Source organism: Maylandia zebra, linkage group LG12 (genome assembly GCF_041146795.1).
Source record: "Maylandia zebra isolate NMK-2024a linkage group LG12, Mzebra_GT3a, whole genome shotgun sequence".
Classification (NCBI taxonomy): domain Eukaryota; kingdom Metazoa; phylum Chordata; class Actinopteri; order Cichliformes; family Cichlidae; genus Maylandia; species Maylandia zebra.
In genome coordinates this window covers 6626601-6761651 of record NC_135178.1, presented here as the reverse complement: position 1 = coordinate 6761651, position 135051 = coordinate 6626601, and the positions used below count along the sequence as shown (strand labels likewise).

Below are 135051 nucleotides of genomic sequence, written 5' to 3'. Positions count from 1 at the left end.
AAATCTAACTTTTTCTTTTCAAGTTACCAACTACTGATCGCACTTAGTGCCACCCGGATAAACACATCGTAACACAAACACAGACACAGGTGTAATCTGAATTACAGCACATTCATTATGCACTTATCTATGGCGTTCACTGCAGTATTTTTTTTTCCTGCGCTGTCGCAGCAGAATGGGAAATGGGATCGATGTATAGAGCTTTTCCCAGAGTGTGTTTTGGTGGTGCTGCAGTCTGCAGTCACCCCCCCGGCCACCGCAGTGTGGGAAGACGGGATAATATCATATTAGTGGCAAAAATATGCGTAAAGTGTGTATTTTTTACGCACTTTACGCACTTTACGGGGGGGGGGGGGGGGGGGGGGGGGGCTCCTATGTTTCAGTGCTGTGCAGAGCGGTCTCTAGCCTTGGTCCTGATCTAGGCTGGAGACAGAGGCGAAGGACCACGCCCCTGCAAAGTACAGGACACCCACCCGCGGGACCGCAGCCTCAACAGCTCCGAACACCACAGGAGGCGCCTCCAGTGCTGCTGCTCAAGCTGCCTGTCTGGAACAGATCCCAAGCGCAGACATCGCCGGGTCATCTTAAATCACCTTAAACTACTTTCCATTGGTCTCGTTTCCCCCACAAATTATTATCAAACAGGGGTCAGTGAAGAGTTGCCATTGTCTAAAGTTACCGAACAATGGTAACTGTGAGCAGAAATTGATATTTTATTTAGCTTTATGAATTTGATTGGATTTATTTATTTATCTGCAAATTTGGAAAACAGTGACTTTTAAATAGAACTATTTGCACTGTAGCAAATTATTGTCACATATCATCGGACTTGTTGTTTGGAATGCAAAATTCCTTTTTAATAAGTCACACTGATTTCAGTCAAACATTTCCAGAGTTGATGCACTGAATTAATCACACGTCATGAGTGACGAAACTTCTCGAATGCAGTTTTTTCCTGGGGGCAGCAGGGGGCGCCCACTCTGGCTGTAAAGGCTAGGCAGATTGTATAGATGTATATGAGAAAATGACCCTGAAGTACACTCTATTACCTCGATTGATGTCCACAAATGCTAGTTTTCGGTCTTATTAAATATAACATGATACTTATTTTGTAAATTATAGCCCACCTATAGCTTCCCATGTAAACACTGGGCCAAACCAAACATGTTGATTGAGTGATGTGAGTAAAGCAGCAGCCCAAAGAAGCTTCGTAGTGGAATAAACATTAAAGCAGGGATGCTTTATCTTGCCTTACTTTTAAGCTGTATAGTTGTGAGAATGATGGTTCAAAGAGCTCACCTCAACTCTTCAAAACACCAGCCAACAATCAAAAAAGGAATTCCATGACACATACCTCTATCTTTTATATACAGACTGTGCTCAAAATTGAATTTTATGTGACCACGTTCACTATAAAATCTAAACCTTTTGCTTGAATATGCTTGAATGTGTAGCTAAACACACCTGAACACTGTGGGAAAATGTCTCAGGGCTGAAGCAGATGTGTCACAGTTTTAATAAGGAGATGAAGATTTTTGAAAACAACTAATTTTGAAATAAGCTCATAGCTGAAAAAAGAACAAAAATCTTGAAAATCTGTGTCCATTTGCCCCTGTAGTTTCTAATGAGACAAACAGGTCTTAAAGAAAATTGAGAAAATAAAGTTTATAGTCTAAATATAACAAAATGTTATATTTTAAAGAAGTGGAGCAAAGATACAGCTGAACTGAGAGACCGGCCGAGCCACTTTTCAGATCATTTTGATGTTGATTTTGATCCAGGCCTTTCCACAAATCATGTAGTTTAAATAAATAATAATAATATTATCAAAAATCAGAATAAAGATGATGTTTTTCACTTTAACTTTCGTATTTTATTTGATGAATGCATGAACACAGACAGAGAGAGACATTTTAATCACTAGGGGGCAACAAAGCACCAACGTTACACTCCTGAGCTCACAGTCTGAACTGATGCTGAGCACGTGTAAACAAAAACTTCCTTATTATAGTATCCTTTAATTCCCTCATGTTCATGACTGCAGCTCTAATGTGGATCGTGCTTTTGAGCTCTCCTGGGAAGATGCCCGGGCCTTTGATAGAAGGCAGTGATGATCTGGTGAAGGTTCAAAGTCACTGAGCTGGGATGTAAAACTTTAACATAGTGGGCATCTGTGTGTGTGTGTGTGTGTGTGTGTGTGTGTGTGTGTGTGTGTGTGTGTGTGTGTGTGTGTGTGTGTGTGTGTGACAGTGAGGGACCTTGGCTCTTCCATCATTGTGACCATCAGTGGCAACAAAAGGGCCTATTGATGCAGGGGACTGGTGACTCAGCAGGAAATATCAGGTACCCACGAATATCTGAATTCTGTGCTTGTGTCTCCTCCCTGCCCACTTTTGTAGTTGCCATTCAGCACAGTAACAGCACGTACACCAGCTGTATTTAAATAAGCTTTGTTAAAAGCATCATAATCTTTGATATCAATTCCTGATTTTCTGTCTGCATTTACTGCAGCTTCAAAAACCTTCAGTTCAACGTGCAGGTGAAATGTGCAGTGCTTTTTTAATATAAAAACAGGGACGCATTCATTCTGAGGCGTCAGTGCAATGAAGTGCAAGCAAGACCAGTGGGGAGGATGTTCTTTGCCTGCAGTCAGTGCCGCCAGGTGGATTTTCTTCTATGCTGGAGATACACTGGGGTGTTTTATGGCAAAATAACAGAAAGAGGGCGCTGTTCTTCCAGCAAAAGCAGGAATGAAGCTTCCAGGGTTTGTAGCAAATGGTGGAACAAGTGAGAGGTTGGAGGGATAATAAAAAAAATAACATGTTAGGTATGAAAAGGCAAACAAGCAGGAGATGCCAGGTAATAAATCTCTCCGACACGTTACTTGAGGAAACAGCTCGTGTTAATAATGACTGCGTTCCATTTTACTTACCCTGATTTATTATGCATGCTGGTTCACTGGCATTGCTTACTGGGGCAGTTAATGGAACCAAGCCATCATTCATTTTATTAGTTACACTTGTGCTGGCCACGCTTTGACCAGTCACAATATCTGCCATTATGAAGGCCCCCTCTTAGGTTTCTTAGCAACATTGCTGGTACACTGCAGTTGGCTGTTTGAAAATAAGCCGCTGTGTCTAATAGCTTATTATAAAAATCACAAACAGGCAATATCTGGGCAGCTGTAATGTGGGGAAAATGTTCTGCATGCCAACTGGGAAACCTTTATGTCTCGCAGCCCAGAGTGATTACTAGCTATTAGCATTTTAATGATGTGATGGATAGGTTAGCGCAGACGCTGGTGAGGAATAAATGTCTGATTATAGATTGAAGAGCTACTGTTGCTGTGTTTTTATAGCTGGTAAAAAAATACACATATCTAATCTTATCAAATGCTCAAGTACAAGAGTGTAGCATACAGTGAAACAGTTGTTCAGGCTTAGAAGTTCACCTGTAGGCTATAGACCACACAATATTACATACAGCTTTGCACTATGAAAACACATGTGACGTGACAGTTTGAGAGGTGGCTCAGGACTGTGCAAAAGTTTTGAGCCAATCCCTGTACCAGTGCTCTCATAAAGACTTCTGTAACTGAAGAGAATAACTGCGAATCATGAGCTGGACTTTGTATTTGTGTTATTTTGATTCTGACTTGTTTTATTCTGTTTTATGTGTTTTGATGTTACATGTGATGTTTACCTCGTAGCATGGTAATGGTGTGCATTCTTGGCTAACTCTCCTTTTAAAATGAGATGTTAATCCCAAGGGCCCCCTGTTAAATAAAGGTTAAAGGAATACTTTTGTCTGTTAAGCCACTCAACCTATGAAGCTTTTATGCATAAAAAGGCATTTAACTCAACTCGAGGAACCAGTGTCGTGTCTAGACATGGTAACAGACAATGTAGCAAAGAATTGAAACTCTATTTTTAAGCACTTTGTCACAGTCTGATGCAAAAACACACACTTTGTTCGCCTTTGTTAGTTTTCTCTATGAAAAGTGCACACAGTTCGACAGGCATAAAAACAGCATTTTTGCACCAACAAGGAGATTCCAGAAGATCTGTTTGCTGAAAACTTGGCATGTCTTAGTATGGTGTGCTGCGTGTCTTTAAAAAACAAATGAAGAAACTGCATGTGTGGAGGACAAAAGTTTTTCCTTCCCACTGTCGCCAAAGTGCTTGCTCATAGGGAGTCATATGATTGTTGGGTTTTCCTCTGTATGTATTATTGTAGGGTCTACCTTGCAATATAAAGTGCCTTGAGGCGACTGTTGTTGTGATTTGGCGCTGTATAAATAAAAATGAATTGAATTGAATCATTTCCTTAAGAAACAGGAAAAAATCCAGCAAAGACCTGATACAGGTTCAAGACTTTTGCACAGTACTGTAAATCTTTTGTAGTTCTTTCTTCTTCTTCTTTGATACCTGGTTAGCATTATCGCAGCTACCTGCTGTTATTTATCAATGAAACTCAGTGTGTAAGGCTAGCTAGCTGAATCCAACAAATGTCTTTCAAAGTGCCACATAAATATCCAAATATTAACTTTAACTAATATTAACTTTTTCCAATGTAGCTCTGCTAGCTTTGACAATATTGGGATGGTGACTTTTTGACTATTTCTATTTGCTTTTAACAGGACAAGTAAAAATAAGTGTCGCTCAGAAACTGTTTGTAAACTGTAATAGATGGTGATTTTCACCTATTTGAAGAAGAAGAAAATATTTGCTTCTCTTTGAAGTACTACCTGTTTTTAATATGACATACTTAAAGAACATACTTCAAGTACAAATGACATTTCTTTTCATAATTTAAATATATTAAAAGCAACATAAAAGTCACAGTGGAAATGTAAGTACACACACAGATTTACATCTCTAAATTTAGAAACAGAGAGTATGTGTTAGTTGCCAGAGCGATGTAAAAATCACAATGATTTAGACCTCAGGCTAGGATTAAATTAGCATGTGGGAAAACCATGTTTCTTGACACGATTCACTTGCCAGTCCTTCTCTTCAGTTTTTACACCTTCCACTTCAGTGGGCTGGATTTGAGTCTTGAGCTTGCTGCTTTTGGCCTGTGGGCTGTACATGTTTGACACCTCAGTTATAACATGTAATGTAGCTTCCTCAGGCCTAAATGAAAAGACTGTGGATGCTTCTGAATCTGGCAAGAGGAGGATTTTCAAATGATCTGAAATAAATCATGACACCGTCATGGATAAAAGCTTCAGCCCAAAAGCAGACTGGAGGGTTATGGAGGTAGAGCCATTCCAGTCTTGGTGACGGTGGTTATAAATGTACACAAGTGAACTGTGTTTAAATGTATTTGTATTTTTAGAGAAGAAAAGAAAAGATTCGTTCTTTGTCCAGTGCCCACTCCTACCCTGGCAGGACACCAACGTTATGACTTACCTTTCAGCAGCCAGCTACTCGGTCTTCCTCTCTCTGCAGTCCAGCTACAGTCGCTGCCAGCAAAGTCCCTCCATCTTCGCTGTGGTCTCGTAATTGACTGCTTAGGCACATATATAATTGAATAGATGTAGCTCCTTCATTATGATTTGCTGCAGCTTTGGAACACAGGAAACAAAACAGTTGCCATTTACATTGCGGGTTATTTCAACACTTACTCATTCAGTGGTGTTATTCTCCACATGCGTGTATATAATGGCATCTAATAACTCAGAAAACACACATCTCCGTGGAGACCTGGGCACAAAACAGTCTCTGGCAGCCCTGCTCCTTTGAAACTCATTTCCCTTTGGCGCTTTGATATGCCAGGTGTTTCTCAGAAGCACTGAGCAAGGCTCTCTGTGAAGCGCTTCACTACATGTCACGTACAGGCCACTCAGCTCCCTCGCCTTTGTTCTATCTTGGATGCACTGATCTTGTCTGATGTGCACTCTTCACTCTGGTCCACTGAGATCCCTGTTTCCCGCATGCAGACGATCTCCTCCATCTGTTTGCACACACACACACACACACAGGGACACAAACCGCACATATACACTCATTGAAACCCCTTTACCTCAACCTACGCTGTCAGGTATTATGGAAGATGATCACGCAGAGTTCTTGTCACTCTGCCACAGAGCCATGCTGTATCTGGCTGCTGCAGAATTTCTATTCAGGGCATGAAATACTCTGACGCTTCAGTACATTTGTGCAGTTTGCACAGAATTGTTCTTACCTACGAGTGATTGTAGAGGGGCCTATGTGACTTGATGTGCTCTTTAACATTAGGGTTAAAACTTTCCTTTTTGATAAAGCTTACATATAAGCTGGATCAGCTGTCTCTGAATCCTCCCTTGAGTGTTTTCTCGTTCACTCATCGTTCACTCTCTGTGCCTTTATGCACCATTTAATCATTAGTTATAACTAAACTCTGCCTCTTTTCCACAGTGTGTCTTTTGTCCTGTCTTCCCCTTCTCACCCCTAACCAGTCGCAGATAGATGCCTCTCCCTGAGACTGGTTATGCCTGCTTTTTCCTATTAAAAAAGAGTTTTTCCTTCTCCTGTCACCAAGTGCTTGCTCAGAAAGGTGGTTCGATTGTTGACATTTCAGCAATGTCACCCCCACTCACTCCTTGCTTTGGATGACCTTGACAGGTCACATGATGGGTTACGACAAGATCTCACTGTGACGGTAAAGACTTGTGCCTTTTTTCACACCTTGGTTCAATGTGATGACTCACATGATCAACAGTGGGTCAGCGACCCTCACGACCACCTCTTAAGGGAACAACACCCACTATGGGTTAAATACCTGGGACTCTTCACCATTTGTTTTTAGAAGTGAAGAAGTTGGTGAGGTGAAACGTCTTCGCCAACCTAACCCTACCATGACCTGACTGAGAACTTACACATGTACATGTGATGTGTACATGTGCACACAGACAAAGCAATCACACACAGGTGAATATAATTATGGAGAGACTGTGCTAGTCCAGGAAGCAAAGCTAACACATGACAGGGGAAGCAACCCTTCAAAATAAAAGAGGGACTAACAAAAGAAGACTGATACAGACATGAGTGTTGATTCCCCCACTTGCACTTAACAGGTACAAATTGTGAAAATAACCAAAACACTAAACTAAACATGGAGAGAGCAACACAGGACAAAGACATGAACACAGAATAATGAAACAGAAGGAGGAACAGATACCAAAACACCCAAATAATTGAAACTACTAATAGGAACCAATTCATGAACCAAAAGTGAAACTTATTATTAAAAAAATATGAGGTAAAACAGGAAACAAAAACTCAAAGATATCACAGAAAATAAAGCCCTAATGCCAACCCCATTTTTCCTATTCTTCACCTTTCACATCATTTTATTGTTACAAAGAGAAAGAAAAACAACGGAAAGAGGGCAGATTCCTCGGAAGAGTCCGTGGATTTTTTGAGGGACCCAGAAATCCAAGAACTACAGAAACCAAGACATCAAAAACTTGAGAGTAACAATAAAACTTCCACAGTTTAAACAATAACAATTTAAATATATTCTGAAAGAACGGCACGGTGGCACGGTGGTTAGCACTGTTGCTGCACAGCAAAAAGGTCCTCAATTCCACCATCAGGCCGGGGTCTTTCTGTGTGGAGTTTGCATGTTCTCCCCGTGTTTTCGTGGGTTCCCTCCGCGTACTCCGTCCAAAGACATGCAGTTAGTGGGGACAGGTTAATTGATTTATCCAAATTGCCCATAGGTGTGAATGTGAGCGCAAACAGTGACAGACTGGCGACCTGTCCAGGGTGTACCCCGCCTCTTGCCCTATGACAGCTGGGATAGGCTCCAGCTCCCCCCGCGACCCTGAAAAGGATAAGCGGAAGCTAATGGATGGATGGAAGAATTCAAAACCCCACAAGAACAAAAATGCTAGCACCATGATAACACCACCTGACAGACTGATTAAATGGTGCAATCCAGCCACAGTCTGCTGATGCCTCTCATTCAGTTTTCTTTTCTTTATATATATTTTCTATAATTAGTCGTGCTATATTTCATAAAGATACTGTAAATCTTGACGGTCAGTGTTTACTGTGCATAGTACTTTGTGAAAACTAACAATTCTTCAAATAAATTTGAATCTGTCAAATAATGCAGGTTAGCCAGTGCGATTCAGACCAGTACTGGTCCTTTGGTGACTTTGTGAACAGTGCCAATTATGGTTCCTCACTCTGTAATAGTTCTTATTGCCAAAAGGTTGGAGTTGTCACAAGTTGCGAAATGCTCCGTCAAACTGCAGAAAATGTTAAATGTGTAGGAAACCGACACAGATAAACATTTTCCTGAAGGAGGAAGATAAGCAAGGACAGCAGAACATAGGAAGAGCATTGTTACATTACAATGGAGATAAGACGTGTGACATAAATGACTAGACGACTAATAGACTGCTACAGTGAGTAGTCATACCACAAAAACGAGCATGACGGGACTTTCAGGAAAACAGACAGTGTCAGGATGTCCGGTGATACCCAGCAGTAATTTGTTACCGCTGCACAGAGGATGACTTTTTTCCACTGCCCATACTTTTCTGTTTTAAAAGTATTATAGAACATGTTTGAGTACGTATCGTACCGAATTGTGCGAACATTGCAGAAAAAGTGCTGTTTTTAGCGCACATTTACACTTTTTTATTACCAAGTGGAACGTAAAACCTTGAGCCCATGAAGTGAGTATCCAATGAGGATTCACTGTGACAGACAATAGCAGTCAGTCATCCGTGGAAGAATAATTGACTGGTGCAGTAGGTATTCAGTGGGAGAGAAACAAGTATGACAAGCCTGTCAGGAAATCAGAGGAGCACACTTCCAACGCGCACTCATTTTGACAAAGTATCTAAGCAATTTAACCGTCCTGGCTTGCACAGTGTCGGCGACAGTGACTTGTTCATTGATACAAAAACTTGATTTCGACACAAAATTCAAAGGTCTTGTCTCCTGCGACTTGACTTCAGTCTCCTGAAGGTTAACTATATGTTTGTATGCTGTGTGAAAGCTGTTAAGTGAAATATGGCAAAGTAGCTGCAGAAAAACTAGATTCAAAGACATCAGTTGAGTAAAAATTGTAAAGAAGTGTGTTTGTTTGCAGTATAGCTTGTGTGAGCCGTGTGCCATTTGTGTCTTATAGCTTCATGTTGGCAATGGGAAACATCAGACATTGCCGATAACAGTAAACATACAGATCATACGTAAGTGCTTAATGATCACCATCAGACAGCCACCACGTCTGTGGGCAGAGTGAGTGGGGTGGAGCGACTCATTATGTACACTCCATTAGTGACTTGTCGCCCACAAATGATCAAATCCCTGAAGTTGCCTCTCTCTTTGTTCGTGAGGTTTTTGTTGTTATGTTTCCATGGCGCACGTCATTTGTTGTTTGATTGTGATCCTTGGGTGTGTGTGTGTGTCATGTAGGTGTGTGCCTGTATTAGATGTCTCCATCCAGGTCTGTGTGAGGTTGCGTATGATTGGTCCACTTAAGTTCAGGTCCATCTTATCCAGGTCCTGGATAAGATGCTGGATTTGACTTATTTGGCAAATTAGGACGTGGACAGGTTAGCCAGTAAACCTCTGACCCTGATACACACCCACAAACAAACATTTACACACAAGTCAATACCATTGCTACAAACACACCAGCAACTGAGTTATGTCAGTACACTTAGCTGGAGAGTGTACTTGGCTCAGCCTTAGGTCTTGAACTAGCAATAGCTAGCTAGCTAGCTAGCTAGCTAGAAACCCATTTCAGAGTGTGCACACAGTTTCCGTCAGGCAGATGTGGACTGTCCTGATCATTCAACTGTGCTGAGCCTGTGTCAAGCCTTTGACAGCTAGGACACACAGCTCAGTTATCAACAAGCAGGGCTGGAGCACCAGACTGTGGCCATTTAAATAAGCAGTCTCTGTGAGCCCTCTTGCTTTCATGATCCATACCTCTCACAAAATTTTTCAACAAATAATTGCACTGACAACAGTACAGTAAACCACAGTGGTGATGAGGATAGCCAGTTATGACCGTTCCTATACCAGTTTGATTTTTAAAAATCTGTGATATGTCCATAAGTCTGCACAGTTTCCACACATTTCACAACATACTGTAGTCTACAGTTACTTTGTGGAAAAATCACTTTCCTTCTGTTTTCTTTATGGTATAAAAAAAACAAAACAGTAAAATGCTAATTTAATGCCGATACCCTAGAAATGTGTTTTATTTGCAGAAATGGGAAAAATGACACTGCTGTCCTGATTCAGCGTAATGGTTCACTTATATCCTCTCATCATGTTTCCCATGCTCTCTTCACTATCGTTCCACCGTCCTCGATCATATCTTCATGCTCACTATCTGCTGCACAGACACACCCTCTATAAGAATGAAGGACTACGATTCGCCTCTTAACCTGCTTTCAGCCTCATACTGTTCTCCATCTATTGGATATAATGTCTTCATAAAGTGTGATGTTTGAATAAGTGCAAAGTTATTTGTGTTTACTAAAGTAGCTTGGTTGTGTTTGTTGGTTACATGACATATGCTAACTGTTTTCTGTAAGTGCTTCTTTGATCTCATCCAATACAAAGGTTAGACATGTCAAACACAGCGGTCTAATGGTCTTGCAGATATCTCAGTGATTTAGTAAAACATGAAAACCCTTAAGAGCAGGTGTGTTGGTGTGCTGCCTGATGGTGTTTCATTAGAGCTAGCAAAATTAAGTTTTTTCATTTTCTAATTAAGAAGTCACTGTGGTATTTAAACAGCTCTTTCATCAGCCTGAAAAGCACTGGCTTCCTTAAAATGCCTTGCATACCTCACAGCCTGGCAGCCAGAATTGTCATGGTTCTCGATCTATAATCCAGCGTTTCTTTGTTCCCTCTTGGTATTGTTTCGTTTCCTTGTTCTTCTTAGTTTAGTCATTAGTATTTCCAGGCCTTTGATTCTTGCTCATTTAGTCTGTTCCCTGTCATGCTCTGGTAGTCTTGGTGTGTTCTCCCAAACCCATCATGTCTCTCTCCCTTTCTGTGTCCCCCACTCTCTCGCCCTCTCTGTCTCCTCAGTCTGTCTTGTTCCCAAGTCTGTTTCTTCCACAGTTCCAGTGTCAAGTCTTAATCTGCGTCTAAGGTTTATTTTGACAGTTTCCTGTCCTTTGTTCAGTGTGATTAGTTTTGCTTCCTCCCTGTCTTATTGTGTCTGATTACTTCCAGCTGTGTTTCCTGCTGTTTCCCATCCGCTCTTTATCCTCTGTCGTCTGCTATTCCCTTGTTATTCCTAATTAGTTCCCTGTTTCCAGTTTCCATATTAGATTTTTGTGTTCATGTATTTAGCGATTGTTTTTTTTGCACAGGCAGTAAAGCGGCCTCTTTAAGTTGACCTTTTCATTTGGGTCCTACCTCTGCCTGCCACTAGTGAATCCTTGACTAACATACAATAAAGCTTAATGTTACTTGATATCAGTGTTGGTAAGCTGAAGCTGAAGCTGTTATCAATACAAATGATTTCTTGGAATAACTTTTACTTATTACTATATGAGCTCATCTTGTAAAGAGGGATGTACTGCTTTTGCCATATAATGTCACATCCTTATAGTTATAGTGTGTACATTCTCACTGACTCCAGGTTATTTCAGCTAAATTCTGTTTTCTTGCCTCTCCCAATTGCAGTGCATAGTCCTAGCTGCGGCGGCCACTGTAAGACTAACATGTTTAAGTCGGCCGAGAGAGATGAAAAACATGACTTTTTTCTATCAGTTAGTGTAGAAAACCATTTTGTATGCACTGTATTTTAACATATTCTTTTAATATAAACACTTAGGGGGAAACCCTGAACTTTTCTTTTGACAAGTGCAGCTGTTTTTGCTGCTGTTAGCTCCTGTTAACCTCCGATAGTTGCTGTTAGGCTCTGTTAGCTGCTGTGAGCCAGTGTTAATTAAACTTTCTTTGAAGTTGGTCTTACATTGTTGGACTAGGATACTTAATAATAAAATCTAATAGGATGTGATAATGTAATCAAACTTTTTATCATAAGGAAAACTGATTTTTTTTTTAAAGGATACTCAAGCCTAACATTATGCCTAACTAGCCTAATGTTAGCTTATAATCAGCTGTTGTTGTTGTGAATATAATCTACTGATAATAAGCAACAATATCAGGAATAAATAACTGTGTTTATACACGTTTTTGTGTGTTGAAGCTCTGACTTCAGTTTAAGACATGAGGCCTGAAGTGAGGAGAAAGAGGATCGCCCTGTTGCATCGTCCTTCGCATTTATGCTTCTTTGGGGAAGAGGACCCCTTCTTAGATGAAAAAAAAACAAAGGTATTATCCTTCATATCTTGAGTCTAAAGGTGCAGAAACAACTTAACATTTGTCTCCACAGCACATGAACGTCTGCAAGTTCTTTTCTCCTCCATCTGTGACGTATTGCATAATAATGGATTGGATTTATATAGCGCTTTTCTAGGCACCCAAAGCGCTTTACAATACCACTATTCATTTACTCTCACATTCATACACTGGTGGAGGCAAGCTACAGTGCCTGAGATGTCCATCTCGACCACTGTATTCCAGATGGTGATTCAACATGGTGGCTTACACAAACTGGTGCCCACTGCTTTGTATTTTTAATGGATTATTTATATGTTTATGAGGCTATATCAGCTTGTTGGAGTAATTACATGCTCATCAATGTATATTTATTTATCATTACAATATTGTTATTTATATTACATAGCCTCAGAAAATTACTTATCATACCTAATGAATGCTGAGAGCAGTAAAGGTTTTACTCTGGTCACGTTTCTTTAAATTTCAGTTACTGCTTCTCCACCTCTCATTTCTTCTTTTTGATTCCTCGATTTTGCTTTCTTGGGGAAAGACATGACTCAGGATTCACATTAGCAGTTCTCTATTTATAATAAATTAGCTGTGCTGTAAAAGCAGCCAGAGTGCAGGTGGACTGAATCATTTTGCATCACTTGGAAGAGGTGAACAAGATGAAAGCGTCATTGATTCAACCAAATGATTTATTAAGATAAATAACATGAATGTATTTCTTTTTTGTTCAGAGACCCCAATAAATGGCACAAATACAGTAGTTGGTTATTATATCTTAATCATATATACCAATGAGGATGCATTAACACACAGTCACTGGTAATGGCACGGTTTGGAGCACCATTCAAATTGCATTTTTTTAAGGAAGGGCTTAATTTCAGTGAAACCATGTCAAGCCACATTTTGCATGCATTCCAGCAGCCTGACTCCAAAGAGCCTGGATGCTAAACTGGCATACCTGCAGTCCAGACTTGTTATAGGAAAAACATATGCATAAAACAGCAGGGATTCTATAAGAAGCAAGAATGGTACATGGAAAATGTATTTCAAAACCACAGAAATTCACAAATCCACAGTTCTCAAACACAGAGGGGGTTTTTTTTTTCAGTTCTCTACTGAAGTGTAGTTATAGGCCTGACAAGAAAAACCGTATCCACATAAGGTGAGTAAATTATCCAAGTCAGTCTGCTGGCCTATGTTAGCTTATTGCTCAGAATTGGTTTTTGTTGTACATTCACAGAAATTGCCAGAGTTTACCAAATTTCCTGTTAAAAGTATTGTGTTCATTTATAAAAAAAAATGACCTAAGGATTTCAAATGTTAACATTGGTATTCAGCTCAGTCATTAGCATTTTGATATATTAGTACATCACATAAAGTTTGGGATGCCTGGTGTAGATGGGATTTGTCACTAAAAGATCTGTGTCAGCATAACATACTTAATTAGTTACACATTGCTAGTAATGTGTTGGACCCCCCCTTTGCCTTCAGAACTGCATTAATAGTGGCATAGACTCAACAAGGTGCTGGAAACATTCCTCAGACGTTTTGGTCTGTGTTGACATGATATGATAGCATTTCCACTGTGGCTGGTTATATTGCTGGAAGCAGCCAGCCATATAGGGATGGATGTGGTCACTAACAACACTCAGGCAGGCCTTTCCATGATGTTCAGTTGGTGCGCAGAGAAGTATCCAACTTCGGTAAGCCCGTGTGAACTGTAGCCAGTGTTTTGTGTTCTTAGTTGACAGGAGTGGCCCCTGATGTGGTCTTCTGGCTGGCTTAAGAGTCGACATGTTGTGTGTTCAAAGAGGTTGAGTTACTGTTGAACAATTCGACATTTACCATGCTTTTCCTGCCATGATAGGTCAAGGTACTTGTTGGTCAGTTACAACATGAACTGTGATTGTTTGTGGATGCAAAGGGTGGAGAGGACTTGCATTAGATGCAGCATGAAGGGATGCAGCCTTTTCAGGAAACCCATCCCCCTCTTTCTTTTTCCATTCTAGCTTCGTGTGTGTTGCCTGTAGAGCAGCAGTCAGATGGCGGTGATCACACAAACATGGGATTTGGCCAACAGATTACTCTGGAACACAATGGATGGCTGGCGAGGATCAAGCCCCTGCTAAGGCTTTCTTTTTATATTATCTTCACACACACACACAAAAAAAATGCTCCTCATTACCGTCTACTCAACCTCTACGTGAAAATTACCCATTGTATGAGAAACCGGTGGGCTGGATTTCCCCTGACAGCCTCCATTTGTCCTCGTCCCGTATGCTTAATAATCACAAACCATGAACAAAGACCACGACAAGGAGATAGGTAGGTAAACAAGGGTTTCAAATGTTTAATTCATTTTAATATCACTGGCAAATATAAATTGCTGCTCAACGATTCATTATCAAAGGGGGGCTGTTTCTCCCCTCTCTTACATTTGAAGAGATTTCTTTAGAAGACAGTGTCCAAATTCTCCAATTTCTTAAAAAGTTAAGTGCACAAACCTTAATGTTATTATTCAGCAAACAGACGTTTGACCTTTCTGAGAAGAAAGGCAGGAGGTGACGACGATGTTCGATGGAGCCGTGACGAGGGGGTGTTGTCTTGTGTGTTTTGTGTCTAATGCGATGAGAGCACCACGCCTGAGACCCGTCACGAAGAAGAAAAGAAGGGAATGACCTTTGTGATGCACGTCGCTGTTGTCGTAAACACACTGTATGCGTCTGTTAGGCCGTAACAGGTGTGTCCGTTTTGAGCCGCTTTGTATGCAAGTGTGCAAAAAAAGAAAAGAAAAGCCAAATATACACATGAACGTGAGTTTTCCCCTGATGTGGAAAGCTGTAGCTTAAACAACTGGTCTGACTGTAGTCTTGTTCTTTGAGAGATTCCACACCTGCTTCTTAAGGCAGATGCTGAGAGCACCAGGGTCTTTGTACTGGAAGTGAGAGGGGTGCGATGTGATCACTGACACATACAGTACACTGCCCAGCTACACACACACACACACACACACACACACACACACACACACACACTTTGCCTGAACCACTGATGCCAACGCAGCATGTGGAGGAGGGTGTATTGCTCACACATGGTTGCATGGCACAAACACACACACACGCACACACACACAGAGATTAGTGGAAGACAGAAATGAGACGATGGATGGGGAGGAGAGAAAAAAAAATGGTGGCTACCACAGAAAGACATTAATGCTCTTCTTCAAATAAAACAAATAAACAGAAACATGGATTTACAATGTTTTTAAAATCACCCACCCTCTACTACCAAAAAAATACATCTCTGAAGACAATAATGCAGTAAACTCACACACACACACGCTCACATACTGTACACACACGTATGCACCGACAGATGGCATTACAGTGAACACACCTGCCCACTCACACCTACTTTTCAACACCCCCACCCCCCCAACCCCCACCTGGTTAGCGTGGCTGCACAGTCCCTCTCCGTTTGGACAAAAATAAGCAGCGTTCGACACTCAACGACTAAACAATCTCATATCTATTTTTCTGCTTTCCTTTTTTTTCCTCCTTTTTTTTGTGTTTTTGTGTTTTTTGGCGTACCATCATCATGCTTTAAACTGAGATCTGCAAGTGGCGCATGCACAACACGCAGGGAGCTTCTTTTGGCACCGTGCTGCTACGACTGCAGGGGTTGATAACGCGTACATTCAGAAGAAACGACAACAGATCTGCGCTCCTGTCCCTGCCCGTGATGACTGGGAACCACACGTGAAGAGGAGGAGGAGGAAGAGGTGGGGTAAAAAGAAAAAGAAGAAGAAAAAAAATCTCACAAGGCTCAAGAGCCATTTTGTCTGAGGCACGGGCGTGGGGGAGGGAAAGGGGTGTTGGGAGGTAAACCGGCAGCGCCACTGCGCTTGACCCGGACACCTGCTCCTCTCACTTTTTCTACTTTCTAATCATTTTCTTTTTTAAGTTCTTCAGTTTTTTTGTCCCATTATCCTTCTCTTATGGGCTTCGAAAATGGCTAAAAGAAAAATCAGAATCAGCCACAAAGAAATCACTTCCTAGGAGCACCGTGCTGAATTCAGACAGACACTAAAGCCTTGAGGCACAAAGAGACATTTCTCAATATTTTATGGATTGACTAGGCTGTGCAAACAAACTACATATAGGAAAAACTCAAACCTCACAAGAAGAACATAAGCTATAACTAATTAAATAGATTGTTTTTGTATATTCATCTATAGATTTATCTAATAAATACATCTGCTGATAGACACTTCTTTCTGTAAACTATTTACATTAAAAGGTATATATTTCTGCTAAAACAATAAATAGCTATGAAGGCAAGGCGAGGGAGAGAAAACTGATTTAGTTTAGCTGTGAGCAGAGAGAAAGAGAGATCCTGTGTGTGTGTGTGTGTGTGTGTGTGTGTGTGTGTGTGTGTGTGTGTGTGTGCTCCCGTTGAAAAGTCAAAGCCGACCATTTGTATTTCCGAGTGATTCACTTCATCTCAAACTGGACTCTCTTCATAAATAACTGGTAGGAACATCCACTCGCAAACCAAAACAACAACAAATAATGAAATAATGCTCTCAGCCTCACCTGCCTGTCTTCTTTACATAAGTGGAATGTGCTCTCAGTAGATTCCCTTCCTGTTTAATACCTGGTGAATGGGGCAGTGAAGAAGTAGTGTACAAAAACGTACCAACACCCGCCAGAGCGTACCAGTATTGGGCCCAGTGGCTGGTGTTCATAATATCCATGACAAGCACACATAAGAAAGGGATGATGTTTGAAAAACATAAAATAAATGCCCCGTCATCAGAGAGCGGCATAAAAACAATCAAACCCACCCCTGAAAACCCTCCCCAGTCACAATCTCATGCTGCACAATTTTTTTTGTTTGTTTTTTTCTTTTTTGTCGGTTTTTCTGTTACTTTTTGCTCTAAAGGGCAGGCGTGGACAAAAGATTACAGGGCAGTTGCGAGCCTGCCTGCCAAAGCCCGAGTACTGAGGGACGTATTGCTGTCGACAGTTTAACATCACTCACACACACACACACACACACACACACACGCGCGCTCTAGTTTAGTGTCCACAAAGTCTGCCGACTGACATGTTTTTCAAACACTCAGTTCATCTGGTGGCATTGCTGCCATGGCTGCAGCGGGAGGGTTGGGTGGGGCTTTGCTAAGGGACAGTGTTTGAAAAAGGTGATAGTTTTGTTTACAAAAAAAGCTATTTTAAGTGCAAAGTACCATGCACATACGGTCGACCGGTGAGCGGGACGCAAAAGCAAAAAAATAAACAAAAAAAGCCCCGCACCATGTCAGCATCACACCTTTGGGAGAGATGGAGCGGTCTGTGTGTGTATGTGTGTGTACGTGCGAGTTGATGTTATGTGTGTGAAGTATGGGTGAAATCTCATAAGTGCTTCCCATGGCTCTTGAGGCATAGAAAAAGAGGCAGTGGGACATTGTGTGGTAACATTCTCTGGCTGAAAGTTGTGTTCTGTTTTTGTGTTTTTTTTGTCGGATGGGGGTAGGGGTGGTTGGGGGGGGTGGAGTGTCTTTGACGTCCCGCTCGTATTATCGGTGCGGAGCAGAGCGGGGGACACCCTAAAGACTGACCGCTGATGATGGGCTGGATGTCTTGGAGGTGTTGCAGTCTGAATGGAAGTCGGTGTGCAGACAGGAAGTCCGCGGAGGCCCAGCTGGAGGAGGGGCCTCAGACTTGGTCAGTCCTGGTAAAGAGGGAGGAAGAAGGGAAGGAAGGGGAGGTGAGGTCGGAGCGGGACCAAGGAGTGGTGAGGGGGCTGAGGGAAAGAGGTGGGTGCTGGGTCAGTGACGAGTGCTGTTTATAGGCTGCAGCCCAGCTGCTTAGCCTTCTCCTGAGTGTCCTGCACGTGCTGCAGGCTGGCGCTGGAGTAGCCCTCATCGCTACAGCTGCTGCGCAGGCTGCCTCGCTCGTCCCCTGAGTCGCTCACGCTGCTGGTGCTCCACTCCAAGTCACCCAGCAGGTAGTCCATCCCCTCCACGTCCACATCCAGGTCCTCTGTTTGAACAACAAGAACACAAACACGACACCATTAAAGAGCTGAATGACAACTATGTCATATTATTCATCTACTCAAGTTTCTCCGCTTATAGAGAGGATGTTATTATTACTAGTAACACTAATTAAACAACTAGTGCGAGTTAATGGTGGAACCTGTACAGCCAGCAGCAGCAGCAGCAGCTGGTAACTCCCTGCTCTGCACATCCTGCAAAAGCTCTTTTTTCCTGTATTTAAAATCCCCTTTAAACAACAGGGACAAAGCTACACAGCATAAGGGTGACACATGCACAGATCTGTTTTCATTTTAACCATTTAAAGGTTTTTGATTTTGCTCTTTTATTGAGTGACTTAATGCATTCAGGTTGTTTGATGTCATGTCCCTGTAACCCGGTCCAAATAGACAAAAAAAGAAAAGAAAAAGTGAACACTGACAGTGCTCATTTGTGCTAGGAGCACTGTCAGAGCTACAAATGACTTCCAAACAGGCCGCTGGAGTGAATGTGTCTGACCAAACAATCAGACTTCATTGAGCGCGGACTGAGGTTTCCCACTGGGCCTGGTGCTAACTACACAGCACTGTGGAGCTGATTGGCATTTGCCATAGAGTAGCAGATTTGGCATGTCCACCACTGTCGCCCTGTGTGTTTTTACAGATGAGAGCAGGAGATCAGGGACGTCCTGGTCCAGACCTGGGAGGAAATGTACAGGACATCATCTGTTGTCTCATTAGAAGCATGCCCTGATATCATCAAGCATGCATATGATCCACAAACTATTACTTCTCCATGTTTCTTCTTTCCTCTTTTACATCATTTGCTTTGGAGGGAGGACATTAACCATATGACTAAACAACAATGAATGGCACATAAATGGCACTCAGTATAAACTGCTGAGTATCATTTGGAGTTGCTGCAATGACATTTGTCAGAACGGAGGCGTTTGATGCATAATTTTTTTTCACTTGGATTTTTGGGGTATTATTAAATTGAGCGCTCTGTAGGTTGATCACTTTTGTTTGTATCAAGAAATGTAGCATCCTTTCATTCCTAACACTTTACCTCGTCCACATCAGTATAGATATCCAGAATGTTTTTTTCACATTAAGATCTGATGAGTGTGTTTTTATAAGCAGTGTATTTACTAAGACGCTTTACTTTGCACTGTGGAAGATTGTGTTTAGTGATGATGATGAAGACGATACCTGACACAAGAACAATAAAATGATGCCTATTCTGAACTTCCTGCACAACGGTTCACCTCCATATTTTTTTCATGTGCTTTGAGAGAAGATGTTAAACCATCTGAATATTTGCCCGGAGGTTCCAGACATGAAACATGTGAAGAGTGACATGAATAAAAGCATGTGGTGGTAACAAAGTCGTCTGAGCTGGCCACAGCTCTGCCTGTGTGCAGCCTCACCCTGGTCAGAGTCGGACTTATCAGAGGACTGAGTGGAGCCGGTGCTGTCCATGCGGGTCCTCTCCACTCCCAGCTGCTCTAGACGCCTCCTCAGGTGTCTCCGCTCCCGTTGTAGCTGCTCCAAAGTGTGCTGAGCTTTCCTCTCGCCCTCCTCCAACCTCTGCAAGGAAGAAGGAGAGAAAACGGCGCGCTTCATGAACAGCTCCTAATCTGCTCCTGTGTACGTGTCCACAGCAGCTTATCAGCTACTGAAACACGCAATTACTAACACACTCAGCAACCGCAGCGGTCAACAAATTGCCCTCTTCACACCGATTAGGTGAGTGGTGCATGCGCACATCCACGCACCTTGATGTGATCTTTGGCCTTCATCAGCAGGCTGAGGGTGGTGTGCCTGTTAGCATCTGGTCCCAAGGGAACGAGGGATTTCAAGCGCTCCAAACACAGTCGTAGATGTGCCCGTCTGAAGAGGAAAGATAAAAATGAAGGTGGAAGATGCTATTAAATGTACAGAAAAACAAAAAGCAAAAACAAAACAAGAAGGTAGGCCACTGAAATCTGAAAATCCCTGATAAAAACTAGTCTTTACCTGAGCTTTGAAAAGCTGAATGCAAATATCTTAAACTATCCTGTTTTTTTCTCTCTACAAGAAGTTCTACTCTTGTATTGAAATTGACCTTTTACTTAAAATTCACTTGGATGATTGGGCTTCAAGGACCTCAGATTTTTCACTGAGGGGAAACAAGCAACCTCTTAAAATACATCCAGGGGAGATTTTGTCTTCATACTAAGAGCCCTGAAAGGACTGTGTTTACATTTCTCCAAATACTGACAAATGAACAGGTGAATTATAACGGCAGCGTTTTTTGCCATCTTTTACTCTGACAAGCCTCGAATCAGTCTTGTGTCATTAGACTTTTCTAGGAACATGGGAAATAGGTGAAATGACTTATGCAAACGTGCAAACACACATGGAAATACAGTATATTAGGCAAAATCAGTGTTGGACAATTCTAATGAGTCTGAAAGCCAATACACCTTCCTTTATTCCTCTACACAGCCTGAACTGCCTTAGGCACGGCTTCCTGTCTTTCTTCAAGTACTCTTCAGGAATAGTTCTCCAGGCTTCCTGAATGACATTCAAAGCTCTTTGGATGTTGGCTGCCTCTTGTTCTCTGCCAACACAATCCCACACTGCTTTAACAATGTTGGACTTATTATTGAAGTACTGGCCAATCCATGACTGATGGAGTTCCATTGAGTTTTTCTATCCAGGTATACTTTTACTTCATTGGTAGCACGCATATTCTGAATGCTCACATTTAGACAAGTTTAACGGCAGTCTTAAAAAACACAACAAACCAAATCCTAAAGTGATGTAATATGTATCCATGACTACTGCACAGTGACATGGCCAGATAATTAGGACCAATTAGCATTTCTGCGCCAGACTGCTGTGAGGACAGGACTCTTTTTTTTTTTCCCTCATCTGTGGTATGTCTTGTCTCTACTTGTTGCAGGTGATTACAAGCAGCAGTGGATCCTTTCTGTTTCAGCAGGAAGTTAAAGCATTAAATAGAGTGGGAATACTTCCTTGTTGTGACAGTAACTGTCATAGTCAGGGTGGAATTTTTTGTCCACTTCACACAAATTGAGTTAGTTCAAAGAGGAGATTTGCGTGTGCTGAAGCAATACCAGCCGATAAGTTCCTAGCATCAAAGCAAATATGAGGAACAAGCTGCAGTGAACTGCCTTTGTACTCTTCAGGCCTCATCAACCAGGTGTCATTACTGCAAGTATTTGTCAGACTGGAGCCACTAAACACTTTCTCCTCTTTAATGCAACCTTTGGGATCAAAGAGTATAAAGGTAGGAGCAAACGGAAAGAGGCGCCCTGTATGTTTCAGGAAGTCAGCAGTGTGTTAACTATTACATAATAGAGCTCGACAGGATGTGCGCCAACGGTCCTCTTAAACAAGAAGAAAACCAGAAAGCCATCTGCACCATATATTCAGAACTGCAACTGATGATTGATGTCACTTGCCCTTTATACCCCAGTCACACACACCTATACACAGTTCACAGCCTCTGTTTCCACCTGTATGCCCCTCAGCCCCTCTATGCTGGCAGCCTTGGCAATTTCTAAGGTCTGGTGGGTGTTGGTGACCACTTGACCCCGCTGTTACACAACACACACCTCCAGCTCCAGCCTCGTCACAGTGTGTACGTGTCTGTGCGCTTGTGTTTGCCTGAGCGAGTGGGCGTGTGTACGTCAGACTCTTCCTGAGAATGAGTGTAAAAATTGTTTTCTTTCTTTCTTTTTATTCTTTTTTTTTGACTGTGCAGCTGAAGGGCTGGCCGGCTGAGCCGCTCACTTATTGTCTGCTGCAAATAATCCTAACGTGAGCGTCACTGCCGGAAAGAGTTTATTCAAATGGTGCGCATGGAGAGCTACGAGGCTGATTTGACTCTGGGCAGTGGAAGCGCACAAATATATTCTCAACCCCTTGCCCTTTAAAAAGATAAACACACAATCGGCGAGCAGAGCTTTTGCACGCACATACAAAACAGCTGAAGCCAAGTGCCTGCTTCTCAGCTGACTCAGTCCAAAGGACATGCAGACTGTCATTACATAACATGGAAATGGTCCGGCCTGTGTTGTTCTGACATAATAAGGGCTGGCTAATGTTTGTTAAACACTGACAGAGAGCAGACTCAAACAGCACGAGTCACATGGCGATTCAGAGAAACACTACGGCGTGGTCCTAACACACAGCTATTCCAGTGACAGGTTATTCTGGTTCACTGTGTCAATAGGTAACTATACAGTAAATGTGGAGCTGCAGCCTCAGGCCACAGCCTACATTTCTCTGGCCTTGTTTCACACTTGCATACGACTGACCTGAATGCATGTGTCTGGTCCAAAATGAGGTGAATGCGCCGCCTCAGTTTGTTATACTCAAAGCAGTTGCAGCTGTCGTCACCCCTTTGACCCAAAATGGTTTCTCCCAACTAGGTCAGCTGGTGCACTTTGCCTGATTAGCAGTAAATCACCTCGCTTTCAGGGCTCTTGGCCTCTGACCTCTAACAGTGAGTAATTTAACCAAGCCAATACTGATGGAAGGGAGGTTGGGTCTCATTGCACTCCTGAGGCTTTCCTAGCAGTGGGCTGCTGTGACTAATTTACTACTCGCCACTGATGGCTTTCCATCATCACGTTAGTGGTGGGAGAAACTAACTAAGTAGGTTCTCTAGTGGTCATAATTGTGTTTTACTGCAGGGTATGAGGTGTGTCCACAAACACATACAGAGGGCTCAGCCTGTCCACTGAGCGGCTGGTTTGGATCATCTAGCTCAGAGAGTGACAGAGACTGTATCAAAATATGACTCCTATTGCTTTACATATGTAAACTGAGGACTTTACAATCATCCAAAAATGGCTTTTATCAATTGTTGGGACAATTTATGTTCACATAAGCTAAAAGAAAATCAGCAAATTCAGGAAGCAGAATTGATTAACGAGCGTCATGACAGTTTCAACAGTACCTAACTCTAACCGTTCAATGTTTTCACCTCCACCCTTTTGCTAGTAAACCATCTCCTCTGATAACTTTTACATTTATTTCCATTACATAACCAAATTATCATGAATGAATGCTCTCCAAAATGTTGTCAAGACAACCAAGTTGTGCAGCACTGAAACTAGATCGGCTGCTCTCAGGAGCCAGAGAGCACAGTGAGCCACCTGATACAACCGTGACCCCGTCGTTCATCTCATCAGTGTCAGGAGGGCACCGTGACAAAACAGTGGCTCTGTTCAAGCATGAAACGATTCTCTCCTTAGTTCCTTTTGTTCATCATAACTTCCACCCCCCTCAAAAGAAATTACTTAACTACACCATAAAGCTCATTTTATTCTCATTACCCCCTTATCACCTAAATTCAAACTTGATTAGTTACGAGTTTACAAAAAACAACACGTCCACCATGTCTAGATATGCCACGTCTCCCTTCTGCTTATCACGGGTTATACAGCTTACCTCTTACATAAGCTAACAGGGCAGTACACAAATAAAACTTGTGCTTTTGTTTCACGATGGCAACGCGCCAAAAGAGAAAAGGTAAGGTTTATTCAGGACTGTAATCTAGCTCAACTAGTTTCTCTGCAATTTGTGCATTCATGCAACAGGCGAGCCGTCAGCCTTAGTTCGTAACTGTAGGTTTCTTAATCCACCAGAAAGGCGCGTGATGTGAGCCTGTTTAATGTGCATCTGACCTACGTCGGGCCCATCCATATGCAGAAGGGATCCTGCTTCTCACGGGTCTGCTGTGCGGCTTCACCGATAAACCCGAGGATTCCACTGAATCGCGCTCAATAATTCACCTGATAAAAAGTTGAGGTCCAGCTTCACCTGTCTACATACGCGCTGCTTTTCTTTTGATCGCCCACTCATGCATGTAAGCAGGCTCATAAAAGAGGACCAACGAACACGTCACACCACATCACCAGAGATTCGCCTACTACAATTTTAAAATCCTGATAGTCACTCTGAGAGCATTCACCTTAGATCTGGAACTTTAAAAAATGTACCTTCTTTCAAAAAGGTTTCAGATTATGTTACAGGTTACAGGACCTGAACTGGCACTGAACTAATTTAAAGACTTCCTCAGTGTGGGAGGGCATGGGGTGGCGTGAATTGATATTTTCATGGATTGAAGAACACAAACACACAGAGAGATTTGATTTCTTTTTTTTTACCTGTTCTTTTCCATTTCGTTGTGTGTAGACCTGCAGAGATAAAACAAAACACATGTGAAAAATCAGACATAATAAAAAAGCCACTGATTAAAATGAAAAAAGCTAAGGCTTCCCCTTCTCCACATGCACCGCAATCCAGGCAGAGGAGGGAGCACGAGATTGGGTTGTGTGGGAGTCTGTGAACAGCCGGAGCTGCTTACAAAATAAGATTCAAAGAGGGAAAAAAAGACAGAAAAAAAATGAAGAAAAGCCTGGGTGTTCTTATGCCTGAGGCCTGTTTCATGGTGGAAGCTTTTTTTAAGGACCACACTCGTACACAGATACGTGATGAGGAGGCCCGACGGTAAACATAGTAACAGTAACCAGAAACAGGAGTAGATGGGACTCTGTCCCTTCATATTGCCTGATTATCCATTGTACATGCAAGCCTGAGCAGAGTGGGGGTGGGGGGAACACAGTGAAGGTAAAATGAGAGATAGAGGTGTGCTCGCGGCCAGCATGACTCTGTCATTGCAGTATTAAAACATCTCTCTATCTGTAACACACACACGTACACACACACACAGAAATGGGGTCAAGTGTAGGGTTTGGTAGAAATGTGTCTGACCTGTGAGAGAAAGGATAAACAGGAGAGCAGGTCACGAGCAGAGAAGAAGATCCCCTCTACATTCTTGAACGCTACTCAACCTCCACCTGAACCCCACCATCCACCCCCATGCTGAATCCCAAAATAGCCTCTGCATTTTTCCAGCTCTGCAAACTAATGCACTGTCCTGCCTACACACATACACACAAACACAACCTCAAAGGTGCCCCCTCGTGTGTAATCTCAGTTGCTGGGCCAAACCTGGGTTTAAAGCTCGGGGTTGACCATATTTTCACTGTGTCGCAGCGTGTCACTGCAGCATGTGTGTGGCTGTCTTTCTGCCACTCGCTTTGGGTGTTCTCTCTGTCACTTGGCCCCCTCTAGCCAGTGTACATTCCTGTATGGGGCAGACAGCCGCTAGTGACATAACAGAGCTGGCAGGGAAGTGATCCCACTCACTGAGGCTAGATTTCAGGCTCTGAGACACCTCATAGCTCTCTGCTACTTTACCAAACACACCTATGCCACCACAATGCAGAAGCAATATTTAAGATGACATGCTATGCTAATTTCCAACTCCATCACTGTTCTAGTTACTTAAAGTACAGTCATATGAAAAAGAAGGTTTCCACAGGAGAAAACTAAATACACACATTTTCTGCTTGCATAGGAACTAAGATCTTAAACAGCAGCCAGGTGCTGCTAATTAAATGCATTTGTTTAACTGATCATCTCCAAGTGTGAGCACCTCTATAAAAGCTGAGGTTTTTGCAGTTTGCTGGGCTGGAGCACTCAGGTGTGTGTTAACACAGGGCCACAATCTTTCGAAGAGTAGATGGCCCAGCAAATTCCCTCTGTGCAGTGCTCAGAGAAACTACTGGCCTCAGTTAGTATGTTAAATATTAAAGTTCATAACAGTACAGTTCAAAAAAGAATGAACATATGGTTGATTTGGAAAGACTGACAGGAGAAAGTCTCTTCTCTCCCCTAAAAGAACATAGGAGCACAGTTTAGGGTCCCAAAGTTGCACCTGAACAAACCCAAACAATTTTGAAACAATGTCCTTTAGACAGATTAGACCAAATTGGAGATGTTTGGCTATACTACACAGTGCCAGCCCAAAGACCACATATTAACTTATAGAGGGGTGCTGACTTGGACTTATGTTGCAGGCACAGGATTTGGACACCTTACAATCACTCAGTCAACCATGAATTTCTCTGTATAATAAAGTATTGTGAATTATAATGTGAGGCCATCTGTCTGACAGATAAAGCTTGGCTCAAACAGAACGACTAAAAAGAAAATAATTAAGATTCTGCAGTGTCAAAGTTCAGATCTCAACCTTACTGAAATGCTGTGGTGCAATCTTAAGTGAGAAGTGCATCAAAAATACCTGCAAACCCAATGAACTGAACCAATGCTGTCAAGACGAGTAGGTCAAAATTCCTCAACAATGATGTGAGAGACAGATAAAGTCATAAGGAGACAGCTACTTCGAGGTATTGCTTAAAGGTGGTTCTACAAGCTTCTGAATCTTGGGAAAGTACTTTTTTGTCACAGAACTATACAGAGCCTTGTGACAGACAGGCTTGTGGGTCAACCTCAACATTTGTTTTTGGAGAGGAAATCACTGACCAAAAATAGAGAAAACACACAACAAACAAGTCTCACTAAATGAGCTACTGTCACCTCAGAGGTCCTCAGAAGGTTAAATACTGGATCACAGAGTTGCTGCCAAACGATTCACCAGCGCACTTTTCTTTCAGCTGCATCAGCCTGAACAACACGGCGTGATGACCACCGAAAGGCACCAGTTGACTGCAGAATGATTATGGCAAGCTCCTCGTGTAATTTCCACAGTGCACTGTAGTTGCGTATTGAATGAATGTGTGTGTTTGTGAGTGAGGAGGGGGAGGACTCTTTCTCCTTGTCTGTAATGGAGGCGCTGCTGTTCTCCACTGACGGCCAAAAGTGAGAGCAGAGCAGGAAAGACACAGAAGGATGGAGGAGGTGAGGAGAGAGAAATGCGAGAGGGAGACAGAGAGAGAAATGAGGGGGAGGGTGGACTCCTTACTACTGACACACATGCACACGTCCACGCCAGAAACATGGCGAGTCCCCTCCCCCACTACTACTACTCACACATCTACGCTTCGGGGGAAATGGCAGAAACCGGAGGGGCATATGTATAAATTCAAATATAAATGCCTGCCCTATATTTGACCAGAATCAGCAGCAGAAACAAAATAAAACTGATCAAATAACACCAATTAATTGATTTGATCTTTTCCAGCAGAGATCAACCCAGGTTATTCTGTACTGTTAATCACCAAGAGACAATGTCAGATCCGACTACATCAAATCATCGTTGCAGAGATACCCTTATTAATGCCGTGTGATTCTGCTGCCCTTAAATAGCAATGTTTTTGAAATCACAGCAGAAATGGTAGCACACTCCAAATTTGTCCCAGTCACTTTTGTCGAAATCAACTGATATACTGCTCGATGTAATGAATAAGCAGTTGTTTCCTTTAATAAAGAGGACCAATGCTGTATATTTTCAGCTTCATATATTTATTTCTAGACCAGAGGAGCTTTGCATAATTTACAGTTCAAAATAATGGTCACATATCTCTCCTAATGGGCCTTTGTGCCGCCGTTCAGTTCACAATCCACGCGAAAGAAGCTGCTTTAGCTCCCCTACCCCACAACTTTCTTGTGATTGCCCCACATGAAGAGAAGGTTTGCAGAGGAAATGGGTGGGGCTTCTGAGATCACAATCAAACTTGATTGTGTCAGAGACAAACATTAACACTCTCATTGACATCATACACAGCTGTGAATATAAAAAAAATGTCCTAAATTCATATTTATCTTATAGCAGACCTTAGTGCAGCTCCATCACTTCATTAACTGTGAAACAAGCCGTTTTTAGCTCTTCTCCTTTAACACCACAATTTTCTGAACTAAGCTTTCCTCCGATTAACTGTCCCTCATAAAGACATTGACTGATCAGCAGATTGGTGAAGCTTCTATGCTCACAACCAGAGCTGCATACACTCTCTGACATGATAAAGATCCCAGAGTAGAAAAAAACTGTCTGAAGCCTGAGTAATTGGCTTTCTGGGATTACTGGGACATACTCAGATGTCATTATTTAAACCTTTGACCATATTTAGTATGAACATCATAACTGTATAGATAAGACAGGAAATGTATATTTCAGACATGATGCTGGTTTCTATAAGTTGGCTAAACTGTTTTCTTTTGACTACACTTGAATTCTTGGCCACAAAGTTATTAGATTAACCATCCAGAGTCAGGCTGGTCAGCTTTATGAGTCACAAGATGCACCTCAACTTCTTCCAAATTCATTTCCTCCATTGCACATTTAGTTTTCCCTCTTTTATTGTTTACTTTTAGTTACGTCAGCCACTTACAGAAAACCGCACAATGTTTTTTTTTTTTTTTTAAAGTATACCAGTGATCAGGAATAACAGGAAAATGTCTAGATTTCTATCAAATCAGAGGCAGATGTAACTGCTACAAAAACCATACAAATACAGGAGTAGAAAAGAGTGTTGATAGTCCAGAAAATATACCTACAATCCTACATCAGATGAGTCCTACACAAAGCAGATTATGCACCCCAGCATATATTTTCTGCACTGACGGATGAACAATGGATGAACAGTGTACCCTCATGGCAATACACCTGATACACCAGTTTCACCAACAAAGCATGTCTCTGAAATATTTTTAGAGGTATTATGAAACTCTTCTGTAACTGTAGCATCGAAACTTTTTATTGCAGCTTCATGCAATATGAACCATCAAGCACTTTAAAATATTTATATTAATTACTGGATCTGTGCAAACAGCTGGTGGTGCTCTCATCAGTTGCTTCTTTGATCTGCTGCTTTTTTAAAATGTTTGAATGAAAAGAAGGCACATAAAGGTTGGGATCAACAATATGTCAGTTTTGTGTTTACTGAAGGACAGAAGCAGGTGCCTAGATGTCACTGTTTTATCTCAAAGATCAGTTTCCAACAGCCTTTAATTTACTTCATCCTCTCTGTTGAAACAATCACCTGCAGTAGTTTAAACCTGCCTTTTCTTTGGTAAAGTTTGTACACACAGGAGATAACTTCCTACACAGGATCATGACAGCAAACTGGACTCACCACCACCGGACTCACTTAAATGTCTTCTGCATCACCTTGACTGACCCACTTTTCCTTACTGTGGGGTCAATGACTTTAAGCCAGGATGACGTTTGTATCTGTCACTCATATACTTTAAAGAACACATGGGGAAGACTAAACGTAATCTTAACCTAACAGACTCACACATACGTGTGACATCAGAGGACCTTTTCTGCAGTGTTATATATGAATTAGCCATTAGACTCTGAATTACAAAATATTACTTGGTAGCAACACCTAAAGTGGCCTATGCATACAGCATGTCAGTGCTGTTGACAGATTATGGAGCGCTTCTAAAGCCCTGTCCACATATAAGGTGAGCTGATGGGTGGACACCAGCAGATATTTCAGGTTCTGGTTGCATAGGTTATCCTCTTGCACATGTGCCACCCTGTCATATGTCAGTCAACACAATCCTTTACCACCATTGGTAGATGCTTTTCCATCAATACTTCACTGACAGATAAGGCATAGTCTGCACATCATGTAAATGTTAACTCAGCCTACGTACAGTAAATCTTTTTCATACAAGCTATGGATTGAACATGTACGCATGCACCCTGTGCCATGGGGTGCATGGCACAGGCACCCCATGGCAACCTCATATAATAGGTTATTTATTATATAATACTGTTTATCAGAATTTTCTTCTCTGCAAATATTTCGAATCAAATAAATAACTAAACAATGCAATCAGCTGCTACTCCAGTAAGTCTTTAATCCTTTGTACCAACTCAACCTCCACCGACTCAGTATGCAGCTAGTGAGACTAGCTCTTGCTCTTCTATGCAGCGTCAGTGAGCTGAACCAGTTCTCTATGTGCTGCAGATTCTGCTTAGAGAGGTCTTCCATCTCCAAGTGAAACTTCAGGGTAGAGGGACAACTGTAGTCACTCGCTGTACACGGTGGAGTTGGAGCCTGTCCAACCCTGGGAGAGATCCTCTCTGGGGAAGCATGGGGATCACTAAAACTGCAACATAACTTGAAAGCTAGCTGGTAAACCAACATGAGGCAGTAAGGGTCACCTGGTTACCAATGACTAAACATTCATGATAAGAACACTGTCCATTAGTAAACTGACTGCAGATAGTGTTATTCTATGAGAAAATAAGAAAATAAATGCTGATATTTTCACTATATTAGGTATACTAAAAACTGAACACGTAAAACACATACGTGAAAAATACTATTATAAGTATTGTGGTATTTTGTGTTGGTTGAAGAAACAAAGATGCAACAGGCAGGCGGTTAAAACATTAGCTGACATCAGCTGTGCTCTCACTGTGGCAGTCAGTGATAAAAAAGATAATAGATAATTCATAATCCTATGTTCTATTCTTCATCAACATCATAAAGTGTGCAGGAATGACTGAAATGCAGATATGGTGATCAGACGCTAACCGTATCTATAGCTTACAGTGGAAGATCAGAGAGCTGACTTATTTTCTGTAACAATCCGAAAGCTTCTACAGATAAGCTCTCAGCAAAATACATGATCAGATACATACAAATACAATTTTTTTTGCAGATATATTACGTAAAAGGCATTAACATGTTATTTTGATTATAAAATTGGCCTAGCCTGTCTGTCTTTTCTTTGCAGTTAGATTGGTGTTTGTAACAGTGTGTCTGACCCGGTCACTATTTGATGTCAAAACAACAAGGTAGTGTCTCGCAGTCATAACCCTTTTCAAAGCTTTGGATGTTTGATTGTGACCATGTTTGGCCAAGAGCACAAAGTCGCTGTTTCAACAGCGTTGCTGTGAATATAACAAATTATGCAAATAGGGATGAGGCTGCTATCTCTGAACTCACTGCACTTCCTGCCATTTTAAATTTGGGCAGTTAGCGTGTCCACCTGGAAGCACAGTACAGAAATGCATAAAAAAAAAAATTTTAAAAATGAAAAAGCAAGCCTCACATCACAAGCACCAAATAAGGATTTTGACTTGAAACACAAACACTAGTGTGATGAAGAATGGCTTAATCCTCCAAGAAGTGAGGAGGGGAAGAGAGGGGGGGGGGGGGGGGGGGGTGCGGGGGACCCCTGAAGTGGGGATGTGATGGGCGACTTGTTGCAGAGCAGGAAACCAATCAGGCATGTACAGTTTTGCCTTTACCTGCTACTTGTGTTTTTCTTGCTTTTGCTTTTCCTTTTCAAACTTTCCCTCTCCCGGCTGCTGATGAATGGCGGCATGGAGGCATAGCCATGTTCAGCTTCTGCAAGCAAGTAAACAACATAGTGGTCACATGTCCTGAAATCCTGCAATGGAAAATATACCCACAGTGAACAGAAGGAGAGACTGCACAATGTGTCACATTTCAGCTTTAGCTTTTGGCATCCCGCAGCAATGTCTTATGCTTTTTAGCAGGCATGCGGGGAATGGGTCTCAAGTAGTATCTTTTAGCCCTTTCCCCCTTCCTCGGGATGGACAATGATGTCATCTTGAACTGGAATAAACCCCACTAGCAAACCACAACAGAAGGAAAGGAGGGGCGTCCACGAAAACAATGTCTCCCTGCACATCTGCCACATATGCATTCATTCTTTCATTATCGCGAATGCAAATGCCCGTTTGTCTTTACACGTATGCATTATGCGCCTGTAATCACATATTTATTAGCACCTGTTTGGGGCAGGTGATGCAGCCTGCTGAATCGATGCGTGAAATTCGACATTTATGAATTTATTTCATGGCCTGATTGTTTGATGTAATAAGAATAATAATGGGAAGCAACAGGATTTAGGAACGCATCAAACGACGTGTGCTTAAATCCGAGTGATTCGGAGGGGGAGGGGTGTTAATGTTACATTGCACAGAGTGAATAAGAAAAGAGTAGAAAAGAATACAATGATACTTTACCTCGTTCCCTGCGATCAAGGTACTCGGCTGCTTCGATCAACATCTGCACCATTCCGATCGCCGCCATTTTAAACAATAACACTGATAATTTAACAATCCTAAAAGGAATTCCGTGGCTGTACACAGGCTGCTTCAGGGTCCTGCTTCTTTTTCACACTTGGGTAGCTCGCTGTTCTGTCAGTTATTATTTTTAAAGAGCCAGAGAGAGCGCGTTACAGAGTTGGTCCTTCACTGTTAAAGGCCTTGAATGCAGCACCAGTCAGTTCGAAAAGCCAAACTTCCTCTGTGGTTGTTAAATTAAGGATATGGTGTTAGCTGGCTAGTAAGGGCTGACACTAATAACACTTCTTCAGGAGCTAAGGTTACTTTGTTCCCTTTTAAGTCAAAATGACAGCTAAATATCGTCAGCTTTATAGTTGGCTCTTCGAGAAAAGACGGCTTGTTGACAAAAACAAAACGAAAGGCTGTGTGACATACAAAAATAATCCCCGAATTGCTCTATTTGGTGAAAAAAAGGCTGGCTAACGTTAGCGCCAATGTTAAGCTGTCAAATTAAATATGGAAAGTTCTTGCTATCTCGGTTGTATTTGGAAAAGCTTCGGCCAGTGAAAAAAGAACGTTAGCATGTACAGTTGCTAGACACTTGCCTTGTGAAAATTATATATATATATATATATATAAAAGAGCTAGCTGTTTTAAAGTTCAGCCGACGATGTCATCCAACCTTATCGGTTCAGAGCTATGGCTGGTTAGTTTTGCGCCGGTTTAACGCGCGATACGTCTCGCTGGAAACGCAGATAGCGACTGACATCAACTGAAGAAGAGTGACTGTTTGTCAAACAGCTTCCAAAATAGTGGCTTGTTGATCTGGACACCAGCTCTCTACTGTACTGTACAAAGATTCTGGGTGCTGCAATGTGATTGGATACTGAGTATAACCTCTCAAGCTCCTATTCGGCGTTAAAACCGTCAATTGCAGAGAGGGTTCAGCGCTTACTTCAACTGTGGACCTTAAGCAGCCATTTTGGTTCTAATTAACATCGGCTGAAACACACTGTGTACAGCCACAATGGAGACAGTTTCTGCGCTATACACTCCTACACAGTAATTGGTTGTTTTTTTCTATGAACTTGACAGCTATTGGCCCTAGTGGGCACGAGCCTATCTGACAACGCCCGCTTTTGACAATCAACACGCCTCTCTGCCATGCTGTTTCTCGGTGTATGGCAGCGATTGGCTCCCGTTGTGTCATTTAATAAATTTTGTGATACATGATTGGTCCAATTCACATGACCTCTTATCATTGGTCTCTTTCTTCTCCGTCACAAACTATCTGCACGCATGCGCCCGCTTGTTGCTTTCTGATCCATAATGGCTTTAAAAGGCTCGGCGCTAGATTGGATCTGCCGGAGGGATGCTCGGTTATGATTGGTAGTTGGGGTAAGGACAAGTACAGGGATTGGTTATTTTGGTGGGTCGGTTCTGTCAGACAGCACAGCCGATCCAATCTAGTATGAAACATTTAAACGCTTGCTTCAAAATGAGAGGGATCATTATTTTAGAGCACGATAAACCCTGGACTTGAACAAATACCACCCCAGGAAAGGTTTCTTAGCAGCCTTTACGTAGGACTGAATTTAAACCTGGATTTGAAACAATCCTATAGGATACATTTCTCAGAGAACACCAAATGAGATTATGCTATATTTAAACTAGAAAGAAACGCAAGCATTCACAGGAATAACCAATCTGATCCTATTCAATCCTTAAAAGGGACAATGAATAATGTCATATTTAGCCATTATTTCAAAAGAAACCGTGTTCCTGCACAACCTAGCGGATGGATATTTAATCAGTGCATAAGCATTTTAATAAATTAATTTTCATAATCAGGACAGAAAGCATGTTTTTTTTAATGCTTTTATTTCAAATAAATCATCCATGTCAGCAATATTAAGCTCAGTCTCACCCAGCTGTGAGTACATCTTGCAGGTACTTCTATTTACATGTATGCATTTGCTTATAAAAAGGTATATACACGACTGTTAAATCACACAAAACACGTAAGATATTGAACATGCCATCTATTTTCATAAGGGTGGGGGGAAGGGAGGGTACACACAGGTAAACTTATTGGGGAACATTGGAGTTGATGATACTTTCAAGCAATGAAGTCCAGCGGCCTGTTAAATCCACCCTTTCTGTTCATGTACTGCCTGTAAAATAAATATATAAGAAAACATTATATCACTGTTTCCCTCCCAACACACACAGATTACATCATCGAGCACCAATGGGAGCGTTGGCATCTCTGCATAGAAACACCTGCGGAGGTGATTGGCTACTTTAACAGTGATAGATGCTGAGAGTGCACACTGTGAAGAGGGGGGCAGAAAAATTGACGTAACTCAGCAACACGACTAACAGCTGGGGCTCCAAAAGAAACTTTAAAAAGGATCTGTCACTAACAAAGGAAAGCTTATGAAATATCCAAAGAGACGTGCTGCACTGTACAGACACGGCACAACCAAACAACTACAAATGCTTGTTTCTGTTCAATGACCTACCTGTATTTTCTCTTCATGGTCACATTGACGGCATACGCGTTACTTGAGCCATCAGTCTTCTTCCCCTGTGTAAAAACAATGTTACTGCATGACATATCACGAAACAAACTTTTAAAAAACATTCTTAGCTAAACATGACAGTGTACAGATGAAGCTGAATTGGGTCAAGCTCATGATAGCAGTTGGAATTCTCTAAATATGCATTTCACGGAACTGAAGGATTTTGATCAGTGGAAAACAGTTTTGTTAATAGGACACAAACCCAGTGGCCTGCCAGAGGAACCTCTTTATCAACAATAACACTGCTAGTGTTCAATGGACTGAGTTTTGAAGTGACCCTTTTCAACCCACTGTTTGCTCTTTGTGATTATATTAAGCTTACCAACTCTTATTGGATAAACAGTTTGCCCAACCACAACTATTAGCTTATAATTGCAACTATTCATCCACTTCTTGTAACTGCTACTCTTTATTTAGTGATTACTTTAAGTCTATCCACTTATTTTCCCCTTTTGATCATTTTCATAATAGACAGGTTTCATACCATTTAGAATGTTAATCTATTCTTATAGCTAACAATTTGATTTGATTGAATCTTTATTTTTAATGTGCCTGTTATTCTGTTTTCTGTCAAGATGATCCCACATTGCTTCAATAATGTTGATGCTCAGCTATCTAACCGGGTGTGCTTTGGCAGTGTGACTGGGTCATGCTAAACAATGAAGCCCTTGCCAGTCACATGCTTCCCAGATGCTATTACATGGTTGATTAAAATGATGGTACTTTTCTGTGTTCATACTGAACAGCACTGCTTGAAGTGCAGCCCCAAACCACAAAAAAGCCCCCACCCTCTGTTTTAGATTGCTGCAGACACTCAGTGTTGTACCTCTATCTTAACCTCCTGCATACATATTATGAAAAACTGAACCAAGAAACTCACATTTTGATTTATCATGTCTAAGACTTGTTACCACCGATTTTCAGTTCAGTTCTTGTGTAATTTGGAACACTTCAGCCTTTTCTCCTTTTATTCTTCCTTAAGAATGGTTTCACCTTTCCACTAACACTATTTTTGATGAGGCTTCAGTGAACAGATGACCACCCGAAGGGTCAGATGCTTCCCTGTGCCAGGTCATTGCTGGATTTGTTCCTACTTCAAAAGAATATTACTTTTAGATACTGTGACAGGCTATTAGCAACAAAAGTCCCTAAAGGGTTAGGGTTATAACACTGCTCGTTATAGAAGCAAAATAAATGAGAGCGGCTCAAGACTCTTGCACAGTACTGCAAACTTACATTAGCCATGGGGGGCTTGCTGTCATGTGAAAGCTGCTCTATTTGTACATGAATGTAGATTCATGTACAAACATTTCAGTATGTGTCAATTATGTCAATTTTTAACCGTTTTAAGCCCACCATAGAACCAAGTCCGCCTGAGCTTATCTTTACATTATTACATGCTGTAGTGCCATTTTTGGAGCATTTCCAGTTGCTATACATCAATAAAATCATTATATCCTAAATTTAAATCATACGAATGCAATATGTCCATAGTAACTACATAAATACCAAAAATGTGCAATAAACTAAAAAAGAAACTGAAAATTGTTTTTTTTTTTACAAATTTTTCTAGTTACAGAAACTTCAGAGGTACATCCCCCAAAACTGTAAATGCAAAGTTTCACAAAATAGTTCCCAGCCACAGGAAATTTATTTTGAGTGTCTTTATAATTTCATTTTTGAGATACACTAGTTTTTACAACCTGCAGCAAAAACGAAAATATAATAGGGATTTGAAAATAGTTATGCAAATTGGAGCGTGCACGCTCCAATTTGACAGATAAGCAGGGGGGAAAAAAGAACCATAACTCAAAAACAACAGTATTCCCCTAAATAGAAAGAGTCAAGGGAAAAATGTGAAAAATGTCCCCTTTATTTAAACAAGGACAACCTGCTTTTTACAGCAGCTGCTCTAATCAATTTCATCAGTGCCAATGTGCTTTTGGAAGTTCCATTTCAATCCACTGAAATAAATGCAAACATACTGTGTGTGTGTGTGTGTGTGTGTGTGTAGTGAACTTTATTAGAAATAAACTGCACCCCCTTGTGGCTGCATAACACATAGAACAACTCTCACCTTGCTGGTATCAAAGTTCCCAAATCCCATAAGCTTCATCATCTCAATCTCCTCCTCCGTTTTGCCCTGCATGTCCTCCGCTATTTAAAAAATAGAAAAAAACATTGAATTTAGTCTCTGTTACTACAAAATGCCTGAAAAACTAAGATTCCTGCTTAATGTGCAAGTGTATAAATAATGTCTGATACCTGAGATCTGAATGGGCTTTGCCGTCTTTTCCTTTGAGTCTTTGCGCTCATCATCTCGTCTCTCCTTTTGTCTCGAAGGAGAGAGGGAGGAGGATCGATGACGTCGGGGAGACCTGCAAAAGGAGCACAGTGATGGCTGCAGGATGGGTTATCACATCTAATCAGAGCAAATAAGGCACTTTGTGGTGCTCTTGTATTGTTTAAAAGAATCTCGACAAAAAGTTTGTTAACAAAGGGCAAAGAAAATCACAAGTGCACCACTACTCATCTGAAACAACACTTCTCTGTGATAGTAAACTGGAAACTGCCGTTTATTCAGTATATACTAACAATACTCATTGTGACCAAAATCTATCACAGCTCTGCATGGGTAAGGTCTCTAAAATAGTAAATGAGGTGGAAATATTAGTCTTGAAAACAAAGTTTCTCTAAACACAAAAACAAATACACCAACAAACAAAAATTCACCTTGAGCGTCTCCTGTGAGGAGACCGTGAGCGACTCCTGCGACGGTCCCGTTCCCGATCTCGAGAGCGATCCCGCTCCCTTCGTCTTCGCTCACGCTCTCTAGAAGTTGAGCGGGAACGTCTTCTTTCTGGAGGACGAAATGACATCATGGCATTAACTGAAGCGTCTTGAACAGCAGACTGGCATCTATATACTGTAGCAGTCTTAAAAATCCAAACGTCGGCTATTTTCTTCTGTACTGTGTTGGATTTCTGCCATACCATATAAAATAAAACGTCTAAATCTCACATATAATTGGGAAAAACTGGTTGAAATTTAACAACTTTTTTTTTTAGAAATAACTGTTTTGCTATTACTTCTGTAGGATGGAGTATTATGTATTTTCATAGGTACTGGTATCATGTCTGAAATTGGGCCAACCATAATCAGCACACAATTTCTTGCTACTTACCTTGGTTGTAGTAAAAAGCAAACCGAGTACAAGGTGCTAAATTAGTACCAGTTCATTTGCCATTTATAGTCAAAAGTACTGTACCATTTAGGAACCCACCAGACGTGACCATAGCATAGACTTTCACCTTTAATTTATAGGGTTTAATAAAAAAAATGTTGCATTAACTATTTAGCAAAAATTGAAATGACAGTGAGAGGCTATGAGATATTATATCCGCTTCATGCGTGAGAGTACAACAAGCATACAGTCCTCGACTGACCCTGAAACTGCTTGTTAGTCCACTATGCATCAATTTTTAACCTCTAAAAATAGAGGACCGTGTATTGGATTTCCCAAACTGATCATACAAAAATCTCGGGAAATTAAACTGTAATTTATCCAGCAGATTTTCTGTATCTTTGAATCAAAGCTGTATCTTTGCAAAACACACGTTAATTATCCTGATAAATCACGCAGAAATATATATTTTTAACATGCAGTTTTTTTTATTCCAAAAAAACCCCAACCAAACAAAAAACAAAAACCCTACATCAGACCCAAAAATGCACTGCTGGTTAGGATGGCGTCTTCTCCTCCCGTGGACCCCTGGAGAGTGTTTTTGTTTATCCCCCATTTTATGCACAGTACGTGAACGCAGCTCGGGAATCGTATCGAAGCTACTGCGAGTTCTCCACACATCTAGAACCTTTTGTTAATACGACAACCCAGTCGATGCACACAGTTACAATTAAAATATCAGTTTTGCTTCTAGTCCCTTTGAGGTATAGGTTATTATCTTTATCAGGCAGAAAAACGCGATTTCATAAAGCACATTTACTTCTCGGCGTGTTGGCGAAGAGACGACGTTAACAGAAAAACAGCTAGCTACTTCAGTTTCTTACCTCGTCTTGGAGGAGTTCGACTCCTGCTCCTACCCATTCTCCGAACAGATAAGATACTAGACTCACAAAAAATGGAAAATAAATGTAATACAAATCAGCTGGAAGTTATTTGTATGTCGCTGGTGGATGCTACTAAATGCTACTCCAAACCGGTCTCTTTTTTTTTCTTGAGCTTCGTATGCAAGTTTCCGGTCACGTACAGGAAGAAGAGCGCCCTCTACCAACCTGGAGGATAGTTTTCTTGTTTGGTGGCATAGCCTTTATGATGTTAACCAAAACATCCAAGACCAGCTAGTAATGAATAAAAGCTGTTGTTCATTCTTCTTCTTCTTCTTTTTAAAAAAATGAATAGCATTTAATGACACATGTGAAGTGCAGAGCTGTAGTAACCTCAGAGAGAAAAAACTGAAGAGACAAACCATGAGGGTATAAGTAAGATGGCAACTGTAGTACTGCATGAAGGAGTCAGGAGTGGTACATAAGAATGCCAGAGTGGTGCAGGATGGATACGAAGATAGTGAGAGAGTGGTGATGTGTGCACTAGGAGCAACAGATGGGTTACAGGTGGGGGTGGGATTACAGGGATCGACTCTAGACCCTTCTTGTTTGCAGTGGTCATTGACAGGTAGGAGGTCAGGCAGGAGCCTCTGTGGACTATGACATGGTTCACATGGTGGTCTATAGTGAGAGTAGGGACCATCTCTCAAGGCTGAAATGGTTTTGGCATGTGCCGAAGATGGATAGCGATAGATATACTGGGCAAAGGATCTTGGAGATAGGGTTATCTAGGAAAAGAGGAAGACCACAAAGAAGATTTGTGGATTTAGTTAAGAAGTACATGCAGAGGACTGGTGTGACAGAAGAAGATGCTAGGGACAGGGTGAGATGGAGCCAGATGATCTGCTGTGGCGACCTCCAAAGGTAGCAGCTGAAAGAAGCAGCAGCAGCATTTAAACAGATCGTGTGCATTAGCTTTTAAATTAATAGCAGTGGCTGTCTTAGGTATTTGGCTGACTTTGAATTCAGTTCCATCATCCAGCATGTAAATGCTTTTGCAATCATACTTTTGAGGTATCCTTACCTCAAGGTTGTATGGGAAGGAGGAAGAAAATTTAAGCAGAGAAAGAAACAGAGACAAAAAAAATGTGATTTTAAGTCAAACTCAACCTTTAATGACTGATACATGGTAACCTTGCAACACTCACTTATACATTCTAATATAAAATAAATTAAGACCATGAGCAAACATCACACGTCAGCGTCAGCTACTAGTTCAAACAGAAAGTCGTTACTGTTCAGAGGTATTCTGCACATTTAAAAAGAAAACGACAAAAAGTGGAATGTTTAGTACCTTCTGTTTACTGGCTTACAGACTGCACCGACAAGCAACAAACTGTTTATGCGTCATCCCTTTGGCTTCGATCAAAGCGTTCACAGCAGCTCGTCGCGAGACCTCGCGTGCTCGCCCAGCTTCGTCTTCCCATTCTTGTCCCTGCTGTTTTAACACCAAACCAGCGTTCAGCAGAGCGCGATCAGTAGCTATCAGCATATTTCTACATTGTACTGCACCTGTGCTCACATAGTATACCTGCAACATCTATCTGATACTTAGAACCAAATGATGACTAGAAGATGCCTATGATAATGAACAAACGCAAACGTGCTAGGATGTCAATCTATGTGTCATTGTGCCTATACATGGAGGAGGAGTGCATAACTCATTGGGGCGTTTGTGTCTTGCAAAATTGTGGATTTATTAAAAAAAAAAAAAGTCTGATCACAGTAGTAACCTCAGTTTTAGAAATGAAAATGTGAATGCCTGTACAGTGGAGTGGAGTGATGGAGCAATAGCGCAGCGAGGCTAAAAAATAAGACGTGGGTAATACAGAAACTGCGTGTGACGAGAAGTGCGTCAAAGTATCCCACCTGGGTCAAATATTATGTGAAAATAATCACCAGTGTTTTGTTTTTTAACTTCCTTAAGATGAGTCACCACATATATCATATGTGAGTGGTACAGTAAAGTATGTGTCGTTTGAGTACACCATATCTGTGAACGACATCCTAAATGGCTCTTTAAATACATCTGATGTGGTCGACTCCACCTGCTACTCCGTCATACACTAGGAAATATTTCACTGTAGTATTTCACCGAGGTTCTGCCACACGACTCCGAACATCTCAGGTCTCTGCCTTCTCTTTCTGCTTCTTGCTCTTTTTGAGGAACGACGGAGGCTTGAACTTCTTTTTCTTCTTGGACGGAGACTTTGAGGGTGAGCCCTCCGGGGTGCCGCCCTGCGGTTTGGCGGGCGGGGCGGCGGGCGTGGAGGTGTCGTTGGTTGAAAGGGCCTTCATCCCTTTCTCTAATTCCTCTGTCGTCTGCTTCTCCTCCTCGCCTCCGTTCTGAATGGCCAGAGAGTCAGTCTTTGTCTCCTCTGCTCCGAGTATCGGTGAAAAACAAACAAACACAAAAGTAAATATATTCAGCAGCCAGATAAAAACCTTAAAGCTGGGTGGAGCTGCAAAGCGACATGCTGCTGCAGATGAACATGCTTGCTTAATGAGAAGTGGGTGCTCTGTGGTTGCTCTGTACTTACTAGCGAGACAAGACCAAAGCACCAGAGGTGAGCGAGTGTAGAGTGACACAGAAAAGGACAGACAGACACAGAAGGAGACAGCACAGCAGACACAACAGGTACACAAACAAATGGATGTCACTACAAAGGGCTGAAATGTGACAAATGTGGATCAAACTAGAAGTGAGTCAGACATTTTGACTTAATTAACAACACAGCTGAGTGCACCGTTATTACTGTTTTAATTACTGTAGCAAAATATACCTGAACCAGTTTGCTAAAGTGAAGTCAAAATGTCTTTTATGACAGAGAACTGTGACACACAGCGACAACAGCCTGTGTTACTCCTACAGACCTACACAGTGATCAATCCACAGAACGCACTGTGAACAATGTTTGTAGTCGACAACACATGACAAAACGTAAAAGAATCACAAACATGCTTCTTTTTGTTACACACAGTAAAACCTTGAAATTAATATATTTCAATTGGAAGAATGTTTCCAAATGAAACACATTACTGTCCCTCAGGGAAGGAGTGGGCACCTCTTGTAGTTTTGTGGGGGTGGTGTGGGGCTGGGCCACTACTTACTAAAAAAGGGGATTAGGGAAGGTCACACGCACACGTTCACAAATACATGTGTGAGTTTTGTTCTGTTTTTTTGTCACTGAGGTAAGTTTATTAGCTAATTTCTATTTTTCTGTCATACATATATCATTTCACTGGATGACGCTCATATTAAAGATGGCCAAGGGTTAAGATAATGAGGTTGTACTGGTTCTCAGCCAGTTATCCTCTAAACCCTCAGTGTCAGATTTCCTACTCTTGACTCTGTATGATGTAACTAAGAGCTAATATTCCTAATATGGTCATCTCAGGAACACAGCCTCACCCACCTGCTGTTTAATCTTTCTATTTGATTAGTATAAAGATTTTAAAACAGCTAAAATAGTTATTTATACAGAGAATGTACTGAGGAGGTGCACGGCCCATTTACAAGATAAAAAAGTTTATTTTGAACCGTGCAAATGGATACACAAAGCTATCTTAGTAAAGTCTTAATGAAAAATGCTGAGTTGGAACCGAGCAGAGCGCAATGGGTTGACTTTTTGATAAAGTGCCATCTGCTGGTGAACATGCAGGAACTTTATGGAACTTTCTTTTTTGGGATTAGCCCACTGACTGTCACTCTCAATATCATCTTTATAGAAAAATAAAAGACAACAATCAACAGGCAGACTTTGTGTGAATGCAGATCTGACTCAGATCTACCAAATGTGTGCTTAAAGCGCACACAGTTAGTGTCTGCTGCATACGAGGAGAGGAGGAGTAGCACGGCTGTCAGTGAGTATCTGAAGCATGAGAGGATAGAAGCAGCACATCATCAGTCACACATGTAAGATCTGGAGCAAAGCTGTGAGTCAGAGAGTATGTGAGGCGAGCCAGGCAGGCAGGCAGCACTCTGCCGAGCCTCACCTGAGAGAGGAGGGTGGCTGGGAGGAGCGCCCTTTGTGGGGGACGTAGTGGGGGAAGACTCCTTATCATTTGCCACCTCCTCCTCTACTTACACAGCACGCACATAAACAAGAATAACACAAGCAGTGAGGGACAGTGAGGGGACAGCTGTGCAGAAGGTTAGTTTTTTTTTAAAGGCAAAGAGTAGTGAACACAGTTTAGACCACAGTCACAAGTGAGTTTGCTTAAAGCTGCTGTGTGCAGCATGTCGGGAGTTGCGTCAGGGATCCGGCATAAAAATCAGCCAAATGTGGAGCTGCCTGCTGTGGCGAGCCCATTGTGAATGAGGGAGCAGCCGACAGATGCTTTTAAAAAGCACCTGCAACAATTTATTTGAATTTTTAAATGTTACACACAGCATCTATGAGAAGGTTAGAATAACGTGTGAAAGTGAGCAGTAGCATAATTAGCCATTTTTGTTACACCATGTTCCCAAACATATGCAGACATTTTTTATGGCAATAGCAATAAATGGTGCTGGGTCAGTTTAGGAAACTAAAATAATAGAAAAATGATCTTTATTAAAAGAATAACATGAAATGTATTTTACTCCTCTGTTTCTGCTAGCTTTGGTTTTTAGCTCATCTAATATTTTGCATAGGAAACATTTTTAATTTTCCTAACCAAATTCCAGCCTCTACTTTTATATGAACAGTGATGTATAATAAATAATAATGATAACAATAATAATAATAATAATAATAATGTATACTTTATTGATCCCCGTAGGGAAATTCCTCTCTGCATTTAACCCATTCACTCAGTGAAGCAGTGGGCTGCCATTGGGCAGTTGTTCCAAGTATAAATGTGAGTTTAGTTCAAAACCAAGCTAACATGCTAAACAGGTAGCTGATAGGCCGAGAACCAGCCTGTTAAGTTAGTTAACTAGCTCAAGCTAACTCTCTTCAAAAAATGGATCGTCACAAGCTACCGAGCACCCGACCTCACTTACGCTCTGGTGGTGGACCGACAGCAATTCTATGCAGATACGTTGCGACACATGCTAGCCTTCCCCAAATAGTTGTTGCACTACAATGAAGACAATATTTGACGACCACCCCTCTACTAGGGTTGCCAACTCCCTGAAAAATAAATAAGGGACACCTCGTGGCCAGGGCCGGGCGACCCAGTTGTCTTCACCCTTCCCAGTGTGGTGAATTTTCTAGCTCTTTTTTTGTGTGTGAAATTATTTTTTTTAACCCTTTGACTTGAATTTGATTTAAGTAGATGTGTATTCTTTGTGATATGAACACATGTGAAACAAATGATCATTTAGCCATTTATTTTTAGCTCAAAATGACAACATTAACACATAAAACAGGTCTCTTTCTTAAACAGAAGCCTGTCATGCTTAACTTTTGAGAATATAAGTAAATCTTTCTTTAAAAGCACTCTGTCCTGCTTAACTTAAAATAATAGAAAACAATAGAAAGAAAAATATTCTTGTAACAGTGCACATTTAGTGCATTTAGTACAATTGGCTTCAGCTGAGGTATTATTTCAGCTTTTCTAATGCTAATCAGCTGCTCCCGTTTGAAAACCCACTTGTTCCCATGATTACGCATCTTAACTCATCATCATTATTCATCTGTGTATTACTTTTATGTATTAGTCATCTATTTGTTGTAATCATCTATCCTTGCAGTCGTTTATTACACAAAATAAATTATATTATCACACTTCTGGCCACATAGCGCTGATATTCACTGCACATGCCCATATTAACTTTTTCCAGCCAGGTGTTTTCCTTTTCCCATTCTTCCCTTTCTCTGAGGGGAACAAACATTGCTGCTCTAACGCTGGGCTCACACTGTGCGGTTTTAGGCCCATTTTGAGCCGATTTTTGAGTGATCGGACCGATTTTGGCCTTCATCGTGTAGTATACGTGGGGTAACGAGAAGTGATTAACACCTCACGACCAGCTCCCGATCATCAATCGCTCGTGAGCCGCTCACACTGCTCGCGCGCAAACACGTAAACGTCGGTGTAAAAGATGGAGCAGCACGGCTGTGCAGCGTGTGATCTGGACACAAGCGATGGAGGCACAACTTGTAGAACTTTGGAAAGCTCATCCGAGCCTTTTCGATGTGGCCTCACAAAATTATCACGACCACAACAACCGTGAAAATAGTTGGATCTACATCGCTGCTAAATCACAGCTGCCTGATCATGTTTTTCATTAGCAATTTAGCAAAGTTGATGGTGGTGGTGTGTCTGTGTGAGTGAGAGACAGAGAGAGAGAGCGACAGATTTTCTGTTATAACCTTAATTTTATGGACGCACAGTGTGAGCACTCAGGTCGCATCAGAGCATCGGGCGGTATAGTGTGAGACCTGCATCGTGACCTACCAACTTCTAACCCCTGCGAGTCAATCGTGCAGTTTGAGCAGGAGCTGAATAACGCGACTGAAAAAATCGCACAGTGTCTGCCCAGCTTTAGGTGTACTGTCGTCCGAGACTTGCACCACAGTGACGGCGTTTGTTTCCCTGTTGGCCATGCTTCTTGTTGTGGTCATCTGTTGTCTTCCGGTATTTTCTCCGTAAGCGACCTTTCCTCGACCAATGAGATGAGCGGTAATCTGAATTGTCATACTCGAATTGTCATAAGTGTGCTGTCAGCTCATTGGTCACAAAGCAGGAGAGGGGCTGGGAATTATGTTTTCAAACAAAGCGTTAATTCCATAAACATTTATAGACTACTTTTGATTCTCACTGTATTACGGGACAAAGTGCGTCCCTTATTAGCTCAATACGGGACGTGTACTTTTGTTTCTAAATACGGGACGATTCCGTATTTTAAGGGACGGTTGGCAACCCTACCCTCTACTCTTAATTTTTCTGTTTTGATACCTCGGTAGATATCAATAAAGATGTGGTTTGATGGACATTAGAATAGTTTTTGGGTTTTTCCAAGGGTAGCTGCATAAGCAGAGACCACCCTCATTAACTTCTGATGGAAACCAAGTCATTTAGAGCAGGTCTGAAATATGACAAAAACACTCAATTCAGAAAAGATATTTGACTGTTACTTATCGTTAACACTTGTGGTTAACATGGAATAAGATATTCAGCTATCACTTATAGTATGTCTGCATACTTTTGGCTCTCTGGTCTGTCACGATATTTAACTGTAATATTACTTAAGTATACACTTATTTGACAATCAGTGTTAGCTTATTAGACATGCTGTGTGTTAGAAGCTAAGCAGAGTACCATTGGTTCCTCCATCCTGCTTCCTCTGCACCTCCTTGCGGTACTCCTCCAGCTCCTGGTCCGTCAGCTCATTAAAGGGGTTTGGAGGTTCTGGCTCTGGTGGGACTTTAGGTGGACTGACAGGGGACTAATAGAGAAGCAGAAGCACAAAATTACAGCTTTTACCTCAGAAGATTAACCTGTAAGAAATAAAAGTGAGTTGTAATGGAGAGAGAGAGAGACTGCAAACTACCGGAGGACTATCTTCTGTTATAACACTGGCGAGGACTTGCGACTGCGGTCCGGCTGTTTTCATGTCCTGACGATTCTGCTGTCGTATCTGAGGACAGAAAAGCCGTTCTGTAAACTGTTTTTGTTTCACGTGACAGTACACCGAAGGGAATATGGACACTGGGGAAACAGAACAAGCCAAAAGCAAAGAAGCGTTACCTTATTTCGGGTCTCGATCACCTCTTGGGGATTGGTGAACAGAGGCACAAACTGGTTTGGGTTCTCTATCTTGATGGCTGTGCTGCCAGCTTGTGTCACCTCTTCTGTCTTCAACCACTAAGGCGAAGAAAACCAACAACACAACATCATCTAATTCAGTATTCACCTGTTGTTCACATCTTGTTATTATTGTGGGGGGTTTTTTTTCATTTTTTTTCATTTTTCTGAGGCATTTTAAACCATTTTTGAAATTCTTGAAATATTTATACCCAATCTGTGACACAGTGTGTATTTTGCCACCAGAGGGCAGACTCTGCACTGTCACCGTCATAAATGAGTTGGTGGGTTTCCCCCTGCAATGCAGAGAGCAAGGATGGCGGGAGGTGCTGAGGAGGAGAGAAAACACAGCCAAGCTCCTCCCTCTGATGTAAGACAGCCGCTCTCCTATTGTTTTTATCTTTAAGGGACTCGTCATTTGCAGCTCTGCTTAATCCTTCCCTTGAGGTATCTGGAAACACAAACAGCGGCTCCACTGTCTACATCCGCCTCCATATGAATCACAGGAAAATGCTCAGCTTGCCTAGTGTAATGCAAATAAGATGTATAGCAGAAAAGATGGGGAATTGCGTTATTCTGTTCCTGTGTCCACCTCTGCTTTGAACCATCTCACATGCTCTGCCCTCTAACAGGCTTTACTGTTGCTTAAAGGGAATCACTGAGCATTACAGCAGGGTAAGGCTGCTAGCCTCTGATTGGATAAGTAAATAGATCTGTGTCACTGTGCTGAGGTGAAGCCTCGAAGGGATGCCCAAGACTTACTGTGGGGCAAAAAAGTATTTAGTCAGCCACCGATTGTGCCCCCACCTAAAATGATGACAGAGGTCAGTAATTTGCACCAGAGGTACACTTCAACTGTGACAGACAGAATGTGAAAAAAAAATCCATGAATTCACATGGTAGGATTTGTAAAGAATTTATTCGTAAATCAGGGTGGAAAATAAGTATTTGGTCACCTCAAACAAGGAAAATCTCTGGCTCTCACAGACCTGTAACGTCTTCTGTAAGAAGCTTTTCTGTCCCCCACTCGTTACCTGTTTGAACTCATCATCTGTATAAAAGACACCTGTCCACAGCCTCAAACAGTCAGACTCCAAACTCCGCCATGGCCAAGACCAAAGAGCTTTCGAAGGACACCAGGAAAAGTATTGTAGACCTGCACCAGACTGGGAAGAGTGAATCTACAATAGGCAAGCAGCTTGGTGTGAAAAAATCAACTGTGGGAGCAATCATCAGAAAATGGAAGACATACAAGACCACTGATAATCTCCCTCGATCTGGGGCTCCACGCAAGATCTCATCCCGTGGGGTCAAAATGATCATGAGAACGGTGAGCAAAGATCCCAGAACCACACGGGGGGACCTGGTGAATGACCTGCAGAGAGCTGGGACCAAAGTAACAAAGGTCACCATCAGTAACACACTACAACGGCAGGGAATCAAATCCCGCAGTGCCAGACGTGTTCCGCTGCTGAAGCCAGTGCATGTCCAGGCCCGTCTGAAGTTTGCCAGAGAGCACATGGATGATACAGCAGAGGATTGGGAGAATGTCATGTGGTCAGATGAAACCAAAGTAGAACTTTTTGGTATAAACTCAACTCGTCGTGTTTGGAGGAAGAAGAATACTGAGTTGCATCCCAAGAACACCATACCTACTGTGAAGCATGGGGGTGGAAACATCATGCTATGCCCCATAGCATGATGTTTTTCTGCCAAGGGGACAGGACGACTGATCCGTGTTAAGGACAGAATGAATGGGGCCATGTATCGTGAGATTTTGAGCCAAAACCTCCTTCCATCAGTGAGAACTTTGGAGATGAAACGAGGCTGGGTCTTCCAACATGACAATGATCCAAAACACACCGCCCGGGCAACAAAGGAGTGGCTCCGTAAGAAGCATTTGAAAGTCCTGGAGTGGCCTAGCCAGTCTCCAGACCTCAACCCCATAGAAAATCTGTGGCGGGAGTCGAAAGTCCGTGTTGCTCGGCGACAGCCCCAAAACATCACTGCTCTCGAGAAGATCTGCATGGAGGAATGGGCCAAAATACCAGCTACTGTGTGTGCAAACCTGGTAAAGACCTATAGTAAACGTTTGACCTCTGTTATTGCCAACAAAGGTTATGTTACAAAGTATTGAGTTGTATTTTTGTTATTGACCAAATACTTATTTTCCACCCTGATTTACGAATAAATTCTTTACAAATCCTACCATGTGAATTCATGGATTTTTTTTTCACATTCTGTCTCTCACAGTTGAAGTGTACCTCTGGTGCAAATTACTGACCTCTGTCATCATTTTAGGTGGGGGAACTTACACAATCGGTGGCTGACTAAATACTTTTTTGCCCCACTGTATATCCAGTAAATATTATTTCTCATCTCTCTACATCCAGGGCTCCGAAATCAGTTTCTATCCTCCACAGTATTTCGATTGCACCGGCTGCAAGTTATAGGACATGTCGTATTGCACAGTTAGTAGGAAAGATGATTGTTTTAAAGACAATCGCAGTAACTTAAAACGAGCCTCACAGTGGTGCGCTGGTGTCCCGGGCTGGCTTGCTCCTGGCTGACTTTCTGGTACGTGTTGGGGGTGTTGAGCCATCGGGTCCTCTCCTGCTGCTGGCGCTGGGCAAAAGGATGCTGCCTCAGCGCTGGGTGGACGCCATCGTCATCAAACTGGTGGAAGGCCGTGACGGTCGCCGGTACCTCCACCTCCCTCCGTGTTCGCGTTCGCTCTAGAAGTACAGGGAAGCGGTAGGCATAGCCAGTGCGGTAGCCCTGAAAAAATAACATGAGGAAGAAGTTCAAAGGTGCAGAAGGGACTGAATAATAGTGGAAATGTCACATTTTAGTCTTCTAACTTTAAGAAACTTGGGCATATCCTTGCATACACGCACGTAGATCGTTCATATATTTTTTTTCTGCTCTGTACAAGTCAGACAGTCTAATATACAGTAAAACCCACAAAACATGCGTGCAGAATTTTACATGTACAGCTAATTCTGATGTTCAATAAAAAATATCAGTGAGCTGATTGTGAAACACGTGTTTGTTCAGGGTGATTCTTGTTTACCAGGTTATCCAGAGTTCTCATGAGGGCTTCAAACTCATGCTCCCCAACGCGGCTCTTATGCAGAGGTCCGAAGGTGGAGCCAGCCCAGCCGACCGTGCCGGCTGGAGTGGGTTTGTGGATGGTACGATCCAGCATAATCAGGTTCTGTTCTCCGCCAGCACAACACAACGCCGACACCTGACAATAAAAAGTCGAAGACAAAAGTGCAATTTCTATGTTTCTAGCATAGGTCTGCTCTGCACACATGCACACACATCCCAGCAACTTCAGTGGTTGAAAAGGAAGCAAATTCAAAGTTCCAGGAACTGCAGTTCCTGCAGCGGCCACTTGAGGCTAAAAGCATCTCAATAACTCCCAAACTGCACGGCTGCTTTGATTGACTGTCTTAAAAAGCTTTTTTTCACCCAGGAAAATAAACTGTGGTATTTGTGCCACTGCTGAAATGCTGCAGGGACTTAAACCATGCATTATGCTCTGTAGCTCTGCTGGTGATCGAAGCATGCACTTCAGGAGTCCCTGTTGGCTCTTTGACGGCTGGGTGCTATGACAACTGCCTGCACAGCCAACAGAAATAGACATCCAGTAGGCAATGGAGGCAAAAGCAGAGGCAAAATCAGGACCATAGGTAGCGCTTGTTGTAGGTAAATGTAAGTTAAGTTTGTTTTGTGTTCCTCACAATAACTCCACAGATATATTAAGGGTGGCTACACCCTGAATTTTATATATGATCTATGATTTAGATTTAATCAAGCTCAGCAGTGTTTTACAAAAACCCTGACTGAACACCTTACAGTCACATATCTGCTTCCCTTCAGGCTTCACTGCTGCTCCTGTAGGATTACTGCAGAATTGCTTTGGCACATGCTAACATACCTGTAGTGTTTTATACTGCAGTGCAGAGCTACTGGCTGAAATACGTGATACTTCATTTTCCCACTCACATAGCCACACACTCCATCTCCAGTGCGTCAGCTGTTTGTCAGTACTGTGTGCTTGTGTGTGTGTTACCTGGATCTGGCAGGCAGCCTGGATGTGGTAGATGGTGTAGAAGGCCTCCTCCACAGACTCCCCCAGAGCCACTATGCCATGATTCCTCAGCACCAGAACCTGAAAGGTATCATAAAATAGAAATATTACCACAAGAATGAAATCATCTCAGCTGGGAGACAGGCTGCAGCTCCAGTAATTAATCCAGCGCACGACCACATCACCCTACGTCTTCTCTCCACTCACTCTGAAACCCATGTGGGAGGCACAAGGGCAGCAGCTGCTGAACTGAGCAAAGATATGTGGGTCTTACTGTCAGTGTTGACTCTTTTAGTCTGCTCACCTTACAGGTAGGTCCTAAGCTCTTCTGTAACTCCACTCGGTCCTCCTCCTCCTCCATAACTCCATTGTAGTCATAGTAGGCTACGTCCCCAACCAGCAGTGCCTCATGGGACAGTGGCAAAAGGCCAGACTTCATAGCTGAAACCTAGAGATAGACTCAAGTCACAATGTGCTAAAAAAAAAACTTCTTATTTTAGGGAATAAACAGAGTAAAATTCAGTTGTTTTGTGTCTGCATGTGTCCTCTAAAGCTGCCTCACTGCTGCTGTAGCCGGTGTGTGGAGATGAAACAGACAGCGAACATCTGGCCTGGCCGAGTAGATGGCAGAGTGCAGGCTGAACTTTTCAGTGTCCACTCCCAGGTTGGTGCTCCCCTTCTCCACCACTTCGCCCAGGATATTCACCTTTACCTGTAAAAGTGCACAGCGCCATCACAGGGTCACATTTAGCAGTAAGGCTTCCTGTTAAGATATTTCTATAACGTGGAATTCATATAGAGCAAAAATATAACACAAGTTGCATATGTAACAAATGTAGCTGTAGGGGAATGAATGATGTGCACTTTTTACTTTTATACCTTTGCTCATGAGTGATGGTTCTGTTCTTCAGTTAGTGTGTGTTGGTAGCAACTTCAATAAGTCAGAACTTAAATCAAGGCTGCGGTGATAACAATGATTAGTGGAGGAGGAGGAGGAAGAGTTATTTTCTTGTGCCTGTAGCAGCAAATGAGTCATGACTGAGCCACAGCTTCGTCTGCAGGCTCAGGCTGCTGAGGCAGAGGGCTCTCCACAGTTAGCCAACAGCCTTTTTTTTCACAAGGCACAACTTTTCGTGGCCAGACCCTAAAACTCACTTTCCCCTTCAAGCAAGTGATGCATAAATCGTTTTAACTTGTACTTATACTGTACTTATTTATATATCTGTTTATAATCTAATAATTGTATTTTAAAAATGTGAGATTTGGTCAGATGTCAGATCAAAAATGCTGACCGAATGGTTTAAGTGGCAGATGAGAACAACAGGAAAGAGCAGATAAAACAAAACAGGAAGTAGTTGTTTGTTCAGTTTCATTGAAAGCACTGGCTTCACATACAATGTAATTGTGCCTGTTTGTTTAACATGAAGACTCTTATATTAGTTCTGAGGGTAAAAATGATAATGAAGTTAAATGAGAGATTGCAGTGCTCTTATTTTACTCAGTTAGATTTCTGACTGTCGTAAAGGGCAGCCAACATGACATTTGTAGCACAACATCTTACATCTCCTAGATTTCTGGGATGCCCATATTATTATCACCATATTGTTCTATGGCATGTAAACATTGAGACATGAGATTTACTGGAAATCGACAGGCATTTTGACTTTGATGTATGCTTTTTCATTAATAATATTTCAGTCATTAATCTCAGTGTAATTTTAAAGAATAAATGATCAAGGAAATCAGTTGGACATCCACTGTAGCACTCATTAATTATATAACAAATGAAGTACAATCAAAAGTAGCATTGTATCAGTAACAATGGAGCCAGAAGAACCCAGTCACATGTGTTGCTGCTGACTCACCAAACTGGATCCAGTCACCTCACTATAGGCCAGTCCATCTGGAAGCACAAGGAAGTGTTCCTGTTCTTTACTCACACGCAGCTGTCAGTGAGAGAGAGCGGGGAAAAAAACTTACACTACTGTCTTTTATACACAGACTGCATATAAAAGATGGCCATAACCTGCTTTCTTTCTAATGGCCACCAGGGGGTGACACCTGGTTGCAAAAACACTTTGGGCTTTAAAGGGAACCCCGGCTATTAAGACATGTTTGCACTAAAATATGTACAATAACATATGTGGTATTAAAATACGCCAAATGTTTTCCTTTTAAGCACATTTTATATAAAACCGATTTACCAGTAGGCTGCCATAGTTATTTACTTCTCAATGCACTCTGGGTAGTGACGTGACACGGTTGCACCGCATCGAGTTCACAGTTAGCAGCGCACTGGAAATGGTTTCTGTTCAACCTTTCCAGGTTGAACCAGAGCAATCCGAGAGAGAGAATGAGAATAGTTAACCAGCACTTAGTTTAGATGAAGATGAAAATAATCTATCGCATGAGGACGCGAGAGTGAGAGAAAACTACTGGTGTCTATGCGGCTACTGCTTGCCAATGTCGTGCCAAATTATGTATCCCCAACAGAATTTGTTTCCCCTGCTTTGGGACCTTGGTACAACAACGGATGGGATTATTTAAATAAACCAATGACATTTTGACTGATCATTATTTGTATCCTTCTGTAACTGTACAGAACTGTACTGAGCTAAAACCTCCAAAATTTCAGGAGTAATAAGTCTTTGGACAGGGGGAACAAACTGTGGTAGAATCAGCCTGATATTATTTGTATCCCACTGTAACTTTACTGTATAAAGAGCTAACATCTCCAAAATGTCAGGAGTAGTTAGTAATTATAAGAAGTGTTTATGAACTAAAAATCACGAACGTGGGATACTGTTAGTCCATGATTTTGAAAGCCCAGTGTATGCTCCCAACGCAGGGGAAACAAATTCTGTCGGGGATACCTAGTTTGGCACGACGGCTTCAAAGGTTTGGTGCACTGGTGTTGCATGGAGAATCTGTAAAAATAATGATATCGTAATTTCACTTTATAATGAAAATTTGAATTCTATTAATGTTTTCATCATGCGGTTATGCGATACCATGGATAGCTGCTGCCATAAAACTGAGCTCTTTACAACAAACGCTCTCAGTCGCCGCTGCCATTGGCAAGCAGTAGCCGCATAGACACCAGTAGTTTTCCCTCACTCTCGCGTCCTCGTGTGACGGATTGTTTTCATCTTCATCTAAACTAAGTGCTGGTTGACTATTTTCATTCTTTCTCTCGGTTTGCTCTGGTTCAAACTGGAAAGGTTGAACAGAAGCCATTTCCAGTGCGCTGCTAACTGTGAACTTGATGCGGTGCAACTGTGTGACATCACTACCCAGAGTGCATTGAGAAGTAAATAACAATGGCGGCCTACTGGTAAATCGGTTTTATATAAAATGTGCTTAAAAGGAAAACATTTGGCGTATTTTAATACCACATATATGTTATTGAAAGCACAGTACATATTTTAGCGCAAACATGTGTTAATAGCCGGGGTTCCCTTTAAAGAAAATAGCCCTCAGCTCCTTTGTTCTCTGACCTCAGTAAAAACTTTACTTCTGAGGTTGTGGTTTGAACCGTTAGCTTCTTTTAGAATACAACTTTATTGTAATGATTTTAATTAACTTTATTTTGTCTGCAGTACAATAAGGTGACTTAAGGGTAAGCTTTACGATTTGTCCCTCAGATTCTCACCCCGGTCCACCAATCTTTCATCAGGTCCACTAAGATGACGATAACAAAAGTACTCAGGTGTAGGTTTCATTAACAAGATTCATTAAGAAGTAGGTGGCCATCTTTTGAATACAGTCTATGATTTTATTGACACATCAAAAATCAAGAAAATGCAGCACAGAAAGACAGATTTATATCATCTCACTCACACATATAGCAGGTAAATTCCAGTTCCCTTGATCCTCTTTCTACTCCGTGTGTTTATCCTGCAAGTTCATATGGCCCATCTCCTTCATTTTACTTGCACTTAATCACACAGATAATATCCTCTACAGATAATTGCTTTTCCTTTATTCATATCTGAAACTAAGTCATACCATGGATTAATACTGCTGTCAAATCACTCAGCGACTTATGAGAAGCACATCTACAACCTAATCTCTTAATCAGCCTGTTCAACTTACCGGAAGGCAGTGTATAAGTATGTTTCACATGCTTCCATTAATGCTTCTTAAAAGAAATAAGGCTAAAGTGAGGAATGTAATGTGAGAAGGCAGCAGAACTGACTGTGAGACAGGTGCGGCCGATCTGGGCCCAGCCAAAGAGGTCGAACAGGCGATGTGTGCTGGCCAGCTTGCAGCGCATCAACCTCTCCCCCTTCACCATGCTGCCAGGCTCCCAGCCATGCAGGTCATTGATGGGTGTCACCATCATCATGTCTGTGCGAGTGGGAGGAAGAGAGAAAGCAGACAGAGACAGAAAAGAGGAAGTAAAGCTCATGGTCTGCACACAAAAGACTAAGCGTTTCAATAAAACATCATCACCACATAGGTAGATAACATCTCATTTAGCTCTTTTCCTTAAAGTCAACTTATCGTGGATGCTCATATTAAACCAACCTGGGAGAAATACGCTCGTTCTTTCTAGTTCCTGTCAGTACTCGCACTGCAGCATTTTGGATCAACTAAACACTTTCCAGGGAGCTTGTAGGACAAACTGATAGTAATGAATTACAAAAGACAAGCCTAGAACAATAAATAGCACACTTAACTATTCAATAGCATACTTAGCTTATAGTGCTAGCACTTGCTACTAGCAAATAAAAGTAGCTCAATGGAAAAGAACAATAGTCTAAATCAGTCGTCCCCAACCCCTGGGCCTCGGACCGGTACCGGTCCGTGAGTCATTTGGTACCAGGCCGTGAGAGTTGAGGCTCAGGTGTGAAATGAATGGTTTTCAGGGTTTTTATCATTTTCAGCGTTACTTTGTCATCGTTTTTATCGTTAACTCGGTTTTCCTGGGTCTTTTCACGTGTGTTATGAATAAATCTTCTTTTTTTCGGTACCGGTACTAGTTTTATTTTGTTGTATTTATCCGCGACACCTTAAGGGCCGGTCCGTGGCGCCAAAAAGGTTGGGGACCGTTGGTCTAAATGTAACAGTAACCTTACACCTTTGACTCTGGAAAAGTTCTTCATGAAGTATGACTAGTAAAAAGAAACTCCTGCAGTCTCATTAAAATGTTAGCAGCAAACAGATCATGGATCTGCCTTCTTTTACCAGCAAATTTACAATTCACGGGCAAAATCAGTACTGTAACTCTCAAGATCCTCCTGAGAAAGGCAACCGCCATCAAGAACGTAGCCGCCTTATAGGATGTTCATCAGTGACCTGACCTGCTTCCCACAAGACGTTCTATTTCCACCTCGTTCCCAGATCAGTGAACATGATGTGAAAGAAATGTGATTCAGCAGACCAGGCCACCTTCTTCCACTGTTCTCTTCTAATGTTCACCTTCCCACATCAGATGCTTTTAAGCCTGGACATGGGAAGGTATGAGCAGGGATTACTCTGTTGACACCTTTCTATCATAGCTACCATTAAGGTTTTCACTCTCCACATGCATCACTGAACCTTGGCCACTGCAGGAGTCTTTCCTTGCCCTTCCTTGGACTCCTTTTGGTAGGTACTATTCACTGTATACGCTACAAGAACAGCCTAACCACTCAGGTCTTACTGTAACGAGACAATCCATATCAGACACTTCACACGGAAAAGTTTTAATGTTGTCTGTTTATGTACATAAAGCTAGGATGAATAAATATTTACTAAAAGATGTGGAACACATACTTGAGGGGGAGACGGGCAGGGAAGCCGGAGAGCCATGTGAGGCCATGAAATCAGCCAGCTGCCTCAGTGCCCATAGATTGGATGAGCTGCCACCCTTCTTCATCTGTTCCTGGATCAGCACATCCAGCTCCTCTCTAAATGACTGCAGAAACACAGATAATAAATGACTATATTATCAAAGACATATACACAGATCATGCCTTAAAAATCTTTTCAGCTTCATAAAAATGTTTATTTGAACTTCCTTTTGTACAGAGTTTGAACATTTGAATACTGGATTGACTCCTTTTCCCCCACAAGCTAAAACTCACTGCAAGTGTTTGAAAAAGCGTCTAACTGCAACAATTTCACAGGAGCTTTAAGCACAATCACAACTTTATAAACACTTGTCCGTTACATGGGTGAGGGTGAGTGAAAATATTTAATGAGTCACCCTCATTGCATCCGTCCTTGTAATTCATAGTCACTCTCACTCCATATGCAGAAGCACACACAATCACTCAGCATGGAGGTCCAGCACTGGCTGTAACCCGAGCTGTCACATGGCATTTGAGACCAGATTTATTCATCTATGAGGAGATAATCACATCCAGAGAGGAGAGAGAGGGCAAGAGAGGCTGAGGGGAAAGAAAAAGAATAAATCAGACGTGAGCAGACGTCTTACTGGACTCTGAAGGAGGCTGGAGATGCGTTTCTTATGCTGTGGCCCGATGCTGGGGGTGGAGTGCTGGGGAGACTGGAGGCCCTCGGAGACTCCATCACTGGGACTGCGCTGCACCGGGGTGCCCTTTGGGGTGGGAGACTTGCTCATCTTTTACTATTTTGCAGTGGGCGTCTTACAACCAGGGGTGGATCTGCAAAGAAAAAAATGCAGTTAATTACAAAAACTGTAAATTGTAAATCGCAGTGGCCTTTTCAAGTGCTTACAAACCGTCAGGTAACACTGATCATTGAGATGTAAATGTTTCTGCTGATTTACAAACTGTGAATGTCACCAGCTCTAGTGCACCACATGTGGTCTGCAAAATAATCTGATGTAAATGATAGTCCTATTAAATTTTACTCGTATCGCATCAAATCACAACAACAGTCACATCAAGCTGCTTCATATTCTAAGGTAAAGACCCTAACAATTAAACGACCGCCTATGAGCGAGCACTTTGCACCAGTGGGAAGGAACCTCCAGCAGAAGCAGGCTGAGGGAGGGGCAGCTGCTGTGACCAGTTGGGTGTGACGACAGGATGACTGTATAGTAATGCTTCACATCTGTATACTGTGTAGGGATGTGAAGCATTTATGGGGAATAAAAAACTAGCATATCTTGAAGCCACAAACTGTGTTGTTGTTGTGATACATCAGTTAATTTGAGAAATCTCTGTATGTCTGTTCCCTCACCTACCAACTCTTCGCACCTGCTTATCCAGTTGTATTGCTGTGAACATATTACCCAGGTCTGTGGCAATACAGAAGGTAGACTCTCAGTTACCAGCAGAGAGCATCTGTTGTCAGAGGGGGGCAGTGTCTTGCTCCAATAGCAGAGAAATGCAAAGTTATAACATACTGGAACATTTAATTGATGCACAGCATCATCAACATGCAGCCAGGATTTGGGATGACTGCATGGCAGCATGTTTGCACTGACTGAAAACGTGTTTTTGTAGACTCTCTAGAGTTTGAAAAGGTTCAGTTGATTAGTTCTCATATTTTGGTAAAAACTGTTTTCCCTGGTCCACTCTGTGTGGAGGAGACAAGCACACACACAGGTTTTACCAGCACAAGTTAGTGTGAAACCATCGCCCTAAATTGTGTCTGTTTTCAACACAATAACTTAGCGATTGTGGTCTCAGTTCATTAACTTCCTGTTTTATTTTGAAATGACTCACCTAAGCTAAGTCTACATGATTCCTTTCCTTTTTTCTCTCCCATTAGCTTATGACACACCCAGGATGTATACATCCTCCCTTCGATCTCTCACTGAATGTTTCAGCATTTTGTCACGCTTTCTGGAATGTTGGGATTTTGGGTTGTTTTTTTGGATTCTCCCTCTTGCCTCCATCTTTGTCAGTTGTTCTCTACCTGTGCTTGACCCAAGCATTGCACATTAAAAACTGACATAGCTGAGTCCACTGTTTGGCTCAGCAGTTACAGATTGTCTGCACATGATGTGTATAGTAGACCTTTGTAAATTGTAGCCACAAAAACCAAACAAAAAAACTGGTTTGCTCTCTTCTCTCACTCCAAAAGCATGCATGACTCTGCTTATTAGCAGAGAGCGACAAATATAGGATTTTTAAGACCAATACCAATATTTAATAATAATAACACTGGTTGATATTTTTATCGATGCTGATACCAATAGACCGTGTGTGGAGAGTATGGGGAAATCTGTGAGTCAGCCATATATCATCAACAGATGTTAGGGCTAAAATCTGTGAAAGGATCGCCTCCCCTGTGAATCTGCTGTAAATAATGACACAAGGTAGCACAACAGTTCATACAAAAAATATTTAAACTTAAAATCAGTGTTTGTTTTCTTTTCCTCTTTTTTTTTTTTAAATTAAGTGTAATTAAGTGTGCAGTCTGGGAAAGACCACTGAGCATCCAGACGTTCCATCCAGGCGTGGCCCGGTAGGTATGCTTGCAAAAGTCACATACACGTCCCCAGACATTCAAACTAAGCCCAGATGTATTCAGAGTTTGCGCTCTTAAGCCTATGTAAACCATTTTCAATTTAATTTTTAATGATATGTAGGGAAAAGGAGCATTTGACAACACAATATCCTGAATTTAGTTTAAAAACAATCAGAAGGCACATCATGGACAAGCCTTTCCTTACAGCAGGAGTGCTGCTCTGCTGTGGTGTTTTTTAAAACATTTTTAAATGGAAAACACGTTTCCACCTTTCACTTTCTGTTCACACCCAGCAGGAAGAACGGACAGTCCAATCAGGATGTGCAGATGTGATTTAAAAAGTAAAGTAGGAGAATAATAAACAGTTACAATACACTCCAAGAAGTATATGAAAATAAGTTTAATAACCTATTCTTAATATTCTACCCATATCATTCTAAAGCAGCAGCCATAATCCTTTTCAGCTTAAAAAGACACCCCTATCACAGCTTAGCCAAGGAAGTGTAAGTAAATATGCAAATGAGAGGAAAAACTTTTAAAGCTTAAGCACGCAGGAGCTCTGCTCACACCAGCCCAGAGAGACACTGAAGAGATCAAGCAAACGCGATCGAACATTAAAGTACAATTGTGTCTTCATTCAGCACGCTCATTTAAGTACAATTCAATTCAGCTCTAAATACCTCTGTGTTTTTCAGCATCCTGCTTCAGAGCAGATAAATAAACAACGAGCCGGCCTGCGCATTAAGCCTCGGCGTCCTTGCACGTTCAAATGGGAGCATTAAGATGAAAAACCTACCCTCGCATTAAGGATGCCGTATTCCTCGGGGCCCTGGACGGTGGAAATGCAGAGCTATAGAAAATGCAGCATTAGCAGTAAGCGCTCACATGCAGAACCACTAAGAGGAAGTTAGCATGCGATATGGCTCGGTAATTGGAGAAAGAGTAAAAGAGTTACCGTAAGGATCTTCAGAAAAGAGCTGGCCACTCCCTCACTCAAACACACTCTGCTGCAGGGAGCAGATAAGGTCGCGCACACACCACACCCTCCCTCCAATGCTACCACTCACTAACTGTCTTCATACTTACTTACTCGATTAGGTGCATTACTGCAATGCCACTGTTTGTGTAACCTCAGCTGAGATGCACTCTCATCCTCTGAAGGTACGAGAGAAAGTGGCAGCAGACACATGTGCATTACTGCACCTCGCTGCAGTAGACAACTAAACCTTTAATGGAGTTTCTGAATAAACTGTGCACTTATCCCAACATCAGCTGTGCAAAAACATCAGCCAGTCCCTGAAGAATTAAGCCCCTCCCCCAAACACACACACAGACTGTGTTATATTATATGCAAGCTACACTGCTGCTTTAAATCTACATCTATTCACATAGATGGGTTTGTTTTAATGCTTTTGGCGCTCGTGTTTCACCAACAGCAGCAGCTCTCTCTTTTCTCTACCAGAGCATGGTGTGTGTGTTTCTCTGTCTCAGGGGGCAGAGGGGGCCCAGCTGCTGACAGGCACCAGACAGAAAGCTGCTCTCTCCAGGGAGGATCCTAATGACTAAAAGGGAGACATGGACTTCTGGCTGCTGGCCTTCCATCACTGCCTACACCCCCTATCATTAGTCTCCCTGTGATGGCTGAACATGCTGCATCATCACCTCACTTTTGTTTCACAAAAGCTCAAGACGACTTCCTGAGTTCTACAGCTGAATCAGTACTTTCGAACCAAACAGTGAAATCAGACAGGAAACGATCATTTTTAAGTGAATCTCGTTCTGCTTTTTTAAGGATTTTTTTCTTCAATGTTTATCCTTAAAATCAAACCCCGGAAACTAAACACGCATTTCTCTTTTAAAGACACGGACCTTGTAGTGCATGATTTTCCACATTTGAGGGTTAGATTTGCAGCAGACAAAGCTATCATCGAGTGGTTTTAAGTCATTGTGTCTGAGCATTCACATCCAGCAGCGCAGAGGCAGAGAGCACTGACTCAACATTTTGCATTGCTGGATCCATTTTCTTTGGCTTCCCTTCCATTTAGTTCATTTCATACCTTTTCAGCAAATCCAAACCAGCATTCCTTCAATAAATCATAACAGATTCTGGTGGTGAAACTGAATAATTGTGGTCAGTCACTGAGTTTTAATGTCCTCCATCACAATTTGCATTTACAGTGCTGTGAAAAAGTACTTGCCCTGTTGCTGATTTCTTAGGTTTTGCATATTTATCACATTTATATCTTTCAAATCATTAAAGCAATTTTGTAATTACATAAACACAAGCGAATGCAAAATCCACTTTTTAAATGATTTCATTTATTTAGGGATAAAAGCTATCCAAACCTAACTGTCTGTGTGAAAAAGCAATTGCCCCCTAACCCTAATAACTGGTTGTATCATTCTTGGAACTGTTATCAAGCGTTTGTGATAACTAATAATGAGTCTTTCACATCACTGTGGAGGAAGTCTTGCCCACTCTTCTTTGCAGGATTCTTGTAATTCAGCCACATTGGAGGATTTCCAAGCACGAGTGGCTGATTTAAGGTCATACCAACGCATAGCAATCTGATTTGAGTAGGCATAAAACGCCTTATGAATAATTTTAATTTAAAGAAACCATATATGACCATTTAACTTTTGTGCATTTAGCTCTTCATCATCTCTCCCTCTCCACCACTGACTTCTCTTTCACCACCTCATCCTCCACAACTCAAGCCTCATCTCCTAACCTGGAGTCAGGGCTCCAACACATAAAAATATGCATAAACATGTTTATTTTTTCCTAATATTGTTGCAGTTATTGTCAGCCGTGTGGACATGCAACTCTCCTGTCTCTGGACAACTGGCCACTAAGTTTTTAAATCCATCAACGTTAGTGCCACCTCAAAAGACGGTTTCATTAATGCTGGATAACAGAAGCTAACAGCAGCAAAACAGCAGCACTTACTGACAGAAAAGTTGAGCATGTCCTCAACAACTCACCTCAGTATCACTGCCATCAGACACAGCTGAGCTTCATCGACTCATTGATTTTTACTCCTGTCACAAGGTTTTACAGCCTCCTCTGTAGCAAATAGAGGTGGAGGCATATTGGCAGCTGAGGTAAACAGCGGACTACTACAGATGCACTTCAGATGAATTTGAGGTAACTCAGGGATAAAAGCCTGAGATAAAACAAAATGTTTAATTGACACCTGTCCATATTTTAGTCCTGATTTGCTGCTAAGTGTTAATATTATTGACGTATGTTAAAATATATTGTGCACATAATTTTTGTATACACAAACACACACAAAAAAAATATTGGTAAAAAGACACCAGCTGTACTGGGTAAAAACAAATAAACAGAGTTTAGTTGACTCCAATTTGCTAACATGTAGCAGTGAGATTTTACACTTTAGATTGGACACATTAATATTAAACATTTGACACAAGAGTGTCTTGTAGAAATGCAGTGTGCAGTAAATAAAAGTGCATTTATGCAAGATTGATGTAGAGGTATAATAAGTTTTGCAAATTCTCTGTAGGACAGTTATGTCTCTGCAGCCTCTAATGGGAAATTTGGCTCCAACTTGACAAAACATCAACACAGAAAGCATTTCAGCACATGAGACCAGCAGCTGAAGACACACACAAGAAATGGAGTGAACTACGTTAATTACAGTATTACTGAATCCTGCAGTTATTGAATATTCCTTGTGTGATAATGCACGGATGATAATGCATGAATTAAAAAATTCAGCATATGCTAATTGAGTCTAAGAATAAAAAGTATGGAGCTGGACATGAGCACAATATGCTCTTTAAGTTGTTTCAATTTAAATTCAAACAACAAAATTCCCACTTGCCAGTATCGTATAAAATAAACTCCAGTTTTGGTGATTAACAGTTTTTTTGTTTTTTTCAATTACAACCACCACCAAACTGCTCTTTTAAATACATACTGTCAACAAATTATTGAATTAAACAGGATGAACACAAGTTACAGGCTGAAAAGGTGTCTGAAGTTCATTGCACCTACCCTTTTTACATAGCATATGCTAAGTAGCTATCCCTCTGCATCTGGAGTTCAAGAACAAATAACTACACAAAACACACAAAAAAACCAAACATTTTTAAATAAAAAATAATCATGCTTTTGAACATTTTTCTAACTTACATAGTGAATTACATCATCATAATTCCTCATCACAACTATTTCACATCTATTTCGTTCTATTTGTACTGACCACTGCTTTATTAAAGAAAAGGAAAAACTATTTATCTTTCCAAATTCAAAAAATCTTCACATACAGCTTACAATACAGTTAAATTTTAAGGTGCTTTGGTTCATTATAACCACAACAGTGTCTTATTCGATAGATGGATAAATGATAAACAAAATCCCCCCATAAATGCTATGATTTCTCTTGAACAGGGTACAGTGTGCAAACCATTGTTTTTACAGCTATTTCTTTTTTCAGTATCGCTGAAGTCTGACTACTGTGTTACCCCACAGTCACGGCCTGCCATTGTGCTGGGGGAGATTAAAAAAAAAAGGGGGGGGGGGGGGGGGGAACCCAGATGTGTCACATGGCGGGGAGGGGGGAGATGCGTACAGGCCAATTGATCCAGAGCAGTGCATGCAGAACACAGGATTGTAAACGAGGATTAACGTACAAAACTGTTTTCCGAGTTTTTCCCTTCTTTAGCATCCTCCTTTCTTCCGCCAGTAAACCGCGTGCGCTCTGCATGGCTGCCTAGCAACATTCGCAAGCACTGCAGCATCAGCACCAGCAGCGCGGAGGTTCCGGTAATGGCCTCCTGCAAAAAGGCAGAGACCAGCGACGGTAGCACAACACTACACCACCCCCCTCAGTGAGCCAAACGAGCAAAGGCACATTTAAACCCAACTACAGTCCAAATAAAGGCCGCGCACAGCTAGCGAGCGAAATACAGCGCAGGGAAAGCAACGACAAGCAGACGCGGTGTGGCTAAAGTAGCAGAGAGGCGCTGCCATTACAGGCTCTGTTAACAGACAGCCTCACACCCACCGAGCCTGGCTGCGGAGATCATTTACAGGAGGGGAGAATGTGCGTGAAAGCTGCATGCGGCGTGGGCCTCTTAATTTCATTGTGCAAAAACAGAGTTGGACGCGCAACACCAGCAGCTTAAACATGAAGTAGTTCAGGCAGGCATCGTCAGAGAAATGCGCACACAACGCTCATGCACGCGTCAGGGAGGACCCCGCACTACACCCAGCCTTTTCTCCGTGGATAACTACACGTAAATATCAGCAGTGTAGGCTACTCACCTCAGCGCATCCTCGGGAGCGTGTCTGCTGAGTGGGTGCGGCACACCCACAGCCTGAAGACGTCCTCAGAGTGAAGGAGTTAATTGCAACAAATCTGTGTGCACTGGCTCCTTTGTCAGAGTGTTTCAGGGCCTCAGCTGATACCAAGTCAACCGACCCTGCTGTGTTGTTTTTTTTTCATCGCTCAGTGAGCCAGGACCAGCCCACTGCCACGCCTGTGCACAGTCTAGCACCCCAAACACTCCCAGTCAGTTCGCTACAGTGAGGATCCTGGCAGTGTGCTCGGTTATTGTGCTCGTAAAGCCTTTTGACGCACAGTCCTGGAGGATTTTATTATCGCTGTCTTTTTGTTTAGTCGTTCAGGCCCACTTCAAGTGAAGAAAATATCATACATCAAACAGGCGCCACCTTCTGTTTTTAACACAGCACAGCCCGAGAAGCAGGGATATGCAGATTGTAGGTGTTTGGAAATGAGTTTGTCAGATTGTAATTGAACTAGAAAGACAAGGTGGTGGGAAAAAAGGAGCCGCAGGTCACTTCCACTTTTATTGGACTCTGCTGGAAACCATGTAAAGACTCTGTGTTTTTACCCCACGCAGACACATCCACTCCAGCACAATCAAGCACTGCTACACGAGGTTATGCAGTTGATCCTTTGTGTTTTTTAGGAGGCTCAGCTTGAAAAAGTACTAAAACAGACTCCCGTGACGTCACTACGGGCCAACACAATATTTGCTCAACCTGCAATTTTATATAACTGATTTCTTCCCATTCAAATAAAGTTAATCAGATCACCAGAGAAGATTATGGATATAGAGGTATGATAACACTTAATATGGCCAGGATGTGAATTCCCCTGTAACTGTGTGGAATTTTCAATAATGTGACATGGAATTATATTTAGATGCAAATACTTAAAGGCAGATACACTAAGGGAGTAACAAGTCACGTTTTTACAGGAAACAAAGAAATAATGATACTGTAGGTAATTTTAAGTCATGTGTAAGCAATGTTATGTCACGCATGAGTAATTAAAAAAGTATTGTATAACTTAGGTATTTTACAGGGAATTATTCTGTAAGTACTTACAGGAGTACTGCGTAACTTCTTCATAATTTTATGGGTAAACAATATTTTCCAATCTTACATTATAAATACACTTTTTCAAGGAGTGACTTGTTCCCCCTTTATTATTAGTGTGAACTTTAAGTGTTCATAGCTAAATATAATTATTGTAGTTTCAAATAAAATAATTGAAAACAATTCAGTTTAATTACAGGGGAATTATGCATTTAGTCACAGCCCAGATGTGACAGTTACATTGTATCAGTAAACTTTATCACCTTTTATGAAGGACCTATGAGGATGGTACTGAGTAATAAATTGCCAATAAGGTTTAACGCTTTATGTAACAGTCAATAATATGGAGAACTCCTGATTGTGTAAACATTCACAATTAACTTTATTTTATGTTTACCTTTTTACAAGTAGGATTTCCAGTGTTGTGGTAGGCAACCTTATATCTTTGAAACTTTCAGCAGCCTTGTTATTACGCCTGTTATGCAACTGCACTGCAACTATAGTTAGAAATATGCGCAGTAATGCAGGAGCAGTTGTTTTGGAGATGGCAAGACTTTACAGCAGGATGCTCTGGAAATTATCGTGCACTATGAGTGTGAAGATGGATGTTTACAAGTCAAACAATTAATCAAAATCTGCAGGGTGCTGCTACAAGCCCCTCTCATCAGCAAATGTAAGAGCAGTGTGACTTTTGCATGGAAAAAAATTAGAAGAGCTGGCAGCACCATGTGGGAAGCTTATATGCCAAGACCAGTCTGTCCATTTTCAGCCTCTGCTCCACCTCAGCTGGAGTCCCTCTTCTTTAAAGGGTTAAAGTCCCAAAACTCTACTTAATAGTTTATATTTATATTTCAGGCTGAAGTTGTTAAAACAAAACAAAACAAAACAAAACAGTGGAGCTATGCAAACATACTGGCCTTTAAAGGGTTAAAATCCAAAATATAATTAAATGTAATATTTGATATTGATATTTCAGACTGAGTCATTTAAAGTGGAAAAAATATTACTGTATAACATTTTACAGCAATTTTTGCAAAGCTATCATTTTAAAAAAATCTGACATGACAGAAAAAATGAAAAATGCATGAAAAGCAATGTTGCCTCCAAGCATTGACCCATCTTAGGACCTAATAAAAATAATAAAACACTCCTTGAAATGTACTTTTTAGACTTTCCGCTGCTGGTATTCTTTTCCGATATAAAACAGTGGAGCTCTGTAAACACACTGACCTTTAAAGGGTTAAAATAAAACATTTTACAATGTATTTCACAGGCTGAAGTAGCTTTAAAAGACTGAGTCATTTAAAGTGGAAAAAAGTATTATATAGTAATACTTTTACAGCAGTTTTTGGGAGGGTGTCATTTTTCATCCTTAGGGTAAAAAGAGTCAGGATTTTAAGGATCATATAAAGATTAAAACAGCTCAAGCTCTTTTAAGATATTTTACTTTCAGAAATGTGATTTTTTTTCATCATTCAGCCCAATTTCCTTAAAATTTACACATCACTGTGTATTTATAATCACATCAAGAGTACTTTAGAACTATGTAGGATTTAGTTGAACATTTCTACTCATGACCATTTTGTTTGAAGGAGATTTGGCTTCAAGGTTTCTGTTGGCATCTGCAGCTGAGATTAAAGGTGCGGGATGAGGTTGTAGGTGTGGGGTTGGCAGTTGTTTTAAACATGACATCACTTTTCAGCTATTTGGGTTCATGGTGCTGGTGAAATTGCCTGGATGAGGCAGTAGGTGGAAGCTTTAGCTCCTGCGATCTGCTTTAATCTGCAAGTGGAGGAGGAAGCTGTAGGTTGTAGGTTGAGGCCGTCGATGGTCCTTAGAACATTCATGTGGTGTAGCAACTGGACTGCGGTTAAATGAGACCGTAGGTGACGTGCCTGCAGCTCTGTGGGGGTGGAGATTAGACCAGCAGAGGGATGTTATATGTTTTAATGGTCTTTGTAAGAGACTGTTGGATGGGGATCGAACAGTGGACGAGAGGCTGAATGGGGAGGTGTGTGTGGTTTCCTTCCCAGCTCCGTAAACTGCATGAGGGAGCAGGTGGGTGTTATGAGCAGCTGGAGGCAACACATGGCTACTGTAGGTTGGAAGCAGATGTAAATAATAGGTGGTGGGTGGCAGAGGCTGGTACTTCTGCTTGTTTCCTGCTGCTGCCTTGAGTCAGAAAAAAACTGCTGAGGTTCAGATTGGTTACGAGTTGTATCAACACCCTAGATGACTGTAGCTTGAGCTCATGGATCTGATTGTTTTAAGGTGTACAGACTGTATTAACTTCTTATTTGTGTGGACTTTTTACTCTTCTCAAGGATCTACATCACACGGGGGGAATAGATTAATCAAACGTTGGAGTACCTCTAGGTTCAACTTTGGGATCTCTGTTGTTCCGTTTGTACATTAATGACTTACCCGAAATGTATACACCTACTCAAACGCGCCCAAGGAAAGTGTGATGATATGGCTGCTGAAGAACTCCCAGCTACAACAATTACATCAAATGACAAAATCTAATACAAACTAGACACACACACACCAACTTTCTGTACACTGAGCTACACAAAAATAGTCAATTGGTAATCCCTAGTTTCCAATTAGTTGCTAGGTTGTGCCGACAAAACTGCTGATGTTGCGTTGCAGACTGCAGATGAGGGTTCAAGTGATGTTCTTCATGTAGACCTGAAAAGCAGAACAGTATCAGTTTCTCTAAATATTTCTAAAGATCTTTTGCAGCAATCATGGGGGGGGGGGGGGGGGGGGTGTTGCCTTTCCACACAGGCTTTCAAACCTTTAAAGCCTCTTTACTCTTGAACTGCAGGGACCTGGTCAGAATTCATCAGGTCTTTTGAACCTTAATTGTCCTTATAAGTGAACTGAAGTGTATGAAGCTTTAAAATTTTCTACTGCTGGGTTTATAAAATATAAATATCCGAACAAAGGTTTTTTTTTTTGTTTTTTTTTTTATTTAAAGCTGAATCAAAACAAAAGGAAACAAAGAACTACAGTCTTTAATTTTTCATGCATTTTCACATTTCCACTTGTATTTAATAACATTAACAAGTGACAGCAGTGTGACAAATTCATTCTGTTAATCAGCACAAGTCTTCCCCCCCCAAAGAAAACCTTCTTGAACACTAACACGAGTTTAACATTTACATGACTCTTACAACAAGTGTTGTATATAACAGGCTTCTAATAGGCCTACACAGAAAACAATTTCATAAGTGAAATTACAAAAACAAAATTCCTTTTACATTTTAAGGCTGCCAAGGATACAATCTGTAAAATGAGAATCAAAACATTTACTTCAACAACAACAACAACAAAAAAAAAAAAACCACCAAAAAAAAAAAAAAAAAAAAAAAAAAACCCAAAAGGTTAAAACACCACAAATGAAAGTCTGCTTTCTTCAAAACAATCCTTTTCTTCAAAGCAACAGGACCCTAAAAAGAAAAATCACAACACTCAACAACTTGGTTTCCTTAAAGTATTCATACCATTTATCAATCACTAGAAACATGTTTGCCTATTCAGGCTGCAACAATTTGAGTAATTCAATAATACCCAATTCAACACAAATTCTTTGGGGCTTCATTTCATGCACGGCTCTGTGCACGTTTTTGTTTTCAACGCTGTAAACGAGCAATTCACCCACATTTTTTTTCTTCAACATATTTAGGAGCAGAGTGTGAATACCAAGCCTCACCACATTAAGCTCACACAGCCCCCAGTTTTTAACATAACCAGCCCTTCGAGTACCCCAGAGAGGAGAGAGAGAAAAAAAAAAAAGTTTCCGCAACTCAGAAAGTCTCTGGTCAACAACAGACACATTATGCCCATATCATGGTCTACACCAGAGATAGTCAAGGGCAGAACCTCTCAGACGCCCATGCCCAAGGTAAGATGTTCTCAAAAGTGCGCCTTATGAATTCTGGTTGTGCTTACTGACTGCAAACCGGTTTTATGTGGGACACTGTGCTCAAAAATCTGTCAAAATGTTTTAGTATGACTTTGCTAAGTTACAAAGCCGCACCGCTTTGTAGATTGTCAGAGCATTACGGCCACAGTAGTCAGGAGCCTCAGAATAATGCATAGCATGCTTCCACATAATATTACCATAATGTGTGTAAACTCAGTCACGCAGTAGAACATGGGAATAGAGCAGCTGCGAGACATTAATGAATCAATGGCACGGAAGTGGAGGAAGCAAGACGAATGAGTTGACTAAAGTTTGACTTATCTGACTGTTTTGTTTCGCTTAATGTGCCTTATGGTCCCCAAAAAAAATAAATAAATAAATTAAAAAAAATACGGTAACTTATCTGTTTTGTAGAAATGTGCTCCAAATAATCATTTACAAATCAATATTGTCTGTATGGAGTGAACATGTAAAGCTGTGGTGTTAAGCCGGGGGGGGGAGTTAAACTAGAGTCCTGTCTGTACGCTTCACATTTCACCCTGCTTCTATCAGCATTCACGTCATCAGTGACTGCTTCACTGGCATTACCTACACGTTTTATAGACTTTATGCTGACACGTTTCTCTCAAATTGTTACAAGTTAACTTTCGTTTCATGTGTACAACGATCAGGCTCTTTCAGTTGTATCCTAGCAAAGTCAAACCTGTGCTTCCTGTTCTTGAGTGAAACCAGGATCGTTTGTGAACATAGAGACTTTACATTCACAAACATGTCTCTTGACTGTAGATTGACAATGATCTGTCTACCTGTTCGAGTGCGTTCATGATTTTGAAAATTTGGTTCTCTTGACCATTGAAATAATTATGTCATTATCCTTCCTATGAACTTCAGGAGTCCAATTACTTTTAATCCCCTGAAAATGGAGGAGTATGTATAAAAATCCTGGCAGCAGCCAGTGGTGAACATCAGCCTCTACACCTTGTTCTCAAGTTGACATCTGACCTTCAGGTCAAGGTCACTCGAGTTATAGTCAACTTTGGACATGTAAAGAGTACGAAGCCCAAACACTTAACTGTTTTAGTTCATTTAATCTTAAAATTCCCTTTAAATGTATGTGTTTAATCAGCGTTGTTTATCATTTATGTTATATGAAGGATAAGACACTACAAGCACATACTACATGCTTTACATCTTCATGTTTTAACAACGAAATAAAGTTCTCTAGTAGACTAAAGTGATTAATTCAACATTATCCATCTATTCTTAAACAGTTCTAATACATCCTTTTTGGAGTTCTATTCACAGCAGTGATGTGAGAATAACTCCTGTGTGGCGCTGCGTCACACCACTTGTAGAAGCACGAGTGTTCAAAGGAAGCTGTTGCATTGGCTAGAATGTCCGCTTAAAACTACGAGCCATTTAAATAAAAGTTTCTGTAGGAAGCCTTAATTCACATTCAGGAATCTAAAAATCGGCAATGCAAACGGCAGCTAATCTGGTATTTTTAGTACCCTGGTCAGAGGTGAAACAGAAACTACAGATTAGACAGTGGAACGCTCCACCAGAGGGCAGTGCAACAACACTTTTAAAAAGACTCAACTATAGGCTACTTTATGTGATGCACATCCAGTGCTTTGAGAGAAGAAAAAAAGAAATTAAGGGCAATTACATCATTACACACAAAGATTCTATGAAATCAGGCCCAATTAGAATATAGTAGTACTCACACCCTTAATCATTCTGAGATGCTCATTCAGACCACATGAGGGCAACATTTGTACACATTGAGTAATTTTGTACTTCACATATATTTTTAGAATAGTAAAGCAAGAATGATATTTAATCATTCAGGGCCTTTACTAACTTGATTTGATCTGCAGTCAATTACATTCTTGATCATTAAATTCTGATCCCACCAACATTTCATCACTTGCATTTCTGTAAACTGATTTAATATTAGTGTTCAAAACGCAAACCTGGCAGGTGTCCAATATCAGGCCACATCAGCTGCTGTAAACACTGCTTAGCAAGGTTGAGACATCTGTTGGAAGACAAAAAAAAAAAAAAAAAAAAAAAGTTAATGTTCAAGTCCTTACAATGTTAAGCATTTCCTCTGCTGGATAAAAGTCAATTTTTCACTCTTACAGTCCAGGAGGATTACATGTTCATAATTTGATGCACAAACACTGAAAACTGAAGTCTGCTTGTCACAATAGTTCTGTGTACAGCATAATGACATAAGTGCGGGGATAAAACCCTCGCTCTGGCGTTATCTAAACCTCTTCACCTAAATTATCCAATCAGATGCTCAGGCACTTGTCAGGACTGCTTGAACCTTTCAGATGTTGGCACTACTCAGAAGACAATCAAATGCTGTGCGCCGATTGTCAGCTGTAATTGAAGAATGTTTCTGCCAGATCATTCGTGGAATTAAACATGTGATTGCCTATTGTTTGCAGGGTTTGTCTTCCAAGAACTGCATAAACATTGCCCATCTTCCTTCTGAAAGGTTACTCCAGCTGTCACTGATATATCAGGGTCAATTCTGTATGCAACTTGATTAATGAAAAAAATTACAATAAACCCCTGATTTACTTTGTGTACTTGGTTCCCCCCCCCCCCACACACACACACCACTTGTGCATTCTGGCTTAGTTGTTAAATTATGCCAGTGTAATGTGTTGAGCTTTTATTTGGCCAATTTTAGAGATGTGCCGTTTTTAGATTTTTTTTTTTTTTTTTTTTTTTTTTTTAAATTAGGTCTCTCACACACACACACACACACACACACACACACGATTTCATGTCACTTATCTACTAGTCTTTATTTTAACCCCACTACTGTGTGTCCCAAGGGAGGACGGAGTACAGGCTATGGGGTCAAAAGTGACCAGAGTCACCATGTCAACAAGCACACTGCTGCATTTCAGCATGAGCAGAGTTCTTGGTTTTGCCTCGTGGGACTCAACTGAAAATTCTAATCTTAGCTATAGACCTGCAGATGTGTGCACTGTTGCACTTAAAAACAAACAAACAAACAAAAACAAAAAAACATTAGTAAGCCTCAAATCAGATGAGTAATCCAGACTGAGGTTCCCTCTCTTTTTGACTGACAGGCTGAACACCGACCCCTGAAAACATGAAGTACATTGATGAGTTACCGCAGGCTGATCAGGAGCTACTTGGATGATGAACTGGTATGTTGGCATCACACAGTGCTGCAACATCAGTCTGGTCATCTCTCCATCGTCTGTCACCGGTTCAGGGGGTAAAATGAATCCATCATCAATTTGTTCCTCTGACATGCTCAGCAACTGGCAGGGAGAAAGAGCACAGTTAGATAAAACATTCATTTCTGGGAACAGTGACTGGTCAACTGTAGTAAAGCAAGACCAACTAAACCAGAACAACAATCAAATGAGATGGTAAAAAGTGTGACTGTTCATTTAGCACTTTCCTGGAAAAGCTGCACTTCATGTTGGATACGATAGCTCACCCTAACACACTGGAAAAGTCTCCACTAACAGATATAATTTCATTTAATATGCTAATATTTTGTAATAAATATCTATATACTTTTGACAGTGAGCTGATGTAGTTTTATGTTTTGCTCAGGAATGAATGGTTTATTGCTGCTTGTGGCTTTATGAAAAAAAAAAAATTATGTATTGACCCTCCGGGTTTGTTCAAAATCACTAACCTTCCAGCCAACAGATAAGGTCTGTAATTTTTATTATTTTCATGGGTTTTTTTAAACCCTTCTTTCTGCATAAAGCTTTTAACTAACTTCAGTTCTTTTCATAAATATAAGCTAGTTATTACTTTTTACATTTTTAACCCTTTAAACACCAGTTTGTCCACTGCACTAGCTGGAAGACAACCTCAAAGCAAAAACATAAAAACTCCCTCTCAGCTTGCTCGTGGCCAAAAACGGGCACCCCTTGTTTAAGTCTACAAAAGGCTATAAAATTGGTGGCCATTTAGAAGTCAGCCACCTTGGATACAACTCCCCCCCCCCAAATAGGAAGAGGGCCATGTGACACAAACTTATTGGTAATGTCACAAGAAAAACAATGGTGTGCTTGGTTTCAACGGCCAACTTCTAAATGGCCACCACCCGTCTTGAGGAGTTTGCGCCCCCCTTCACAAATACTAATGTGCCACAAACAGGACTTTAATATCACCAACCATTCCCATTTTATTACAGTGTATCCATATAAATGGCCCACCCTGTACACCTGGTGCAAGGGGCTGCTGTTCCAATCCTGGAGGTGCGCCTTTTGCACCTTCTTCTCATTTCATTGGTGGGGTGTGGGTCACACCTGTTCAGACTACTGTATCTTGGGATCAACGGCAGAAGTGGCTGAGAATCAGGGACAAGGGTGTCTTGCAGCTGTTGAGGTCACCAGCATGTGCCCCAGCTCTCCCAGGATCGCTCTTCATTTGTAGAGCACTCCCCCACTTCAGTGAAGTTGTTTCCGGCAGGACAAAGGCATCATATCCCAAGACATCCAGGAGATTGGAGAAAAGAGCCAGCAGCTAGTTTTCCTTCAACAACTTGAGGTGCCAACATCCTCTCCAAGTTATCTAAGCTGTATTTGTGTCTATTGTAGTCCAGGATTGCTTCTTGTTTCTAGGCATCCTCTATTCCCCATCACTGACTGCTGGTTCCTTGTGTGTTGCTGTCAAAAGAAGCACATTCCTCCGTTGCTTTGGCATGTGGTAGTTTTGGTGAAGCCAAAGACAGACAACAAAATCTTCCTCTGTTGCATCTGGAGGAGCTGGGGAGGAAGCTCTGGGTTGTTTCCCCTGTGCCAGTTTTCATCTGAGGAGTTCCTCAGTGCCAAGGTGCCCGAAGGAAAGACGTTGTCCTCAGAGCTCCTCCGTCAGTTGGAGTCTGAATCAGAATACTTTATTGATCCCTGGGGGAAATTATTGAATGTCTGAACCCCTTTCCCTTTTTTACTTCCTGAGAACTTCCGGTGTTGTCATCCAACATGCTACGTATTGCTTCATTCTGGTTCAGGCTCACATCTCCACTTCATCTATAATCCTCCAATCCTCACACCTTTGCCTCCCGTGCAGGTTTGTAAGGGTGCACAGCAGCTAAAAGATCTCCTTTGTTATAAAAAAAGTCAAAAGTAGATCTCAGGCTGCTAGTGCAGGGAACTGCATACAGGGTGACATCTGGTTTGATACCAGTGGGTACTGGATTGTAGAGCAGTCTCTCTTCAGTAGTGGGACCCACATGGTTTTCCTTTCATGAGGGATCCACTCAGTCACCGGCTCCTCGGTCTCAGAAAATGCTCCTATGTTCTTTTCCATCAGCTGCTCGGCCTCCACCTCCATGCCCCCAAACCCCAATCCTCCCCCAAAGAAGAGGATTCACACACTGGCTAGTACTCATCTTCAGTGGTGATGCAGTCAGCCTCTTTGGAGATTGTCCCCTCATCTTCTGGAGAGGAAGTTTCTTCATCTTGGGCAGATGTCTCTTCTTCAAGGGCAGAACACTGCTTTCCGTCCTTGCTCTCTGACCAGATCATATAGACAGTGCTTGAAGCAGTGATGACCTTCTTGCCATATGGCCAGAATAAATGCTCTGGAAGCTGTTAGGCTTACTTACAGCAAAGAGTTTCTCAATGCAAAGAATGGGGATAGGCGTTAATGGCTAACGCACTAACCTGAAATCAACCCAACAGACATGCAAATGCAAAACTAAACTGCAGGAACTTAGGCCAAAGCACTAGTATGTATGTGACGCTCCATTTAATGATGTATGCACATTCTGAATGTGGATTAGCACCATTAGTAGGTTGATACAACAGCGTCCCTTTACTGAAGAAACAGACACCACTTACATCATCCACTCGCCAAAAGTCACTACCAAGGCCTTCAGTCTGACTGTAGGCGATTGCATTCTTTAAGAAATCAGTCCCACTGCCATCATCCTAAAATAAACGAAAACAAAACACAGATCAACATTTCACAATAAGTGGTAGTGTTGCTCTTGGAAAACAATACACTTGTCATTTCAGAGAGTCCTGCCGAGCGCAGTACTTACACTTTCAGTTTCCTGCAAAACTGCAAGCAGCAGTCGAATGTATTCTGTGGCAGCTTTGAGTGTGTCCACTTTGCTGGGCTTTCGGTCTGGTCGCATCAGTGGCACCATCCTTTTCAAGCGAGAGAACATGGTATTCAAGTTCCTGATCTGCAACGAAGAGAGGCTGAAGTGCTTTAGCAAACACTGAAAACTGTAGGATTTGAAGCAGGAGCGATTGTCACAATTTGATACTCTTGTAGAAATTTAAGCCCTGTGGGAGCAAATCCCGGTTTAAACTAAAGTATTCATACTTATTTGATTGTAAGCAGCACTGAGTTGTATACAGACTTGTCAATTTTGAAATACAAAAAGGTAGTTTTTAATTAAACACAAAGGCAACTTTCAGCACCCCAGCAGGACTACTTATGCAAATATCAGCGCTATTATTATCATCATCATTATTTATTCTAATAATATTGTTCAAACATCCAAAAACAACATCTCTAATATAACAACGAAGGAGAACTGCATTTCCAAGAAAATTAGTCCATTTCAGACCATTTAATGCCAGGATGCATTCATAAAGCGGTCGTGCTTAGCACTTAATACACAGCTGCTAAAAAACCCAAGATGCAGGCCTTCGAGCGAACTTCAGCGCCAAACAATGTGCCTTAATGGTGTAGTGCAGCTCTGTGTAAAACATTAGCCGAGGACTCCTTGTAGGGCGGAGTGGCACAGATTAAGGGGGGGGGGGAATTACTTTATTGAGAGTCGAAATGTTTACATTAAACTTGCAATTCTGCTTGGACAATAAAGTCGTCAGTCTATTTTGAGAAATTAGCAGCAAATTATTCCCAAAATGAACAATAACATCTATTTTTCCAGCTAGCATCGTTAGCTGTGAGGTTGCTAACAGCTTCCCTCCTTGAGTGAGCCGTTAACCCTTGGAAGGTCCTTAAAAACATCCTTATTTGGTCCTAGAGCCAAAAATCGACCACACCATAAAAAGTGCTATAATATTATATTTTTTCCCACTTTAAATTACTTTTAAAACTACTTCTCCCTGAAATATTCATATAAAGTTTTCACACACACACACACACACACACACACACACACACACACACACACAAAAATATCATTTTTTGTTGTAACTCCCAAACTCAATGGTAATGTAAGAATACTTTTTCAAACGAAAACATCAGCACTTTTCGTACTCAGGACAGCGAAAGTGTTTCTGTGCGCACTTTGGCACACGGCGAGTCAGACCTGTACGCTGGAGCGTCCGGAGCCTAGTCATTGTCCGCCAGTTTGTCGAAATCCTCCAATGGCTGTTCCAATCGATCTCCTCTTCGCTCACAATTTGCAGATAATTGGTGTCGCTACGTGATCCATTAACAGTGTGAGCTGAAAGCATCTCCGTTTTCTGCTCAATGCGCGTCTATTTAGAAATGCGGTATCTTAGCTTTCCATCAATGACTACTTCCAGGTCATTCAACCGCAGCTGTATTTAAAAAAATGATTTTTAAGGGGAAAATAAAATCCAATTTGCTTTTAGTTCTTGCTTTTATATTCAATTTGTTTGCATTGGAGTGTGCCTGTCTGGCCATCAAAATACTTTTGAAAAAAAAGTGTGTCTTTTTTTATTATTTTATTTATTTATTTTATTTTTTGACATAAAGACCTTTTTTTTTTTAAACATAAAGGTCATTGATAGTGACACACAACACCACTCCCCCCCTTTTTAAAGCAGAAAGACATGCTCAAAATCTGAATCTTTGGCTTGAGTTCGTTCAATGCTGAAATAAGGGCGCCACCTGGTGGACAACTAAAAAAATTAAATTTTAAGGCCCGGACTCTAAAGTGCCCCCCTCACTTTGACGATGGCACTACATTTAGTTATGAAAAATGAAATGAAAAATAGCGTTTATAATGGTTTTCAATGGGCCGTTTTTTGGCTCTAGGACCAAAGGTGGATGCATATTTGTAGCTTATTTTAAGCTAATTTAATGAACTCAGACCGCAATTCTAAAAATGTTTTTTAAAAAAAAATGTTTGGCAAATTTGGCTATATTCTATTCAACACAGTGAAAATGGCTTGAAATTAAAAAACACAGTGGATGAAAAATGGCTCCAGGACCCTCTTTCTAAGGGTTTGCTACCAGTCCTTCATTTGTGGTTATGAGTTACTTTTTAAAACACTCACTCTCATTCGTTCCTTGGCGTTGACTAACTCTCGTTTTTTCACAGTTTGGCTGAAGTCCTCGGCCACGAAGTATAAATTGTCCCGTCCTCGTTTGAACTTCTCGATGTTGCAGTAGACAGGGAGCGCGGACTCGCCCGTCAGCCGCTTCAAAATGTCACTCATGGATTCCTCCTCCGGTACCTTCATTTTAACGAGTACCGTTTGATAAAAATAAGCTACCACCTGGTCGATTTAATTCTTTATCGTGGCGCCATGTAAAAGAGAACAGCGAGAGGCCTCTGGCGTGGCGGAGGATCACACCTGCGTCAGGAGGGTTTTAATTAGAGTCAGGTGTTGTGCCAAAAAGGACTTCCGGTATTTTCCACACTGAAAAAAAAAGAAATTTTGAGCAGGAAAGAACATTCCTGTTACATAGAAGCCGCTATGGGGTAAATGGACTTTTATATATCCTTTATTTACCAGGGGAAAGTCTCACTGACATTAAAAGTTTATTATTTAAGAGTGACCAAGTGGGCAGCAGAAATTACAATGAATTTAACATAATAGTGCTATCAAGATATTCATAGGCTGGTTGAATATACTTTAGGTACAATAACACAGAGTCATAAAGATACTTGCAAACTTGGTAATTTCTTCATATGTAGTTTTTCATAAATCCAGTTGACTTCAGTCCTTTTTCCAACATAAGCAAAACATCACACAGAAAAAAAAAGATATTTGCCAAACATATCCATGATGATCAAGTCATTTTAAGCCAGAGAGAACATCCCTGTCTGAGAAATAAGTGCCTCCTTCACACTTCCATAGCTTTATTTTGGTGTCTGATCACTACCATGACCCATTACTGACGGCATTATTCACACAACAGGTTGCTTGTTAATATGTCAACAAGCGATCTGTTGTTATCTCTTTAGCATAATCTGGAAACCTCCCTCAAATATAAAAACATTTCACTGCTGAAATCCACACAATGACTTTTTAAACAGTAGTCTGGAGAATTAATAGAGGCCTGCTTTTCTCACACCAGGGAGACGTTTAAAATAAAAACATATTCAATTAAAGCTCCATTCTGACAATGTGTCACATCAAAACATATCTTTTCAGATTTTACAAATTGCTTTCATGTTCACACCTCGGCATCTTTATTGTCTTTAGGGCAAGTCAGACAACTTTACACTGCCTCAAGCAAACCCTCAGCTTAATGTCAGATGTCTCCTGTCTGCTTTAACTCCTCCACCTCCACAGCTGCTTTTCTGGGAAGATTTTTCTGCCGGTTCCCATTGTTCATGTAAATCAAAAGTTTCGGATGCTCTTTCACCTCCAACAGTCAAATCCCAGTTAAGCTTTTCTCAAAGCTTCTACTTTCTTCACATAAAGAGGAACTTTCACAAGTATAGCCACAGAATTCTTCTCAGCTGTTTAAACTCTTTTTTTTTGGCAAATCTTTAATAAATGACAGAAAATCATACTGAGATCCCTGTTTCACACCATGAAAACAGTCCTGTGAGATATTCAGGATGGTGCTGGCTATCCCAGCTGCCAGTGATGTACACTGGATAGGTTACATGTCTATCACACAGTATTGTCATGGTCCTGGGTCGTGCGACCCAGTGATTTGTGTTTAGTCTATTTTGATGTTTATTGTTTGTTTAGGTTCATTAAGTTATTCTAGCTCGTTTGTAATTATATTACCCTTGTGTTAAGTCTCCCTTGCCCTTCATGTCTGTGTGTCTTATGTTGCCAAGTTCATGTTGTCATTTCTGTCATCTTCCCCTGTACTCAGTCTCCCTGGTTCGTGCATCTACCTGTCATGAGTCATGTCTGCGTGGTTATGTTTAGTTCATGTCATGTCTAATCTCCATGTTTCCTGTTTTACTTTGAAAGTCTGTATTCAATGTCAGTGTATTTAGTTTCACTTCTCCTGTCCTGTCTTTAGGTTCATGTGTGTCAGCTGTGATCCCATGTGTGGCCACTTCCCCTGATCATCCCTCATGTGTGTTTAGTCTCTGTGTTTCATACAGTCTGTGTCGCGTCGTCTGTGTTCCCACGGTCGGTCTTTGCAGTTATCACCATAGCCTCTGAGTCTTCTTAGTTTGTCACAGTACTAGTTTTCCCAGTTTAGTTATAGTCTAGTTTAGTCACGCTATCCCTGTTGTGTTTGTACACTTTGTCTTCAGCCATAATAAAGGCTCGCTTTCTGTTAAGTTCACTCCCGTCTACTCACTTGTGTACGCACCTGGGTCCATCACACACACCACCACACGGCCTGTCTCCGCAGACCGTGACAAGTATAACATAATATACAATATAATAGAAAGCTATTTATCTCTAAATGAATACAACATTTGTACAATTTAAAAACGTTAACTTCCTGTAGGCTTCTCATCAACCACCATGGTCTCCATGCCATTATGGGAAAAGATTGTAAATGTACGCAATTCCCTAGAATGTAGAATGAAAATGGTTATTTTTAAAATGAATTCATTATTATTTTCTAAGATAACTGAAAATGCAACGTTCGGGTGAACACAATCAGCTTTCTGGGAATTCATATTTTTTCTTTCAGTTGATAACTTTGTCATTACAACCAAGCACTGCAATTAACAGTTAACCTTTTTAAGATATGAAAACTCCAAGGAAAATACAGCCTGAGTAAATAACAGGTTTGATAAAAGTCCCTTTAGAGGAATCTAAAGCTTGATTATATTCAAGCTTTAGATTTCTTTTTAAGGCAAACAATTATGTGCTTGTCTTTATGCTAATGTTAGGCTTGGAAACACTCAGAAATTAGCTTGTTAAATAGGAAGGCCTGTGACTCTGGGCTGGTTTAAGCTTTTCAACAAAAGGCTGTGAGGCCTGCCATACTTCAGTGTATTTAACTGCTGCACTCGACAGTGCATAATTACAATAAGCTATTTTCACTATAAGAAAAGACCAGAGTCCTCCAGTCCAACAGCCCATTTCAAGAGGGGAAGGGACACTCGCCCCACAAGTCATTCATCACATGTTCAATCCATAACTATGTTTTTCATCAAATTTCTCTGTGAAAGCATGAATCCTGATTTGCTGCAGTCTTTTTTGGTCTTCATTCACTCAGAGAAGCACATATCTATGTCCTTTAATCTCCCATCAGAAGAGAAAATAGGCAGATCGTGAGTATAAACTGTACTTAATGTATCTAGTCCTATTTTCTTGCAGAGTGATGTGAGATATCCAATAAAACTGCATCAGGGATTGCTGATTCAGCAGGAGTGAGCACATGACTTGTACTGCTAAGAGAGTCTAAAACAAAGGAAGTAACCGCCTTTTACTTCATGGGCCACCAAGGCATAACATCCCATATGAAAAGAGCACCCCTCTTTGTTTATATTTAATAAGTTTACAGCAAAGGTGTCAAATATAAGGCCTGGGGGCCATAATTGGCCTAGGAAAGGCTCCAATCTGGTCCACTAAATGGCTTTGTAAAATTTAATGTAGGGCATAGATTTTGGACTGTTAACTCTATTTTCATAAGTATAATTGTATATATTCTGTCTCAAGCTCTCAATTTACCGGTTGATCTACGTCTCTACCCTCACCTATGGTCACGAGCTGTGGGTAGTGACGGAAAGAACGAGATTGTGGATATAAGCGGCGGAAATTAGCTTCCTCTGAAGGGTGGCTGGCCTCTCCCTTAGAGATAGGGTGAGAAGTTTGGCTATTTGGGAGGGGGTCAGATTAGAGCCGCTGCTCCTTCACATCGAAAGGACCCAGTGTCCCACTGGGAGGAGGCCCCAGGGCAGACCCAGGACACGCTGGAGAGATTACATCTCTCGGCTGGCCTGGGAACTCCTTGATGTTCCCCCGGACAAGCTGGAGGAGGTGACTGGGGAGAGGGAGAACTGGGCTTCTCTGCTTGGGCTGCTGCCCCCCAAGTCCCAGCCCCGGATAATCGGAAGAAGAAGATGGATGGATGGATGGATGGATAGTTTCCTTAATGGTTAGAGTGTTTAACAGTAAACAACCATGTCTAATTGTATCAAGAGAATCAACCTGTCTTCAACAAAACCCTTAACGTACAGCCTTTTTTTCCGTTGCTATTCATGTGTAAAGTGTTCTTGGGTTTCTTGAAAGGCCTTATACAAATTTAAGTCATTATTATTTTTATAATACTCCACCTCACCTGACCATAAAAGCAGGTCTAGAAGATCCTGGAGTGAATTAGCACTTCCTGGGTGTAATCCTGTAGATGGCAAATTGCAGTATGAAGGAGAGCTAAGAAACAGATTAAATCAAATGCAAATCTTAAAAATAAAAACTTCAAACATTAGGGGTAAGGAAGGTCTCTGCAAGTCTGCACGAAAAGAATCTGAGTAAGCTGTATGAAAATGGAGGAATGGTGTTTTTTCAGTTATATTTCCTGTGCTTTTCAGTGTTTTGCCAGTCAGAGAAAAACTGACAGCTACCCTTTGAGAAATTGCACTTTTAGGATGATCAATAAATCACAGCAGCAACAATTAAATATACAAAGTAAACCGAAAGCAAGGATTTAACTGTGTGTGTGTGTGTGTGTGTGCGTGCGTGCGTGCGTGCGTGCGTGCGTGCGTGCGTGTGTGTTTCCAGAACAGTCATTGTTATCCGAGAAAACAAATCCTCTTCAAACTCATTATAATGACATTCAGTGTTGAATTGCTCATATTGGTCCATAACCACACAGAAACATTTGATTAAGTGAAGATTAAGACATGATTAGGAGAAGTTGAACCCCAAAGGGAACATCTGAGTGCTGTAGCTGCACTAACGTACAAAACAAATGTTAGAACAGTCGAATAATTAGCCAATGAAACAAACACAACAACAAGGGATAAAGAGAGGAGACATAAGAGGTTATTAGTATAAAACCCCATTATCTTTGATCCTACCAGAACAACAAACTGGACTGGGTGAACAGAGCGTCTGTACAGGTTTGGGGCAGACGCCACTCAGTAACTTTGTTTTTGCACCACTGTGGAAAGCTGCAGTGTGCATGAATGGAACCAAACTCTTGATTTGGATGGTTTCATGTCTTCTGCCTCTTGTTATTATTAACACGGAAAGTTATGCTGTTTAGACTCCATGGTTCGGGCTCTCAATTTAAATTAAACTGAGAATAACTTATTATTAAATGATTACACAATGCACTCACACATTACCATTTAGATCATTATAATAATAAGCCAAAGTCAGCTCTATCAGTGTGCATTTATAAACACTAAGTGGAGTTGCCATTATGTTAACATTAGAGCAGATGTAAACATTTTTACTCAATATTGAACTCTTGCAAAGCTGATTTGCATTATATCAGCACTGCAGGGAGTCAGTTTTTGATACCCCATCTACTCCCATACTGGACTGGACTTCTACTTGCGTCAAGTGCATGGCTGCTGGAAAGCAACTGCAATTTTATCTACATCGCACACTTCACTATATGTAAACTGATTATGCTTAAAATAGAAGTTAAAAACACAAACACTGTGGAGGCTTTAAAATGCCAGTAAACACAACAACTACACACAGCTCCTGAGTGTAAACCAATGTGCATCAATACATGTCCTCTGCTTTGTATTCATTTATTATATGACATCATTATTAGCTATAAACACTGGGTTCTACATAGCCATGCTATTTTGCCAAGTGAACAAATGCACTTACCAATCAGAGCTTGAGTTTTATAAATGTGCTGCAGATCAGTACTCGGATAGGACATGATATTGGACAGAGTGTCAGAGTCATGAGAATTACACCAGGATGTGGTGGATGACAAAAAAAAATCTTGTTATCAATGATAAAATGAGCTCCAACAATATTTAAGCAGCTATACTGTTTTAGATGTGACTGAGGATATTTCAAAATTAAAGCCACTCACTGTAAGTGCTCCAGCAACAGTTCAAGTTTCACCACACTTCCTTCTCAAGGTTGGCAAGAGACACTTCTCACAACCTTCCACCCTGTTCTCTGAAAACTGTTAAAACAAAATCAGCTTTTCAAGCATGTTTGCTCATACTGATCTACTAATCCTGATACTGATACTTTTAACCTATAAAGGCAGCTTATGTAGGGTGGGGCAGAGTGCCATGATTCACGAAATGAATCATCATCAATTTCCAAATTCAAAACACATTTTAAGGTTCAGACATTTTTATGGTGCATGTTTGATGTATATTTGTAAATTTTTATATTTTATGTACATTTTTCACTTGCATAAAAATAATATAATAATACAATTCAGTGAGCTACACACTGAACTTAGAGGATGGAGACAAAGCATGAATCTTATTGTGCTAGTATCGATCTGACACCAGTACTAATGTTTGTATGGATACTGTCGATATTTGGATCGATCATGTTTGTCTACAATCAAGTACTTTCACACAAACATAAAAAACTACAGGTAACTGTGGCAATCACCTCACAACCAAAGCAATCACTGAGAGGGTTTTTTGTGCAGCAGGCAAACTCTGCTATCAAAATAAAACAGGAAATAACTAACTAAACACTAACACTCACAAACCTGACATACAGAGATGTGAGGCTAAAGGTTTGGAAAATAACATAGGCGACTACACAAAGTAAACCGAACCCAGAATACTAATGTCAGCTTGAACTGAAATAAAGACCTCTAGATATAAATGTACATGAAAGTCAAATACAAACAATAAACTAACTAAGAAACAAATACATGTCCATGAAAAGTCAAAGCTCTTTTGCCTCAGGCCATGAAAATGAAATATACTTTTATTTAATCACACAGACAAAAGCAAAAGGTAGAATGTCTGAAGGTCTCAAATAACTGAATAAAAAGCACAAGCTGTTTAAAGAGTCCTCTCCCTGCTTTGGGTTGCGAAAAGAGGCACAAACAAGAGAAAGGAAGAAAGCCTGCAGTGCTTCATCCATTTGTCAGATTGTTTGTTTGTCCCCGGCATATCTCCTTCTCTTTTATGGGATTTTATTTTATGTTTTTTTTTCTTTTTTCATTTTGGCCTTGGTTTATTCTAAGACTTTTGACTAAATGCCTTTCATTGACTAAACTGACCAAAGAGTCCTATTTTTGTGTCCTCTCTACAGCAGTCCATCAGACATATCTGACATATACTGTGATTTATTAAGCAGATTTCCCCCTTTCGGATTTTTCCAGTGCAACAAAACATAAAATAAGGATAAAAAAAAATCAGCAAACTCAGAAAAAATTGTGGTTTCTCACACGCCATCTGAAATGTCTGTTCTCCTCTGCCTCCACCTACAGCTCTTCTTACAGGCTCTTATTCCTCTGCCTCCATTTCCATTCAATGCTTTTAACAACTTTCTGATCACTCTTGCTGCCTGTGAATTCATAATTGACTTATATTGGTTAAATTAAAGCAATAGCAACGAGCGTGACCAATTGCCAGCTGTCCCGTTTAGGAAATATCATTGTAATTGTTACGCTTAAGCCTCCATTCATTATTATTATTATGAATCACAGGTGTATCATGTTGGTCTGTGAGAATGTGTTTAGGATTTTGAAGAAAATTTAAAAAACAATCTGCAAATTGTTTGTAGAGGCATGTGGGGATATCGATCAGGGGTCATGCTGTGAGTTATGTCTTTATGTGGCATTTGGCTCTTCAGGTTTCTACCATGCCAACTCCAGACAGCACTACGTGACAAATTTCAAGTGGATGACATTTGTGTTCAGACCAACAAAACAGGAAAAATTCAGTCTTAGTCAATCACACAAATATTTCTTATTCTGAAGTAAAAGTTATCTGTGGAGGCTGTGGTTCAGGTGGTAGAGTGACCCTTGAAGTGACCTTGGACAAGATAATAAACTCTGGGTTGCTCCTGGCACATACATTTGTGTGTGTTGACTGTTATTTAAAAAGTGTTTGGGTATAGATAAAATCACTATATGAATGTATGTGTGTGTGTGTTAATGGGTGAATGAGACTTCATTGTCACCACTCTTAACGCAGTCTCAAATCAGTGCCACATTTCCCATCCACATTAGCCTCACCATTTGTAAAACAGTTTGCATAATGAAAACGTATGATGTATTTTCTACTTTCAATGTAACGCTTTGCAATTTAATTTCATAGTTTAAACTAAAAATGTAAATTTTGGAACACATCAGACGTTCACACTAGTCTCTCAGGCAGAGAGATAATTGCTGTCTCGTACGTATCCCTCCCATTCCCGTAATGAGCAGCGAGAGCCAACGCATACAAACCGACGGTGTTCCTTAAAGGGGAGGTTACTGAGTATTCACATAACTTGACGCATGACGCAACACGCCTCCTTACACAACAGTAGCTGCCTGGCGCATTACAGATTTTCATTTTACCTAAGCTGATCTCCGCACACACCCATTGTTTCAGGAAATGTTTGGAAACCATCAATCACTTCTAGGAATATCATTTTTTGAAATAAACAACAGAGTTGTTTGCCGAACGACTTGAACATCTTGTTTCACTGGTACAACTGTTTCTGTGGAAAAACTATCTTGTATTTGGCAACACACAGAAAATTGAATTCCTTCGTACACCAGTTAATTTGCAGAAAGGTGAATTTTAAACAAAAAGTCACACCACAGCAAATTCGTGATAAAATATACTACACGGCATTATAAAGGCAGCAAACATCTGACACTAAAATCCTCGATTCAACAATAAAACTCACATATCACGGAGATGGAGGTCAATAAAATGTAACTACTGTGAGATTCATTAACTACTCTGAGTTGTTGGGTCTAAGATATAACATCTGTGCTGTGGTAATGTTTACTTTTGCCATCTGCGGTGCATCAAAAGTGTTTCATGATACAAAATCTGTTTTAATGAGATGAAATCGAGAAAAGTTTTTCCCAGAATAATGAGATTCATAAAGTTGTCTTAGGACACTGAGCGCATGGTATAGAGAGCCAGAGTTAGTTCTTTAGCAACAAAGCTCCGAAAGCTGACCAAGTTATGTAAGTAAACACTAAAACAGTATATATGCTCCTGATGCAAAACTGCTTCAGACACTCTCAAATGTATTTTCACAACAATTCACTTGTAGGCAAAAACTCAACAAGTGTTGCTAATGTGGTGATGGAAGACGGATGGTTGTTTGCGAACAATCTAAGGTGCAGAGGAGGAAGAGGAGGAGGAAGACAAGAGCAAAACAAAGGACAGTACTTCCAGATGTTCTTCTTCATTGAATGATAATGAGGCATGCAGGATAAAGAGCACAACCCTACTTCAGCATAATCAGGTTGCCCTGTGTTGTACTGAAACATCTGTGTACATTGCTTTTTATAAACTATATAGGGCATGTGGTGGTTACTTACTGCTTTTACTGCACTTACATTTGTTGCTTTCTTTGTGTAGGATTGAATGAGTGCCACTTGTGTAAGGAAGGTCTGAATTTTTAAGCATTTATTAGCCCCACACGTGGGAAATTTGTTGGGTGGACAGTGCGAAGTTACAAGCACTAAAAATTAAGGAAAACAGTGGAATAGAATAAGATAAAAAGAATAACATACTATGTAAAATAAAATGTACATACTATGTTTTGTTAGAAAAATTACACTTAGTGGTATTGCACATATGTGGATGTGTGTGTCTGTCTGTGCATGTGTGGTCATGTGCGAAGAAGATTTATATGTGAAATAGTTTTTGGTGCTGATCTGCACTGAGTAAGTGAAAAAAAGATGTGTTATGAAGTTTCGAACTGGGTTAATGTGAGTTAGATTTGCATGGTGATAGTTCTGTGTAAGATATTGTTCCATCATTTTAATGGAGACCACAGGAACTTCTTCCCTTCAGATATACTCTTGGAAGTTTTGATCTTATCATATATTTTGTTATTGTTGCTAGTGGTAACATTGTTTAAATATAGGAACCAGACTTACTGAGTTTTTGTCTGAGCAGTTTCAGAACAAAAGAATGTGAAAAGCAACATATTATTTCTGCTTATAACAGTACCTGCCCACACGTCTTTCCATTTGATCTATGCCCTTCAATCAAATCCCTCTGGTCACATACCGCCGTGACCAAACATAACTTTCGAAATCATTCTATAAATAGATGTTCACGTGATGCAAGGATCACTCAGAAGAGGGGGCCTTCGATGCTATCAAGTGTGGGCATACATACACCAATACTGTTTACAAGTCGTTTAATGAGAGAAATTTGGATTATAAGTGCCAGGATGTTCCAAGCATCTTTGAAAATGTGTGTTTTTTTTGTTTTGTTTCATTTGTTTCTTTTTTTTTATTTCCTTCCTTTTGTTTATTTCCTTTTGTTTATTTCCTTGTTTGAGTTGTTTATTATTGAGGTATTGGATAAAATTTGGAACCTGCCTGAAGTGAATTTTATACACTATTGTACCTTGTATAAAAATCACAATCTGCAAAGTATCAACAAACGGCTGAGAAATTGCGTTCCTATTGTTTGGTTCATATCTGAAACATCTCTGTACTGTAGAAATAGGCGGATGAATCCAAATATTGATAGCATCGATTAAAACGCTGGTTTTGGTAACAGATTAATACTAGGATTGATATGTTGTCTCTATCCTTTAAGTCAGAGGTGTCCAACTCCAGGCCTCAAGGCCCAGTGTCCTGCAGGTTTTAGATATCACCCTGGGTCAGCTCACCTAAATCAAATGATTAGTTCATTACCAGGCCTCAGGAGAACTTCAAGACATATTGAAGAGGTAATTTAGCCATTTAAAGAAGTTGTGTTGGATCAAGGACACACCTAAAACCTGCATTACACTGGCCCTTGAGGCCTGGAGTTGGACACCCCTGTTCTAAGTTCAGTGTGTAGCTCACTGAATTGTGTTTATTGCATTATTTTATGCAAATGAAAAAAATCCTCCTCCTCAAACATGCACCATAAAAAATGTCCTTTTTGAAAAAACCTTTTTGTGTTGACTGTCACATGTATTATATCTATAGCCTATAGCACATTTAAACAACGTTTAAATTCAAGTTTCAAAACACATGAAAGGCTGAATGGTGTCCTTTGTTGTGTTAAGTATTGTGGAAAGTAAAAAATCGTAGTGATTTAGCGGTCATTAAATTCTGTTATGAATTTGGAAACTGATGATGATTCATCATAACACACTGCCCTACCCAATATCGGCTGTCTTAAAAGTAACAGTATCAGTATTGATATTGGTATCTTTAATACTGGCCCTGTATTCACTTTGTATCACTTCGATACCAAATTTTGTAGTACCTCAGCACTGTTGTTCTGTAATTTTTTGGAGAAAAGTGATATCACCGCGACATCTCTGCAGCCAATCGGCGCCCTTCTTTCTCTCTGACGTCACCACACTACCAGGTCCAGGAAGCTGGAAGTTTCACTAGACTTTTTTTTTTTTGCACAACTCTGTTTTTAAAGACGAGTTTAACTTACGAATTTAAGACAAGTTAGCACTGTTGTGTGTTTGTTATTTAAGGGAGCTGTGTTTGTATTTAATTTCTCTGTAAGTCTGTAGAGTAGGAGGACGGGAAGGACGTAAATTCGCCACACATCCCTGACTAAAGATGTCAACCTCGAACCCTCTGGCTAATTACAGCACGGAACTCCACGATGACCAAGCAGATAAAGTGAGTACTGGCGTTCAACACTCCGCTAGTTATGTTTTGGTAGCTATCTCCAGTATGGTGACGTGACATTTGAACTTGATACGTCTCAGGGAGGACGTGAAACCGGGGTCAAACAGGTCGCTAGGCTGTTAGCATGTATTGTTTGCGTGTTATTACTTCTTCCTCTTTGGCCAAAAAATCTGCCGTTAACTTAATTAACCCCACTTCATTGCTCACACTAGAGGAGGTATGAGCAATGCATTGGGTAACAGGATTCAATAAAGCTTATTACGCACTCTATAGAGAAGGTAATGTCATATCAGGTTTCGTCAATGCAGTGTGTGTGTGTGTGTGTGTGTGTGTGTGTGTCCCTTTCTTACTCTCTGTATGGGGAAATCGTTAACGCCCTTTTCTTGGAAGAAACGGTAAAGTGTGGAAAACTTGTTCAGGGAAGTAAAAGCACAGTAATGTTAAAAACTTTAGTAGTTCCTGTCATTTGTGTCCCATTAAGCTCAGTGGGGATATACTTATAGCACCGTCCCATATCATCAATAAACCTGGGTTTTAACTGCTACGACTTGAATTTTATGTTCTTGATGGTTCATTTATAACAGGAAAAAGCCATCATTGCTGCAGAAAGCTCCAGATTTTATTTAAGAAATTTGCAGTGTGCCCAAAACAAAAGAAAACACTTAATAACAATAAAACAAACCCAGGGTGACACAGTGGAAAAGCGATTAGCACTGTTGCACCACAGCAAGAACACCCTGGGTCTGAGTCCCCCATCTGACTGGAGCCTTGTTGCTTGGATTCTGCATGTGTGTGTGGGTTCTCTTCAGATACCTCGGCTTGGCTCCAGCCCCCTGCAAACCTGATTTGGATAAGTGTAAGAAAATGGATTAATGGGAAAATAAAATCATCCACAATAGGAAGGTTACTTAATGACGTGGTATTTACAGCTTTCCCAAGGGATTGTCACAGCGGATGTGTGCAGAAGTTTGATTTGGTGCAGTTTTTATGCTGCGACCCTTCCTGATGCAACCCTTCTATTTATTCAGGCTTGGGACAGGTTACTTAATGACATGACACCATACAATACAAGTTTACAGTATTATTATATTGTCATTATACATAATATTTTCAAAAATATTTAAATTTGTAAAAGAAAATTCATTGCAGGAATTTTTGTTTTTATCATTATTGACACAGGCTTCAAGGCCAGCCCCTTAATTCGAACACGTTCTGTTTGATAAGTTAGTGACATGCTTTGGTGAAGGGACTGTGTTATGCTGTTAACACGGTAGAGTCTTCTGCACAACTTGTCCTTTTCACGATGCCCAGAGGCTCACAGTTAAAACACACGTCATCATTCGTGAAAACACAGGGATGATTAGCAACCCTAGTACAAACACTTCCTGTGACTGCTTCAAATTAAAAGCCTGCAAGTCACAGGACTGTAACATTTACATGATAGAGCCTTCTTTCTAGGCTAGCCCTTGCATACTAATAGATATAATCTGTACATTGCCTACGAGACTGTATGCGAAAGATGGGTGCTTAGTGATCAGCTTATGTAAGCAAGTTAAACTGTATGGGTGAAAATGCACATGCCTGATAATTACTATTAAATAATAGCGTAATAAAACTTGAATTTACTGCCATTTCAGACAGTGTAATTCCTTTTGTATTCCATTTTGAACAATCTTTTCATTGCTTTTTCATTTCATTACCTACGGTTTGACTTCTTATTCAGTGTTTCTGGTGGTAATCTTATGCAATTTGTCAAAATAGCCAAAACGAAATTACAGCAGTATTGCCCTTGGACCTTTTGAGCTGATTCTTTTTGATTAATGGCTGAATGGAACTCATTTGGCCTTTTGTTCTGTTGTTTTGCTTTTTTCTCCTATTGTTGCACTCCAGTCATTGCTGTCATTTAAACGGGGAATTGTATGAATTGATGATTTTGCTTGTTCATTGACGCTACCATTCATCTACGAAACCTTTAACAGCTTCTCTTGCTGTGAGGCTGTTTACTCACACTCAGCTTATAATTACAAAACGTGAATTGGTCTGTCAGATACTCCTGCTGAGGGGAACATTTAAAGAATCAGACCTCTTCTCTTTCTAAATTAAATTTTAAATGAATGAATGAAGTATAAATTCCCATCCCTTTAGACTTAATAATCCCCTAATAACAAAGTAAAAACCTGCTTTTAGAAATTATAGCAAGAAACTTACAATAAAGCTTTGTAGTAGCCCCCTATAGTGTCCAGCTGGTGTGTGTGTGTGTGTGTGTGTGTGTGTGTGTGTGTGTGTGTGTGTGTGTGTAATTTCAGGCTTTGGTAACATACTGTACAGTGTTTGTTTTTTCTTCTGAAGCATAAGCTTAGCATAGTCTGTCACTTTCCACAAAAGAAAACGGTACAAGGCGCCTGTGAAGAACACATACAGTTATATTGTGGAGGACGGGACAGTCACGATCATGGTTCAGAACTGTTCTAGGAGCAGATAATGAGTCCTGATAGCTCGTGACTCGTATGAGATGTGTAGCTCTCCTCTTGAGAAGGATAGGAAGCGCTGTCTACAAGAGGTTAAATGCTGCTGTAGCCCGGCCCAGCTGTCAAAGGGGAGGTAGTAGGATAGCAGGACTCCCAATGAGCAAGTTGCTGCTGCAGGGCGCCATAAACAGCCATTCACGCTCACATTCATCCCTACTGCCAGTTTAGAATCACTGGTTAACCTAACACATATGCCTTTTTTCACTTTCAAAGTAAGTAAAGACAATTTTCAAGATAATTTGCGCGTATTGAGGAGTTTAAAGAAGCGTCGATTTTATTATTCTTATAGTGTAGTCTTCCTGTGGTGTAGCAGTTGGAGAGAAAATTAAAGTTGACAGAGAAAACGGTTGATAAGATAAAGATTCTTGCATCTATCAAGATGATAGCGCTCCTCCTGGGTCCTAATCCAGTCAGTGTCAACAGTTCATACAGCTCCCTCATTCACAAGGGGTCGCCACAGCAGGCAGCTCCACGTATTTGATCTGGCAGATTTTTGCACCAGCTGCCCTTCCTGAGGCAACACCCCAGACATGGGAAAGCTCTGAATTACACCTGCTATTGATCCTCTCTTGAGGTCAATAAAGAGAGTTAAGGTTAGTGAAAGGCTAATGAAATACTCTCAATAGCAATTGCAAATAAGCGGTCAAAGAGGGTACCTCTGCCTCTACCAACGCTGAACAGGTTGGAATAGAGACTGGAGCTTTGGATAATGTTTCGCCCCTTGTCAAATCCCTTCAAAGTATAGAATAAATATCTCCATTTTACTCTATCAAAAGCTGTTTCCACGCTCCAGCAAAACTAATACCTGTGGGCCTGAAGAGTCCGAGAGGAGATGGATAATACTGAGAAAGACCCTCGCACTGAAAAAAGAAAATCTATTTTTAACAAAAGTGTCCTTTTTTTTTTTTTTTTTTTTTAATTAGGTATTGGAGAGATCTGGGTTACATGCAGTACATGCATTATACTTTATTAATAAGAGAAAATGCCATATTCATTGAGAAATTTGCTCTTTTAACTCACTGGAACAGAGACGCGTTATATAAGCCATGTGAAGAATCTGCAGGTGTATTTTTATGTACTATGTACTTATGTAATATCACTGTGTGTGTGTGTGTGTGTGTGTGTCTGTGTGTGGTATCAGCCTATTTTCCTGCCGAATCTTAGTCTCTTCCTTTCAGAAAGTGTAATTTCCACTTTCATAGTACTGATGTACAAGGACTACAACATTCAATCCATTGTGTTCCCTAGATACACGGTCCAACCCGAGGACCACGGTGACCTAGTACCAGAGTTGAGTTGTTGAAATGGGCTTATTTTCATTAATTTCTGTTATAGCTGTTTTTTCTCTCAAATCTTGAACAATACGTGAAATTTTTTGTTACCTTCTTGCTTTAGCCTTGCTCCAGACTGTTAAGTTTGCCTACAAAATCTTGTAAGGATTTTCAGAATAATTTTAATTTCTTTCTTTGTTGGGACGTCTTAGGCGGGGTGTCAAACATAAGACCTGGGGGGCAGAATTGGCCTGGTAAAGACTCCAGTGCGGCCCACTAGATGGTTTTGGAAAATTTGAAGGATTTTGGACTTTTAGCTGTTCTCATAATTTTCACTGTTTGTCCCACCCATAAAGACCTCCCCCGTGGACATTCATGCTACACGGAAGTAATAAAGTAATAGTAGAAACTGTTAAATGACAGGAAAGTTCCAGTTCTTTTAGAAGTCTTTTTTTTTTTTTTAATATGTCCACAGTAAAATAAATGAATACAACAGGACATTTTATGTGAATTAACAAAAACATTCTGCATTATAACTACAGGACAGTGTGGGCAAATTTCTTCCACTTTAAGCCCAGTATTAGTTCTGGTGACAGATTTCTTTCATTTAATGCAGCAGCAGTACTTAATCACGTAGAGAAACTGAGACATGTTGAAATTACACTTCTTTTTCTTATATTTTCCCATCTCATGGATTAAGTGAGTGTAAAGTTAAACTACACACTGACAGAAGGGGCCTTTCACTGGTCTGGCTCACTTCCATGCCCTCAGGTGTAGGATACCACAGTATGGACACAAGTTTGGTGCAAAAAGTAACATCTTCTATACAAAATGTATAGAAGTGAAGAACAAAGAGTCTAACAGTCACGTATTGAAGCAGCTGGAGCACACCTTGCGTTGGGAGTTTTAAATATCAAGCTACACAATGTCAACGTCTTCAGTTACCAGTTGGGGAAACTAGAAGAAGTCATTTGGCATTTATTTTTAACTTTAACATGATGATGCTGTTTACTCTGTGTTTCTATTTGAGTTTGTGTGGTTTTTTTTGGGTTTTTTTTTTTGGTTTTTTTTCAACACTTGAAAGGAAGCTACATGCTATTAAGCAATTATCCTTTTGAACCCTGCCAAGGACGACTGTAATGCATGTTATATTTTCTGATGCAGACTAATCTAGTACTTAGGAAATACTAACTTTGTTAATTAATTACTTATTTATTTATCTAGGTGGACAAATACCTTCACAACCTCCAGCTGTCAGATAAGACTTTGATGGACGTGTCACTACGATTTCGTCGAGAGATGGACAAAGGCCTGTGTAGAGACACCAACCCCACCGCTGCTGTCAAGATGCTGCCCACATTTGTGCGCTCCACTCCTGACGGAACAGGTAATACCCGTTTCACGTACAGGATAATGTTCATTAAGGCTGGGCTATATCATACCATTCACGGTAATACCGGTGTAATTTTGGGCAACGAGAGGAAAATGAAATATCGGGATAGAATATGGGTAAAACGCGCATGCGCAGTGCCTTTGTTTACATATGCACATGGCGGCGACACAGAATGAGAAGGCAAAAGTGGATCGTTGAATGAAACGGATGAACCAGAATTGGTTTGTGAAAATGCTGCAACTTCAGTGGTGTGGAACTGGTTTAGCTTTCGTCCGTCAAATACACAACAAAGCACTATTTTCGGTAGCGCATGCTAGCGGGCCATCATTATTACCGTGTTTTTTGGAAAATACGGCGCACTTAAAATCAATCCTTTGATTTTTCTGAAAATCGACAGTGCGCCTTATAATCCCGTGTGCCTTATGTATGAATTGTGGTTGTGTTTACTGACCTCGAAACTATTTTATGTACACGGCGCTCGAAAATCTGTCAAATGTTTTAGTGCGACTTTGCTAAGCTATGAAGCCGCACCGCTTGATGGGTTGTTGGAGCATTACGGCTATCGTAGGCAGGAGCCTTGCGGAGTGATGCGTACTGTGCTTCAACATAATATTACCGTGTTGTGTGTGTATAACCTCTTTTTAAGTTTTGTGGATATTATACATGGTTATGCTGAGGATATGTCGGCCAGTTTCCACTGGAAATGCCTTTTGGTTAAACTGTCAGCAAGGAATTTGCATTTGCACTGTTAAATTTTTATATAACTTTAATGCACATAAAAAACAGCTGCTTGTTTAAGTGAAAATACATTGATGGGGTTTTTTGCACTAATAAAGTTGTGGAGTTGTAAAGTGTTTTGTCTATTGTCAATTATATCGTCAGTTATATCGTTATCGCAAATTTTCAAATGTATATCGTGATAAATACTTTTGGTCATATCGCCCTGCTCTACTGTTCATATGAGACTGTAAAGAGTTGGTGTAAATGACGTGTCCAGTGAAAATGTGTTCCTTGAAAAAAGTGGATTTTGTCTTGAGGCAAGATGTTCTCATCTCAAACCAAAAACTATTTAGATAATTCATTCACACATAACATGTTCAAATTTATCCTATATATCCTCTTTACCATGAGAGTATCTACTACAAGGGTGAGGAGTGAGGAGTATATATATATATATATATATATATATATATATATATATATATATATATATAAATATAATATTGTGAGTGTTGTGCTGTATGTAACTCTGGGTTTATTCTTTTGTTGAAAAGAACAAGGACAATTCCTGGCCCTCGACCTTGGTGGATCAAACTTCCGAGTGCTTCTGGTCAAAGTCATGGGTAATGGCGAGCAAAAAGTGGAGATGGAAAGTCAGATTTACGACATTCCTGAACACATCATGAGAGGCAGCGGGTCTGAGGTAAGACGCGTTCCACATTATGGAAGGCTAATTTACGTTTTTTCTTTTACCGTGTGCTTTGCTATCGCTGAGGTTTACGAGCCATGTACGAAGAACGAAGCACGCACATTGACAGGAGAAATTGGCCTCATCAACCCAAAAATGACAATTAAATTATCATTAGTTTATTTGAAGTACATCTATACAGGCAAAAAGAAAAGACTGTCTTTTAGTTCTAATGAAATAAACTCTGATCCCTACAGTGTGCTAGAATGAGGTAAATACAACCTCAGATGAACAATTACACATGAGATTTTATACTGTGTCATTATTTATGCTCAAAGCCAAAATGCAGAAGCAGCATGTGCAAAACTACACACTCTGCATCATTCAGTAACTTATAGGACCACCAATTAATAACTTAAAATAATACTTTTCAGTCTCTCAAATTATTGTGGAGGAATTTAGGCCCACTCTTTGCAGGCGTTCATTTCTTAACCGCTCTCTTAAGGTTGAGGACTGGACTTTGACTGGGACACCTTGATTCTTTTCTCTTTCAGCTGTTCTCTTGTAGACATGCTGCTGTGTTTGGGATCACTGTTCTGTTGCAGAACCCAACCGTGACCAAGCTCTAGTAGTTAACAGATGACCTTATAGTTGACTTTAGAAAACTTTTGGATACAGAGGAGTTCATGGTTGATGCAATGGCCTTGACTTTGCAACTCTGCCAAATTAATGTTTGCTCACATGTTCTTTTCAGAGAGATGTTTCTCCTGGCAACCTTTCCAAGCAAGCCATATTTGTTCAGTCTTTTTCGAATAGTGCTGTCATGACCTTTAACATTGAACATGCTCACCGAATACTTTTGCAAGTTCCCCCACTTAAAATGACTAAATACTTTTTTGCCCCACTGTATATCACCACTAGGGATGGGTATTGAAAACTGGTTCTTGTTGAGAACTGGTTCCCACTGTTTCAATTCCTTGGAATTGTTTGCCATTTTTGCAAACGATTCCCTTATCGATTCCAGTCGCCCCGGATGACGTCACCACGTTGCGGAGCGTCATTTACCTGGCAGGAAACGCGGCGCCTAACGCTCAAAAGTTTGATTATACTTTACGAGAACAGCTGACAACAGGGCAACTTGCAATACTTGCAAAGTAGATATTTCATTTAAGGGAGAAAACACTACGAATATGCAAAAGCATTTGCTCACAAAACACGCGATGACCTTAAATGAATGTCGTGTTTTTAATTCCGCTCGACTCGTGAATCTCAACCCAACAGCAGCGGTAACGTTTGCACGTCCTCTCCCGTTAATGCGGCAGGTAAATAATCAACTAACAGTGCATATTATGTTAGCGCGATCTGCCTTATTACAAAACCTGCCATTACTGTGCATTTAGGTGACCATGATGAGAGAGACAGACAGAGTCTGGCTGGCTCAGATGCTGGCAGTTCTCACTGCAGTCTACCGGTAGCGTCTCCTTTCAGGCCAGGATAGACGAATGTCACCGAGCAGTAAGTTTGTGGTCAAAGGCTTGCACCCATTTGCCACAGCAGAAAAAAACAAAAACAACGCTTGGACAGTGCTAGCACGGGGCGCCTACACAAACGCAAAGCAGGAGATCAAGCATAGCTGAATATGTTTCCAAACCAACTTCATTCTAAGCCAAAGCCATTTTTTCTTGTAAAACAAAGGGGTGCCTAGCAAAAAAGTTTGGGAACCACTGATGTAGCTCAACATGAAAACCAAAACAACACACTAATTAACAACCTCAGTGTCGCTCTTTTAAGACTGTTGAACTGAACTCAGTGCATGAAAGAGATCAAATGCTTGGTTTATAAATTTTAATAATATTGCAATAACAGTTAGGCATGTATAATTATCCTTTGTTTGCTTTAGAGTGACAAAAAAATCCTCGCGTTTTATTTTAATGTTGTGTAATTTTGCTTTGCATTTAACATCATACTACTGAGCATTAAAGGAGAGCATTACTGCAAACCAATCAAATGTGCTTATTTAATTGTTTCTCCATAAAAGCAGAAGTTTTGAGAATTTTCTGCTGTGGAGGAACCAGGTGTGTGTTAACACAGGGCCACAATCTTCCCAGGAGTGGGTTTCCTAGCAGATTCATGCCACTGTTTATTAAGAGCTACATGCCAGACTCTGCAGGGCTCATTTAGCATGTTAAATGTTAAAGTTTGTGTCAGTACAGTTAGAAAAAGACTGAACAAGTATGACTTCTTTGGAAAGATTATCAGTAGAAAAGCTCTTCTGTTTAAAACAAACATGGAGCAATAAAACATATTTACTCATGTGTGTTCGCACAAAACTGTAGATAAATCATAAATAAACCTGGTGTTTATAAATATACTTGTACCTGGATTTGTTTGTACTTTATGATTAAATTTAAAAGTGCCTCTAACTATGTGTACAAACAAATGAATGGATGTGTTTTTCTTTAGGAAATTTGAACAAAAGTCTTTAAAATGATGCAGACTGCAGGCAACAAACACAAAGCTGTTGTATTAGAATGAGTTTAACATGGTTGCAAGAGCAAAATTGGATGTTGCTCACTTGTCAAAATCTCACAGTGGTTTTGCGTGTTAAGCCATTTTTTGTGCAGATTAAGAACTTTTCCATGCAGGTATTTGTAAATGCGTAGCAATGTCCTTTGGTCCGATGAAAACAAAAAAGGAGAAGTTCTGCCATAATACACAGTGCCACGTTTGGCAAAAACCAGACACATCAGCAATAACACCATTATACCACCGTCAAGCATTGGGCTTGATGTGGGCTTGTTTTGCAGCAACAGGACCTGGGCACTTTCCAGTCATTGAGTTAGCCATGAACTCCTCCGTATACCAAAGTATTCAAGAGTCAAAAGTGAGGCCATCTGTCTGACAGCTAAAGCTCGGCTGAAACTTGCAGCAGGACAATGATCCCACAAACAGCTGGAAATTTCCAACAAAATGCCTGAAAAAGAGTCAAGGTTTTGAAATGGACCAAACTGTAGTCTTGAGCTGTGCATAAAGGAATGCCAATGTAAAGTAGAGTGGGACGAAATTCCTCCACAAAAATGTTGATAAAGTCACACAGGAAACTATTACTTCAGCTTATTGCTCCTACTTGTGCTTCTACAAGCTACTTAATTCAAGGTGTTGAACTGTAAAGTCCTTTGAAAGCTTTCTTTATTGCATGCCTGAGTTGAGATGTTGTTTACAATTGCCATAGCAAAGATGTGATGAAGTGATGTATAGTGATGTTAGTAGGATTTAAACGGCTTCAGGACTCGTAATAATGTATCACATGGTTCGTTACACCAGCAGCATTGCTAGTTGGATGAACAATGCACACATGTATGGAAAATTAAAGATGCAATTTTTTATCTTGCAGTTAATAAGAAAATTGACCTTTCTTCTCTTGTAGTTTTTTGACCACATAGCTGCTTGTCTGGCTAACTATCTGGACAAGATGGGCATGAAGGACAAAAAGCTTCCTCTGGGCTTCACCTTCTCGTTTCCCTGCCAGCAGACTAAGTTGGATGAGGTGAGTGATTTAAAAGTTCTGCCCTCAAATCACAGATTTGGATGGATTTCAATAAAGATTCAATTCAGTTAATTTCTTTCTTGTATTTCTGTTTAAGTAGAACTCTTTTTTTTCTGTGTTTAGATATATAAAGAGTTGAAATTGTTTAAAATAAATTAATGATAAAATAACACAATTACTGTTACCATTTCAAGTTTGGCATTTTAGTTGTTTCTGAATGAGTCAGATTTTTGTTTTTGACCTCTTCAGAAGTTCAAACTGCTACCATACTTTATATCTAAAGTATGGTAGCAGATATATTAATGGATTAATGGATTGCATTTATTAGAGATGGACCGATCCAATATTACGTATCGTATCGGTCCGATACTGACGTAAATTACTGGATCGGATATCGGAGAGAAATAAAAAATGTAATCAATCCATTAAATATCAAAAAAGCACCTCACAAAACTTGCAACACGGCGTAACTCGGCTCATAACCGTAGCACATCTGAGCAGTGTGGTCACGTGATAGAGCGGCTGTGTGTATTTGTAGCCTCCCTACCAAACCAGCATTTCATCTCCGAGGAAGTTATCCCACAGAGAAGTAAAGCAAGTGTGTAAGTTCATCTCTGAATGTTTGTAAAGCATTCCCACGTTAAGCTAAACAACCGATATATGGAGCGAGTGCCTCTTCTTGCTGCTACTTCAATCGTGAAACTGATTAATGATCAGCTGATCGGCTTTTCTGTCGGAGTCCGTCTCTCTTGTTTGTTTTTGGCCCACTTCGCTCCAGAAAGAGGAAACCAGTGGCTGAACAACAGCAGCACGCTTAACCTTGATAAGCTGTTGTTAGGATTTATTTAATATTACTTTCTACTCGAGGATCTTTTTCTATGTAGCTGACTGCTGGTAACTGTGCAGGGGCGGATCTAGCAAAGTGTAGCCAGGGGGGCCGACAGGCCATGAACAGGGAAAAGGGGGCACAGAAACATACTTTTCTTTCTTATTCTCATTTAAAATGTCTAGCTTTTAATAAATAATTATCTGAATCTTACACCCAAAGTTTTAATTTGATGTAAAATATATAGAAGTCCATTACTGTATATAGTAACTGTTAAGTCTAATATACCCTAGTAAGCTATAGTACTTTTTCCTTTGGGAAGGTACCATCTGTGCAGTCTGCAATTCTGTTGAAGAAAGATGTTGAATCTATTTAATTATTCTTGAAAAATAATTGATTTCTGTGCATTTTTTTTTCTTTCACACTGCATCAAATTAAAGTTGATTACGTCGATTAAGCATCATGAGGTGGGTTCCCCTTTTTTTTTTTTTTTTTTTTTTTTGCTGGGAGTTTTAAAACCCTATTGGTTAGGTTGCTTAATATTTCTGCTAAGTACTCTTTAAAATACCAGAATAGGGAGGATGGTGTAGGTTTAAGTTTATTAGATTGATCAGTTTTGCTGAACTATGAAATATTTTGGGTGCAGTGTATTTTTTGCATACACGTATAACAGAATAGCTTTAGTGTTTTTGTTTTGTTTTTTTTAACTTGAGTATTAACTTATACAAAAAGCAGCAAGATATAAAAAAAAAGTTTTAAATGATTAAAAAACACACTATATCGGATTCATATCGGTATCGGCAGATATCCAAATTTATGATATCGGTATCGGACATAAAAAAGTGGTATCGTGCCAAATCTAGCATTTATATAGCGCTTTTCTAGGCACCCAAAGTGCTTTACAATTCCACTATTCATTCACTCTCACATTCACACACTGGTGGAGGCAAGCTACAGTTTTAGCCACACCTGGGGCAGACTGACAGAAGCGAGGCTGCCATATTGCGCCATCGGCCCCTCTGGCCACAACGACCAGAGAGCAGGGGGTTCGAACCGGCAACCTTCCGGTTACAGAACTTCCCAATCCCCTGAGCCACGGTCACCCCTAGATATCTCCTTTAAAGTGTTGCCTTTCCAGATCTGTGGCTCCTATCTGTAGCAGGGAGATATCTGGTTTTTAGAAACGTCTTGTCTGTACGCTTGGTTGGTCATCTGATAACCTTTCTTGTCTGGACGAAGAAGGGGATGCGGAGAGCAGCATTGCTCTGCTGTTGCATGAACTGGGCCTTTATTTTTTGTTCTTTCAGGGTATTGAAAATAGCGTGAAGTTTCTCTAATGGTCCTCTGCTGTCAGCTTTTACTTGCAGCAGTCAGTGAGGGCTTCATCACACTGCTGTTTTTCTTGGGTTATTACGTTGGCATTCTTTCTAACTCTTCTTTTCCTGTGCAAAAAGTGATGCGGTCCAGTCTGTGAGTATCTGGACACTTGCTCTTTGTGTTCTTGTTGATTTATTTCTTTATTTTACTACATTAAAGTGCCAAGTCTCAGTTTGTGTAAGTAAGGGAACAGCTGTGTGATATATGTAACAGTTTTAACACAACACATTTGCCATTATTATGACAGCTCACTTCACTCAATAAGTTGCAAACATCTTCAACATTTACTGATATTGGAGTTTCCATCCTTGTTTCTAAATTGAGCAGCAAGTGCTGCAATTTAAAGCAATCATGCTAAAAAGCCCTTTGTTTGCTCTGGCCACATGTTTTTAATGCTTAATTGTATAATATTTAAAGAATCTAGCTGATTCTTAGCACGCACGATGCTTTTGTGTCATTGTGCATTTTACCTGTTGCTTCCATCAGCAGTGAAATATTCAATAAATGACAATATCACAGTTCTAATTTGACATACAGCCAACCTCCTATGCTTTTCCAAAACCACTTCTATACTTAAAATAATGGTTTGGGTTATGAGACTTTTTCCCCCTTCAATTCAGTTTTTTCTCTTTCCATCTTTTTAAAGGAAGCTCATTTTAATTCATCAGTAGAAATTCGGTTTATGGAGGGTGGATGTTTTTGTAAATTGGCCCTAAGTGTACATCTTCAGGAGCTTTTTTCCCCCCGTGTACTCAAAAGGTTTTTTTTTTTTTTTGGTTTTTTTTTGTCCACCATGGAGAAGACTTCCTCAGCTTTTTGCTATTTTCTACTTTGTCTGTGCACCCCTGTGCAACAGATGACACAAACTGATGTTTCTTGTAGATTTTTCTTTTTTTTTCTTGGTTTTTATTTGTTTTTATTTATTTATATTTTTTTTTACATTTTTTTAGACAATTTGTTCTTCACATTTTTACTTTTTTTTTTTTTTTTTACACTTCTCAAATTGACAGATAACTCCACCACAGCCTAATATCCAACACTCACTCAGCTTGAACCCACAGGTGAGCACCTTTGTCCATAAACATATGTTGAAACGACACGCAGCTTCCTAAGGTTTTAGTGACCAAACTGCTCCAGTACTTTCAGACACAGTTTTGCATATATTACAGCTGAGACTTGGTACTTTAATGCTGTCTGTTATATTATTTTAGATTTAATGTACAAACCTGTTTTTACAGTGAAGATGGTCACAAGTTTTTGTGGCTGTTTTAAAAATATGCAGTAAAACTGGTTACAGCAGACAGAGGAGGCATTCAGTCTTCTGTTTTTCATTTCATTTTATTTATTTTTTTACAAGATTTACAAAGTTCATACATTTTAAAAGAGAAATTATTAGTTAGCAGATAATTACTCTGGCTTTTTTTCTATTACTAGCTGCCAGTTGCTGAGTGACCTTTCCTGTTTCGTATTCGTCTGTAGTTTGTACTTGATGACTAACAGATAAAAAAATAAATGGGAAACACGAAGTTTCACAGTGTTGTGCTGAGTTCAAAATCTGAAATCATGCCATCAATAGAAAGGTCACAGTCTCCTTTTGCCTGTGATGCACACAGCCCTGCACTGAATGTGTCACCTGAGGTAACATGTTCACTGTCATGTTCACACATGACCTCAACACAAATCAAACTGATCCATCATCAGCTTGGACTGTGAACATATTTTAAAAGTCTTCATGGTGGACTCTCTCTGGGCTGAATATAATCCTTCCAGCTTGAAATTTCTTATTGATAATACTCATTAATTTTTCTCTGAATGAATGCTGGTTAGAATGAGCAGCTTTCATGTCCCAGACCAGGCTGTGTTGTGGAACTTTATAAAAAGATAAATGTTTATCTTTGATTTATAGAATAATTACCACCGGCTGTTTATTTACTTTGCTGTTTTAAATGTCCATATTTTACAGGGAAGAGTTAGCATTTAGTCGTTGTCAGGTTCAGTTATTATTAACACAGTGTGCGTTGCCACCTGAGTCGGGGACTCTTACAGCCAGCGGTGAAGTATGTTTCAGATTTTAGGTGATTTGTAAATCACTTGGTTGATTCACTCAAGCATTCTGTGAGTTGATGAGGTGTGTAACAACTCTGAGCAATATATCATGAAATTATTTTTTAATTGACTTGTCCTGTTGTTGTTTTTTTCCATCTGCAGGCTGTTTTGATGTCTTGGACTAAAGGCTTCAGGTCAAGTGGGGTGGAAGGACAGGACGTGGTCAGCCTTCTGAGAAAATCCATCAAGAAAAGAGGGGTAATTATCCAAATTTATAAACACTTGAACATTTGGAAAGGTATTGAAACAGTGCTAATTAAGTGTAGCTGCAGTTACATTCACTGGCTTGCCACTGTGTTAGGCACACCTTAGTAGTACTAGTTTGGACGTCCTTTTGCTTTCAGAACTTAATTCTTGATGGCATAGATTCAGCAATCGTCAGGAAACATTTTGGTCTGCACTCCCGTGATATCATCACGGTTTCTCCAGATTTCCCGGCTACATATCTGTAATGCAAAGTTCTGTTCTCCTGCATTCCCATAGTTACTCTATTCGATTGAGATCTGCGACTGTGGAGGCCATTTGGGTACAGTGAAATCAGTGTCATATTCAAGAAAACGAATTTAGGATGATCTGAGCTTTGAAACATGACATGTTAATGTGTGGGAAGCAGCCATCAGAAGGTGGGCATACTGTGTTCATACAGGGATGGATCAGGGATCAGCAACAATACCTCAGCTACTGTGGTGTTTAAAGGAAGTTTAACTAGCAAGTAACAAGAGGCCCACAGTGTGTAGAGCAGAAAACTCCACCCTTCTTTAAACTCATTTACAACTCTTTATGAAAGGTTGTAAGGACAAGATGGGAGAAACACCCTTCAACCATGTTATGAATGTTGGTTTTTCATACTTTGTCCACCAGAGGGCACTGTGCAGCGTTCCTGTTTGTATCATTTTTGAAACAGCAGGAATACAACAGAAAGTTGAGACAGATATACTGTAGATCAGCGGTCCCCAACCACTGGTCCGTGAGTCGTTTATTACCGGGCTGCAAGAGTTGAGGCTCGGGTGTGAAATGTATGGTTTTCAGGGTTTTTAACGTTATTTATTAATTTTTTTAAATCATATTTATCGTTAACTCTGTTTCCCTGGGTCTTTGCCCGTGTGTTATGAAGAAATCTTTGTTTTTCGGTACCGGTACCGTTTTTTTTTGTTTTGTTTTGTTTTTTTGTTGTGGTATTTATCCGCAACGCCTTAAAGTCCGGTCCGTGAAAATATTATCGGACATAAACTGGTCCGTGGTGCTAAAATGCTTGGGTGCCACTGCTGTAGATCAGTGTTTCTCAACCTTTTGGAGCCACAGCACATATTTCACATTAGAAAAATCACATGGCACACCACCAAACAAAAATGTCACAAAAAGCATATTGATCATTTTTCCCTGCGCACCAGGGATAGTGGAATTGGCTTGCTTTGTCCCCAGTATACCTTTTTTGCTTTCATCTGACCACTACTCATGCTAGGGCCTTCATCTGGGTCTGAATTTTCTCCAGGACCAGGTCAGAATGACTACTTTTTCTTTTCAAATATTTATTTATTGCTATTACACGCTGCGTTGTCTCACTCACAGTGTGACTTTATGCAATTTCTTCTTTGTCTTCTTCTTCTTCTTCTGTTTTACTGGCAGTTGGCAACCGATTAATTAGAGCAGGTCGTTGTACTGCCCTCTAGTGGAAGACATTGTAGTTGTTCTGCCCGTGACTCACACCAGCCGCTCGGTGTACTAATCAGGTGGAACCAGATAATCTTCCACAGCACACCTGATCATTTCTCACGGCAATCCTATTTGCCGCAGCACAGTGGTTGGGAAACACTGCTGTAGATGTAATTAATTCACTAATTAAGTGAGGACTGCTAAATAATTACACGTAACACATAGTAGAAAAATCTTTTTATGTTTCATGTCCCGGGAAAAAACCCAAACCATTAGACAATATATCAGATTTTAAGCTTTGCTGTGTAAACTGTAACCTCTGACCAGTCAGCCTGGCACAACTATGCTATGGTTAAGCAGCTAATACATTAGCATCGTTGGCACACTGAATATTTGCATTAACAGGAGTTTGAACAGGTGTACCTAATAATGTGGTTCATCAGTGCTTATTCCTCAACCTGCAGGAAAAGATAGACTTGGGCACACATGAGAAACTCAGTGTAGAGGTGTTGTTTCTCTCATCCTGTCTGATTATAGTGTGAGGAAACTTTGCAACATGATCTCAAAACACGCCTGACACCACAAGGCAAGCGTGCTCGTTTTACTCCACTGTTTCATGACCAAATCGTTCTAATCGTTAAATCCCACAAGTCAAGAAGAAGCATGCCCATCTTGGCAGTGGTCAAAATCATTCAACCACTGACTCCTTGTCATTGGTTGGATGATGAAGAGCATATAACAGAGCAGATGAGCAGATCAACCATCACTTCTCAAAGCCTTTCTAATTTCTTCAGTAAGCTGGCTGAAGTATTGGAAAGACTCAGAACAACATGAGTAGACAAATGCAAACCACCAGCCTGACTTGTTCTGCTATACATCTGCCACAATGCAAACATGTCCATGCAAGTTGATAATTTTCATGTATCCAGGGGCTTTATGAATCATCTTCATGAGCATGCATACATGGGGAAAAGGAGTAAGGACTGAACCCAGTGCCAAAACTAGAGTTTATGTTGAATTCTGAGTATACGCGAGGCTTGGCTCACCTCAAACAAGATATTTAGTGTCTGTTGACAACAAACTTACAAGTAATTCACACTGGCTCTTTTGGAGCAGCAAATGGTAAAAAAGTACAAATGGTACAATGTGAGAGTTTGCTTTGGTTTCTACGTGATCACACAGTGCCAAAGAGCATCCTGGTTGGAGCTCGTATGCAAATCGTGTACTCTAAGGGAGGACTGATATTAAATAAATGGAGCAGATACAATAGAGCCTTCGCAATGTGAATGCTCAGGCTCTAATAACTTGGAAGAAAAGATCTTTTTGTGCAGGCTAACACTACATGCGTCTTGTGCAGGTGACCTGGGGTAATGACAGCATGAGCTGCTGCATTGTGCCTATTAAAGATATCAATGATACTTCCAGCTATAAGTATGGAAGGTCATCCACAATAACTAAACAAATGTCCTCAGCAAACCTCAGCAAGAAAACACGTTTAGATAAAACACCTGCATAATGTCCTCATAAAAACTTAAAGATTGATTTCAGTGTAGTAAATTAAACAAAATGAAGTGCTGAAGTAAATCCAAAATACTGTGATGCAAGAAGTAGTGAATTCAAATGAAAGCTTGTTTTAATAAACAGATTCTCATTGCAGGACTTTGACATTGACATTGTGTCTGTGGTCAATGACACAGTGGGAACCATGATGACCTGTGGCTTTGATGACCGTCACTGTGAAGTTGGCCTCATTGTAGGTAAGTCTAATGTAACAGTGACTATAAATGGATTATGAGGCTCAGTGAGACTTCTACCACACAACAGTGATGTAACACCCATTAAACTGCATCCTAATGGATGAACTGCTCCATCTGTTTTCTTCTTGGGTAAAAATATCGATGTTCATGAAAAAAAAAATCTTTTAATGCTGAAGGCCAGAACATGTGGCACCTCACTGTTGCACTCAAAAAAAGAAATTTCCCTGCTGAAGTTTCTTATTCATCTCTATTTAATTTTTCCTTTAATGGATTTCATTCAGATGCAGTTTCTGCTGCAAAGTGTGATATTATTGTTATAGTATTATATTTGTAACTTGTATTGTAAAAATATATACAAACTAGAGGAGAGAAGTGAGCACAGGTGCTTTCACACTCATCTTGTAAGTGTAATCTTAAATGTGCCCACTAAGCCCAGCCGACCTCTCAGTTAGTCGTTATATAGTTACTGACAGAGTTGTTGCAGTGAAATCTCTTTTCTCAAGGAACGGGGACCAACGCTTGCTACATGGAGCAGATGAGGAACATTGGTGTTCTGGATGGTGACGAGGGGCGGATGTGTGTAAATACTGAGTGGGGTGCTTTTGGGGACGACGGGGCCCTGGAGGACCTACGCACTGACATTGACCGGGAGCTGGACGCAGGCTCATTCAACCCTGGCAAGCAGCTGTGAGTGTGTTTGTTCTCACACGACTTGGTATTAGATAAAACATCCCACGCTGGTGGCTTCACAGGCAGGCGGGTTTGAATTAGAAGCGACTCTCTCTGATTTCCATTCATGTGGGCATATTGAAATACTTTGTCTGACTGCTTCACCTTTGTTGATGTTGTTGCTGATATTATGTAAATAACCTTTTTCATATACTAATTCAGAGTTCTGTCAAAAAAGTCAGTATGTCCTGGAACATTTGCGGTTTTGCAGACATGTGGACATGTGACAATCATGTAGGTTCAAGTGAATAAGGCTTCAGTCACACAGGCCTAGAGATTGGTCCATGACCATCTGGCAACCACCGGTCGTGAGGGAAAAATGAATATTCGGCTCTGCTAATACTGGCCAGCTGCTTTCAGAGTATCAGTGAAAATGAAAAATGCGATGCAAACTGGAAATGGAGCCCTTCAGCACTGCAGCCGGCAAATTTCAAAAGGCACAGCTAACTATTTCTGGTTTATGTTTCTTTAAGTTTTACTGCTGCTTGGCTAGTTGTTGGAGTATTTGCAGACAAACATGAAAAACTAAAGGTGACCTGCAGGGAGGTTTTTGGTGCAGCACCTTCTTTGCAACTGATTTCACCCAGCGACAGCCATCAACCTGCAGGAACCATTGGCAACCTGTCAGAAAAGCACATTTTTCCCTAGCAACCAGTGGTTGTATCACATCCAGTATAGTGGACAGCTCTTGATATCACATGAGAAACCTCAATAAGAGGTCTGGGCCCAGACAGGGTTTAATAGAGTTAGGTGACGGATTTAAGTTTGCGTGACCTTAATTTCCAGTCACAATAAAGCATGCAGTGCGTCACAGAGAGATTAAACAGTTTATATACTTCAACGAATGACTTTAATGCCTAATTGGTGGATCATTATTACCATGTAATTCTAAAACAAAAATCAAACTTTTGACAGTTTATTTATTAAAATCTTTGTAGTTCTGACTGTCTCACACTTGTCAAACATTGTTATTTGTTTGTCTAAAAACATAAAAATAATACTCTGCTGGAAAGGCAGTTTACCTCAGCATTTAATTTGGGAACAGCTTTGTTATGTGCTGCTTACTCAATGAGAGTAATGTATTCTGAATACTTTGGATTACTTAATATATTATCATGCTTTTTTACAACTACATGAATGTACTATTGCTTTATTAATCCTTTATTTATCCAGGTAAAAAAATCTCATTGAGATTAAAAATCTCATTTCCAAGAGAGACCTGTGTGATTGCTGTGTGATTTATTACTATTACTGAAGGTTACTCGCCATACCAATACCAACTAGATGTTTAAATCTTAATATAAAATGAGTAACAGTAAGGTGGACATTAGGTAAGGCTGCACCTTTTGCAGTGATCTCGTATAGAAAACAGGTCCGCGGCTCCAAACTGTAGTAAAGGGACCTCTGGCTATTACGTCGGGTTCCGTGTCGGGCTCGTAGCTGAAAACTAGCTTTACTTTATTGTGTGGTTCAAGTTTGCTAGCGAGAGACAGAGAGAGGCGTTGAAAGACTGCTCCAACGGAACTTTTTGTTTCTGAGGAAAACACGAACACAGTGTACAGTCGAGTCTTAATAGCTTACTTACAACTGGGCTCGTCAGGCTCTCTTTTTGGCTGCAGTGGTTATTATTATATTTACATGCTTCCAGCTCCCGTTTCTGCTCGGTGACAACTTGTACTTTTCCACTCTCCTTTTTCTCCCTCCTCACGCTCACAGACACATAACGGGTATGGCAGTGCATTCTCCGTGCAGCACAGACTACACTGCCCATGAGGCTACATTCTTTAGGGCTATGCCTGTAACACTCTGCCTGCATATTAAATCATTTTTGTGAATCATTTTTTTAAAATATTTCTTTACGTCATTATGCGGGCCGCAAGTAGGGGTGACATGGGCCGCGAGATTGAGACACAGGCATTAGAGCCTCTTAATGCGTGTTTTGTTTGGGGCGTGGAAACCAAAAATAGAGAGAGCATAGCCGAACATATGAAACAGGAAAATACCGCCATGTAATCCCTTAATTTCAGCAAAGTAACTGTATTCTAAATACCACCTTTTTAAACGGTAACTGTAACAGAATACAGTTACTCATATTTTGTATGTTAAATACGTAACGGCGGTACATGTGTTCCGTTACTCCCCAACACTGTGTGTAGATGTACATAAATAGAGCTCATCATATTTTATAAATATATGTATATCACATTGTTTTGCTTCTCTTTTTTTCATGTTGCATGCAGGTTTGAGAAGATGATTAGTGGGATGTACATGGGGGAACTGGTACGTCTCATCTTGGTAAAGATGGCCAGATCACAGCTGCTGTTTCAGGGCAAGACTACGTCAGAGCTCCTCACCACCGGACACTTCAGTACCAGCCACATCTATGCAATCGAGAATGACAAGTTAGTTTTTCTTTGTGTGTGTGTGTGCACATCTGCACCTTGACACTGCATTCTGTGATATCTCTCAGATGGCGGATTAAGTGCAAACCTGTTGAACATTATGTTAGTAGCAACGAGCTATGCCAGGAATTAAGATGCTCATCGAAACTGCCGAACAACCAAGAGCTACATCTGACACTCTGCAGACCTGAATTAGTCTGTTAAATGTTAAAGTTCATGACAGCACAAAAAAAAGGCTGAACAATTATAGCTCCATTGGACGTCAGTCTAAAAATAACATGGCAACACTGCTGACGTTTTTAAAGTTGCATAGGTTGGGTGGGCTGGCTGTAGTCAGGAGGTAGAGCAGGTCATGTACTAATTGGAAGGTTGATGGTTCGATCCCTGACTGCATCCTGCCTTCTGCATCACAAACTCCAAATTGCTCTCCGATGCATCGGAGTGTGAATGTATGCATTATATAAGCAGTAGATAATAACCAGGGGCAGCACGGTGGCACGGTGGTTAGCACTGTTGCCTCACAGCAAGAAGGTCCTGAGTTCAATTCCACCATCAGGCCGGGGTCTTTCTGTGTGGAGTTTGCATGTTCTCCCCGTGTTTGCGTGGGTTCTCTCCGGGTATTCCGGCTTCCTCCCACCGTCCAAAGATTGTGGGGATAGGTTAATTGGATAATACAAATTGCCACTAGGTGTGAATGTGCGAGTGAATGTGAGTGTGAATGGTTGTCTGTCCCTGTGTGTTGGCCCTGTGACAGACTGGCGACCTGTCCAGGGTGTACCCTGCCTCTCGCCCTATGACAGCTGGGATAGGCTCCAGCACCCCCCGCGACCCTGAAAAGGATAAGCGGAAGCGAATGGATGGATGGATGGATAGATAATAACCAGTCCATTCACCATTCGGATGAAACTCATTCATGCAACAGGAGCCCAATCACAGCAAGAAATCTCTAACAGAATGGTGAAAAAGGCAAAGAATCAAGGTGTTGTAATGGCCCAGACCTCAGCCTGACTGAAATTCTGTAAATCTGACTGAAAGAAAGTAAATCTCCAAAAGTTGATTCTGTTCATCTGGACGTAGCGTTTTGTGGGAGAAACGTTTCGTCACTCATCCAAGTGACTTCTTCAGTCTCGGCTGACTGCAGGTTCCCCAATCTTATAAACAGTACGTTTGCATAATGTCATTATGCAAATGTATTCAAATTTACTGTACTGCAAAATGTACTGTTTATAAGATTGGGCAAACCTGCAGTCAGCCGAGACTGAAGAAGTCACTTGGATGAGTGACGAAACGTTTCTCCCACAAAACGCTACGTCCAGATGAACAGAATCAACTTTTGGAGATTTACTTTCCTGGATGATTGAGAATGCATCAAGACGCTAAGAAAGTGTTGCATAAATGAGTGCTCCCACACTGCAATGAACTGAAGCAACATTTTAAAGAAGAGCCAAAATGACACAATGACAAGAGAGAGTGATAAAGTCACACACAACACAATTAATTCAAGTTAGGGCCAAAATGACAATCACGAGTATTTAGTGAACAATAATATTATAATTCACACTCCTTTCACATCTGTTCACATATTTGTATCAAAGTAGTCCTTCTTATTCACCAAAACTTTCAACAAAATGAAATCAACAGGGCATTACTTTATATACATTTTAATGCATGATCACTCATATTCATTTAATTGTAGTTGAGATTATAATTTGTTTAACTGTGGAACCCTGCTTCAAGTTATTGTGGCTGAAAGTTGTTTCAGACATCACTAAATAATGGGGTGAACTGCATAAAGTCTTGTGTAAACGTCCTCACATGGCTCTATTTGCATATAATTGCCATCGCTCCTGTTTTGCTAGATTTTTTATTTTTATGTTTATTTTTTGGGTGGATTGAGTCAAAATATTAGTTATTTATAGCTAAAGAGGTGAACAAGTGATGTTTAACACCAAATACATGTTTAGTGGGTCTTTCAAAGATTCTTGAACAGAAATCTTCCCCAACAGCAAAGTAGAAGTACAGCATGCAGGGAAGAGAAACCCAGACCATCTCACAGAACACACAGTCCATTTCCTGAAAGTTTATTATTCCTTTATTGCTTTCTGGTAAATAATCTATTAATAGGTCTTCATTAATAAGTTAAATTCTGAGTTTGAATGTTCAAAAGCAGTGGGCAGAGATTATATGCTAGTAATTAAAAATGTGCTGTGAAGGTTGAGGATAGAGAAGGAAGAGGCGTACAACCCAAAGAACACCTTCCCCACACTGAAACACGATGGTGGGAGTGTTATGCTTGTGATTGTTTCGTTTGTCTGGAACTGAGAATCTCATCAAGGTGGAAGGAATCATGAAGAAGGATATCTGCAGATTTTGGAAAAAACAAACCTGTAGCAGCGAGCACCAAAGCTGAGATCCTCCCTTTGTCTCCAAACACCACAACCCAAAACACACATCTCTCCTGTTGGAGAACTACCTCCAGACAAACAAAGTGACTCTTCCTGACTGGCCTACATAAAGCCCTGAGCTGAATCAAAATTGAAAATCTGTGGGATGAACTAAAGACTAAGATCCATGCCAGAAAAACATAAAATGTGGAGGAGCTTAAAAGATTTGCAAAGGAAATATGTAGTTGTATATGCAACTAGCTATTAGCATGGAGGCTAATAATTTTGAAGCTGTTAGTTTTTGTTTTTTTGTGAAATCATTATGTTTCCGTATGCAAAGTAAAATAATGTGAGCATCTATAATAATCTAGGCTGTTTGGAACAGCTGTGTTAAAAATGTCTTGCCCTTTTAAAAAACACTTGGCACGTACTTAAAATAAAACGACGTTTTTATGGGGGAGGGTAAGAATTCTGTCCTCAAGCTCTTCTTCTATTCTTCACATTAATTTCTTCACTTTCCTTCCTGCAGAGATGAGGAAGGTATTGCTAGTGCTGAGAAGATACTTCGTGGCCTGGGGCTGGACCCGTCGGTTGAGGACTGCATAGCAACTCGGAGGGTGTGTCAGATTGTATCCACACGGGCCGCACACCTGTGCGCTTCCTCTCTAGCATCAGTGCTGCGACAGATCCGGGATAACAAAGCTGCTGAGAAGTTGCGTGTCACTATTGGAGTGGATGGCTCTGTTTACAAGAATCATCCAGAGTAAGTGAATCACTTCTGTTATGTTGGTCTCGCCAACACATTCATGACTTTGATCTGTGTCACTGGCACCTTTTACTGTAGCTGTGGAGTGACTGTGGCTGTGTTTGTCACTTCAAATCACATTTTTACTATTCATTCTGTGTGCCTGCATGTCCCTGAGACAAAGAATATAAGAGCATAAAGGCAAGTCTCAGGGAGGTGATCTCAGTGAACAGCCACATACAGTGGGGCAAAAAAGTATTTAGTCAGCCACCGATTGTGCAAGTTCCCCCACTTAAAATGATGACAGAGGTCAGTAATTTGCACCAGAGGTACACTTCAACTGTGAGAGACAGAATGTGAAAAAAAAATCCATGAATTCACATGGTAGGATTTGTAAAGAATTTATTCGTAAATTAGGGTGGAAAATTAGTATTTGGTCACCTCAAACAAGGAAAATCTCTGGCTCTCACAGACCTGTAACGTCTTCTGTAAGAAGCTTTTCTGTCCCCCACTCGTTACCTGTTTGAACTCATCATCTGTATAAAAGACACCTGTCCACAGCCTCAAACAGTCAGACTCCAAACTCCGCCATGGCCAAGACCAAAGAGCTTTCGAAGGACACCAGGAAAAGTATTGTAGACCTGCACCAGACTGGGAAGAGTGAATCTACAATAGGCAAGCAGCTTGGTGTGAAAAAATCAACTGTGGGAGCAATCATCAGAAAATGGAAGACATACAAGACCACTGATAATCTCCCTCGATCTGGGGCTCCACGCAAGATCTCATCCCGTGGGGTCAAAATGATGATGAGAACGGTGAGCAAAGATCCCAGAACCACACGGGGGGACCTGGTGAATGACCTGCAGAGAGCTGGGACCAAAGTAACAAAGGTCACCATCAGTAACACACTACAACGGCAGGGAATCAAATCCCGCAGTGCCAGACGTGTTCCGCTGCTGAAGCCAGTGCATGTCCAGGCCCGTCTGAAGTTTGCCAGAGAGCACATGGATGATACAGCAGAGGATTGGGAGAATGTCATGTGGTCAGATGAAACCAAAGTAGAACTTTTTGGTATAAACTCAACTCGTCGTGTTTGGAGGAAGAAGAATACTGAGTTGCATCCCAAGAACACCATACCTACTGTGAAGCATGGGGGTGGAAACATCATGCTATGGGGCTGTTTTTCTGCCAAGGGGACAGGACGACTGATCCGTGTTAAGGACAGAATGAATGGGGCCATGTATCGTGAGATTTTGAGCCAAAACCTCCTTCCATCAGTGAGAACTTTGAAGATGAAACGAGGCTGGGTCTTCCAACATGACAATGATCCAAAACACACCGCCCGGGCAACAAAGGAGTGGCTCCGTAAGAAGCATTTGAAAGTCCTGGAGTGGCCTAGCCAGTCTCCAGACCTCAACCCCATAGAAAATCTGTGGCGGGAGTTGAAAGTCCGTGTTGCTCGGCGACAGCCCCAAAACATCACTGCTCTCGAGAAGATCTGCATGGAGGAATGGGCCAAAATACCAGCTACTGTGTGTGCAAACCTGGTAAAGACCTATAGTAAACGTTTGACCTCTGTTATTGCCAACAAAGGTTATGTTACAAAGTATTGAGTTGTATTTTTGTTATTGACCAAATACTTATTTTCCACCCTGATTTACGAATAAATTCTTTACAAATCCTACCATGTGGATTCATGGATTTTTTTTTCACATTCTGTCTCTCACAGTTGAAGTGTACCTCTGGTGCAAATTACTGACCTCTGTCATCATTTTAAGTGGGGGAACTTGCACAATCGGTGGCTGACTAAATACTTTTGCCCCACTGTATTTGCTCTGTGTGATTATATAAATAAGTCAGACAAACAGTTTAAAGACTGAATGCTGGAAGGATGTATACATGATAAAGGAGCATCATCAAGTTCACTTATAGCAGAGAAAAATCCATCTATAAGAAATTGTGCTCTTAAACTGAGTCCTTATCTTTCTGCCCCCCTTTTTTCTTAAAGGAAAATTGCTGCAAGCTGAATTGCCTGCCACTTACCTTTTCCAGGTTTCCTAGCTGGCTTGATTATGCGCTGCTTTTAGTGTAACTGAAAATGATAATCTATAAAATATACAGCTTGTCATTGTGTGTGTGTGTGTGTGTGTGTGTGGGGGGGGGGTTAACTGACAAGGAGGGTGTGTTCAAGACGTTAATGGGCACAGCTGATTGTATTTGTGCGACACAGGGTCAAAAGATGTTCATTTTAAATTTAAAAGGTTTGCTGATCAAATATATCTAGTGGAAATGTCACCAGGTTCATCAGTTAAAGTGCACAGTGTGTATGAAAAAAATGATTCTGTGTGTGTGTGTGTGTTCCTTGGCAAAAATCATAAGCATGATATACTCAGGTATAAGAAGTGGCTACACAATGTTAATCTCTGAAGAAGGAAATGCCCATAGATGATGTTCCTGATTATTGTCTGGTGTAGAGCAGCTTCAATGTAAAAAAAAAAAAAAAAAAAAAAAAAAAAGATCAAAACACAACTGAGCAAGTTGTTTGGGTATCATGTGTACAAGCGAAAAAGGAACAACAGAAGACAGAAACCATGGGGACTTAACCAAATGTGTGTCTTTTCTAGGTTTTCCAGGAGGCTCAACAAAATGGTTCGTCGACTTGTACCCGACTGCGATGTGCGTTTTTTGCAGTCACAGGATGGTAGTGGGAAGGGTGCAGCTATGGTGACTGCGGTGGCCTTCCGACTTGCCAACCAAAATGCTGACCGGCAGCACATCCTCGACACGCTGCGCTTGAGTCGCGAACAGCTGCTGGAGGTAAAGAAGCGATTCAGCGAGGAGATGACCCGAGGTCTGTCAAAGCAAACCCACAAGCAGGCCAGCATCAAGATGCTTCCCACTTATGTCCGATCCACTCCCGACGGATCAGGTAGGTTTAACCCCACCTCCCCCAAGCTCTGGCTTGCTTTTGACCAGAGATGGGCAGTAATGCGTTACTTGTAACGCGTTACTGTAATCTGATTACTTTTTTCGAGTAACGAGTAAAGTAAGGGATTACTATTGCAAAATCGGTAATTAGATTACTGTTACTTTCCCGTAGGAACGCTGCGTTACTGCGTTACTAAAACCGTGATTTTTTGCGAGAATGTCTCACGACAGTGACGTAAGCGAGTGCGCCGTTAGTGACAACAGCTGTGTGCAGATCAACAATGGATCACATATCGAGTGCGGGAGAGAGTATGAGCGTGCAGCGTTTAAAGCGTGGAAGTACTGACCTTACTTTGAGTTTGATTCCATAAAAAGTGACAAAAACATTAGCGTCCATCGTGCGTGGGAAGAAAACTTCTTTTTACAGCGAAAAAACCCCTAAACTTCCAAGGAAGCACCAAGAGCGCAACGACGTAATGGGAAACTCACAGAGACACTGCCGTATCCTTCCACTGACCGCTGCACACCTGCACCAGGGTAAACCTCCGCCTACTGCAGTCCTGCTTTACAGGTGAAAATAGAGCAACAGGACCGCTGAGTCTTTGACTTTATTTATTTTCTGCTGTGTTTTACTTGCATCTATTTGAAAGAGTGAGTGTAAACACAAAAAATTATTTTATTTTATGTGCTGGAATGTGCAGAAAATAGGTTTAAATGTTAAACTCATTTATTCAACTCAGAGAATGTTGCATATAATTAAATGTTTTGCTTGATGCATAAAGTTAAAAGATTAAAAATGATAAAACAACTTAAAAAAAGAGACTTTTCCATTTGATTACATTTTGTATGATGGATTATGTAGAAAAAGTAGAATTGGGCTGAAAGATCTATCGCTTTATCACCTCTTCAGGTTGTAAATCGTGTTTTAAAAAAGTAACTAAGTAACTAAGTAATTAATTACTTTTGAAAATAAGTAATCAGTAAAGTAACGGGATTACTTTTTTGGGGAAGTAATCAGTAATTAGTTACTGATTACTTTTTTCAAGTAACTTGACCAACACTGCTTTTGACACAAGGTTTCTTTTTTCTTTTTTTTTTTTTTTAAATATAATGAGTTAATGTCTTTTATACCTGGACAGAACATGGCGATTTCTTGGCTTTGGACCTTGGAGGCTCCAGCTTTCGAGTGCTTCTGGTGCGAGTGAGAAGTGGAACAAAACGCAGTGTGGATATGCAACAGAAGATCTACAGTATCCCACAGGAAATCATGCAAGGCACAGGGGAAGAGGTAGTGCTTCAACTGAAACTGACTAACAGGAAGCTACTTGTGATTAAGAGCTAAATTAAGGCCAAATGTTGGTTAAAAACTTGCCATGTCAAAGCACAGTACTGTGGATGTTTGCAAAAGTGATGCTTTGTACTTATTTGTACTTATACCTTATAATATTCCTTTTAATTTTGTTTTTTTGTTTGGTTTTTTTTCTAGCTGTTCAACCATATTGTGGACTGCATAGCTGACTTTTTGGAATACATGGGCATGAAAGGAGCATCTTTACCTTTGGGTTTTACGTTCTCCTTCCCCTGCGATCAAACCAAACTTGATGAGGTAATTTTCTGTGTTTGTGTAAAATGACCTATAAACTATATGAGTTCAGACTGGTTACATCTTTCTCTTGGTGCCTTTCACCAAAAACGTTTATACTTTTTACCCCAGCAAAGACCCACCCTTGGTCTACGTCAGTTTCAGTTTAGACTGAAGTAAACTTCATGATTCAGTAGTTTGTAACTTGATGTAATCATTTTCTGAATCACTTGTATCAATTTCCACATCATCATTGTTTTGCCCACCCCTCTTTACAGCATTGCTTCAGTTCATTGAGCTTTGCAGGTAGTTGCTTCATTTGTAGTTCTCGTGAGGTCCCACTGCAGCATCTGGGCTTTGACTGGGCCATTGCAACACCTTAATTATTTTCTTTTACAGCCATTCAGTTGTAGATTTGCTGGCTGTCTTAAAACCAGCGTTTTGTTGCATGAACCAGTTTTTGTCAAGTTTTAGCTGTCAGACAAATGGCCTTACATTTAATTCTGTTTTTTTTTTCTAATTACTCTGTCATAAAACTTTGATAATTTAGGCTTGATGAGACTGAGATGTAGTCCTTTTTGTAGATAGGACGCCCAAATGCCCCAGATCAGCAAAGTGCCCAAACTTCTGCTTTTATAGAGGTGCTCACACTTGCTGATGGATCAGTTCATCAAGTGCATTTGATTAACAGCACCTGGTTGCTACTTGCACTGTACTCTGGTTTAGCTTAGTTGGTTTTGTTTTTGTTAAATAAATAATGATGCGGTGCAGGATGTCATGTTTTGTGGTTGCTCGGAGGTTGTATTTATCTAATTGCCAGACCTGCTACGGATCAGGTTATTTCATTTATATCTTCTTATACTTAAAACTTTCTTCTTCACGCTGTATGTGAGCACAGGAGTGTGTCAGGTAGAGAAACTGGTCTAAACTATACTCTGTTTTCTAAACTTGCTGGGACACTCTGGTGGGGAGTACACAAGCTACTGTGGCTTGCAAAAGTATTCGGCCCCCTTGAACTTTCCCACATTTTGTCACATTACAGCCACAAACATGAATCGATTTTATTGGAATTCCACGTGAAAGACCGACACAAAGTGGTGTACACGTGAGAAGTGGAACAAAAATCATACATGATTCCAAACATTTTTTACAAATAAATAACTGCAAAGTGGGGTGTGCGTAATTATTGAGCCCCCTTTGGTCTGAGTGCAGCCAGTTGCCCATAGACGTTGCCTGATGAGCGCTAATGACTAAATAGAGTGCACCTATGTGTAATCTAATGTCAGTACAAATACAGCTGCTCTGTGACGGCCTCAGAGGTTGTCTAAGAGAATATTGGGAGCAACAACACCATGAAGTCCAAAGAACACACCAGACAGGTCAGGGATAAAGTTATTGAGAAATTTAAAGCAGGCTTAGGCTACAAAAAGATTTCCCAAGCCTTGAACATCCCACGGAGCACTGTTCAAGCGATCATTCAGAAATGGAAGGAGTATGGCACAACTGTAAACCTACCAAGACAAGGCCGTCCACCTAAACTCACAGGCCGAACAAGGAGAGCGCTGATCAGAAATGCAGCCAAGAGGCCCATGGTGACTCTGGACGAGCTGCAGATCTACAGCTCAGGTGGGGGAATCTGTCCATAGGACAACTATTAGTCGTGCGCTGCACAAAGTTGGCCTTTATGGAAGAGTGGCAAGAAGAAAGCCATTGTTAACAAAAAACCACAAGTCCTGTTTGCAGTTTGCCACAAGCCATGTGGGGGACACAGCAAACATGTGGAAGAAGGTGCTCTGGTCAGATGAGACCAAAATGGAACTTTTTGGCAAAACGCTATGTGTGGCGGGAAAACTAAGACTGCACATCACTCTGAACACACCATCCCCACTGTCAAATATGGTGGTGGCAGCATCATGCTCTGGGGGTGCTTCTCTTCAGCGGGGACAGGGAAGCTGGTCAGAGTTGATGGGAAGATGGATGGAGCCAAATACAGGGCAATCTTGGAAGAAAACCTCTTGGAGTCTGCAAAAGACTTGAGACTGGGGCGGAGGTTCACCTTCCAGCAGGACAACGACCCTAAACATAAAGCCAGGGCAACAATGGAACGGTTTAAAACAAAACATATCCATGTGTTAGAATGGCCCAATCAAAGTCCAGATCTAAATCCAATTGAGAATCTGTGGCAAGATCTGAAAACTGCTGTTCACAAACGCTGTCCATCTAATCTGACTGAGCTGGAGCTGTTTTGCAAAGAAGAATGGGCAAGGATTTCAGTCTGTAGATGTGCAAAGCTGGTAGAGACAAACCCTAAAAGACTGGCAGCTGGAACTGCAGCAAAAGGTGGTTCTACAAAGACTCAGGAGGCAGAATAATTACACACACCCCACTTTTCAGTTATTTATTTGTAAAAAATGTTTGGAATCATGTATGATTTTCGTTCCACTTCTCACGTGTACACCACTTTGTGTTGGTCTTTCACGTGGAATTCCAATAAAATTGATTCGTGTTTGTGGCTGTAATGTGACAAAATGTGGGAAAGTTCAAGGGGGCCGAATACTTTTGCAAGCCGCTGTACCTTGGATATAGCAATCATAGCCTTTTGCATTGTCAGAAAAAAAAAAAAACCCAACAAATAATAACAATCAAATGTTCCCAGCAGCTTGAAGTTTGAACAATCAGTGAACTATAGGGAGTGTTGTTTGGATGATGATGAAAATAAGAAGCCCTGCAGAATAAATTTGAACTCTGAATCATCGCCCCAAACAAAATACCTGGAATAGGGTGTCATGCAGACAGAGTTGCATAAAGAAAGATATTTTGGTGATCTGTGAATGTGATTGTATAAGTGGGCTCGGTTGTTGAACTTGAAAACAAGGAGCGACAATTGATGACAACAACCTGCCACATGTGTTAAGCCAGTGGTTCCCAAACTTTTTTTGCCAGGCCCCCCTTTTTTTTTTTTACAAGAAAAATGTTCGCGCCCCATGCCTCCTTCTCGCACGTGCACGCACACGCGCAAACACATCCTCCAACCACACACACCCATATTTTGCTCCATTGCTGTTTATTTCACACCTCAAACATTTAGTGAACAATTAAGCAAATGCAAGTAATCTGCAATAAATTACAGGTTGTAAGAAAATAAACTACTAACTCTTTAACGCTACGTCCACACCTACACGGGTATTTTTGAAAACGCAGCTGTTTCGTCCACACGTAAACGGCGTTTCGAATCACTGAAAACTGTGATTTTTTTTTTAAACTCCTTTTTTGCGTTTACGTGTGGACGAGGAATACAGAGTTGGTCAGGCAACGTCAAAGGTATGTGCCTTTTTTCACGTCACGCTGTGCGCCACGTTATTGTTTACAGGAGATGAATTGCAGAATGGCAGATTAACAGTATTTTGTCTCTATCTTCAGGTTTTACACGCTTACACACATGCAGTTACTGTCCCTCTATTTAGAAAGGCAGAGGCGTCACGGTGTGATTATTTTAGTTGTTTTTTTCCTGTGTAATAATATTCAACATTGTTATCAATACATTTTTCAAAAATGCCTCTCTGTGCAAAATAGGTTCAAAAACATAAACAACTGTGGGATACTGTTTGTCCGTGATTTAGACAGGGGACACAAAGTGTGGCAGGATCAGCCTGATATTATTTGTATCCCGCTGTAACTTTACTGTATAAAGAGCTAACATCTCCAAATGGAGACAATGGAGGTTTGTCTTCCTTGACTGCTTCTTGTTTTTGTTTGTGTTTTGTTTTTCTAATTGAGACCTGAGTTGTTGTTTTTTTTTTTCTTTCTGTGTGTGCTTAAATTTTCAGCTCTAATGACACCCTGACTACAAAAAAATGTTTATTTTCTTTGCATGCAAAGAGTAACGTGAACCAAAGTCAAATGTTTGTGTGCACAAACGTGGCTAAATACAAAGGATTCTGATCGTGACTCTGTAATTTGTCTAGGGCATACTCCTGAAGTGGACGAAGGGGTTTAAAGCCAGCGGCTGTGAGGGGAAAGATGTTGTCACGTTGCTTAAAGAAGCTGTCCGCAGCAGAGGGGTCAGTACATCAATCACAGTCTTAAATACAATTTTAAAGTCACTTCACTTTTTTTCATCTGCCAAAGCACAGCATAAGTTGCCTCAAGGTGTTTTATATGTAAAGCAAAGACCCAACAATATTACAGAATTGTGGCCTTGAATATTAACCCTTGATTCATGTAATAAAAAGAGCCAAAGTGGCTAGACTGTACCATGATGTTATACAGTCACATGTAAGACCCAGGAGAGCAGCACTCTAAGAGATCCACCTACACTTGTCAGTGAATGTCTGAATTTTCTCTCCAATGCTTTTAGTTACGACTTTCATTTCTGATTGAATAACAAGTACATCAGTTTAATTGCATGAGATTTAACAAATAGATTAAAATGGTCTTGTGTGATTCTTTGAATTTGTGTTTGAGTTATTTTCTGAAATGGCTGAGTGTATATGTACACACACAGAGAGATATATACATGTGTCTATATGTAGATATTTATATATATTTACGTGTGTGTGTGTGTGTGTGTGTGTGTGTGTGTGGCTGAAATGTAAGATAAAGTAATGTAAGTAGTGCTTGTTATAAAAGTACAGAATCTTATTATATAATCTGACAATTTACCAAACTATGATTTATATCTTCTGTTTTCCGGTGCTCACAGCGTTAGATGATGCACTAAAGCAATATGAGGATTCTCAGACCCGCAACCATTAGAACTGCAGTTGAGTGAAGAGTGTAGATAAGCGAATAATGTCTTTCTAGTGCTATGGATAATATTAATATTTATGCTTATGCTCAGGCGGCACGGTGGCACGGTGGTTAGCACTGTTGCCGCACAGCAAGAAGGTCCTGAGTTCAATTCCACCATCAGGTCTTTCTGTGTTTGCATGTTCTCCCCGTGTTTGCGTGGGTTCCCTCCGGGTACTCCGGCTTCCTCCCACCGTCCAAAGACATGCAGCTTGTGGGGATAGGTTAATTGGATAATCCAAATTGCCACTAGGTGTGAATGTGAGTGCGAATGGTTGTCTGTCCCTGTGTGTTGGCCCTGCGACAGACTGGCGACCTGTCCAGGGTGTACCCTGCCTCTCGCCCTATGACAGCTGGGATAGGCTCCAGCGCCCCCCGCGACCCTGAAAAGGATAAGCGGAAGCGAATGGATGAATGGATGCTCAGTTCCAGTTCATAGATATGAATACGTTTGTTTACTTTGCTTCCAGGAATTTGATTTGAACTTTGTGGCAGTAGTTAATGACACAGTGGGAACCATGATGACTTGCGGATACGAGGACCCCAAATGTGAGGTGGGACTCATCGTCGGTAAGTTTGGCCACCTCCCTCCTTCTTTGAAGTCTTGCAAAGTTTATTTATTGTTTGCAAACATTGTCTGGTATATTTCTATTTATTCATCATCTTTGTAGTCAAGCTGTTCTATGAAAGTCCTCGTATTTTGTCTGATTAATTTCAGGCACAGGGACCAATGCCTGCTACATGGAGGAAATGCATAACATCGAACTGGTGGAGGGCGACAATGGCCGCATGTGTGTCAATGTCGAGTGGGGAGCATTTGGTGAAAATGGGGAACTAGAGGAGTTTTGCACAGAGTTCGATCGCCTCGTCGATGCCTGCTCTAACTACCCTGGGAAACAGAGGTACTGGATCGGTAATAAATGAAAAATCCACAGCGTGGATTCTCAGAGCCAAGATTCACAACAAACAGCATCACATGTAGTTACCATTATGAACACATAAGGGAAAAACAAGACAAGGACTGACTGAGAGAAAGACACACTGGCTCAAGAAACACAGAAGAGTCAGGGAGTCTATCATGAAATAATAATGCTGCCAATTAAAAGACACATGGAGAGTGCACTACACTGCAAGTCACCACTGTGACAGTTGTTTGAATAGATAACTCATAGTGTCACACATCAAGAGCTCTCTGTGGCAGTAAAGCAATTCCAGCCGTCAGTTCTGACATTTCCCACAATGACAAAGTTTCAGTGTCGAAAACTGGAATCACAGATTTATTTATTTATTTTTTTATAAATTACTGACATTAGTCTTTTAGAAATATCAGGCTCCAGAAGTGCTCCGTATAAACTAGACCTTTAAGATATTTATGGTCACAAGTCAGATAATCTTACCATTGTCAAATACTCAATCCAAATTCTGTAAACAAAAACTATGAAGGAATAATTTGTTACAAAAGGAGGAACAAGTTTGTCTTACTCAGCATTTTTAGACTACAGACAAACATGTTGAGAATAAATTTAACCCTGTTGTGCTTTAAACTCAATTTGCACTATTTTATTTCTTAAAATTTCACGTTTCTTTCCCTCTGTAATGTGACACTGCAACACTCTGTCCTGATACCCAGACATGAGTTTCTCTGCATCGACGTCAGTATTTTTTTTTTCTTTAATGCCTAAGATAAGGTTTATGGTTAGGTGTTATGGTTGATGTTGGTTTGTGATGATTATCTTGCTGAACAATTTATGAATCTTTAATTCTCACAAAGCTTAATTTCTGTATAGTCCAAATGTTTACCAACAAACTGGCAGTGGCTTTTTGTCTAGTGAGCCAGAGTGATGCTAACTTTCAAGTTGGCCTACAAAAAAACATTGCCGCTGCAGCATTCTGCACTTCATAACAAACAGGCCATTATTCACCAAATTCTTAAACTTCACATCAGGCCCTTTTGAAAGTACACATCATTTAAAATCCAACAAGTCAAAAGCAAGAGTTAATCTGAATAACAAATGTATATTCTTTAAACAACTATGTTGGTGACTGTTATTATATTTGTAGGCTTAGACCTCAGCGCCCTGTACTATGACCTTCAGTGCACCCAAATTACCTTCCTGTTATCTGGATTCACTTATCCTAGCATCAGTGATCAGGATAAGTGATTGCATAAAGCAGGTTATCAACTCGCTAAGTTAACCCAGGGGGCTACCCTGTGTGTTCACATTAAAGTGGTGGTGCTGGCAGCATCTTACCAATCCAAAAGGGGCATTTCACCAATCTTATAACTCTTGTTTTCCCCCACAGAATGATCCCTATGAGTGTCACCTATTCCAATGATAAAATGTAAAATATTTCTATGTGATCAAATATATCTAAGAACATTAAAAGAACTGAAAAATGCAGTTCGATGCTGTAGAAAGACTACTGAAGAATGTAGCCTGTCCTGCTCTCCCTGCAGATGTGAGGGGGCCGTGGATTATAAGTCTAAATGCTGAGAATTAAGTCTGATCACATTTGTCTCTTGGCTCTTTGCACACAGTCGATCACTCAGTACCTTTGGCTGAATGATAGAGACTCAGCATAGCTGCCAGCTATTTTATTCACCCAAAGAGCTGTTTATACAGCTGTCTGGATAAGATAAGTGTTTTATCTTTTTTTAAAAGCACAGTTCTTGTATGATTGTTTATCAAACTACTGGATGGACTACAAAACAGCAGAATTGTGTCTGCAGGAACATCTGTTACAGAGACACTCTTAAACTAAAACGATGCAGAGTGATTTCCACTTGGGGTTCAGGTTTCATTTTGTTCTTATAAATAGAATTAGATTAAGGAAAAATAAATTCATCAGCTTCATCAGATCAAATGTTAAAAACACATCAAACAGAAGAAGAGCTAAAGTAATCTGGGGTCATTTGATGAGCATCTCTGTAAATGTGCAATCTTTGGATAGTTTAACTTGGTGGTTAAATACAGTTTGTTAGCAACATGTTTTTAACAGTTTCTAATTACCAAAACAAAAACAGCAGACTCCATCAAGAACAAACTAACAATAACAAAAAACAATACCAATGAACTGAATACCCAGAGCATACAAAACAACACAAAACTGCAAAAGTATTTTTGTTTTCTATGTTGTGCATGTGCTACACATGCAAACTCATCAGCATGCAACTATTTAAGCAATATAACATTATATATTATTTAATTAATATAGATATAAGATGATAGGTGGACATTTTACCAGAGTAACTAGTCACACATACACACTTGCATGTATCTTAAGATGGAAAAAACTGAAAAGCAAAGTTTTCCCTTTGCTTTTCAGTTTCAGTACTATCTGTGAAAATGAGTTTGTGTGATTATGATCACTTTACTGCAGTTCTTTGGAGATCTGAGCAGTCATGGTGTTGATTGGTTGTTTCTTTATTTCAACAATAAAGCAAAAGCTGCACTTTAGTTTAGCTTGTAGTGGAATTAGAATATATACAGGCAGATTCAAAAAGCCCAGAGCAAGTGAGTCTGAATATGTTTGAAAATGAGTCTTGACTGTATTTGAGTGTTCCAGGAAAAGCCCAGACCTCTGTGGAGAGTTGTCGATCCAATCTGATTGACTTTGAGAGCATCTGCCTGTGAGAATGAGATAAAGGGTTCAAAGCTGTCCCAGAACCATCCAAGTTCAGCCTTTTTTCCTGAAATCTATATATTCTGTATTCAAGTCCACAGGAGCTCAGGCCTGCCACCACATCACATTTTTCTCTTGTTTATTCTGTTTATCTGAACACATCCAGACAAAACATTTAATTTGTTGGCTTAAAGCACTTTGTGGTCTTTGTTCTGAGAAAATACAAAATACCAAGCCACCGAAGAGGGAGGTCACACCTTTGACCGGGAGATGAAATGAAATGAAAGACACATTGTTGTTTTAAAGACAAGTCGGGCAACATCATTGGTTTCCTCTTGACTTATTCATGAGAGAACATTAAGATGTAGCTGTGAGTAAGACAGCAGAGCTATACCTATACAGGCATACTATACATTGATTATTTCAAAAGAAGAAGTGCTTTATTAAGTTATTTTTTCTTCTTTTAAAGAAGCCTTTTGGAATATCTGTAAAAAGAAGTCTCAGTGTCACGTCAGGGAGTTCATGCAGTGTGTGTCCTGTACATGCCGAGCATATAACATTAGACAGAATTCATTTCAGTCCCTGTTACACATTCTGGTAACTATTCCATTAAAATCTGCTTTAGTAATGACATTTGTTTTTGTTAATGGAACAAATAACTTATCTGACTTCTCTTAATTAATGTTTCTGTCTCCTCTTTCTCAAAGTAAATTGGTGCTTGCTCACTAAATTGCTTTTTAGTAACATTTGGGACTGAAATTGTAAATGGTGATAATGTAAATACTGTGGCTACTGTGTTGTCTGTGTGCATGGATCTGGAAAGTTTGAAGTTTGTGTGTTCTCTCGAAGGTATGAAAAGATGATCAGTGGGATGTACCTGGGGGAGATCGTGCGGAACGTGTTACTGGATTTTACCGCTAAGGGCCTGCTGTTCAGGGGCAAAGTGTCAGAACGACTGAAGACGCGAGGCATCTTTGAGACAAAGTTCCTGTCGCAGATTGAAAGGTGAGTATTACAAACTGCTCTAGTCTCAACATGTCTGTTGAGCTCACACCATCTTGGTCACATGTTTGGCATTTGTTATACTAAAGCCTGAGGTGTGTAATGATTATGTATAAAATGATGAGCAGCATGTCAATACTTTTTGTATCACTGACTCATTTTTGTTCTTTGAAACCAACACAGACTATTTAGATGTGATAACATAAAATCACAGTGTCTGAATATGTTGCCATCCTTTATACTTTCCAGTTATCCTTTTATATTTTTATATTTATTTAAGTATGTTAGTGAAATATAATACAAAGTTAACAGAGTTAACCATTTTTCCTTTTCAATGATAGTTAGCAGCCCAAAAAGGAAGCTCGACTTTACATCACAGTCTGTTCTGCTGCGATGCTTCTCCAACACATGTGCTGCTCAGACTATAGTAAAGCCACTTGTTATCCCAGGGTGTTAAATGCTGCCATTGTGTAAGATCCTGCTGGTATCATAGAGATGCACTGCCAGTGTCCTGGTCAAGCCGAGTGCAGAAGGTAAGACAGAAAAGAAACAGAGCAAAAACAGTTAAGCCGATATTTGGAGGTTTGAGGGGAGGCAGTGGGTCGAACGTTTGTCAGTTGGAAAACTGCAGTTTGTTTTTTGTTAGGGAGCTTTGTGTTTTCACAGAAAATCCTAGCTTGGGTTTAATATTCCTGAATGCGGCAGCTGTGGCTCAGGATCAGGAAGGATCAGGCTTAGGACGGAGAGGCTTGGGGGTTCGATCCCTAGTCGCTCCAGAGCCCGGAGTTGCTCCCAGTGCATTCATCAGAGTTTGGATGTTCTACTTAGAAGAAAGAAAAAGTGAATGAAACATGTTGGATAAAGCTGAGTGCTCAAGTATCACTCAAAGAACTCTACTTGAGTAGTAGAGCAGAAAAGTGCTGCCTAAGAACTAGGGCTGGGCCATATCATACCGTTCACGGTAATGTTGGGCAACGATAAGAAAATGAAATCTCGCGATAGAATATGGGTAAAACGCGCATGCGCAGTGCCTTTGTTTTCATACGCACATGGCGGAAAAAGCATAGCAGAGAATGAGAAGGCAAAAGTGGACCGTTGAATGAAACGATGAACCAGAATTGGTTTGTAAAAATGCTGCAACTTCAGTGGTGTGGAACTGGTTTAGCTTTCGTCCGTCAGATACACAACAAAGCACTATTTTTGGTAGCGCATGCTAGCAGGCCGTCGTTATTACCGTGTTTGTGGAAAATACGGCACACATAAAATCAATCCTTCGATTTTTCTGAAAATCGACAGTGCGCCTTATAATCCCGTGTGCCTTATGTATGAATTCTAGTTGTGTTTACTGACCTCGAAACGATTTTATGTACACGGCGCTCGAAAATCTGTCAAATGTTTTAGTGTGACTTTGCTAAGCTACGAAGCCGCACCGCTTGATGGATTGTCGGATCATTACGACTATCGTAGGCAGGAGCCTCACGGAGTGATACGTACTGTGCTTCAACATAATATTACCGTATTGTGTGTGTATAACCTCTTTTTAAGTTTTGTGGATATTATACATGGTTATGCTGAGGATATGTCGGCCAGTTTCCACTGGAAATGCCTTTTGGTTAAACTGTCAGCAAGAAATTTGCACTGTTAAATTTTTATATAACTTTAATGCACATAAAAAACAGCTGCTTGTTTAAGTGAAAATACATTGATGGGGTTTTTTGCACTAATAAAGTTGTGGAGTTGTAAAGTATTTTGTCTAGTGTCAATTATATCGTCAGTTATATCGTTATCGCAAATTTTCAAATGTATATCGTGATAAATACTTTTGGTCATATCGCCCTGCTCTACTAAGAACCAGTCCATCTACTGTGTGCATCATTAACACTGCATGCTAAGAAGTTCAGCTCATCCAGTGTGAACAAATAATACCAAGGTGTCGTTTGCATGTGATAAGGAGGACGTGACAGACCAATGACAAGCAGACCTTTGACCGTATTTGAAACTCTGGGAATGAGAGTAGGCTTTGCAACCTGTGTGATGATGGCAGGATTTCTAAATGTTCTGTATGCTAGTAGCATCAGTTAAGGGCCTGAGGGCTCTGTCTTATCGAAAGCTTAGTTTAGCATTCTGATTGAATCATCCTGGATTTACCTCCCCTGCTACAGTGCACATGAAAGAGCCAAGATGTGTTATTACAGATTAATCTAAAGAAACATCAATCGCGCTGGGTGATTTTAAAGAGATTGATAGAAGCAGATCAATGCAAAAGTACAAAGAAATGGGTGAGATCAGAGATGTTTCAGAGAAAGGCTGTTACTTTGTGTTCATAAATTGTGCTCTTTACTTTCAGCACATTTGATGTGGAATTACAATATTTTAAATGGGTAAAATGACATTTATTCTAATGATTCTACACAAAGTCATTTAGAATGAGAACATTAAAATATGTTGATACTTATCAACTAAAGTTCACAAACTGAAATAATTGTGAAGTGATTAAGATCCTTTTAGCTGCACGTTGCAACGGACTGAGAAGGAAGAAGGTCTTTGGTCAGAAAGGGCTCCATCTGTCACTTTCCCATAGCTGCAGATGTCCTCTGCAGAGGAGTGAGAGCTCGCAGCGGCTCATCATCCATAAGGCTTTTTATGAAGCGAGACAGAAAACATCATGTGGCAAATCTCATTTAGAGGAAAGGATGTGGAAATAGAAAAATGGATGAAACAAAAAAATAGTGCTTCTCTGTAGGTCACAATGCTGCAGGTCCATGTTTGCTGCATCCACCAACATGTGGAGTCTGCAATCTTTCTAAAATCCAACCATGAATCTCTCTGAGTCTTTATAGGGTTTAAATTTGCACGTGTAAGACTTTGTCTGCTTTAAAGTTCCGCGTTTCTTTCTGATTATAAATGCTCTGTATGATTGTGTGTCTAATAAGTGGACTCTCTTTGCGCGTGCATAACACTTTCTTCTCTCCGACCCGCAGCGACCGCCTCGCCATGCGTCAGGTTCGCTCCATCCTGCAGCACCTGGGCCTCACCGGCTCCACGTGCGATGACAGCGTGCTGGTGAAGGAGGTGTGCAGCGTGGTCGCCCGCCGTGCCGCTCAGCTCTCTGGCGCTGGTTTAGCCGCTGTTGTCGACAAGATACGGCAGAATCGCAACTTGAATCAACTCTCCATCACCGTGGGAGTGGATGGCACGCTTTATAAAACGCATCCTCAGTAAGAAGCAGTTATCTCCTAAAACAGCATTTTATTCAGTTCATAAGAATCAGACAAGCCTGCACTATTAAGCCCTGAGTGGTTGGGATACAGAGCTACACTGCACACTTTTATATTCACAAATTTATTATATTTTCTTCTGAATTGTAGATTTTTGGATAAACTATTCATGATTTGTACAAAGAGCTGCAGAAATGTATCTTTTTAATCCTTTGAGGACTTGAAAGAAAAGACCATCTGGGTGTATTACATTTAAGACAACGTAGTCATCAGCTGCAAAAATACTCTTATTTGCATAGTAGAGGAAGAGAGTTTCTTGCAGCTTTTTGACACTTATTTCTCCTCTCTCTCTCTTTCCTTTGCTTATTAAGTTTCTCTGCCATTATGCAAGAAACACTGCGGGATTTGGCGCCACAGTGTGAGGTGACGTTCCTGAAGTCGGAGGATGGAAGTGGAAAGGGAGCAGCACTGATCACCGCAGTGGCCTGCAGGGTCAAAAATGAAGGACAGCAGTAAATCCCAAAGGCTGCTGTGATGTCATGAATAGTTATATATATATATTTTTAATGTTTTTTTTCCACCCCCAGTGTAAAGGTGTGTAAGAATGTGTTTTAAGATTTGTGTTTGTAATCTTTGTAGCTGATATTGAGAAGGGGGGAGTCTTTAAATGAAGTTCAGACAGCGCGTTACAAGAATTGCACCTCCTGTGAAATGTGACTGTTACAAGCTGATGGGCTTGTTTTGTATACACTCCATCTTTGTCTTTAATATTGAATATCCCAGGCTGCCTTCCAGCTCGTGTGTATAAGTTTATACACTGATTGAAAAAAGAAATGTTGGAAAAACTTGTTTAGGCAGCACGTGTCACAAAGTGCCTCCGTCACAAAAACATTTCCATTGCCTTTATTTGGAAAATTGCTGAACACGTGGGAGATTAAACTGTAACTCCTGTGTTATGAAACCAAAAATGAAATGCCGGTTGTTGTACTGAATTTACCAATATTTAAACACAGCGTTTATATAAGTGAACTGTTCTGTTCTGCTGGACATGCTGAAAACCAAATCTTATTCATTCTGTATTTTTATTCATACTGTGTTTGTATTTGTAGTGCTAGCAGAGGGCTAATGATTACCATTAGGTTATTCTGATGCTGTAGGAAAAGTACCAACATTAAATATTCTCACTGCACCCATCCCCAGGGACTCTTACCAAACAATAGAGGTCAGAAAATAAAGGAGAAAAGACAAAAAGTTGAAATCCAGCACTGGTGGGAAAATGTTTTTAATTTATTTTTCTTTTTTATTTGTATTAACTTTATTTGCATGTTTAAATATTTCATTTTGCTACCAAAAAGGTTAAAAAGTCATGTTTCTGAAAATGCCCGTCAAGCCGAAACTCAGCAAAAAAGAATCTTTTTTAAAAAAAAATCAGAATTCCCAACATTCAGCAGCAACATCACTAAAATCAAGCTTTAGTGAATTTTTAGAACCACAGCACTTTGCTTTTTCATTCATAATCTGTCTGCTAAGATTGTCTGGCAGATCATAATTCATCCTGCGGTTTTACTGCCATTAAAGACCGTCACATTACAATTGATGTATTCGTTTGCTCTTTCTTTTATTCAGATGGGTACTAAAATAGATCCATTTGGGAGCAACTTTCAAGCAAACAGATACTGTAGTCGCAGTGAGGGTGCAGGTGAATCACAGCATGGCTCATGCAGGCTTCATAGTTTTAAGCTTAGCCACGTGCACGTGTAATGTGCCTGTGGATGAGTTCAGGAAACAATCAGTACACAATTGTGCATTTACACTCTCATTTCTTCCTCCATTGTCCTTTATTCCATTATTCTTGTTACGCAGCCTCCATGTTGCGTCCTTTTCAAACTCAAAGGTCAACAATAGGATATACATATACACAGTTTAGTGTTCGTGAAAGAGGAGATCACAAGATCCCTCTAAACCTTAAAGAATGTGTCTGTCACCAAATACATTTGCTTATATCCATGGAGATGTGAGCAGGCTTCATCTGATAACCTCAGAGGTGAGTATGCTCCTTCAGCCCACAGCAGATGTGCATTTGCCTAATATGCAGTCTAATTAGTGTTACTGCATTCAGTTTAACCGAACACCTTAATCACTATAAGCAGACCTTTATAATGAGCCTTCAGTCCTTTGAATGGCACATGCCAGGGTTGGACGGCTAATGAACTGGACATCACATATGTTAGTCATACGCTTGTATAAATGTTGGCTATATACAGTCTGCTGTTATTAATATAACTCCAGGTTCACCTAATGCTGCAGTCCTGTGTCTGTATTTAAAAAGAAAAAGGATCTCAAAATGCTTTTAAAATGGTCTCTCCAAGGTGTATGGCTTTTCTGGGAGATACCCTTCGTGTGACATCATAAAGATGTAAGCTTAGCACTGAGTGTTCAGAACAGTTTGAAGCCTGAGCTTTAAGCTCACATGGATTACTTTTACATATGCTGACCCGATTATTTAAAACTTTGGTCACTTTAATATGAGTATCTATCCCTGTAGCAATAAATGTATGATAAAAATAAGGCGGTCCTAGCCTGTTTGGTGCCCCGGGCGAACACTCCCCCCCCCCCCCCCCCACACACACACACACACACACACACACACACACATATGAAGAGAGAGAGTATGCATAGAATGCAAACAGCTACCAAACAGCCATCATAATTTGTCATACAATGAGAACAGGAAGAATCAACAATTGACAATGACTAATTAACATTAAAATCTGTAACATAATGTATTGTTTGGAGTTCAGTCTGTTACTGTTACTATTTTTACCATTTCTTTTTGGAGCAACTGTAACCCACATTATTTCCTTAGGGATTAATAAAGTATTCTGATTCTGATTGTTTCAGGATGACCTGCCATTGTCCAATGACACATCTGCTTACCTGCATCTTTTGCTCGTTTCTCCTCCTCTTCTTTTCTATTTTTTCTAAACTGAGGACCTGATGGCTTTGAACTTTAATTGTCCATCTTACATTGGTTTTAATTTTGCACTCCAGTATGAATACAAATCCCCCAATTCGAGGATCGCCACAACATAACCTAATAAACTTACCTTTATGGGGCGATTGTGGCTCAAGAGTTAGGAGTTCGCCTTGTAATCGGAAGGTTGCCGGTTCGAGCCCCGGCTCGGACAGTCTCGGTCGTTGTGTCCTTGGGCAAGACACTTCACCCGTTGCCTACTGGTGGTGGTCAGAGGGCCCGGTGGCGCCAGTGTCCGGCAGCCTCGCCTCTGTCAGTGCGCCCCAGGGTGGCTGTGGCTACAATGTAGCTTGCCATCACCAGTGTGTGAATGTGTGTGTGAATGGGTGGATGACTGGATATGTAAAGCGCTTTGGGGTCCTTAGGGACTAGTAAAAGCGCTATATAAATACAGGCCATTTACCATTTACCTTGATTCACTTTGTCTAGGGTGCATTTCTGAGATTTCACACAACCCAGGATTCAAATCATGAATACATAATGGGCTTGGATTTACATCATTATGAATGAAATGCGCTCTATTTGGAAGCAGCAGGGCTCTCCTCCCCTTTCGACGGGTTGTGTGTGAGACTTTAAATAATCAAACTGTAAATTATAAATTTTCAATTGTTATTGATCCCTTTACCCCGAGTCCTAAAGTGTATATTTATTTTCTTACTCTTCTTATATATATTGTTTGTTTACTTGCACTGCTGTAACTGGAGCCTCGCCGTATCGTCTCTCTATATTCTGGACTGTAGCGGAGATGACAATAAAGTTTACTTTGACTTCAGCAGCAAGCAGGCGCACCGAGGGCTCTCGCGCTCACTTTTCACGTATAGAATTTCGAAAAAACATCGGCGCAAATTACAAGTCTGTATCATAATGTCTGGTGTTTTCGTGTTTGTTAGTTTGTCTTTATTTTGTTTTATTTTGCGAGCTGGTTATTAGATGCTGCTCCAGCCAGCCAGAGAATCCCCTAGCCGCCCCGCCCTCTCCTCCCTGTGCCGCAAGCAGCAGGCGCACCTCGCAAACGGAGGGCGCCCTTACTCCCAGCAAATGGGCGATAGAAAACCGATCGGTGACAATGCCATTCCCAATATGCGCTGGCTGATGTCGAGGCAGCATGAGTACGAGCAATTTTTTATTTTTATTTTTTATTTTGCCGATGCCCGTGATGCCGCCCCCCACCACGATGCCGCCCCGGGCAACCGCTACTGCCTGTGGGTAGGCTGGTATAGTCCTGTTGCGATTGCAGCAACATGCCATGATGAATATTTCACAATATGTGCACACTACATGCACACAGAGAAAGACTTACCATCTTAATGTACAGTAGTTCAGGTGCATTCATGGAGGACTGCGGTCCCTACATGAAATGAAACATGCAATAATTTATTAATATTATGTTTTATCACAGTAGGG

General features: G+C 40.7%; 5 protein-coding genes across 9 annotated transcripts; 1 reads left to right on the top strand and 4 right to left on the bottom strand.

Moving 5' to 3' along the window:
* Positions 1-14651: 14651 nt before the first annotated feature.
* On the bottom strand, positions 14652-33222 carry mxd1 (MAX dimerization protein 1). The gene is made up of 6 exons (XM_004567282.6): positions 32215-33222; positions 31471-31570; positions 24557-24586; positions 20147-20261; positions 19799-19958; positions 14652-18376 (listed from the first exon to the last, which is right to left on the bottom strand). The coding sequence occupies exons 1-6, from the start codon at positions 32279-32281 to the stop codon at positions 18180-18182; spliced, it is 669 nt and encodes a 222-aa protein (XP_004567339.2). The 5' UTR covers positions 32282-33222; the 3' UTR covers positions 14652-18179.
* An 898-nt stretch (positions 33223-34120) lies between these two features.
* On the bottom strand, positions 34121-39110 carry snrnp27 (small nuclear ribonucleoprotein 27 (U4/U6.U5)). Its single transcript, XM_004567280.3, has 6 exons — positions 38910-39110; positions 37575-37701; positions 37107-37219; positions 36919-36998; positions 34782-34846; positions 34121-34430 (listed from the first exon to the last, which is right to left on the bottom strand). Exons 1-6 carry the CDS (start codon positions 38944-38946, stop codon positions 34376-34378), a joined length of 477 nt encoding a protein of 158 aa, XP_004567337.1. The 5' UTR covers positions 38947-39110; the 3' UTR covers positions 34121-34375.
* A 945-nt stretch (positions 39111-40055) lies between these two features.
* On the bottom strand, positions 40056-64843 carry add2 (adducin 2 (beta)). Of its 4 annotated transcripts, none has more exons than XM_012923578.3 (15): positions 64487-64843; positions 57224-57413; positions 56560-56701; positions 54998-55149; positions 52665-52745; positions 51362-51511; positions 51104-51247; positions 50782-50880; positions 49774-49950; positions 49230-49478; positions 46644-46760; positions 46447-46533; positions 46215-46341; positions 42963-43046; positions 40056-41344 (listed from the first exon to the last, which is right to left on the bottom strand). In XM_012923578.3, the coding sequence occupies exons 2-15, from the start codon at positions 57368-57370 to the stop codon at positions 41091-41093; spliced, it is 2010 nt and encodes a 669-aa protein (XP_012779032.3). In that variant the 5' UTR covers positions 57371-57413; positions 64487-64843; the 3' UTR covers positions 40056-41090. The 4 variants fall into 4 exon arrangements, with proteins under 4 accessions (XP_012779032.3, XP_012779033.3, XP_012779031.3 ...); XM_012923579.4 differs by lacking the exon at positions 64487-64843 and adding an exon at positions 60146-60228; XM_012923577.3 differs by lacking the exon at positions 64487-64843 and adding an exon at positions 59987-60135.
* Positions 64844-68568: 3725 nt separating this feature from the next.
* Positions 68569-78075, bottom strand: figla (folliculogenesis specific bHLH transcription factor). Its single transcript, XM_004567279.3, has 6 exons — positions 77744-78075; positions 75559-75705; positions 75356-75445; positions 72659-72811; positions 71474-71538; positions 68569-69021 (listed from the first exon to the last, which is right to left on the bottom strand). Exons 1-5 carry the CDS (start codon positions 77927-77929, stop codon positions 71521-71523), a joined length of 594 nt encoding a protein of 197 aa, XP_004567336.1. The 5' UTR covers positions 77930-78075; the 3' UTR covers positions 68569-69021; positions 71474-71520.
* A 10966-nt stretch (positions 78076-89041) lies between these two features.
* Positions 89042-132210, top strand: hk2 (hexokinase 2). 2 transcript variants are annotated; one of them, XM_076890621.1, is made up of 19 exons: positions 89042-89336; positions 94369-94531; positions 95812-95960; positions 99373-99492; positions 100759-100785; positions 103904-103999; positions 107112-107211; positions 107715-107898; positions 110181-110342; positions 113256-113489; positions 116096-116400; positions 117539-117687; positions 117886-118005; positions 121947-122042; positions 123240-123339; positions 123488-123671; positions 127243-127398; positions 130377-130613; positions 130985-132210. In XM_076890621.1, exons 1-19 carry the CDS (start codon positions 89274-89276, stop codon positions 131127-131129), a joined length of 2790 nt encoding a protein of 929 aa, XP_076746736.1. In that variant the 5' UTR covers positions 89042-89273; the 3' UTR covers positions 131130-132210. The 2 variants fall into 2 exon arrangements, with proteins under 2 accessions (XP_076746736.1, XP_024660229.2); XM_024804461.2 differs by lacking the exon at positions 100759-100785.
* Positions 132211-135051: the final 2841 nt, after the last annotated feature.

What these genes read in the sequence shown, in the direction of transcription:
- mxd1 (XM_004567282.6), bottom strand. Translation starts at nt 32,281, where the DNA reads ATGGCGGCGATCGGAATGGTGCAGATGTTGATCGAAGCAGCCGAGTAC. An exon ending in CCTTGATCGCAGGGAACGAG is followed by an intron (nt 31,571 to 32,214) that starts GTAAAGTATCAT and finishes ACTTGCTTGCAG; the next exon opens with AAGCTGAACATGGCTATGCC. An exon ending in AACGAAATGGAAAAGAACAG is followed by an intron (nt 20,262 to 24,556) that starts GTAAAAAAAAAG and finishes TTTCCTCTTCAG; the next exon opens with ACGGGCACATCTACGACTGT.
- hk2 (XM_076890621.1), top strand. Translation starts at nt 89,274, where the DNA reads ATGTCAACCTCGAACCCTCTGGCTAATTACAGCACGGAACTCCACGAT. An exon ending in CGTCGATTAAGCATCATGAG is followed by an intron (nt 100,786 to 103,903) that starts GTGGGTTCCCCT and finishes TTCCATCTGCAG; the next exon opens with GCTGTTTTGATGTCTTGGAC. An exon ending in ATCAAACCAAACTTGATGAG is followed by an intron (nt 118,006 to 121,946) that starts GTAATTTTCTGT and finishes TAATTTGTCTAG; the next exon opens with GGCATACTCCTGAAGTGGAC.
- snrnp27 (XM_004567280.3), bottom strand. Translation starts at nt 38,946, where the DNA reads ATGGGTAGGAGCAGGAGTCGAACTCCTCCAAGACGAG. An exon ending in TCGAACTCCTCCAAGACGAG is followed by an intron (nt 37,702 to 38,909) that starts GTAAGAAACTGA and finishes TTCGTCCTCCAG; the next exon opens with AAAGAAGACGTTCCCGCTCA. An exon ending in CCTCACAGGAGACGCTCAAG is followed by an intron (nt 37,220 to 37,574) that starts GTGAATTTTTGT and finishes CTCCTTTTGCAG; the next exon opens with GTCTCCCCGACGTCATCGAT.
- figla (XM_004567279.3), bottom strand. Translation starts at nt 77,929, where the DNA reads ATGAAGGTACCGGAGGAGGAATCCATGAGTGACATTTTGAAGCGGCTG. An exon ending in ACGCCAAGGAACGAATGAGA is followed by an intron (nt 75,706 to 77,743) that starts GTGAGTGTTTTA and finishes TCTTCGTTGCAG; the next exon opens with ATCAGGAACTTGAATACCAT. An exon ending in ACTTTTGGCGAGTGGATGAT is followed by an intron (nt 72,812 to 75,355) that starts GTAAGTGGTGTC and finishes TCTCCCTGCCAG; the next exon opens with TTGCTGAGCATGTCAGAGGA.
- add2 (XM_012923578.3), bottom strand. Translation starts at nt 57,370, where the DNA reads ATGAGCAAGTCTCCCACCCCAAAGGGCACCCCGGTGCAGCGCAGTCCC. An exon ending in CGGGACACCAGCGCACCACT is followed by an intron (nt 46,761 to 49,229) that starts GTGAGGCTCGTT and finishes TCTTCGCCTTAG; the next exon opens with TGGTTGAAGACAGAAGAGGT. An exon ending in GCAGGATGGAGGAACCAATG is followed by an intron (nt 43,047 to 46,214) that starts GTACTCTGCTTA and finishes CTGTGTAAGTAG; the next exon opens with AGGAGGAGGTGGCAAATGAT.